The sequence below is a fragment of the Melospiza georgiana genome, chromosome 1 (assembly GCF_028018845.1).
Source record: "Melospiza georgiana isolate bMelGeo1 chromosome 1, bMelGeo1.pri, whole genome shotgun sequence".
NCBI lineage: Eukaryota > Metazoa > Chordata > Aves > Passeriformes > Passerellidae > Melospiza > Melospiza georgiana.
Window position 1 is genome coordinate 94709736 of NC_080430.1, and position 121896 is coordinate 94831631.

General features: G+C 42.0%; 4 protein-coding genes across 4 annotated transcripts; 2 read left to right on the top strand and 2 right to left on the bottom strand.

The window, feature by feature from the left end:
• Positions 1-43374: 43374 nt before the first annotated feature.
• Positions 43375-48800, bottom strand: SEC61B (SEC61 translocon subunit beta). The gene is made up of 4 exons (XM_058039578.1): positions 48635-48800; positions 48437-48534; positions 47692-47793; positions 43375-43708 (listed from the first exon to the last, which is right to left on the bottom strand). The coding sequence occupies exons 1-4, from the start codon at positions 48635-48637 to the stop codon at positions 43621-43623; spliced, it is 291 nt and encodes a 96-aa protein (XP_057895561.1). The 5' UTR covers positions 48638-48800; the 3' UTR covers positions 43375-43620.
• Positions 48801-49018: 218 nt separating this feature from the next.
• ALG2 (ALG2 alpha-1,3/1,6-mannosyltransferase) lies at positions 49019-53068 on the top strand. Its single transcript, XM_058031392.1, has 2 exons — positions 49019-49360; positions 51203-53068. Exons 1-2 carry the CDS (start codon positions 49028-49030, stop codon positions 52103-52105), a joined length of 1236 nt encoding a protein of 411 aa, XP_057887375.1. The 5' UTR covers positions 49019-49027; the 3' UTR covers positions 52106-53068.
• Positions 53069-70973: 17905 nt separating this feature from the next.
• On the top strand, positions 70974-75090 carry LOC131088972 (interferon alpha-inducible protein 27-like protein 2B). Its single transcript, XM_058033460.1, has 3 exons — positions 70974-71193; positions 73904-74050; positions 74923-75090. Exons 1-3 carry the CDS (start codon positions 71046-71048, stop codon positions 74949-74951), a joined length of 324 nt encoding a protein of 107 aa, XP_057889443.1. The 5' UTR covers positions 70974-71045; the 3' UTR covers positions 74952-75090.
• Positions 75091-96424: 21334 nt separating this feature from the next.
• On the bottom strand, positions 96425-121409 carry GLIPR2 (GLI pathogenesis related 2). The gene is made up of 5 exons (XM_058031855.1): positions 121264-121409; positions 108412-108520; positions 105670-105773; positions 98932-99009; positions 96425-97991 (listed from the first exon to the last, which is right to left on the bottom strand). Exons 1-5 carry the CDS (start codon positions 121274-121276, stop codon positions 97831-97833), a joined length of 465 nt encoding a protein of 154 aa, XP_057887838.1. The 5' UTR covers positions 121277-121409; the 3' UTR covers positions 96425-97830.
• Between the last annotated feature and the right edge of the window lie 487 nt (positions 121410-121896).

Here is a 121896-nt window from a genome sequence, read left to right on the forward strand (position 1 = left end):
TCCGCAGAGCTCCTCTCCGCAGCCCTCCGGCAGCTGGGCCAGTCCCACCCATCTCTAGTACCCACCACATCCCCCTGCCCTATTACCTGTTCTCATGGCGTGTGCAGAGACCTCACTCTTTGGAATTTCCACTTCCACAGACCTGATCACAAGCACTCTCCTTCCTCTAACTAGGGGATGGTGCAATGCAGGGTCAGGAGTTGGACTCGATGATCCTTATGGGTCCCTTCCAACTCAGCATATCCTGTGATTCTGTGATAAACAATCCTGAAGCCTCTCCATGTAGCAATCACTAAAGACAAAAATTCTCAAAGGTTCCTACACATCTCACCATCCCTGTACCTTACCAGCTCTGTCACCAGCCCGCCCATCATCACACATGCCCTTCATCCAAAAATGCTGGAATAAGACCTTACCCTCAGGGAATCACCTGCTGAAAACAAATGGTAGGTGTACAGGCACATCAGGTGAGAGATACCAACACAGGATCAGATGCACATGTCCTCATATGTGCCGTGTACTTTTGATTAGGTTTGGTAGGCAATGCACCATTAAGACACTTATGCTGATCTAGTTGCAGATGTCCCTGCTAATTGCAAGGGATGATGGACTAAGATGACCTTTAGGGGTTCTCTCCAATCCAAACCATTCTATGATTCTATAAATAAGAGTTACGAAAACTTCAGCGCACCCTCAAGCTGTCTGAGTTGGTCTGGCACAAGGCTCTGCACAGGTATTGACCAGCAAAATCAACACTGCTGCTCATGCAGGACAGGAACTGCATGTTGTCACTTCTCCCTTTCACCTTCTCTGCTGTCCAGTGGTTTTCCTTCTTCCCAGATACCACCCTTATTCCAGGCTTTGCAAGACTTCTTTTTCCTTATAATAATTTTCATTCTTATGTGTATGTCCCCTCTTTCCCCCTTCCTTCTCTGACATAGGCAGTTTATGGTGGAAGGCTGAAGGATGAGAAAGCAACTCTCAAGAATCAAGTGCACAACATGGGTAACAAGGAGAGGGGCTAAAAGGTGGCTGTCCTAGGAAGGTCAGGTTGGAAGGAAGAATTTTTCTAGTGGTTCCAAAGGATTGTTTCTTTCAAGCTGTCTGATGTCATGGAAGCCAGGGAATGAGCAATCCAGCTCATGTAAGTCTTTTTTTCTGGGCAAAACATAATGTACTTGCTTAACAGCCCATAAAGTAAACATAAATGCCTAAGCCCAAGAATGTCATTTCAGCTAGGAGCATCTGGATCAACATCATGGTGACTTTGCTTGCCTCCTGTTACTGTGTCCTTGAGGTATATACATATATTATTTTTTATTCATCTTCATGAGTTTGGACAAGCACTGTACCCAACGCTCAAAAGTCACTGTAGCTCCAACCCTACAACACAGAGGGTATGTGAGATCAAACAAGGTAAATTCTGAGCTTGTAACAATTAATTTTTTAGCTTTATTCAAAAGTAGAGTAAGAAAGATTAATTCAGGAAAGCTAGTTACCATGTAATAATACCTAGGGCCCACAACTGCTGAATAATTTAGAGTAAACTTTGCATCCAGTGCCATGAATTACACTCTAAAAAAAAGAGTATACAGTCAAATCAGTTAGTTCAGCTTGAAGTATCTCAGTCCTGATTCAGGATTTATGCCTGTATTTAAATCATATTCCCTCAGCCTGCATTTCCATCTCCAGCAAGAGGTGCCCATCTGCCTCAAGCCCCGCAGAGCTAAGCCCAGTGCAGCCTTAGCTGTGCATTCCAGTCCAGGACTCATGTTTCCTGTATGATGTGCATGTGTCTCCTCCACACACATCAGTCCTGTTCAAATAATACTGCAACCCTGACTGACCTTTCAATATTAATGACAACACACTCTAGAAAGCACTAGGAGAGAGGTTTTCAAAGCAGCTGAAGGAGATAGATAGCTATCTTGTGGGATTTTCAAATGTGACTAAACAGGCCAATTGGCTGACTCCCACTGCATTCATGAAATCAGTAAGAGTTGAGTACCCAACTACTTCAGTGTCGCGTTTGGAAACCTTGCCAAAGGCATCTGTGAAAAACTAAGAATTTTGGGACATTTGCCCTTACTTACAGATGAGGTCTGCCCAGGCACACATTAAAATAAACAAAAAAAAAAAAAAAATCTTCCCAAAACTGTTTAGAGCCTACCTAGTACCTAGTACATGAGAGTGCTCAGAAGAGCTGGGTAGTTCTAGGCAAGACATACTGAACCAGCTTTAGTTTTGGTCCCATATGCTTTGGATCCTGGATTCAGACTCAGCAGAAACTGGGGTGGCACTATTTTAGTGAAGCCTGGTCATCCTCAAAGCACCTACATACAAATAGGAACAAGAATGTAAAGCCAGAGTGATGAGTGGAGGGCACCTGCATTTGGAACAGCTGCCTGATGTACTTGGTTTCCAAAAGAAAAGGGGAAAAAGAAAGGCTTTGTATCTCCACAACTTGTCCCCCCCTCCTACCCTGGGACCTTGGAGCATCTCTACCAGGTAGCCTGCAACCTGCAGCTGCATTCCAGAGGCCACACACCTGGGAGTGCCAGCAAACTAGGGGCTGTGACCTGGTCAGCATCATTTTGCCTGCCACTCCACAGGCATTGCAGGTGGACTACTCTTCATTGGCAAACTCTCAAAGAAAGATTTTCACCTCTGCCACTACACATAGATAATTCAAGACTTGCAAGAAGTGCAATTTTCAGTAAAGTTAGCTCTGGTTAGAGAAGTATTTGGTCATATATGCACGATACAGCTGTCTTCATGGCAAAACTTTCTTTTATGTTAAATGTTATATTAAACAAGAGCTTTTCTGTGTCTTAATTTCAGTCTGCTGTAGAAATCATCACTAGCATGTGAAAAATGTTTTGGGAGGTCACATCTCACAGGTCTTCCCCACAAATCAATGCACTGAAAACCAGAAAGGACCACATATATTTCTTATCCCTTACACACAGATCTAGATTAATCCAATTTGACCTTTGATTCATTTTAGCCACATGGTCAAAATTATCCATGTTAATCTGTCCAAAATTGTCTGCCCTTCTGTGCCAAGCTCACGCTTGCATTCAGAACCAGACACACATACCACACTGATCCTCATCTTCTGGTCACTCTGAGCCAAGCCTCCATCTCCAGCAGTATTTGCATTCAGGCTGGAAGAGGAGGCACGGCCCTGGTGGGGAGCTTGATGTGAAGCTCCACATTTACAACCCTGTCACCAGACTAAATCAAACGGTATGCGCTCCATAACACTGTCAGGAAGGTAGGGAATGCCGTTCTGCATCTGATTAATAATGATATATTCAGTCAACCCACATAATAATGTGGTTTTAGGACTAAAATGAAAAACTACTGGCAAATGCAATAATCTTTTCTTTCGAACGGTGAAGAGGATATGCAAATACACCAGAGTATAAAAACCTAGTGATCCTTATGATACAGGATCCTGGGATCAGGACAGGGATGCTTTACAGCCTGTGTGCTCTGCCTTTTGCCTTCTATTTGTTGTTTATGCTTAGGAATAGAGCTGTGTGGGATGGGATATTTAGGAATTGTCACCACACGAATGACATATGGGTGCTGCCTGGCTCGTGGCATCTTTATGATGGTGTGACTTCTAATCCAGACATATGCAGATTAGCAGTGGATTCAGTCATGCTGAAAGCATCCAGGGCTTCCTTTTAAGCACCAATCCCTTTCAGACTGGCAGCGATGTGACTGTCAGCTACTGTTTCCTGATGTCTCCCTCACATGACTGCTGAGAGCTGTGGTACACCGTGCTCGGGTGGCTATCTCATTTCCAATCAGTGTACCGTGGCAGCAGACAGTAACGGGGGTTTCTGTTCCTGGATGGGTGCCACAGTGTACTTGGAGACATTCGCTGCTTGCATGTGAGTTTTGGAATCCCCTTTCACAATCAGGAGGTCTATGGAAAAAGAAATCCCTACCACAGCAGGAACATAATACTGGCTCTGCGTGATGCCAAGAGCATTAATCTCCTTCAGCCTTAGGGCCGTATGCCTATGGATTCCAAATGTCCCAGTTCACTCAGCACATTTCTCTCGACCTTATGAGTGATTTTTTGATAATTATAACATCACATGATAGCATGCTACGCTGTCTTTGAGTTATGAAACTGAAGCTTCACCTTAGTAGAAAAATTCAGGTAAAATTTTTAAACCATGCATAGGAGAATGCAGTAGCTGCTATTATGGGCTGCAAACCGGATCGTACAGTAGCTTCTAAATTTGAGGATGAGTAGCCATTACTGTGGAAAAATGACACTCCAGTTTAAATAAAAATTTCTGAGTTTGATTTTCACTGAAAGCCCATGGATCTCCATCTGTAACTCTCACTGGCAGTGGAGCTTCCAGCCCCACTTAATTCATGCCAGGACTCCAGTTAAAATGTTTATAAATGAGGAACAGGTGACTAAATGCTATGTTGAGAGGCACAACAGAAATGCTTTTGACAGACAATACAAGGGCAAATGATAGTAGGAAAGTAGGTAGTAAGAAATTTGTTACTGCGAGGGTGGTGAGGCCCTGGAACAGGTTTGACCAGAAATGCTGTGGCTGCCCCATCCCTGGGAAGTGTTCAAGGCCAGGCTGGATGGCACTCTGAGCAACCTGGTCTAGTGGAAGGTGTTCCAGTCCCTGGCAGAGAGGTTGGAACTATATGATGTTTTAGGTGCCTTCCAACCTAAACCATTCTATGATCCTATGATTACTTTTGGATTTGTCTTTTGTACCAAGTGCTGATTAGGTTTTGAATTTAAACAGTAAACCTACAAACTAGAGCCAGAAATTTTCCTTTCTTTGGCATACTTTGAGATTCTAGATTTACAAACTGTTTATCTCTACAACACCTGTCATGGCAGGGAGTCCATTCAGTGCTGCTGCTGTCACTGTCCCCTCTCTGAAAAGCTGCTTGGGCTGCTGCAAGAGATGCTACAGCATGAGGAAGCAAGAAGAAACAAGCACCACACAGTGGGGATGACTGGTTATCCCACTAGGACTTATGGCCAGTGGTGGACAGGGTTGGTGCTGCTGTTCATGGGAATGAAGAGCGAGGTTCCACTTGTAGGGCACAGACTCTATGTGGCAGCAGTGCATGCGCCACACGTTCCCAAAATTCAGACACTCCCTTCCACGGACAACACATCTGCCTGTCCATCAGTCCTATGGCCAGCACAACCAGCACACCTCTAAGAGAACACAACCCTTGCCAAGGCTCCTCAGACAAGAGGAAAGAAGAAGAAAAACAAAGATGCTTGGAAGCTGTGATTTTATTCCCTTTCCCATCTCCTACTGATTTCTTTTTTAACCCTTTTTTATGTCATTCACAGCATGGGAATGCATCAGTGTGACTGTCCCCTGGCTGTCCACTGAGCATAATTCAGACACTCAGATGGCTGCAGAGGAAGGAATCAGAGGTGATGCCAAACAAATGTGTTAAAACACAGCACTAGAAACTGAAACCATGCAAACCATGTTTTGTTGCCTCCAATCTGGGCATTGCAGAATGGCTTCAGTTATTTGTCATGTCATGAAGGCCCAGCAAATTTATGTCTTAAGGAATGTAGCAGGGGTGAGATCAGTGCGATCATACAGAGACTTGTGAAAAGTTAGTAGAATTTATGTTTTGATACTGAAAGGTCTCCTTTCTTTTGAACTTCCCGAACAACTTGTCTATAGAACATGTGAATTCAATCACACGGTTGATGAACACTTTAGAAAAATTACCGTTTTCTGCACTGTGTTATACATGCAGTTCTGCAGGACTAATGGAGAGGAAGCTTCAGGTTTCTCACTTTCCTTTGTATTGCTGTGTGGGCTCCACGCACCGAGATCAGCTGAGTGTGGGTCACAAGAGAAATGACAGTGAGGTTCACCACAAATCCTCCTGCCTGCCTCTCTGGTCTGCCAGCCACCAGCAGTGTGGGCACCAGACACTCGAGCTGGAAGGCACCTGTGGGAGTCACCTACTCCAACACCCTGCCCAAGAAGGGCAACTTCAGAGTTAGCCAGTGGCTGATTGACAACAAAATGAAACACGACAGAAACGCCAGGGGTAAGTATGTGTCTTGGATGTACAGCATCAAATGGAGAATGCATGAGAATTTCATAAGTACATTTTCACTTAACCACTACTTTAAAAACATATTTAAATGGGACACTGATACACGATCGGCTCTCTCAGGTAAATGCTGCCAGAAAACAGCAACTGTAAGCTGTTCAAATTTAGCAACAAATTGAGCAAAGGAAACCTAATGCTTTAATCCAAAAACAAGCAGAAGATTAAAATCCTGATACCATCATCAAACATAATAATGGCTTTCGTGTTCTTTCAGATTTTTATATTTTTTTTAGGAACTGTAATTTAACCTTGTTAAGTAGGAGTTTCTGGGGTTTTTTGGTGGGGACAGGATCTCTCCAGACCAAGGCAGAGGCATACAAGGAGAGAATTAAGAGCAAGCATGTGCTCTTGCAGTCCGTGTCAGGCAGCTGAGGGTGACCGAATCTGCTCCTCATTTACTTCTGTACAGCTGGAGAGCTCTAACAGCCCTCTGCCTGCTCTGCTCATATTTCCTTTTTACAGGGGACAGACTTAATCAGAAAGCTGGAACAAATTGCACCTTTGGTTAAACCATCATGCATTCTAACCGTTGCTTCCTTTTTCCCGGTATCTGACATCAGAGCCATGCTGTTTGAGGAAGTCGCAGTTGTAGCAATTGTTTCTAACCACTGCTCCCTTCTATTTTAGGCTAGCTGAGAATGATCCCATCCCTTTAGACTGATTCTGAGTAAATACATTTATATCTACAACCTGTACACCAAGGACTTTTGTATAAGAAGACCAGAGGACAAGACATTTCTGCACAGAATGAAGGAGCAGAAAAGAGAAGTGTGGCCTTTAAATAAAAAAATTTCTTTTGTATTGATTTGAGATTCTTTAACAACAACAGCGCTTTGATTGATGCAAAGTCACAATGAAGTCACAGCAGACTTGGTGTGATGAATGCTCCTTTGACCTTTAGAGATGGTTGGCCTCATTCCCCCACTGCTGTGCACCTTGGGTTGTAATTTATACCTGTGGCAAAGTGGTTACCAAACCAGCATGGTAGCAGTTTATAGCATCTTGTGCAAATCACAACGCAAGGAACGTGGCAGGGGGAAATCAGGCCCAGTGCCTTCCCCCACAAGGCATCAAAGAGGGGATCTTTTATAATTTACTACAATACTGCCTAAGCACCAACCTAAAGCGAGGCCCTGCCAGGCGCCCTGCCAACATGGAATAGTGGATGGCCCAATAGCTTGGCTAGGGGGGAAGCTACTGCTCATTAAATGAAGGTGTGTGCAGGGAGAGCAGCTCTTTGAGGCCTGGAAGGAACCAGGGCATTTAGTGAGCTCCAGGGCTGACCACAGGCACAGCAGCTATGCAGAGGGGCTGGAACCTTGCTAGTGCCCCTCTGAAATCTACCCTCTCAAGCAGATTAGTTCATGTGAAGACACCTCTGTAAACCTCTGCAAGATGCAAGAGCCTGGGAAACACACAGAAGAATTACACAGAGGAAGAGGTTTCCAGAGTTGAGCACATAAGGTGAGAAGGACAGTGTTGGCCACATCCACAGAGCTTTGATAGATCATTCCTAAGAATGCCTGACTCAGGTTGCCCCAAAGTAGAGGAACCTATGTGTGTCCATGCTGAAGGTCTTCAGGAGTCCCAAATACCTCCTCAGGCAGAGACCAGCTCTGCGCTCTCTGACCTAAAGTCAACCTCCAAAGCTCTCCAGGAGGTAAGACATCCATCCTTGGGTTATCTTATCCTGAAGGCAAGTGCAGCACAGCCACACTAAAGCCTCATCAGAAAGCCCTAAAAGGGGTCCTGCCTTACTGGATGGTAGCCAAGATCACCCAACAGCAGACACAGCTGACTACACACAGGCGGACCAGGGCTGGAGCAAAGGGAGCTGAATCCATCATCTCATTGCCACCAACTAAGGGCCAAAATCCACCTTTCCTGAAGGGAGTGTTCAGGCTTGAACAGAAAGAAGAGATCTTATACAGAAGCTGTTTTGACACAAGGCATTTTGATGTGATGAGCAAAGCAGAGGAAGCTGGAGAGCAAGATCTGACCAAGGCATACCAAATGAACATACAACTATGCAGCCCTTTTTCTGTCTTTTAAATATCCTGCAATTCCCCAATGCACACCTAAGACACCAATTTTCAATGTACCTAAGAGAAACTGTGATTTGACTTATTTGTAGTGTTGCGACAGGCAAGCTTGTGGGAAATCTGTGTACAATATTGCCCTGGACACCAGTGGCTCCAGCACCAGGCAGGCAGTGTGTGAGTGCAGACTTTGTAAGGAAATGGAGGGGACAGGTAAACTCTGCTTCCACACACTCTCTCTACTTCCAAGACACCTTCTTGGTTTCCCAAGAACCCAAGGAACAAGTTTATTTAGCAGAAACTTAAACCAAACAGTGGTTTTGAATCAGTTATTTGTTCACAACCCCTACTGCAAACCCAGACATGATGAAGCCTATGAGTTGTCTTGAGCATGATTTGGGGCTGTTTGTTCTGTGTGGTCCTGAAAAGAGACAGCACATGAGTCAGCTGGCTAACCACTAGAAAGCAAAATCATACTCCTCATAAGCTTTCAATTAGAAACAGTAAATTAGCAAAGCCACAATCATTTCTTAAAAGCTTCTTTTTCAAAGCAACCCTTTTGCGCTGTCCATTCTGAATTCTTAACAGGATCCTGAGGTGAGGACAGACTTCATCTTGTAAAAGATTGGAGGTGAGAGCAGAGCCAAGTGCAACCTGGGACATCAGCAAGATTTTGGCTAGAAGGCATCTTGAGGTCTCCACTTCCACCACCTACTCAAGGCAGTGCTAGCTTCAAGGCAGACCAAGTTGCCTTGAAACTTTCACTGTCTCTGTGGACAGAGACTCTACAATGCTTCAAAGAGACCTGTTTCGATGTTTGACTAAGTCTCCTGTGAAGAATTCCCTTTCTACAACCAGAATTTCCCACCCTCCACCTTGAGACCACAGCCTCTTGTTTTTTTGCTCGGCGGGTTTGGTAGCCTGCTCTACCTTGTCTGTAACCTCTCCTTTAGATGGCTGAGCTCAGCACTTACATCTCCCCTTCTCCTTTTCTTCTGTGGGACAAGTACCCCCAATTCCCTCAGCTGTTACACTCTCCAGCCCAAGGCACAGGAGCATTTTACTCAAAATTAATGACACTACTCCATTTCTGCAGAGGTCAAAACCAATGACCTCACCACAACTACTCCAATGATAAAATCATTTGAGGATATTTTTCTTCATTCTGTATATGTTAAATGCTCACATTACCCCACAACAAATTAAAAACTACACAGAGTAATGTTTCATTACAAGCTGCATAAAATACAGCAACAAATGATACCCTAGCAGGTGACCATCCCTCACTGATAGGCATTAAGCCCACTGCTTGGCCAGCTGAGCTACACTAAGCATCACTTAAAACCTGCAGATTGATTAGACCCAACTGGCACCTGCAGAATTAATACCTGCAATTTTGGTCAGCTAGCTAAACTAATTGAACTGAGCAGCATACAGTGATCAGATTTCACTCCTTCTCTTTTCACACATAACTCCTGACGTCCTTTGCGAGCAGTTGTGAGAAACTGCATATTTGATTTAGTTTGAAATTTGATCATTTTTGCAGGTGACTCCAGCTTTTTAATGTAAACATGGAGATACCTCTTTATTCTCACTGGAAAACAGAGAGGGTTTGGTTTTTTGTTCTAGGTTAGGAAACTGCTATTGGATATTCAGTGACAAGCAGTTTGAATAGATAGATTTAATTTTTGCTCCAGCCCTGGAAACAATAACTATCTTTACATCTCTTGTAGTTACCACCCAACATTTCACCCATAACTACACAACAGCCTCTCTTTCTGTACATTTAATAACCCTCTCTGAACCTCCAACTCCACAAATGGAGCTGCTGGTTGATTACCAAACAAATAATCACCTGAGTGCCAGGCCCAGACAGCTGCCCCGTGTGTGTGTGTCACTCATGGCCCCTCTGCAGGACTCAGCAAATGCCAGCTGCTCGTCTTGGAGCAAGCTTGGCAGCCAGGCACTGGACACAGAGAGTCGTCCAGGCATACACACATGCATGTCTGTGCCTGGATGTGTGGCAGAGAAATAAGACTGAGGGAAGCATGGAAAATGTCAGGAAAAAAGCAAAGATTTTTATCTGCTCTTCTCTCGTGGTTATTTTTTTCCTTAGTGTTTCTCAGGGCCATAACTATCGCACCATCTGCTGAAGAGTAGCTTTGGTGTAAGCCCAGGTAGACAAAAAATTAGCTGGCTGCTCAGAACATGCAGTGAGAGGAAATTTGGTAAGTGGTCCTGACTAATGTGGTGTCTCACAAGTTTTATACTTTCTAAACACTACAAGATGACAAGCAGTTACACGTAACAAAATGTTTGGCAAAATTGCCTGACTAAATCAAATTTTTACATTTGTTCTGTGAAGTGACTGTAGTTCAACAAAAGGTGGACTTGTAATAATGGTCTTCATTATCCACACGAAGACATTAATATTTTGATATTGCAGTCATCACCTTGAAAAGAAGTCTGAGATTCAATGCCAGCTTCAGCAATCATATGCTAGAATATTTCTGAATTACATCTGAGAATTCTCACTTAATGATGTGATATTTTATTTTAAAATATACATTTAGGTGTGTGATGATTACTCCAAAAAGTTATAAAGCCCACTCAAATCCATTGGCTTCTCTAAGGCTGGATCTTGCTCTATTGTTTGATTTTCTTAACAAAAATGGCATTAATACTTTAGTGGAACATGGGTTTATATCAGAGACTTATTAAAATGAGCAGTGCAAAAATGAAAAAAGAAAAAGATGGCATTTTAGAAACTAAGGATTTGTTGGGCATCCTTCCAGCTGGAAAAACTTGATTAGGTTAGAGGTAACCAACATTTTTTAACTAACCTTGAGTGAAACTCAACTGCCAAGTGTAGATGCACATTAAAACCTTAATAATATATTTACTTTTTCTTATAAGGGAGATACTAAAGACACGGTCAAGCTGAGATGGAGAAGTATCAAACTTTTCCCTTCTGTGTCAGTAACTCTGAATATCTGATTACATGTTGCAAGCAGGCAAAGGGATGGAAGTAGCAACAAAAGAGCAGAAATGTTTTGCTCATACTATGCCTACGCTGTACCTGGCTGATTACAATGAGGGAAAGGGAGAAGGGGAAGGGAAAGGGAGAAGGGGAAGGGAAAGGGCCCTCTGTCAACCACGCTTAGCTCTTTTGCCCTCATACATCTTAAAATTCACATCTATTTGTTTAGATTGTGCTTCAGACCAACAGATTGTCTTCTGTGTTTGCCAAAGGAGACAAAAAGTCCCTTGAAGACACTCTTCTAGCTGAAATTGCCCACCAAACCAGAGAACTCCCAAGTTATAAATCTATGTGAGGGAATGCAAGAGGCCTATGCAGAGTTCTCCCAAATATTCCCCTGCTAGGATAACATCACTGTGCCACCAGAAATCTCTGCTTGTGTAAACTTGATAGCAAGCACAGGCAAACGTTCTGAAAGATCTAATCTTAGAAAATGTACTAAGCTGCTTGATCCACATGATAACCAAATGCTTTGTGAACTTTATCTATACTGCTGGATCAAAACTTCATTGGTTCTACATTTTTCCATCCATACCCTGGCATTTAATATTAAGTATGTGGAATCAGCCGTAATAATATTTGCCATAGGTGAGTGGTTACCAGAACCAGAGAGTATTAACTGCTAGGAAAAACTGATAAAACCACATTTGGCTGTGTATATTAATAACAGGTAAGTGAAAGAAGAGAGGGTGAACAGCACCCTGTCCTCTGGCTCTGCTGTGTACTGTTGCAGCACTGACTCCATGAAACATTTTGTGTGGATGTGTGTTGGTAAATCACAAGTGGAACTGGATTTCTTAAAGCAGGGAAGGGCAGGATCCATAACCCCACCTGTACTGGCTACACACCAGCAGCCACCCACTGGCACCCGCAGAGAGTGAACTTCTGCTACCTACAATCTGTTAGCTCTCACAAAATGAACCCAAACCTTTTCTTCACAAAATAGCACTGCATGAAAGTACACTAATCTCCAGCAGAACAGTACAGATAGGGGTGGGGGGAATGCCAAACTATGTCATTCACCATTTCCCTTAAAAAAGTGTTATGGAAAGTAGTTTGAACAATTCCCTTCTTCTGAACAGAACAAACTGAACTCAGTGCCGGAAGGTCTTATAAGCTGGCATCCACCTACTGGGTCACAATTTATATCATCTGCATCTATGTGACGATTATACATTTCCTTCCAAATTGTTGATAAAGGTATTGAGCAACGCTGAGCCAAGAATAGCTTCTTATGCAACTTCAGTTCAAAATTTACAGCACTCCTCTGCCAGCTCTTCTAAAACTGAGATTTCAATCTGGAGCGTGCAAAGCCCACTGACGGTCCACACGCGCCCTCAAAAGAGCAGCCAGACACAATTACAGCTCTGTCACGCTGCTTTCTTCTGGAGTAAGAGAGAGATTGCCTCAGAAGGTAAGAACTTACTGCCAGATTAGGGCTCAGTTTCCCACAGTGAAGGGAGAGGCTGCTGTGTAGTTGCTGTCTAACAGCCTCTTCTCCTTCCACTATTTAGACAACCATGCAGGACAGCTCTTTTTCTTCTGAATATGCCCCCGTGGATCCTTTCAGTATCACTGACTGCAATATTTGCCCTGTAGCTGAGTCACAGAAGTCACTACAGGATCAAATTCTTTAGGGATAGAAAGTGGAGAAGTAGTATTAAAGTAAAACCAAAACATGCAGCTGAAAAAAGGTGATCATCATAGTAAAATTTCAAATCATTAACAGAAACTAAGTGAGGAAACCTATAATCCAGGTAGTAGCCAACCAAAAAGAGGTAAAGTTGGAGCAATATGTAAAAATTAAAAGATAAGAGAGGACAGAATCAGATGGCACCTGAGAAAGTAGCACACATAAATACAAAATAGAACATACCAAAAGAAAAAAAACAAGGAAGATAATGTAACAATGACACAAAGGAATAGAAACCACCAGATACAACAGAAATTCTAGATAACAACATTGATAATCCCATCAAAGGTCCAAGGCAGTCTCAGAAAACTGTATACAACATTTGGAATCTGAATTCAAAGTGTGTTGCTCATTATCAATGGCACTCTAGGGGAAGTAAGACAGGTAGAAAGGCAGACAAAAGCAAAGAACAACTTTTCCCATCTTCTATGTTCGTTTCACCATTGGATCAACATCTTTCCCCTCTTATGCATGGACACACATGCCCTTTCCATTTCTTTCCTTACTCCAGCCTTTTGAATTCTGTCCATCATTACCTGTCCGGGGTCTCCTATAGTATTTGTTCCTTTTGTGTACAAATAATCTGCCCAACGAAGCTTCTAGGATTTCTAGATGTGTAGCTACAGAAAAAATTGTACTTACATAGACCAAATTAATGGTGTAGTTCAGCAAACACTAAAAAAAGAGATTGAGAGGTCCGTATACCTCAAGGAGTTACCATAAAATTATGAGCTGAAAGCACACACCTTTGGATCCCTGGAAGGGGCTGCCCTACAACATTTGTTGTCTTCAGGGGCTGATGGGCAATTATCTATTGAATGTTATTCTTAGAAAATGTTGCTTAGTCAAATACAAACTTTGGGGGAAAATAAGACAGTATCAAAAGGAGGGCCACAAATTTTGGTCAAAACTATGAAGAAAGCAATGGCAGGCTAACAGGTAATTTGCTTGTGAGGGAAACTCACATCACATGTGAGAGAATCAAACACAGGTCCCAGCTCTGCCTGATTCACAACAAGAATATGAAGGAAGCCAAGTCAGTCTTTCTGTGGTTCAGTGACTACTAGCACAAGACGGAACAGACGCAACTGGAAAGCCTGTGAAAGTCCCACACACACTCCCTTGCAGAAGGCACTGTCTGGAGACTAGGGAGGCCACAGCCTAGTTTCAGCTGAGCAGGCACTTACAACTACACTGAACTACCTCAGGATTATGCTGAAATGCAGAGGATGTATTTATAAATCTTCAGTGAGTTTTATGGCTATTCTGTATCTACTTTCATGGTCCTCCTAACTCACAGCCCTCAAAAAATGTAGAGTCCTGGTGGCTCCATTATAAACCTGCTCTGCTCTGTGAGCTCAGAGGAACAATGCATTGGCTAAAGCAAGTTGGTTTGTTGCTTAAAAAAATTGGCTTGGCTTTGTTTCTTCTGCTGTTTTGTTTTTGTGGAAGGACATGGACTGTGTACTTCCTAACAAGAAGGAAACTAAAGTAGAGTAAATGAGAAGTCCACAAGTTAGACTTCTCTAAGTTATGCTCATTGCAGCTGCCTAATCTAGGACAAAGGTTAAAACCAATATCAGCAACAAAACCCAACCAAACACAATAAAGACACTCAATGGCAAAATCAAGAGAAAGTTTCAGGAGTTATGACTCAGGTACCAAATGATTTTACAAGTGCATAACAGAGAAAAGTTCAGCAGAAATTACTTCAGACTCCCTGAAGAAACACGACAGGAACCTGTAGACAGACAAAATAGACAGACTAATACTGGGAAACAGAATTAATTATTTTCTCAGTGGATATCAGAAACAGGAAGAGCAACGCTTTAGGAAACATTTCCTGGAAGCAGAAAAAACACATTCTGACATTTCTTTGTCAGGACACACAAAAAAGAAAGATGCAACATCATTAAAACATTCCTAGAGATTTTTGCTCTTGCCCTCATCCAGAAGTCTGTATCATCTTGATAATACTTAGCTTTGCATCTGTGCAATCACATGGTTATGTCCTATTACTTACAGATGACGTTTACAACAGAAAATCACACAGAAGTTGTTTGAAAGGGACCTGTGGAGATGATTTAGTCCATCCTCTTCCTTAGTACTGTGGGCATTCCCCACGCTAGCTCCTGTCAAGCTGTGGTTTGTCTGGCCAACCCTTGAAAATTTCCTAGGGTGGAGATTGCACAGCCGCTCTCAGTAACACATTCCAGGGCTGCAGCACCTCTCTCTCTCATGGGTTTTCCCAGCCTTGCAACTCGAACCTTCCCACAGCAGCTCTTGCCTGTTGCTCCCTGCCATACTGTCTACCACTAAATGGCTGAGTTTAGCCCCGTTACCTTTTCTGATCCCACTCCAGCTGCTGTGGGCTGTTGCTAAGATCACCCCACAGGCTCCTCTTCACCAAACTAATCACTCAAACTCTGCATGTGTTCTTGGTCCTTTGCTATCCTGGCAGCCCTCTGCTGGGCTCCCTCCAGCTTCTTCACAGCCTTCTGGCAGCAGGGTGGGGTGGAAGTGGGCCCATACAGCAGGGTACCTGATTCCAGCCTCACCAGTGCCAAGCAAAAGTGGATGAGAACAGCTTTGCTTGACCTTCTGAGCACACTCCTTCTAGCCTAGTATGTAAGTTTACTTTACAATTATGGCTCAACCACATGTGATTCAACCAATTCAGCACAGCTCTGAGGTCCTTTTACAGCCAGGCCGCTGGTTAGCCAGTACCGACGCTGGAGTTACTCTGCCATGAATGCAGAAACTTGCATTTCTTCTAGCTTAATCTTATGAAATTTCTGTGGTCCCAATTTTCAACTTTCTGATGATTCCTCTGGACTGAAGCTCTGCCATTCTGTGTGTCAATCACGTCCCCCCACTTAACACAGTCTGCAAATTTGCTAACGGTGCCATCTGCCTCCTCATACAGGCCACTGCCTTCTTGTCTTCGCTATGTTTGAAAATGAATTTCAAGAAGATGTTCTTTTTCAGTGACTGAGGTGACAGTAACAATCATATTGTTCCCTGGATTGTCATTCTTGCCTTTATGAAAGACAGGTGTTTCAGCCTTTAGCCTTTTTCCAGTCTTCATGGATTTCTGTAGACCACTCTGATTTCTCACATATGATAGCAGGTAACACTTTCAGTGTCAAATGAATCTCACCAAGCACTATGGATCTGAATCCAGTTGTAGTTGTCCCTAGCTCATTGCTCCTTCCCAGCTGTATCCTCCATAACAAACAGTGCTGGTGTAAATCTGTCTGAGTTAAAAGAGACACTGAGGACCCTGTTTTGTAATGCTTGCCATTATGTTGTTCTCCCCTGTTCTTCAGCAGGCCTACATCCTCTTTGAACTTCTCCTGTAATTAGAATTCCAGTAGAACCCCTTCTTGTCACCCTTAATGCCTATCCTTGACTTAACTCCAGCTGGGCCTCAGCTGTACTCATTTTTATCAAAAAATGCTAAAATAATATCTTAATATTCTTCCTTTGTTCGTTTCAATTCTTGTATGCTATTTGGTTGCATTAATGGCTTGCCAGGCAATTCCATGCTTAGTCCAGAGCCTCTTCTGCTGGAAGCCCATCCTGCACAATGGGATGCTTAATTGTACTCACCTCTCAGAAAACTGAAAGTTTTTGTGCTTGGTTTTGCTTTTTTTTTTCTTTCAGTTTTGCTTGTTTTAAATCAGCCAGCCCTCCTTTGCTCTTTTTCCCCTTGGCATCTTTCCTAGGAATTTTGCCTAGGGAAATTCCCTAACTAAACCAAACTCTACTCTATAAAGTCTAGAGACCTAATTTTGCTCATTCTCTTTCCACTTTTCCTCTGTATATTGACCTCAGTATCTCACAGTCACTGCAGCCCAGGTTGCTGTTTCTGCCAGACTTTTGGCTGCTTTTTCCCACTTTGCAAACAGCTGGTCAAGTACAGCCCTCTGGCACTGGCATCACAACCTGTGAGCTGCATAGTCTGCAACTTCTTGGGTTGCTCACATGGTGCAAGCCCAGCAATGCCTACCTGAACAGCTCTCAAAGGCACAGTCAAAAGAGTTCTGTATTTGTCTGTGGAAAGCCTCATCTTCCACATCTTGTTCAGGAGATTTTGGTCAGACCCCATCTCAACATCTCAGGTGGCACTGCACCCATAGGCCTTGGCTCTTGGCCAATACATCCTTGGATTTCTGCTAGAGCCCTGCTAAGTCAAGGAGCACCTTCACAGAGGGGACAGCAAGCCCACTGATCTTCCCTAAGTAAACTGTGTTTACAATAGTTTATGTATCTTTCCTAAGACCTCTCACCAAAAGTCTTGGTATCATGCATTTTGTGTAAGACAGTGTTACACAAAATATTACTGCTCTGGTTTCTCTTTTTTTCTCCATCTTTTCTATACCACTTCTTCCTAGAACCCTATTAACTAGTATTTCAGCTCCCTAGAATTTAGCTTTCTTTCTACATTTGTATTTCACCCACTTGAGTTCCTATCATCCCTGGCATTAGTGAAACAATTATCATTTAAAAAGTGATTAATAATATAACTGGGGTGAGTGTTGGGGTTGAGGCACAGGAAAAGAGGAGTAACAGGTTCCCAGTACTCGTAATTTGCAATTCATTAAATTAAAAAAAATATGAACATGCCTTAAAAAATCACAACAATTTAGCATCCTTTACAAATGTAAGCAAAATTACATGATCTAGTTATGGTCATTTATTAGGAACATGAAAAACAGATAATTTTGAATCCATTCAAATGAAAGGGAGATAGACCTATAGGTGATCAGGAAGAGTGAATAGACTGCAATTATACTACTTTTATTCAAAAATTCACTGCAAAATTACATGCAATAATTATGCCACTGTTTTACTGAAGCCAAACATGAATTTTAAAACATCCTTTACTTACACTGATCACGTTCTCCAATACTTTAAATGAGATCTAAGAGGATAAAAACAGATAAAGGCACCAAAGTTTCTGTGCTAATCTTCCAACAGAATACCCTACTAGCTATTGTTGAACAGAAATTAATGACCCCAAAGGATATCCAAAGAAATAACAATTCTGTGGTTTCCAGAGGGTGAAAGCAGATGCGGCATTACCACGTCTCCCTATCCTGTGCTGCTTCTAAGTGGATGTTTCAAGATCTAGGAGGCCAGAAGCATGGCCTCCAAAAGGCCTGCAGGGTTCAGGAAGTGATGTCTCTTCTTGAACCCATTCTCCCATGCTCACTTTCACCTCCCATTCAAGTCTTTTCCCTGCCAATAGTACCCGAGTCAGGGACAGGAGAGGGCATTTGCCAGCTTCAGGGGAAGCTCTCATTAAGACAGTAATGACCCACCATGCCCAGGAACAGCCTGTCACAACAAGGTGTCTGAATAACAGGATGGTTTAAGTGACTCCTGACTGATTCTGTGTTATCCAGACACTCTCCTCTCACATATTGATGCTTGTTTATGACAGCAGCCACACCTACTTATCCAGGGAGCTGTGGTGCCTGGTTTTAGGTAATGGGGAGGGAATCATCCCTGTCTACCTGAACTGCCACATCCCAGATAATTATTTTTATGAAGGGCATTTCTCAGACACAACAAGCAGTAAAACAATACTGAGATTTTAAGTCACTTCTTAAAAACTTCCACTCTAAGTATGGCACAGTTCAGATGTTTTTGTCAAGTTAGAATTGATATCTCCACTTTAAAAAGTCTATTAAAACATGGTTCTTCAAGGAACAACATTAAAGCAAACATGATGAAAGAATTCACAGTCACAGCCATGAGTGTCTCCCATGTGTCTGTACCTTAAGCTCTCTTTCCTCCCTCTGTTGCCTAAAAGAAGCATCTTTTCACCTCAGTTTTTTCAGTTAGTCTTCATGATGAGGAATAATAACCAAGAACACACTTCTAGTAAGTAGGTGGCTTCTGTGCAGAGCTCTTCTCCATTGCTCTTGCCAAGATGAATAGTGCTGTCCCACTCTTTCCTGCCCAGCATTTTACTGGTGGGGAACTGTATGTTCCAAAAGGTGATTTATTAACCTGCTAAACAACAGAGCCAAATGCTGTAGAGATCCTGCTGTCAGCATCCAGCATGGTAGCTAGAGGAAGGTTTGTTCTCTCGTCTAATCTCAATGATCGCTACTGATGTGAGTCATGTTTCCCACACTGTCACTGATTCCTCACCTGTGTGATGTCTAAAAGGGGATTTTAGGCACCATCTCCTGCCCCAATTACTCACACAGAGCTAGCAGCCTTCTGCACAGACAGATACAGTAATTAGACATGTGTCACACCTCAGGCTTTAAATACTGCTCCAATCTTCTTGCATGCAGGAATTTCTGAAACAACCTTGGATTTTCCAAGGGTGCAACACAACCATGGCAAATTCTTGCTGGCACACTTTTTGGCCTTGAAAGTGATTTTTTATTTATTTACTTGGGGTTTTTAAGTCCTTAAGGAGTAGAGTTTCTTTTAGGCAAGTACATGTAAAAGCAGGAAAGCAACAGTCAGTGCCAGCCTGACTTGCACAGAGAGACAAGATCTTTAAAATAGTATTTCCGCTCCTTTTGAGGCTACAGTCTGTGGTTTCATCTGAGGTACCTGTGTGGCAACCCATTCAAATGAGCCCACAGAGAGTCTTGTATGTTAAAAGGAAAGAGGAATTTCCAGTGGAAAATGTGATTGAACGGAGAGATGTTCACTTGGACAATCTCTTACCAAAGCTCAGCAACTAACTAGTGGTATCTGCCAGTCTCTTTTTCCATGCCATGAGGCACTCTGTCTTTACTGCTTACATCAATTAGAACTCATAATGTCATTACTGGGCACATCAAAGCATCATGCCTCCCTTCAGAAAGGCTCCTAAGTCTGCCCACTCACATTGTGGTCTGCAAGTAACTATGAATCCCCCAGCACTTAGTGGTATGTTTCACACCTCAGGTCTGGGCTGGCTCTGAGCACTGTTTTCAGGCTCTTATAGCCCTGACAATTAGACACCATTCCTTAGGAACCCTCAGGCTTAGTCAAACATTCTCTTTTTTTCATACTAATAAGAACTACTTTTAGAACACGATGCTCACAATTTAGAATATAATTAAGAAAATAACCCATCTATTAACTGAATATTTCAGGACTGAGGTAATAGTACAAGACAGCATAAGTACATATGCATTTACAGATTTCAAAATAAATTTTCCTAAAAATTTGCATGTGAAATTTTTAGTCTCCCATGGAACTTGTATATGCATGTATAACTATCAGAATCACAAGGATGTTTTGTAAGCATCAAGCTCTTTTCTGGCTACAGGTACTAATTATAACAATCACTGAATTTGTCAACATGCCACTGATGCTTAAGGGAAATGTCAGAGGAGACAGGGCCAATTTGAAAAGGACAGAGGGAATGGAAATATTATGGTTTGGGGTTTGGGTTTTTTGTTTGGGTTTTTTTCAGACAAGTGTCATACCATTGCTCTTGGCTTCACTTCCATATCCTGGTTAGTTTTCTGATCTCCTGACTGTGTGTCAGGGTGCCAGAGACATCACAACAGAAGTGACAAGAACTGGGGAGGAATAGTCAGCAGTGGTCCCAACTTAAATGTTGCTTATCTTCAGCCTGAGTCTGCAGTTGGTGAAATTATTCAGGAAAGTGCAGTGAAGGGATAGAAGTGAGAGGTCAGTGCTCAATGGCTTCTGTGTATCTTGTCTTTGGGGACTGAGGAATCTCTGCCTGTTTGCCTTCAACTTCCATGCACAGCAGAGCCAATCTTAAGCACAGAGGACCCAGCTGTCTTGGGTAGCAGGCTGAGAACCAACCACAGCCCTGATGCCTGCTCTGTACCCTGGAGCTGCTGAGAGCCACGCCAACACAGCTGCTGACTCCACTGAGAGGATGGAGTCAGATGTTTCAATTGAGGTCTTCACTCATCCACTCAAATGACAAGTTGAATTCCCCAGGCTTTCCCCCTCTCTCTCTGAGCCAGCTCCTTCCCCTCCTTTCTCCCCTCCCACACCATGGGTCCCACCACAGCATCTCACTTTGGAGGTGGCCATGCCAAGAAGCCCCAAACAACCTCTGCTATTTGGCTGTGAGGAGCCCAACTGTGCAGCTGTGAGCAGAACAGTTGCCAGTATTTGGGAGTCCTACAATGCACAAACCTGTGAAGGCTGGGAGCTGGAGGCATCCTCATCCTACCTTAAATGTCCAGCTAGTGCAATGTGCAGTTGGCTGAATGCCTTTGGAGACACGGTGGCCATGAGCAGTGGGATCCCTAGAGCTGCAGCCTTCTGCTGCACACTGCCATGGACAGGCTGGTTACTGTGGTTCAGCAGCCTCAGGTTGTCACTGCAGGTGATCAACCCAAACAGGCAAAATGAGAGTGACAACGAGCAATGTGGGAGTATGCTGTCACCTGGCCAGATAAGCCTGAAGAGATCTAGAAGACCCTTCCACAGCAAGCAAAGGAAACCAGCCAAAAGCCGCTGTCTTCTTTGGGATGGTTTCTGAAAAGCTCTGAAGCTGAGTGGCTCCAGATGCCACCAGCACAACACTCTGTCCTGTTCTGAATCTCAGTAGTGGGGCCACCACAAAGAGCTGCTTGTGGAGCTCATCAGCTCATCACAATAATGTCACAGAGAGGTTTTGTGGTTGGTTGGTTTTGTGTTTTGCTTTTTTTTTTTAAAGGTTAAAACAGCTGAAAACTGCAAAAATGAATTTGTATCAAAATAAAGTTTTGCAAAATTGAAGACAAATACAGTCCTTTGTCCAGCTGAGTACATAAATGTAGTTTCCTCCCTTGTCCTAGCAGAGACACATCTGAACCAGAAGCAAGGGTAATCTTAATAAATGATGTTAAAGTGCATATTTTTCATTGAACTGGAGGGCATGGAAGCAAAGAGCAGAAAGTTAAGACACCTGTTGCACACCTCCTTCAAAAGAAACTATATAATACTAATTGCAGGCTGTCATAAAATCTCTTATAATGCCTCAAAGGCATTGGGTCAATGTGTTAACAATTTGGTTCTTATACTTAGTGGAAAATAAAGAGAAAAGAACTTCAAGGTATGCTTGGTCACTGCAAACTTAAAACTTCAGCTGTATAGTTTGATGAGTGGTTTTATGTTGGAAATTCCTTTATGGTTATAGGAAGAGCAAAAAAACCAACATCAGTCCCGTTCTAATATTGAAAAGTAACAGAGAGTGAACAAAAGAACAATCTGGAGATGTTCCCCAGGAAGGAAGGAATTACGGCTCTGTAACCAAATGGCTACTTTTTCTTCCCTGCTTTCTTAAGAGAAAGTTTTGTGTTTAGTCTCTCTAAAAACATCTTTGCTTTTCAGGTGATGTCTGCTTCACTTGTTGAGAACAGAAGTGTTAGGAAGGACAGCATCTGGGGAGAAACAAAGCCAGGAGCATTTACTGGAAAGCACTAACTATATCAGAAAGAGTACTTCAGATGCTGATTTAATTGAAATCAGGAATGTAGCTGGAGAAAAGAAACATTGCCAGCGTACCCTGGAGAGCAGTGCTGAAATATGTGCTACATTGACCACTGACAATCCATAGAGAGCTGGCAGGTCACACTGTGCTGGCTCTTCTCCTTGTTTCCAGCTGCTAAATTACATTAAAGTCAGCTTAAAATTCATTAAACGCCTTCCTATTATTACTTTTCCATATAAGCAGTTGTTATAGCTGCTGAAGAGACATTGTGTGATGGTGACAGTGAAGAGAGAGACCTGAGTAAATATGAATGGGAAAGGAGAGGTGATTTTGACCAGGAAAACGCTTGGGACCCTTCAGAATTTAACTGCTCTTCAAAAGATGAAAGCAGCTACACAGTAGATTGTGAATTCAGATGCTTAAATGCTCCAGAGATACGTTAATAGTGATTGTGGAGGTCACGTTTTGTTTGGCAGTTTTGCATAAATCCTGAACCAGTCAGAATGATCACTCTGTGAGACTCTCATTGCAATGATGCTGACCCGGTGTCACTGATAATTACAGGTAATTTCAAGTGCTGTCATTAATTTGCCTTTTTCAATCTCTCAGCAAAGCCTTACAGGCTTTGTCCTGTATATAATAGCATTGAAGGTAATACGATTTCTTCCATCGGGGATTTAAGGAATTGGATTTTACTCAGATTTTTTAAAAGGCTTAGCACTATTTCCTGCAGGTTTTGAAAAAAGTAGTTCTTTAGAAGTTTTCACCAATTTCAGTGGGAAGTTTTTTCCACAGGAGGATAGAGAGGAGAGAAACTCAGGTGTTATCTGAAATACAATTCACAGAATTCACAGAATGACTAGGTTGGAACAGACCTTAAAGATCATTGAGCCCAACCCATGCCCTAACACCTCAACTAAACCATGGCACCGAATGCCACATCCAGTCTTTTTTTAAACACATCCAGGGGTGGTGACTCCATCACCTTCCCAGGCAGACCATTCAGAACTTTATCACCCTTTCTGTAAAAACTTTTTCCTAATATTCAACCCATATTTCCCTTGACGCAGCTTGAGACTGTGTCCTCTGGTTCTGTCATCTGCTGCCTGGAAAAAGAGACCAACCTCCACCTGACTACCACCACCCTTCAGGAAGTGTAGGGAGTGATAAGGCCACCTCTGAGTCTCCTTTTCTCCAGGCTAAACTCAGTTCAGAAGGAAACTTCCTTTATAGGTGGAAGTGGAGGAGAGAGCAGAGGTCCTTGCCTCCATGCCCATGTAAACCTTTTTGCTTACATGATAATTTTTTTTTATAAAATATCAAAACCAAAAATATTTTTTGCTTAAATTCTGGCCTTTAATGGCATGACATATGCAACAAAGAAGAATCAAGTGGCATGCAGTAAGTGCACCAACAGGACAGAAATGGCAGGCCAAGCCCAGCATTAAATAGTATTTTGAAGTCAAACATCTGGCATAGTGCTGTCCATTCATTAGCTGCATCATCTGATGTACATGAGAAAAACATATCATAGGGCCTTCAACACCACCTTCTAGTCTGACTGAAAGAAAGAACCCATCCATTTTCCTGGCAGAGCAAAGTATCTACTGGAGGAAAAAACTCTTTTTAAATATCAAAAAGAAGATATAAACCCATTTTTTGTGACTCATATGACTTAGAGCTGTAAAGACTTTTTAAAATAGTATTTGCAGTTTCTGCAGGGAAGACTTTCAGAATAGCACCACCAAAAATAGAATCAATGCCTTTAAAGATTTACTGTCCATGCCCAGAAATCTTGAAAAAAGTAGAATATTAAAATAATATAGATCATAACAGGAAGTCATGCCTCTGCATATCTTATAACTGGAGTCTGCATAGGAGATGCAGAGGTCCATCCACTGGAGACCACTGCTGCATGCCATGCAGTTCCTCTGCATATGCAATTCCCACTGGCACCACACTTGACCCAGTCTACACAAGGATGCTGCCAGCACACAGTAGTCATGTGTACTGTTACCTTATTCTGATCTTCTCTAAATATTTGGAGCTGAATTTGGCTTGTCTGACAACTCAGGTGCAGCAGAAGATGTGAAATTCAGCCTCCAGACTGTGAGCTTCCTATGAGTTGGGACAATAGCAGGGGCAGTCAGACCAGCTATAGCAAAGGTGAAGAAGAACAACACAAGACTGATGGGAACCTTCTGAACCTAAGGGTCTTCTAGGGAACTCAGTTAATCCTGCAGGTTTCTTCAGTGGAGTGTCTGCCTCTGTGGAGAGAAGCGCCGCAGAGCCACCAGCCCTCTTTGGGAGAGCTCCTGTAGTGTTCCAAGGTGGAGCTGCTCTGCCCCCGCATGGCAGGTCACTGGCAGAGCACGGAGCCAGACCTCCGCTGCACGCTGACAAACCCATCCTCTCATGGCAAAGCATGCCAAAGATTCTGTGCCACATGGAAGGGACCCGTGTTCGTGTTCAGTGCATCGTGTTCTGTTACAGCTGCACATGCCAGAAAATTGTAGGAGCGAGGCAGCTGAAAGGAGCCCATAAAAAATTAATGGCTGACATAAATACCAACCTCCAAACAAAGAATGGTCAGAAGGGAAAATGCAAGAGAACTGAAATCTGTGACTTATTACGGGCTTTGTGACAGGTTCTCATTTGGAGTACTGATTTTAAAATATCGGGTATTAAAGACAGGTTTTAGACAGGATTCAAACTTGGCTTCTGGAAGCAGAGACCATACTTGTATATAAAATGCAACTGGGAAGGAAGTCCTAATGATGTTAACTACTCCACAGAAGCCAAGAATGAAATACAGAGACAGAAGCAGGAGAAGGATGGAGTTAAAAGTTTCTGTGGAGGAATCCAGACAGCCTTTTAGGGGAAGAGAAAAACTATCTCAGTAGAGACAATTAATTCACAGAGCATGGGAAGTTTGGTTCTCATGGTGAAACGTTCCCATGAGACCAGACAGTTCATCCCATTATCCCCCAGGACAGCTTAGGCAACACCAGTAGTCACTGAGAGCTAAACAGGGTCTTGGCTGCATCCAACTGACTCCTCCAGAGTGGGAAGAAGATCGTGACTGTTTCCTGACTACATTGAAACAAATGTATAGAGCTTTTATGTGGGCAGGGGCATCTGGTTTTCGCACCATATGCTACTCCTTTTGGAATATAAGTATATAGCTGAGTAAATGCAAGGGGTTGTTTATATGATGAGCATGAAACAGTCTGAAATGACACCAGAAGCCGCTAGTAATAAATAAATTCTGCTTTTCGTCACAGGCCTCCAGATTCTCTTGGTAAACTTTTTGCTGATATGTTTGCCCTTAAGTGAGATGGCCCTTGGACATGGATGGAGGAAAACACTATTGCTTTTCAAGTACACTCGATACTTCCAGACATCCAAAATGCGACAAATGAAACAGAAAAACAAAACCAAAGTAAACCACAGCAAAACCTCCCAAAATTCCATCACATCCCAGTTGACATTCTCTCCCTGCAGCGCTTTCCATCAAACATGCTACACTCATTCATTGGCAAGGTGGCCTCTTGCCATTCAATGTAAGGGAGCTGTGATCAAGTGAGTAAACACTACTCTTCATAAACCTGAAAAAATAAATATTGTAAGTGGTGCAGAAGTGCAGAATTTAAGAGGGTGCAACAGGCTTCAGTAACCAGAGCTGTGGGATCCTTTCTGTCTTGAAAAGGTTTCCATCAAAACCCTTCTTACAGATAGCACAGTAAGGAACAGCACAGATTATTAGTATACAAAAGAATAAAGAAGAAAAAATTTCACAGTCTGTGGTGACTGGCTTTATTAATTGTAGGCTGAGAGAAAAGATAGTCAAAATATAAACTACTGAAAACAAAGGGAAGGCATCTGCCAAAAGGATATTACATGTCAGACTGAAACCTCTGTGCATCGGTGTGTATATACATGTGTACATATTATTTGCTAATGTTGGCTTCAGTGCATTTCTTACTAATCTTACTCCTATGAAATGAAAGAATTGTTAAAAAATTAAGGTTTTCCTGGAAGAAGTTTGAAGATCTTGAGTGTGGTGTATTAGTTCTTGTTAAAGAGTGCAATCAGTGACAAATTCCCCAAGTGGTACAGGGAAAAGTCATACATACAACTGGCACGATGAATTTTCTTGACAAGAAATCTTTGAAGAGTGTCGTCCAGCAGAGAAAGACTGAAATAGTGCCAAACACGACACATTAAGCCAGGATATAGTGCAACTGTGCAGAGAAAGTGATACAAGGATCTGTTTCTAGCCAGGGAAGGCATTTGTGATTAACCAATAGCTGGTGGACATTTGCCATTTCAAGCCATAATAACAACTTTCAATCAGACTCAGTTTAGAGTTTCCACAGAGAAACATCAATATTGATGCCCAATGGATTTAGGAAACACACACCTGATGTTTCATGTATGCACATACATACATATCTATTTCTGTGAATACACTTCCAAATATTTAGGATCACAAATGCAGAGCCACTAATATATAGTTATGTCATTAGACATGGACGTAGTTAAGGGGTGGTTTTATATTTGCATCTGTAACTATAGATAAAATTTTAGCACATTATAAAAACACTGATATATATTAGAGGATTCTTTCTATATCCAGAAGAAATAGGACATACGTACATGAGACAAAGCTATACGTAAATATCTGGCAGCCTGGCACACTGAGTAGGCCTGCGCTCTCACTGAAGGCTGGGGCTGAATTAATGTTAGTTTCCTTTCAACCATGACAGGGAAGGAGGAGGGAGGTCTGGAAAGCACCATCTGTTTTTCCAGATTGCTGTTAATCTGCCAATAATTCATATTGGATATAAAGAATTAATGCTATGGGAGAACATTGAAAAATATACAAAGCTTTCCTCTTCAGCATATGGAGCAAAGACCAGCAAAGAAGAGGCACCAGGTTGTCTTCCTGGGCCAGGAGGGTGAAAAACCCTCTGAAATTTGTCTTGTATGTTAAAGAGAATGAAAAGACAGACAGATGTGGAAGAGGAAGGGAATGTTCCTCTGATAATCAAAGAAAGAAACCTCACATTCATCAAAAGAAGGCTTTATAAAAAAAAAAAATTAAGATTGGCCAAGTAACACCAAAAAAACAGGGCCCCGGCCCAGGCAATGCAGAGGAACAAATGATATCCTGGCTGTGGGGAACATTCAGACTATGCTTTGTGAGCCCGTGATGGCTTCTCTGAGAACACACATTGTGAGCAAAAGGTCACACAAAGGGAGCCTAAAGTCACTTGGAAAGGGTGGGAAGGTGGCATCAGCGAGACAGCAAGACACGGGGTGATACATCTGAGGTTAGGCACTCATCCAGGCTGATTGTGGATTTTACATTGACCAGAAAAGGTCGACATATGGTCTGCTGGGAAATCCGCCAGCAAAACTACTGCTATTTTTGTATGGTTTTAATACAATTTTCAACCTTTTCCTTATGTGTGCAGCTTTATTAGAGAAACGAGTGATGGTTACTACAAGGAGCAATCTCTACCTTTTACGGTGCCTCTGTCAATGTTAAGTTGAGCAGGAGTGAGCTACATACAGGTGACAATTCACTGAAATAGGACTGTTCTATCCCATTTCTGCTGCACCTATCCAAGTAAACTGAGCACTGGCAAGCAATCAGCCTTCCCACAAAAGCATGAGCACTGTTTCTTGCACATCTTTGGTCCAGGCCAAATGACATCCTGATCTCTAGCAACACTTCAAGACTTAATGCAGGTCAACAGCCTCTCTACTGCGCTTCTATGGCCTTCACACAAGCACACACTGCATCTTTGGGGCAATTTGCCACTTCCAGTGCTTGAATCCAACCAATACAAACAAGTATGAAAGCTTTTCCACAGGCAAATGTGGTATTCTGGATCCATCCTTTTATTCCTGCCTATCCACGGTGGCAGAGGGTCTTTACAGAGGTGAATAAACAGCATTTCAAAGCTACTGCCTTTGCATTCCTACAAAGGTCCTCTGTGTTCCTGTGCAGCATGAAATTGTCTTACAACAATATTTAATTTTCACACCAGAAATGAAAGGACTTATCTACGCTGACATTAGGAAAAGAAAATCACCCACCTCTCTGAGGACAGAAAGCTGGTGCAGCAACATAAGTGATCTGGCAGTTCTTGCATAAACAGGAAGAGAAGAATTCCACAAATTTGATGACATGTGGTCTTTATTTTCAGAGTTGTTTGATTGACGAGTGACTGTGAGGGGTGCTGTATACAGGGAGCTCTGCTGATGGGCCCTGTGATCCAAAGCTGGAAGGAGCTCTAGACTGATATCACTGCTACCTGATGACAATTTTCTGGCTCTGGGGGCTATTTCTTCTGTCAGACATGCTGAATGCCATATCTCCTTCATTTCATATGTCTTTTTTTCTTAGGCTTTTTTTTTCCCTTCTGAGTTTTCTTACAGTATAAAACGTGTGAATGGGTATGGGTTGTACTCTTAAATCATGAATGTGGTGTCTCTGTTTCACTCAAATTTTTACAATCCTCACTTTAGACCCAGTAAAATCTACCAGTAAAAAACTTGGTTTATTCTCCTCTCTGGTAAGCTTAAGCTGCAGGTTAAGAACTCTAGAAAGATCACCCTTTGTAAAAAGACTACAAAAGTGGCAGGGGCCAGAGCCTCACGCCACACCTTCAGACTCTCCATCAATAAAAGCATGGACAAATGACTTGCTTGCAGGACAAGGTTAGTAAAAATAAAATTTTTGAACCAAATAATACAGCTGGGAAAAAACAAAACAGGTAAAATTTGGCATACACAAGAACTTTAAGGTTTTCTTTACCATAAAGCGGTCATGGTTTAAAGCTTTAATATTCTAGATAGTAGTCTTTATTTCCACAGATGCACAATGAATTTTAAGGGAAAAAGTCGGTACATCATGTTCAGCTTACCCATGAAATGCAAAGCCTAAATTCCAGAAATTAAAGTTCTGGCTATATGAAATACACTTATATTCCATCTATCCAAAGTATATGTTGTTTAACTTAGTCATTTGTTTTATGAAAAGTAAATTAAAGACATAATTTCTATAGCTGCTTAATGTTTTATTCCTGGCTGGGTATTTGGACTAGGAAAACAACAGCTTTCCTTTTGGCTGTTAGTGCTTAATTATTCAATGTTAACAGCCAAGAAGTAAGCTGTTAGCCCTCCTCCTCTTCTTCACAGCTTTTCTTTCTCTCGTGGGTCTAAATCTGTCCTTCACACATATGAAGAGCAGTTTGAGTTGTAGGGGTTGCATTTTGGCCTCACAGGAAACAGCCCATGGCTTACAATATTTCCTCTTAATATCCCTGTGGCTTGTTCTCCAATCTTTTAAAACAACACAGTAGCAGCTTAATTTCCTGTCTTTGATGCTCTCCTTTAAATACCATCACAGACTCCTTCACAGACCTGCTCCCAAGCTAAGCTCTTTAGCTACAGTTTCTGAAATGTGATGATTATTCTACCTAAATCACTGTATGAAGTGCTAGACAAAGTAAATAAGCTCTAAATCTAGTGAGTTTCCTTCTTCCTTAGAAGCCTCCACAGCAGAAGACTTCACCAGACCTAACCAGATTGACTCCAGCAGCACTTAAAGGTTATCTTGAAAGGCGGCAAATACTGGCATCAGAGGATGATGACTGCTTGAAACATCCCCAAATAACATCTCCTAAATTAAACCACATATTCAGTGTATTTGGGTCAAGTCCATAAAGGCCAAGTCCAGCAGTGTCACCCAGAGAAGTGTATTTTCCTAAAGACTCAAAAAAGTCATATAGCTTGCCTCTCTAGGATTAATGCTACTCATGACATAACCACACTCTTTCCTTGAGTACAGCTTTCACCTTTACCCTCATCTGGAAAAAAAAAATCTCTGGAAAAGTTTCACTGTTTTATTTGCTCTAGCTAAGCATAACAAAAAGCAGGCATGTACCCCTTCATGACAGGCCACCCCAAGATACTCTTGCTACATCAATCAGGGATACACAGTTCATGACTGTTCCCTTGCCTTTTCTACCAAATAATTGCATTTAGGTTATATTATAGACTGCTTTAATTCCTATCAGTCTGATAAACTTGGAAGGTTAAGGGCAAACGGAACACACCATATATACAAAGCCATGGTCTTACTGTGAGTCTAGCTGAAGTCTTAACAGTCTAAATAAAGAATTACCTATCCAGTTACAATGACACTAATGCTTCACTGCTCAAATTACATTACTTAAAATTGTATATATACAAACATTTTAGCATTACAGAATCATTAAGATTGGAAGAGACCTTAAAGACCATCTCATCCAATCATCAACCCAGCACCACTGTATCACCCCAAACCCACAGCTTCAAGAGCCATTTGCAGATACTTGAACACTTCCTACCTACCAGCAATCCTAACACCTCCCTGGATAATTTATTCCAGTGCCTAATCACACCTTCAGTACAAGGTTTGTTCCTAATATCTAATCTGAATCTCTCCTAGCACAACTTAAGGTCCTTTCCTCTCATCCTTGCACTTGAAACATGACAGAACAGATCAATCCACACCTCACTACAATTTCCTTCCAGGGAGTTGTAGACAGAGATGAGATCCTCCCTGATCCTCCTCTTCATCAGGCTAAACAACAACAGCTCCCTCAGCTGACCCTCCTAAGACTTGTGTTTGTGCTCCAGACCCTTCGCCAGTTTTGTCACCCTGGTCTGGACACCTGCAGCACCTCAATGTCCCTTTTGAAGGGAAGGGCCCACAACCGAACACAGGATTTGAGATGCAGCCTCAACAGTGCTGAGCAGAGCTGGATAATCACATCCTTTGTCCTACACTGGCCACACTATTTCTGATACAAGCCAGGATGCCATCGGCCTTCTTGGCCACCTGGGCACACACTGGATCATGCTCAGTCACTGTCAAACAGCACCCCCAAGACCCTTCCTGTTGAGCAGCTTTCCAGCCACTCTGCTCCCAGCCTGTAGCACTGCCTGGGGTTGTTGCATTCCCATTGTTGAACCTCGTGGAGTTATCTTCAGCCCATCAATCCAGCCTGTCCAGGCCCCTCTGCAGATCCTTCCTGCCCTTCAGCAGATCAACTCCCACCTAACTTGGTAATGTCTGCAAATTTACTGAGGTGCACTCGATCCCCTCATCCAGGTTATTAATAAAGATATTAAGCAGGACTGATCCCAATACTGAGCTCTAGGGAATATCACTTGTGGTCAGCTACCAGCTGGATGTAATTCCATCCATCATAATTCTCTGGGCCCAGCCATCCAGGCAGTTTTAGCCAGCAAAGGCTACACCTATACAGGCCAAGAGCAGCCAGTTTCTGCAGTAGAATGCTGTGGGAGCTGGTGTCAAATGCTCCACTGAAGTCTGGATAGATGAGCCTTTCCCCAAGTGTGTCACTTTGTCATAGGAGATCAGGTTGGTCAAGCAGGACCTGCCTTTCAATCTCCTAAACAGGCCAAAGTCTGCCTGTCAGAAGTCCAAGGTGGCAGTTCTGCTGGCACCCCTCCACCCTTCACTCAGAATTGAAACTATCATTTTGTGGTCACTGTGCCCAGGAAATACCAACCCATTTTTCGGTGGTATGCTTTCCTTTCCACTGCACTCTGGGCCTTAACAAAGACAGCTTCAGAACAGGAGGAGGAGAGCAGTGAGCTCTTAGTGTTCAAATCTTTTGCCAGTATGATATTGATGGTTTCCTCCTTCTCAACTTGGAATCTGCTTGGAATCCTTTTCACATGTTTTCTAACATGCTCTGCACCTTGCTCTTTCTTCACTTTTCTCCAACTCTATGTTACACATGTGTAACACTGTTACATACGGTGTGTTGTACATATGTCAGACACTTAGTATTAGTTCCTTTGTAATCCCTACCTGGTTTTACCCATTTAAAGACTGCCTTTCTTTAATTGCTTGCAAGGGACTGCTGATGAACTTCTCACAGCCCTGGGGCCTCTGGTATCAACCTGTCCCTGTAACCCACAAGCTGCTTTATTCCAGGATTAGTCATACACAGTTCTTTCTACAGAGAATAAGTGTTTGTTATTAATATTTTCTAGTTACAAAAATATATAAGATTAGGTGTATACCACACAGTTGTACAAAGTGATCAAAAGCTAAAACAAAGTAATAGTTACATGGTCATTAGACAATCACTAATAAGGGTAAATAAGCTAAAATAAACCTACAACTAACCCAAGAAAAGTCCATAGGAAACCCAACAGGTTCAGAAGTCTTCACTGTTAACTTGAGACAAAGCCTGTGGCCTCTTACAATAAATGGAACCACCTTATCTACTTGGCTGCAAGGTTACAGCTGTTCCTTGAACCCTGGCCTTATGATGGAGATCAGAAAGTATAGAACAGAAGAGTTTCTAGTAAAATCTGAGCTTGAAAAAACCTCTCAAGAATTCATGTCTTCAAATCAAGTCAACCTCTGAGAAGTGACATGGACTGTGATGTAAATGCTCTCTTCAAGATCAAATATTCAATTCAGACTAGATTAGAAGGGACTAGACTTCATTACTCATCAGTCAGTCTCCATGACAAATGTCTGAATTACAAATTTGCCATCATACAGGAAACAAACACACATTTTTATTCATTGCAAAAGAAGAGCAAAACTGAAGACTTCATGGCTGTGAAGAGCACTTTAACACTCCCTTTGGTCCAAATGAAAGCTTACTTCTCACCAGAATGAAGCGATTGTACTCCTGATAAAGGAGGATTGCTCTTTCTCTAGCTCAAAATATGGAAATAAATAGTAGATGTGAGTCTTCAGGACAGTAAACATAATCCTGTCTCTGCTTGCATACCAAAACATAAATGCAGATTTAGACTTAATCTCACTGTCTCTGACCTCTCCAGTTCCATTTCAATGTATTACTTTGAAAAGTGTGTTACTTTGAAAAAAGTGATTGTTACTGATTATGTAATGAAAGAAAAAGACACCTATGAAATCCACACAATTCTTAGCTCAGCCTTTACTCTTTCATGGTTTTTTTTCCTGTGAGGTTCTCTTTTTTCAAGAGAGAAGTTACTATCAGACATGGAGTTTCATAGTTCATGAAGAGGCCCTGTGACCTTTACACCTATTACCTTCCAAAAATATGAGATTGTAATTTCTTGCTAACATGCTTCTGTTATTTTCAGGCAACTTCAACACCATCATTCTCATTTATCTCGAAGCAGAGTCATTACAGAACTTGGTGAAGAAAATTCCAGCAGATGATGTTGCTGAGAGAGCTGTTAATCAGGGACCACTGAGCTAAGCCCTTCACAAACAAACAGAATGCAATCCTGGACCACACAGACTGACTTCCAAGGTCTGCTCTGGGTAGTTTAGCAAACATTCTCATGTTCTGAATCTACAATGCATAGAAAAGAGGAGGCCAAACTTTTCAGGGCTTTGTCTTTCATTTGCAACCTCTCAACCACATTGATTTGAATGACTCATCTCAAAATAAAGAGAACAGGTGAAAAAACAGTAATTATACATGCAGAATTTTTCAAGAATCATAATTTCCCCCAACAAGATTTCCTGTCTATTCTGTTTAGTGTAAGTATTGAAAAAGCGAAGACACTTGCCTGCAGATACAAAACAGATTGGAAAAACCCTGCCTTTGTGATTGAAGAATGTCTCCACCTCTTAAATACTGGAAGTTGTTATTGATTTCCCCAGCAGATGGAGTAGCATGTACAGTTTTGACAATTCCTGACGACTTATTTATGGGACTTATTTATTTGCAAAGCATACTACGTTTTTATCAAATATCATGGAATTCTACTTGGTTCAGTCTATTAAAAAAAAAATCAAGCTCCAAAGACTGAATAATACAGCTGATAAAACTAAGAATCTTCTTTCTCTCCATAACTCTCTGAGACTTTTGAAAATCTGACATAACTTTTGTTGAGGTTCTGCTTTATCTTCAGCGCTTTGCATCACCTGCTGTGTAGCACAGCAGCAGAAACATAACAAGTTTCAGAGGATGCAGACATCCATCTAGGCATCAAAAAGGCTCCACAAGAATCATATGGTCATAGGATAATTCAGCTTGGAAGAGACCTTGAAAAGTCATCTAGTGCAACCCTCTGTTAGCTACACCTCAAAGGCAGATCACTCATGAGATCAGACCAGGCTTCCCAGGGCTTTATCCATCAGATCTTGAAAATATCCAATGGAAAAAGGAGCCTACACAACTTCTAGGGGCAACCTTAGCTCAACCATCCTCATGGTGAAAAGCTGTCTCTTTATAGCCAATAGATCTCATTTCAACTTAACCCCATTGTTTCTTGTCCTCCTGCCATGAACTGCCATGAAAAGACTGCCTTCATCTTCTTCAGGGCCTCTGTGTAGCTCTAGGAAGGACATTATTAAGCCCCAATTTATCACTGTCTTTCCTATCACAGAGGGTGGTCACATAAGGTCAGAGATGGACACAGCCAATCTGCTGTAAACTGACACATTGTGCCACTCTCCTCCTGTATTTCCTCATGCTCACAGCTCGTGCACAGGCTAACTCAGATGGACTTCATACTTTTATGCCAAGCATTACATAGAGGAATATCTGTAACTTAAGGACCTCAGAAATCCTGAATTCCAGCCTGACTTGTGTCACTAAATTGCTATACAAAAAAATTTCTACACTGCTTCCATGTAAGGACAGCATACATCTCACATAAAATATATATTCAAGGTTCAGCCCATCTTCGCAAGTCTGGCCTGAGACAAACACTATTATTTCTTCATTCACATGACAATAGAACACACCCCCTAATGCACAGAGATCAGTTTTAGAAGCAGATATGATAAGGTGGGACTAACCCAATTCTTTCACATCAATTTGTCTTTTCCTGGAAAAGGCAGGATGACTCTAGATCCCTTCAGCAGAAATCCAAGCAATGCTTTCTGTCAAGGAACGAAGGTGGGCACAAACACAAAGAAATTGGGAGTGGCACTGATGCAGTGTAGAAATGAAAGCAGGAGGAAAGCACTAGCATTGCTTTGATAGAAACAGCTTTATTTCACACACAGCAACAAAGAACATGACCTGTGATTACTGCCTTTTTCAGCAAGCAGAGGGAAATTGCCTGTGCAAGACCAACCAAGACCAAGTCAGTTCTTCAGTGAACTACATCCAAACTTGAGCTACATGGAATCACAGAGTTGTAGAAGGAACCTTAAAGAACATCTAGATCCACTCACCTCACCACTGACATGAATTTTGTTCTCCTTCAAAGTAGAAGTTGCTACTTTATCAGGAGGTTATCAGGAGGTGAGCACAAGTGTTATGAGTGCTTAAAACTTAAGAAAAGAACTTAAGGGGTTAGCCTGGCCAAAGTTTGAAGGCAAAAAACTGGGAGAATAGTGAAATGATGGTGGTATAGCTTATTACTAATAGCTATTGAGTAGCAGCGGTTCTTAGTGCTATAGGGGTTTTACCCAGCAGCATCAAGTGAGGGTGAGAAAGGAAATGTAGGATGGGAAGCACTGCATGAGAGTTCTTCTCTCACAGAAGGTACTGGAAATATTTAGCATGGGTGTGCTAATTAAGCACTGCAGTTACACTTTCAAATCTGGGACCTGATGGTGTTAAATGCACAGTGAAAAAATGAGACTTTGTATGCGAAAGTACCGCTTTGACTCCATACATTTGCTGGTTTACAACTGCACAATGGATTTGCACCGGAATGCCAGAAGCCATGGTGCCATCATTCTCCCACTTTAATCTGCCTTTGCAGGTTTTTCACAGTTGGGTACTTCACAAAGACACTTAGAGTAAGATGGGATGCTGTGTTTGGAATGTATGCCAGTTTTTATGACAAAGTTTCCTGTAATCTGATACATGAATTATCAGTAGAAGTATTGTTGCCAACTTCAGCATTATCTGAAAGCCACTGTTTTACAGTAGATGGTGGAAGAACAGGGTCTGGAGCATGAATACAATTGTCTGACAGAACTTTTCTATAAAACATGGTGATTAGGTGGCTTTTTAAGATACCTCTTTTCATTACCTGAATCTCATGCATTGTAGGGGTAAGGCAGAGACTGACTTCCACCAACACCATCTTCCTAAAGTACAGGCATATTACATTGCCTTTGAATCAGCTACAGAATTTTACTAAATCTGGCACAACTACACCTACAACTTCACTGCCAAGAGGTGCCTTTTTATACAGGGAGGGGGCTAACTGCTGTACATATCCCAGTGTACCTTCTCAGACAAGACATGGGAAGTTCACATAAATTAAGGTGTTTGATCAATCTGCAAAATGCTTTAACACTGTGTTGCCTGCAAGAGCAGGGAAAGTGAATTTTGAGACATTGGTATTATTTTCTCCCACTAAACTTGGCATCTATATGGCAAAGAAAAGCCATTGTAAACATTCAAATATCTGTACCCAAACTCCCTGGAAAACATCCACACTTCAGCCGCTACACGGGACCTGTCTGGTCAGCACTGGCAATCACCTGGAATTATATGTAGACAATTCTTCCTCAACACTTTTAGCCTCTTGTCTACTTGAAAACGAGGTGAAAACCACCCAGCCTTGAGATTCTGGACAGACAAATGTTCCAGGAGAAAGAACCTGGATTCTCATTCTGGTTTGGACACACGGGTATCTCATCATTTGGATACACAGGAATCACACAGGTATGCAGGGGTTTAACTAATTTTAGGAAAATATCTTAACAATTCTTTTTTATTGGCAAAGAAACGCCTAGAAAAATTGTTACAGTTATATTCTGAGAGCCCTTTTTCCTTTCAGAGGCTAGTCAGTTCAAGGGGAGAAAGAATACAGGGTGAGTATATACTTGGAAGTTTTCTTCCTTCTTCTGGATTCACTGGGAATGCTAAGAGGAAATTCAGAAAAACATACTTTTCAACTGAAATCATACTAGAAATTAACTTTTATGTGTTGCTCTGGCCACCTAGTGCATGTTGTAGGCATCTTCTAGTACAGTCTGTGTGAGATCTACACATAACAGAAATGGTGTAGGCTATTGAGAAGTTAGAACTTTATATAAATCACTTTATGAGCCAGCAGATAGATCTGAATGCACAGGTGGTGAGTGAGAAATGAATAAGCAGAAGGCCTGGGAACAGTGCCTAGTGAATTTTGGGAAGGCACTCTCAAGCACGTCTGAGTTTTCACTTGCATCCTCCATGCATGAGGCTAGAGCCTGTCCTTATGTGAAATTCAGTATCTCAGTGCCAGGATTACGCTCAAGCCCAGACATATCAGGTTTTTTGAGGAAGGCCATAAACAGGGACAGAAGCTTGAAGTAATCCTGCAGTGATGCAAACTCACTGCCGTGCTGCTGGCAGGAAGGCAATTGGTCTCATTATCTGCATCTTCAGCAAGTTTATGAGGACACCAAATTTCATAAAGTGGTAGCTGGTGGAGAAGAGCCCTGCAATCCCACGGACCTTAGCAATGTGGAAAAACGAGACAAAAAAACCTTCTGAAGTTCAGGACAGACAAACTTTAAGTCCTGTATCGTGGATGGAGCAACTCCACGCAGAGAGACACGGCTTGACTCTCCAGAGATCAGCTCTGCACAAAATGTCCCAGTGGCCACACTGAACATGAGCCAGCAGCACACCCTTGCAGCAACAAAGCCTAACCATGGAACAAGATGTGCAACAGGCATGTCAGCAAAGCACTTGTAAAGATACTCTCTTATTACACACTCATTTGAAAAATTGAATTTTGTGCCCCCAGTGCAAAAGAAGCACTAACAAACTGGAGAATCTAGGAGAGGGGTATTTAGACGGTTGGAGGCTGGTGCACATGACACACAGGGACAGAGACAACCAGGTTTGTTTAGCTCAAGAGGCTGAGGGTAAAACACAAACTGCTGTCCCCAGCAAAGGTGAGAAAGTAGATGAAGCTAGAGCCCTCCCAGCAATGCAGAGCAAAAGGACAAGAGGCAATCACTGCAAGGTCTCCAACAAAGGAATTTGGATTGGATATTACAAACAACATCTTCACCAGAGTGGTTAAGCACAGAGATGGGTACCCAGAGAAACCCTTTCCTTGGAGATTCTCAAAATGCAATTGCAGAAGGCCCTCAGCAACCTGATCAAGCCTTGATGATTACTCTGCTCTAAGCAGGGAGCTGGATTAAAGACATCCACAAGTTCTTACTAAAGTACATTTTGCTATCACCTGTACCCATATTTCCAATACTATTTCACACTGTCGTGGCTGTCTAGTGTTAAGAGCTGGTTTCAGTGTGAATTTCAATTTCATAGAAAAGGTTAAGATTTGCAACTACTTTTCATTGTAGTTTCAATCAAACAAAAAAAATTTGCTTTGATATTAAAGCAAGTTAAGACTGCTAATTTTTAAAAGATATTTAATATTACATTTAATTAATTTTATCCATTGATTACTTTTTGAAGTAAAAAGAGGAATATGGAAACAAAAATGGAACAAAATTAGAAAGCGAGGTCTACCAAACCCCACAACTGCACCAAGTTCAGATTCACACTGAATTACAATAGTTTGGTCCTTTACAAATTTCTGTGCAGTTGTATCACACAGTTATGTTTCCTCCCTCACAGATGTCTCCCTGAGGTGAGGAACACATATGTTCTCCTTCACTGCTTACAACAAATGCCACACTCCAACTGCATGGCGCTTTCATGTAAGTCGGGAGTAACATTACTTACCAGCCAATCTTGGGAATTTAAGGCAACATTGCTTTGGGTTCTGTTCATATTACCTTACCAGAAAAACAACCAAGACAGTAGCTAATAAACTGGAAGGTCTCACACAATAGTGTTTGATAATTAAGCGATCTTGGGAATGCAGCCCCTCTGAAACCAGAGCATAGTAACCACAAATTTATTTCTGATTTTGGAAGCATTTCACTCAATGTCTAACCTCTGCAGAATGTATAAGCCTATTTTCTATCTCTCTGTGGTATCTGAGAAGAAAACCATGTCAGTGTACTTACTCAGTGATAAATGTTTGAACAAAAAAAAAAAAAAATCACATAAAACTAGCTGGAATTTCCCTTTTTTCACCTTTTAAGACAAGAAGCTCTTTCAAGAAAGCAGTGCATGGGAAGTTTTGCTTAGTTCTATTTTATGAAATAATAGTGTAACTTCAAAGAATTTCTGAATTTTGGTTTGGTCAAAAAGTCACAGATACTATTTGGAGAGGCAGCCATATGAAAAATCACTCAAAATAAGAAAAAAGGATAATTATTTGCAACCTGCTGCCACATGTGTGATAGCAGTATCAAATCTCTGGTGATGCACATCTGAACTTGAATTTTTGACTTAAGTAAAATGGGTTTGTCCTGCTCATTATTGTTACTGCCTGGCATGTTTCTGCAGAGCATTATCCTACTACATGGCACAATTCAGTACCTTTAGAGGTCTCCAGAGAAAAAGAGGTAAATAGACCACAGAAGGAAGAAGAGAAGATAACAATACATGTCAGGGGTGGGGTATACTCAGTAACTTCACACCTGCTCTTGCTTAGCTTGCCTTTCCTTTCAGCAACTTCTGAAATCATAGCAGAAATCACAAATGTTGTTTCCTCTCAATAAAAAAAACCTATAAGGTAGAGCCCCCCCCTCAGGAATCTTAAGCTGAGAATCATTACTATTCTTAGTATATTATTACCAACTCCAAGCCTAGAAAAGTTTTCCATGAAACACACTTATATAAACAGCTAATATGAAGATGTCAATGCAGCCTTATCACCAAAGCAGGAAGTATACAACCAGTTAGACCTTGAAGTAATCTCTTTCTCCAGAAAAAAAAACAAAACCAAAAACCACCAGAAAGAGCATGTGTGTGCATGTGTTGAGCAGTAGAGCTGGCTTCTAAGCAGATGGCAAAAGCAAAAGACAAATCTGAAACACCACAACTAATGAAGCCCATATACCTACAGATCAATAGCTTGTGGGTATCGAACTTCAGTGTGCAAATATGTGCGAGAGCAAAGGTTAAAGTTTTCCTATCATAAAGGCATTAAAGAAGTCTCTCTTCCCCTTTTATTCCTGGGTAACAAGTTAAAAGCGCAAGGCTTTTGCACAGCAGGAGCTTTGACCATCTCCTTCTTCTATCAGTTACCTATTCCATCCAACCCCAAAGAACATTGTTTTTAGCTTCTAAGTCACTGTTAAATTAGACTGAACCTGCTCACATACTCAGATTTATTGTTGGGGTGGGGTGGGAGGAGAAGAAAACCTTAAGAAAGATGAACTCACGCACAAAAGAATCATCTCCTTATAAAACCCCTTCTTCAGCTGAGGGATAATGGAGTCTGAGGCTGCAACTACTTTAAGTCAAGGATAAAAGGTTCTAGTACTTTACCATCTCTTCTATGGAAACACAAGTTCTTCCAGATATCTTGAATCTTTATTGTAAAGAAGGCAAAGTAAAGATCTTTGAGGATTTAAGAGCCTTCTACAGCACCTAAGTAAAGACATTTACAACAGTCAGCTCAGTCAAGCTCGTATTTCAATCACATACCAGTAGGCATTAAAATCCAAAGTCTTACTAATTCCTAGTCACCTGATACAAAGCTTTTAAAATTACTGTCCTTTCTTCTTTTCTAACTATTACTGAAAGACTAGTTTTCTGTATCACAAATTAGCTACTGTTTATCAGTATGGCTATAATTTATTCACCCAGGCCAAACAGAATTTCATTCATTATTAGCCAAAATTCTGATAAGTCTTTGTAACCTGCATTTCTTTATCTGTACCTCTCTGGAGCTGAAGTTTGATAAACATCAGTTGCAAGACTCCACTGCAACTCATGTACATGAAACACTAAGAATATGAGCATGAATATCCAACACAATCATACTAATAATTTAAATAATCACAACTTGGAAGCATACAATAGAGAAATCTGGGTTTTAATTAAGTAAAAGGAAAATAAAACTACAGATGTTTCAGCTAGCTGAATCCAACTTGTTTCACCAGAGGTATGCTGACACAAAATATAAAGCCGAGCAAGAGTACAAAGTAATTTGTGCAAAATGAGAGACATTAGCCTCTTTTGACACTGTATGCAAAAATCCATTATAAAGGCCATTCTAGAAAAAATTATTTAAAATATTTAAATACAGACATTACTGTCAAAATAGTCAGCATTTTTATACTCAGTTGAACTAAATGTATTAAAATGTATTAAAAATTTATCAAAAGGTTGTACAGCAAAAGGTCTTCCCCCCATCACTTTTACAAGGTCCTCATCAATTCTGGTCTTTAGAAGCAGAAGGACACCAAAAGAGCAAAAATACGGAAGGTTTTAAATGGAAATATTTGATGTAAGAAAACAGCTTCTAGGGACTGGAAGGGTTTAAAAGAAAATTGTTTCCTGCTGTATTAGAAAACTGTCAAACAGTATATTAGAAAACTTATTAAAAAAGAGGTTACTTACTTTGTTATTACTGTTATTATCTTTACACTAGAGTATTCCATTCCTTTTCCTTTGAGCACCACAAATTAGCTCAGCAGAGTCTGTTCACATGGTGAGCAGAACAACTGACCTGCATTTGGTCTTCTCCTTACATTTTCTTGCCTTAAAATGAAACTGCTGACTGTACAGAATTTATTTTCTTGCTAAGCAAAGCATTTAAGTGAGGGATCACGTTCTGAAGTGGTGAACTACCACCTCTACTTACTTTCCCTTGTGTTTTACCTTCCCTTCCATATGCATAGAGGTAAATGATTTATGGATCCTTTTCCCTTTGATACATGATTTATTTGTATCAGTTTCCACTTTAGAAGACAGTTTAGTCTTCTGCTACACCACTGCCTTTGAGTCCCCAAAATTCCCTGCTCCTCAACTTCCAAACCTCTAAAAACACCTTCCTACTATTACATTTTCTATAACTTTCAGTTTCTGCTCCAAGTTTTCTATATTCCCCTCCACATTTACATTAGGTGCTATGGCATTAGCACAGCTCAAAACAAGTACCTCTATAGCCCTGAGACCACATTCCTCATTCTTGTTTTTCTTCTGAACAGTTTGGTCTCTTCTGAAGTAATATACTGATTTAAGAATTGCTTTAAGGAAGGTGATAAGAGAGGCTGCTTCCACAACATGCAGTTAGAACTTCTGTCAAGGCTGCACAACTATTGTTTTCCCATAACAAGCTGATATTCGACCAGGACTCAACATGAACAGCAGGCTAAAATAATTCTATCCAACTTCAAGATCATATTAGCAGTGAGAAATGCTAATGCACAAATATGCAGATAACTTTAAAAAGAGAAGGAAGAGCTGTGGGACTGTTCAAAAGGAAACTACTGAACATCCAGAAGTAAACTGGAATAATTATCTGAAGAAACAGTTAGCTGTATCTCAACCTATTTGCATGTCCTGTTATTTGAAATGCAGTCATTGCTTTTCCAGCCTCACATTCAATTTAATTCTCCTCGAAAGAGTCTGAACCTGCAGTCACTCAATCACAGAATGTCCTAAGTTGGAAAGGACCCACAAGGACCACGGAAGTCCAACTCCTGGCCCTGCCCAGGACAGCCCCAAGTACCACACCATGTGACTGAGGGTGAAAAATGTCTTTGACAGCCATGCAATCATTCTTTTTAAAATCAGTTAGGTACCAGTTCATGTTGTTCCTCAAGTGCAGCTCCAAAAAAAACAAACACATAACTTTTATGTATAATGAGCACTAAGTTTAACTTGCATTTAGAAAATAAATTAAATAACTCCAGCTATTCTTCTGGAGTTAAAAGAAGAACATGTCCATCTCAGCACTGGTACCTCAGTTTTATTTCAACAAGGACCTTGGTTACCTTCTCACATTTGTCAACCCAATTTTGTCTCTTTCATCCACAAAAAAAGATCTTCTAGCATAAAATTAAATAGCAATCTATAGTTTGGAAGAATCTGGTTTGAACTGTTACAGAGCATTTACTCAGAAATATGATTATTTATGAAAACCACTAGTAAAATGTGTTAGTGGTGGTACACTGGAAGAGGAAAAAATACAGTTAAGACTGTTTCTATTTCCATATACAACTTTTATTGCAATACCTGTATTCTAAGTGTACAGATACAAATATAAAATGACCCATGACAGGCTTTAAAGCTGCCCAAGTAGCAAACTGAGAAATTAATTAAGTATTATAGCCAAAGTTGACAGGACTTCAACAGGTGATAGGAAGCTTCCCCAGTCTCTCTCCAAGAACAACCAGGATCCACCATAGTTTTGGTCCAAGATGTATGCTTTATGTTGGCAGCTGAGTCTAGGAACGAGTGTATTTACCCCAGATGTGCAGCATAAACACAGAAGCAATAAAAAGAAGACTCATGACCAAAACTGGAACAGGTCCACTAAAAATAAAGAGAAAATGCATTAACATAAAAAAGAAGTCTGTCTTGCCCATTATCAGCCAAGTGAGCTCATCAGTTCATATGAAATTGTACAAGAAAACTCTTCTTCCCTTCCCACAGAAATACCTTAAGGCACATAGAAATGAGATAGCCACCTCTATCAAAAACTGCTGCTGCTGCCACTGTTTTAAAAGACAGTTCTATACACCCTAAATGCTACATAAAAAAAATACAACAAACCCTCCCTCCCCGCCCCTTGTAAAAAAAGCCATTAAATGTTCATTATTATTCATCACTGCTTCCACAGTCTCTGGAAAAGTATCCTCTGTGTTTACAACTCAGATAGCCAACTGAGCAAAGATGCAGTCCTATATAAAAAAAACAACAGAGTCCTCTAGCGGCTACTAAAATTTTGGCAAAAAAATTCTAATTAGCTGTTTTATTTTAGAGGTTTTGTATCATTTGAAAACAATGGCAGCAGTGGGTGAGAGACAGAGACTTTCTTGAAAAACACAGACAAAGTGGCAAAGCTACACCATTAAATCTTTACCTAAAATGATTATTTTTTTCCCTTCTTACTTCCATATATTGTTTAGAAATTGCATAGTAATGTTTTTAAAAAAACAATTTAATCTTAGGGTGCACATTGATAGCTTCAATCAGCTGTTTCATGCTGTTCTAAGATGCAACAACAGTTACATGAATACACACACTCAAGACTCCTTCATAGCACTCACTTCACACAATCTCATTTTTGATTTTCAACATGCTATTGGGAAATCTCTTATCCAGCCTGTGTTTCCCTCCAGGGTACTGTTTATAAGCATGTAAATGCTACCAGAACACAAATTTAAAAAAAAAAGGAAACTGAAAAGGGATTCAAAGAGCTTACTGACATATTTTCCTATGAGATCATGATCCACATACTTGAAATGATCACAACCGTAATCTTACACTGAGATTTAAAACTCAGTTATTATCTATCATACTCAGACTTATTTGGGTATGGAGAATCCTGAACACAGACATAAAGCATTTAGCAAATAAACTAATAACAAAATAAACAAAGTCCACATACATGGTGACTACATGAGCAACCCCTTCAAGAGGTATCTTTCACTAAGCAACAGAATGTAATTCTCAAACCCTAGCATTTTATATATATAAATAAATATATTTATTTTGTAGTTTTATTTATTTACTTATATATATATATACATGTAAGTTTATAGCCTACATAAAATAAATCATAATTTATAGTCCTTACACTGTATCTGAATTATTATTTAATTGATTTGAGCCTTCAGCAGTAGGAACAGAAGCTGCTCTGCCAAAGGCACACAGTAAGAAAGTAGCCCCATTAATCAGAACAGAATTACATGGAAATTAACAGTGGGGACTGATTGTGTGTTCAGTGTTTTTTAACATGAAGATGACACTGGACTCCTAGAGAAAAATCAACTCTCCAATACTGATAGAGATATCTCATTTCCTCCAGTCCCAAAGAAAACCTGTTGACACCCTGCAATTCTCCTCCACACACCTGCATCTTCTCAGGCCCCCACAAATAAATAAATGGATTCAGACACCTCTAAAAATTTGGTACTCTGCATTCTCAGAATGTCTTTCATAAGGCTGCATATCATACCACAAGCTCAATTTGACTTTCTATCCACAGGAAAGCTGCCTATATCTCCTTAAGCAGGAAAGCCCAAGACAAGATACAGGAACCACAGGTACCAAGTGACCCAAAAAACCAAAAAAGTTCGGGTTTAGTTTTCTTTTTCAAAGCATGTAATCTCCAAGCTTTAAGGAGAAAAATATCATATCCCCTCTCTGCCAAATCCTCCACAACTCCCTTTCACTAACAGCTGTTTTTTAAGGCATACGCATCTTGAAGTATCTTGTAATGCAAACAAAGAATCTTTCTTGAGGGAAACCAACTTGCCTATTCAATGGATTTATTACTCTGGATATTGAATAGATACAAAAATATCCAAAGCATCAGTCTAACTCCGCACAATATAAAATATATAAACTTTTTTATCTAGAGCGAAATTCCCTTCATTGCAGCTAGTATGAATTAACCTGTTCTCAGATGGTTTTATGTATTTTTTCATAGTAATTTAGAGATATTGCATTTTAAACAGTAGGGAAAAAACACCAAAAAAGCCCACCCACCACCACTACCAGGCTAAGCTTTCCCATTGCTTTGTGCAGTAGTGATCACAACCATTTCTAAAAACAACTTCAGCTGAAGCACTCACTGAGGCAATCACAAATCCTTGATAGCCCATTCTCACTTTAAAGCCTACTAAACAGAGCAGAGATAACAATTGGTTGCTATGGAAAAAAAATTGAAGAAAAATACCTAAAAAGCTGTAAGCAAGAAAGTTGCTACCATGCCATGGCTCAGAAAATGTTACATCTAGTGTGGGGTGCTTTGTAAAACCAATTCACTTTTATAGATTTGATTCTTTCATTAAAAACCTGACCATACAGTTACCCAAAGTAGCTTCCAAAAAAACCACTCCCAGTACTCCAAAACCTTAAAATCTGGAACCACTGTGTCACAACATAAGTAGATGGGAAAATCTGTTTACTGATCTGCTTGCACTGAAGATGAGAACAGCTGAGTGGCCATTCAGCATCAAAAGTGAAATCAAATTATTCACAAGGAAACTTAGCAAAAATGTTAAAGTGTATCACAAGTCTACTAAAAAAATCATAATGCCCTTCTGGTTGTTTGGTTGTTGTTAGGTTTTTTTGTTTGTTTGTTTGTTTTGTTTGGTGAAATTCATTTTTTAAATTGAACTTCAGTCAATCAAACAACAGATAAAACAGGCCCCCAGCCTATCTGCATAGATTTGCTCTTGAACACTATTGCTGCTCATTGTCTTTTCTTTGCCTTGTCTCCTTTCTGGACTCAGAATGGAGTAAGCAAGGCAGAACAGCACAACTTTGGTGGTTTGCTGGATACAGTTTGTTTTCTAAAGTTTCAAGTACATACGAAAATGAAAACATGTAAAACAACTTCAAAGGAAGGATTACTCCCAGAACTATCACTAAGTGGCCTATAACCATGCCCTTCCCCAAATGTGCAGCTAGCAGCAGCCCTCTTGAAGAACTCCAAAAGAAAATATTAATGGATTTGAGAAAAAAAAGCAAAACAGGGTCAGTCCTGAGCATCTCAAGACTTTTCAACCCAGTAAGAACAAGAGCTCGTGAACTGTAATTCTACAATAAGTAGAAATTTCCACTCAGGATGTAACTTGGCACGCACTCATCAGCTCAAATACGCCTTCCACTTCTGTTACCCAAGTATTAGGCTTCAAATTTTGTTGGGAAAGTCATCTGAATGGCTCAAAGTGGTCAAAAGAGTAAAAACTTAGGCTCTCTCTATAGTGTTAGGGACATTACTAGGTATTTGACCATAATCTTGGAACATTGACCTTGTGAAAATGGAGATATACAAGGTATTGGCATGCTATTTGCTAGGCAAGTTCAGCTAAAGTAATTTATCTACAGCTTTTCAAGACAAACACCTGATGCGAGCATATGGTTTATCAGTGATACTGTATTTTCAAGGGGTGCACAGGACCATAACATAGCTATTATAAGACAAAACTCAAAATTTTTACTTAAAAGAGAATGAAAACATACACACAGATGCTTTAACTCATTGAGACAAGTGATCTTTCTCAACTTCAAAGTGATTGCTCGCAGCCTTCAAAGACTACATAGGGTAAGCTTTGGCAATTACAAAATACAACTCCTACCTACCTTTTTAAAACCACTATAACTTTAGAAACTCCTTCTCCAGGGTCACAGATTAAATATGGCATTCCAACCATCAACTCAGCAAGTCTTCCCGTGCACCCCAGAACACTGACAGATTATTATTAATTCAAAGAGTGCAAGACAGTGTACACAGGGGAACTCTGCAGCCCTCAAGCCTGCCACCACCCATTCACCCAACTTACACTTTGAGCCCCGGCGAGTCCTCAGTGTAGAACCGCCACATCCCACCAGTCCCTGTGGACGTGGCACGGCCTGCACTCCTTGTCCCACAGCTGGCATTTTTCCTTTAAGGGGTGACAGAAGAAAACAAAGACCAAACAACACGTTAGTACTCCACCAGCTCCTAGGACCAAGCAGCCCAGGAGACTGCAGAAACAATACACTTCACAGAATCGATCAGGTTGGGAAAGACCTCTAAGACCATCAAGTCCAACCAATGACCCAACACCACCGTGTCAACTAGATCATGGCACCGAGTGCCACATCCAATCTTTCCTTAAATACCTACAGGGACACAGTAGGTATTTATATTTTATACCACCTCCCTCGGCAGCCCATTGCAATGTTTAATCGCCCCTTCCTCCTGATGTCCAAGCTAAACATCCCCTGGCGCAGCTTAAGAGTTGTGCTCTCCTATCCTGTCACTAGTTGCCCGGGAGAAGACACAGCCCCTCACCTGGCTACACCCTCCTTTCAGGTGGTTGCAGAGAACCATAACGTCACCCCTGAGCCTCCCTTTCTCCAGGCTAAACACCCCCAGCTCCCTCAGCCCCTCCCCATAGCACTGGTGCCGCAGACCCTTCCCCAGCAGCGCTGCCCTTCTCCGGACTGGCATCAGCCTGTGCTGCGCCGCCGGAGAGGGCACCAGCCCGGCGAGCAGAGCGCACCGGGACAGGAGCTGTCCCCGCAGGGGCGGCGGGCACCCACCTCTGCCGGACGGTGGATCCCGCGGCGCGGGGAGCCACAGCCTTGCTGGGGGAGCGGCCGGAGGAGCCGACGCTGGTGGCGCTGGGGTTGGGCCCGGGCTGCGGAGAGAGGAGAGAAGCGGGAGGGGGTGAGAGGCGGCGGGCACTGCCGGCGGGGCAGGGGCGCCTCAGCCGCGCCCCGCCTGGGGCAGCCCCTCACCATGGCGGCGGCGCTGCTGGGGCTCGGCGGTCTCACACACGCTCCGCTACAGCCGCTCCGGCCACGTCCCCGTCCGCATCAGGCTCCGCCCCGCGCCGCGCATCCCGGGGCCTCGCGGCTTCCCCGGATAATGCCTGAGCAGCAGCAGCGCCTTGTCCCTGTACCCATGGATACAGGGATACGTTCCGAGGCCGCTGCGCCCAGTGACGCCTCGGTCGCGCCCGCTCCTTGCGCAGCGACCGGGCCAGAGTCGGACCGTGGAGAACGGCGCGTCGGGCAGCAGCGAAGCCGCCCGGCGGGCGGGGCGGGCGGGAAGGCCCGGGAGGAAGGGAAGCAAGGCTGACGTGTCCCACCGGGACTGCCGGGCTGCGCATGCGACCCGCGGCAGCGGCCATGGAGGAGGCGGAGGAGGCGGGAGGAGCGGGCCCGTCCGTGCTGTTCCTGCACCCAGACCTGGGCCTGGGCGGCGCGGAGCGGCTGGTGGTGGACGCGGCGCTGGCGCTGCGGGCGCGGGGCTGCCGGGTGCAGATCTGGACGGCGCACTACGACCCCGGGCGCTGCTTCGCGGAGACGCGCGGGCTGGCGGTGCGGCGGGCGGGCGGCTGGCTCCCGCGCAGCCTGTGCGGCCGCGGGCACGCCCTGTGCGCCGCCCTGCGCATGGCCTTCGTGGCGCTCTACGTGCTGCTGCTCAGCGGAGAGACCTTCGACGCCTTCGTGTGCGACCAGGTGCGGGCATCGGCACGGACATGGGCATGGACATGGGCATGGGGACGGGAGCGCCCTTGCCGCTGGCCCGACTGGAGGCAGGGATGCTCCAGTCGGGGCTGCTCTTCACCAAATCACCGAATTGTTAGGGTTGGAAGGGGCGTCTCGTGATCATCTACTCCAAACCCCCTGCCAAAGCAGGGTCAGCTACGGCAGGTTTGGAATGTCTCCAGAGAGGGAGACTCCACGACTTCCTTGGGCGGCCTTTTCCAGTGCTCTGCCACCCTCAAAGTAAAGAAGTTCTTCATGTGGAGGTAGAAGTTCTTGTGTTTTAGTTTAATGAGGAGCCACTGCTCCTCGTCCTGCCAGTGGGCATCACTGGCAGCATCCTCTTAAAATGAGGTCCACCTTTGAGATGTTTATATGAATTAATCGTCTTCTAGGCTTCTCTTCTTTAGACTTAACTAGCCCAGTTCCTGCAGTCTCTCATAAGAGACATGCTCCAGAACCCTGGAGTATCAAATCCCAACAAAATTGAATTAATTATCGGGTGTGCAACAAGCCAGTAATGGCACACTCAAGGGAGAGACATCGATTGTTCATTTCAGAGCTGTGCAAGCCTGGCTGCTCCACGGTGCTCCACAAATTAAGAACACCCCATCAGGCTTTCTGTGCCATCTTTTATACACAGAAATTCAGAGTTAGTAACATTCAAAGTGCGGCCCCTCATAATACTATGATTGGTTAATAGTTTCCAGAAAAGGGCAGTGGAGGTGGGTCTGGAGCTCAAGTCTTAGGTGGCTGAGGGAGATGGGATGTTTAGCTGGGAGAAAAGAAGGCTCAGGAGGACCTTATCATCCTCTATAACTGCCTGAAAGAATGTTCTGGCCAGGGGGGGATTGGTCTCTCTGACAGCTAGTGACAAGGTGAAAGAACATAGTCTTAAGCTGCACCAGGGGACACTTAGCTTGGACATTAGGAACAATTTCTTCAGAGAGGGTGATTATGCATTGAAATGGACTGCCCAAGGAGGTGATGGAGTCACTGGCCTTGGATATATTTAAGGAAAGACTGGATGTGGCCCTTTATGCCATGGTCTAGTTGACACAGTGATGTTGGGTCATCGTTGGGACTCAGTGATCTCTTTTCCAACCTAACTGATTCTGTGATTCTATGCAAGTTACATGTCCCCAGTTAACTTCTACATTTGCTTGGAGAAATGGTCTTCACCTGAGCAGGGGTCTTTCTGACCTGTGGGTGTGGTTTTTAGTGTTAAAATGAACATAGTTTAGCTATAGGATACATCGACCTTGAGTATTTTGCAAAGTTAGCAATGTATACGTAGACAGAAGTCAACATCTTGATTTACTACATCTTTAAGGCTTGTTAGTTCCACAATGTCGTTGACTAAGGGATGCTGGCTGCTGACAGTTCCATTGATGAGATCTTCTTTCTTGCTGATTAGGCTTGAAAGTGTACAAAGATCTTACATCAAAGAATGTCCTGACTTTAGATAATCTTGACCTATTCCACATTTTGCAATTTAAGTCTTACATTCTGGGGCAGCTGGAGGAAGAGGATGCCACTGCTGCTTGGACTCTGCTCCCAGCACCCCTGGTAGTGGCAGAAGGAGGTGCTTGGAGAAGTCCTGGGGCTTGATGGGGAGCTGGGAGAAATTATAGGGCCACAAGAGGTCCTGGACGAGGGAGTACAACTTGATGTGCTTGTGTGGGGGAGAGGGAGAAGGCACTTGGCTTGCAAAGCAGCGGCTCTCAGCATGGCTTTGAAATCACATGTGCACACTGGTGGCACTGACACAAACAATTAACCTGTCCTCTTGTCCCATCTCTCTGGTTGCACTAGGTGTCTGCCTGCATTCCTGTGCTTAGACTGGCCAGAACCCGTAAGAAGGTTTTGTTTTACTGCCACTTTCCCGATCAGCTCCTGACCAAGAGGGAATCCTTCCTGAAGCGCCTCTACCGACTGCCGCTCGACTGGCTGGAGGAGTACACCACTGGCATGGCAGACTGCATCGTTGTGAACAGCAAGTTCACTGCCAGAGTCTTCAAAGACACATTTAAGTCCCTGTCACACATAAAACCAGATGTCCTCTACCCATCGCTCAACATCAGGAGCTTTGAAGAAATTGTTCCTGCAGACATAGCTGATCTGATACCGAAAAAGAAGAAGTTCTTGTTTCTTTCCATTAATAGGTATGAGAGGAAAAAGAATCTGGCATTGGCTCTCAAAGCTTTGCACGAACTTCAAGGGAGACTTGATTCCCATGAGTGGGATGAAGTTCACCTGGTTATGGCAGGTGGTTATGATAAGCGAGTTCTGGAAAACGTGGAGCACTATGAAGAGCTGAGGAGACTCGCAGCCAAACTTGATGTTAATGACCATGTGACTTTTCTGAGATCATTCTCAGATGAACAGAAAATCTCTCTTTTTAGTAACTCTGTGTGTGTGCTTTATACACCAAGCAATGAACATTTTGGCATTGTCCCTTTGGAGGCAATGTATATGAGATGTCCAGTTATAGCAGTTAATTCAGGTGGTCCTTTAGAATCAATCTCACATAACGTTACAGGATTTTTGTGTGATCCTCTGCCAATGCAATTCGCTGATGCCATGGAAAAAATTGTGAGAGATCCCCTCTTAAAGGACACAATGGGAGCAGCTGGGAGAGTGAGAGTTATGGAAAAATTTTCTTCAGAAGCTTTCTCAGAACAGCTGTACCAATACATATGCAGACTAACAGAATAAAATTCTATTCCTATTTAATAGTTTACAACGTTGTGTCTCTCATTTGTGTAGGAGCCCAGTATTCATTGTGACTAATGAAGAATTAGGGATATCTGAATGTCCTTGTTTTGCTTCTTGTGCTGCCTTATGTCACTTGACACATAGAAGGAGCAAAACATGTCCCACTGTGTCATTAGAAGGTTAAAATTTTCATGTGGTAGACTACTCTGCCATTGCAGGAGTTTGTTTGTGTACTGTGCCTTGGCAAAATGCAAAGTTGAATGGCAGTAAGTTACTGCAGGAAAATGACTGCATTTTTATTTACTACTATATGGAATGGCTGATTCAACTTACAAAATTTGGATTTGTCCAGATAAGACACACACAGCCTTATTTTTATGTATTTAAAATGGTCATCAGTAATTTGTAAGTAAGAAAGGGCTGTCTTAGCTGAAGTATGGAGAGAAGTGCGCAGTCCAACTAACTGCATGTTTGAAAACCCCAGCAGTGTTAGGAGTATGAATGGTATGGTTTTTAAATGACTGAGCATAATTGTGCTTGTCCAGTTGCGTTGTGTAGTCACACTGGGTGTCAGAAAAGCATACAGGTGTGTGAGCAGGAGGAAGTGAGGCTGGAATAACACCAAGGATATCACACTACCTCAGGCAAAAAGGTTAGTGCTGAAAGCTATGTTTGTTCGTCACCTGCAGTGCTTGAGGAGGTAATTTTACTGTGGGAATTTCTGTAGGTTTGTAGATAATTAAATGTTTTTCTCTATATTTAACATTTCATTCTAAATGACAGCACACTTTTAAAAAAGGTCTTAATCTGGACCAGGCAATAAAGACATTTTATTTTGCCTAATTTAGTGGCAACTTTATGTTTTCCTAATGCAATGAGTGTAGACAGGACAGTACTGTGATTTTTTTTTCCCAAGCCAGTATGGGGAAAGAAATATATTTTTTGTTCATCTACCTCTCTTTTAGCGCATCCTTATTAGTTGATGGTTCTATTTGTTATAACACTTATAATAATCCATACAATTGAACTTTTAAGTGTGAAAGTACATCCAGTGAAATCCAGTGTTAACTACAAAATACAATTTGCAGCGTGGTATGAAATGTAATTTGTGGTCTGAATTCTGCAATTTCTACTTAATGTAGTTTCAGGCATTTCTACATTAGTACTTCACAGCAGAGTATTGGAAAAAAGGCTCCCAATATTACCAGTTAGATTGTGCCTGGGCCAGTCTGACCCTCGCTGCTGGGCCAAAGGCAGCAACTGCGGTGTTTCACCGCAGAGATACCTCGGCTTGCTGGTGGTTGCAGCTGGGCACTGAACAAGTCCAGGCTTGTTAGGACCCCGTTTACCTCAAGAGGATAGCTTCAGGCGATGGTGAAGAGAAAAAGGAGAGGATTCTGCTGGAGGGTTTAATGTCCAGAGGTTTATTCCATGGTTACAGAGGTCTGAACGTGAGGAGCTGCTCCAACCGAACCAGGGACCGCATGGTCTGATCACCTTTTTAAGCTCAGGGACAGGGGGAGGGGAGGTACAGGTGAGCCACCAACCAGGTGAGAGGGGCAGGGTCTCAGGGGAAGATGACACCCAGACAGGCCAATGACCCCTGGGCCTGAGTGGCATCCTTTGAACTTGACCAACCACACGACGCCTTGCTGGAACGTTTAGCCTGATTGACAGGACTCACTCAGCATGGGGGCAAGGGGGAAGGGATAGACGTATAGGCACACCTGGGAAAGTGACCTGGAAGGCCAAAATGGGACAATACAGCACACCACAACAGCAGAGAGACCATTCTTTTTGTTGCTTAGGACCAAAACCCACGTCTCAGTATACTTATAAGGCTTTTATTTGAAGTAAAACAAGCAAAAATCAAAGTCTGTCTTTGTCTTTAATCAAGAAGTTGGAATACTCTAAATTTTGTTTCTTATGGAGTGAGAGCGGATGGCCTCACAGGCCCTGTTTCCTACATATCTATTCAGTCAGAATTTAGGCAAGCCTAAGTCTATATTCTTGCAAGCCTGTTCCTTCATTTCTACTCCATTCCCAACTTTAAAAGCTTTCCTAAATCTTCGTGCAAGTTTTTCATCATGGGTGTGGCAATGGATGACTGAAGGACCAGAAGAGACAGTGAAGACTATCTGTAGTCAGATAAACACCCTTGAGACATGTTTGCCCTCAATTTTAAGTCGCATTTAAAAGGTACAAGGTAGATGGGGCCAATTCCTGTGCTTGCTTAGTCTGTGTTGCATTCTCCTCTCTCAGCTGTGCTGGGGTTAACCTGGAGCCTTAAGAGACACACTGGTGCACGCTTGCCAGCATAGCTGCGGGGGTAGCTCTGTTTCTGCTCCAGCCTTGGCCTCCAGCCCTTTCCTGAGCTGTGTTGCTGGCAGGCATGTGCCTAGTCCTATATCCTGCAGCTTCTGTTCACTGAATTTCATGGATTCCACTTGGACTTGATCTGCCATCTCAGATTTTCCTGGTGATTGCTGTGACTGTCAGCAGCTGCTACTGTCACCAGGCTGCCCCCCTTGGGTACTGTGCCCTGGTTGGTGAGGTCACTGCCCCGTGGTGTGATCTCCCCTGACTTTTCACTGCCATGCCTTGCAGAGCAGCCCCAGTCCTGCTGCTTCACGGCAGGTAGGTTGGACCACCTCACTCTTGAGGCTGCCTGCATGGAGCCTGGCCTTCAGCTCCTCATCAGCTCCAGATCAGGCTCAGACTCCTGCAGGAGCCTGTGGTCAATGTGTAGGAGTGTGGCAGAGCACTGCAGGCTGCTTCAAGATCTCTTGCTTTCCATCTTCAGAAACCTGAGATAAGAGATATCCCTGTCCATTGAAGGAGGATTGGATCACACAGTCTTTAAAAGCCCCTTCCAACCCAAATGTTTCTGTGGTTTTATGGTCTTCCAGAACCACTCAGTGGGGACTGCACAACAATATTAGGATTTATTAGTTAGATATGGCTAATCTTTACAGCTATCCAGGTACCATATATCCCAAGGGACATCAGGTGATCAGCAGTAGTAATATCCCAGAGCAATGTGGATTGTGACTGTGTGGAAGGCAATGACCATGGGGTCCAAAATCAGGTGATTTAGTTCATTTAAACAGTTTTTGGAGGGAGCGCAATTCAGTGGCCAAGCACTGGAGCACTGGAGCTCCAACAGGGGAAGTAATAATAAACAACAAATACACAAATCAGTTGACTCTGGAAACTGGGTGTGAAAAGCAAGCCCCTTTAAAGTTTATATCTGTCTGTGACCCTCAAAATGAGATGGTTAGTGCTGGCCTACCCCAGAGCTTGGGCCAGTCTATCAGTTGTGTTCTGGGGGTAGGCCAGAACAGAAGCACCACTCTTGGTTCTTGTGTTGCCTCAAGAGTGCGCTACCACTCCTCAGAGGCAGCTGGCATTGCCAGGTCCTGTTTGTATCAGATGTGAAATTCCTATTTGTGGGAGTGATCTGTCTAAAGAAAAAGACATGGGGCATGAGTTTGATTGCGGGACAGTACAGCCCCTATGGCCCAGACATCTGCTTCCATAGCGAAATGCCAGCCAAGACTTCAGCAGGACAGTAAGGCAGGATGTGGTGACTGACTTTCTGTTCCTCAGGAGCTTTGTGTGCTTCTCATGCCCATGGGAAGTGAGATCCCTTCCAAGCAGGTACCAGTAGAAGAGCCATGACCCTGGAAAAGCCTGTTTTGATTCATCAGAAGAAGCTGGCAAACTCTACAAAGTGCTGCACTTCCTGCATGCTAGGGAATGAACGGCATAAGGGAATGAGCAGAAAAGTTCTTTCTGAACCAGATACAGACACTATGAGCATCCTGTGGTACTGTTTGGTCTCTCCTGTGCTCTGACCACCTTCCATGGTTCTGCACATCATGTGCTGCATAGTCTGCTTGATAACTGTGTAGTGATATTCTCAGCATCTTCAGGTTTTCCAGCACTCAACAGGCACACAGGCTAGGACAGGGATATCCTAAATCACTTCCAGCAGTGGTGACTCCATGTCAAACCCCAGGAATCAGTTCTTTTCAACAGCACAGGGTGGAGATCCTGGCATACCTGGTGGACCCTGACTACTGGCATGTTGATCCCAGATAGGTTGAAGCCACCTTAAAATGGCAGGCTCCTCTGAAGGGTCAGAAAGACCCATCCATTTTTTTGACCAAAAATGTGGAATACTGGCAGTGGAGGTAGAGTGTCAGATCAAGAAATTAAATCTGTGATTGTTGTTAAATGTTTTCAGATTCTGCTGTGACTTGTGTTTTTATGGTCTCATGAGCCCTGAGGCTGGCTCAGTTGGCTAAAGCAGGGTTCTAATAATGCCAAAGTGGTGGGTTTGAGCCCTGCATGGGCCATTCACTGAGGAGTCAGACTCAACAATATGTGTGGATCCCTTCCAACTCAGACTATTCGGTGATCCTGGGAGGGTATTTTTCTTTTCTCTTGAGCATCTGTTCATTTAATCTCAAAGGGTCATGGAATCATGGAGTGGCTAGGGTTGGAAGAGATATTAAATATCATCTTGCTCCAACTACTCTGCCATGGGCAGAGTCACCCACCACCAAACCAAAGCTGGTTGTTTGAAGCTCCATCCAACCTGGCCTTTCCCTACTGTTTTAAAGACCCATACATGAAAACAAAGTATTAGGTTTACAAAAGAAAGAGACTTATGATTTCAGAAGTGCACGTACTCAGTTCCTTATTTTATCACAGCATAGCTTTGTTTCCTCTCTACTTCCTCTCCTCCTTTTTGGAAATCCAACAAGAATCTTGATTATCACATAGAATCCAGGATGTTTTTTGTCAGTGACAAACTTCCTGTCAATTAAATGGAAGCAGCTTCATCATGAGAGGACAGTAAGTACTCCCATATTTTACAAGTCAATGTGTTCTAGGGTATATCAAGTACATTTTGTTGTGCTGTCTGTAGACCAACATAATATGAGAAAACAAGGCTGACCAGTGTTGAGTTTCCAAAAAGACAGGTTTTTAAACAGTAATTTTTTGTACCTGTTTTGAATCTGTTTCAGAAATCCATACTTTTTCCGCTCTTCTTCATTATTTAAATAAATAAATTATTTATGAGAGTTTTCTTTAAATCAAATTACCTTATGCCTTATATCAAATATACCTTATGCAATCTGCTGTCACAAGAAATATTAAATATTGGTCTAGTATTATTAAACAAGTTATCATTAGTCTACAAGAAAATGAAAGTTTTAAATTCATATCCCAGCGGTGTGGTGTGAAGGATGATGCAACAAAAAGAAAATGGCAGCAAGGAGGATCTCCTCTCCCTCTCCCTCTCCCTCTCCCTCTCCCCAAATTTCCATATCCTGATACCTTCTCTTACACCCCAAATAAATAAAAAGAAGCCAAATAAAGTTGTTTAAAGCATAATTGGAAAAATAAGGGCAGAGTATGTGCAGGGTATAAGGTGTAAGCAAAGAGAGGCAAGGAGAGAGGTGATTAGGCTTTAGAGTTTCTTCACTTACCTTCTTAATGCTGTGGGTTGAAATGTGCAGACAGAGTTGTCCTTCTTCAATAACCTTTAATCTAGTCAATAAGGCCACAAAAAATAATTTATTATGCATATTTTTATGCACTCTTTTTCAGACTCTAAAAAGAAATCTGAAAATTTTGTGATTAAGCCAACCTGACACTGCTGCTTTTTTCCTTCCCCCTCCCCCCTCATTGCTATTTTTTACAATTTTACACAATATAAAAAATTTATAGATTTTAACATTTGCATGGAGTCTATAAAAACCTCATGCTGCATTATCATATTGGTAAACTTTATTATTTTTTATTATGGCTTTATTCTCTCTCATGGATGAAATGGCTGATATTTTATTTTGAATTGTAATTTATTATACAGTTAGTATCACAGGGGTATTTATAATGAAACAATAACTGCAGAATACTGAAAAAATATAGTATTAAGGAAGGGGTATATTCAATAACATGAATGTTAACACAAACAGTAGAGAAGGAAAGGCATTTTAATTATAGTTATCTTTATCTGCTTTTATGGTGAAAGTAGAATGTGTGACCCAAAAAGAAATAAATTAGGGGCTGGTCTCTATTGATTTATGGGTGTGCAGTTCTTTAGTGCCCATTATTCTATGCCCAAGATTAATTGAGTTAGGCCCACATTTTTGCACTGTTAGTCATATGAGGAAACCAACAAGTTTCACCTCATGAACTCTGAGACAGATCTATCAACAGTATAGTACCTTTATGACTCAAATTTTTCTGCACTGAAAGAGAGAAAAAGTGTAATGACTGACAAAATGAAAGTAGAAATCATTTGGAGTGGTTTTACATGGAGAAGGGGACCAAAAGTTGCTCAGTTTAAAAACCTATATGTAAGATAATCAGTCTTAGAGAAATTGTTCTTCAAGCAACCTACTTTACAGGCACACACACATATTTTGACTTAATGAACTTTCCCCCTCACAATTATGCACAGAACTCCTGTGCTTTATAGCCAGCTTTGGGAAAGATAAAAATCCTCTCTGATTCACTCTTTTAAAACCTGGCCTAGGATTAGCCCTGTAAACAAACCTACAGCTGAACGAGGTGCTGTGCGCAGTACAAACCTCGTAAGGATTGATTGCAGGAAGAGATCCTGACCACCCCCTCCTGCAGGAGCACAGGAAAAGAGGACAGAGAACTGTGGAAGCAGGAAACCTAGCTGGAACCTGTCTCCCACTGGCACCCCTCTTTTAGCACCTGGCAAGAGACAGAGCATTTCCCTCCTTCATCCCCCTTTTAATACCTGTTTTCTTGAAAAATGAAAGTCAAGAAGCCTAACATGACAAAGGACATCTTGGTGGGACCTAGTGATGAGTCTAGGTCATTTGATGCCCCACCAAGGTGAGAGAGGTCCAGAGTTCCTACAAGAGCAGTGCAGAAGATGAAGTGCCCCCACTGAATGAAGTGGGGCCTCAGCAGTGGTCAAGGAGAAGGAAACCTTGTTGGTGCTGATAAAGGAAACATCATTCAAATAGGTCAGGGACATCATTCAAAAATCATTCAAATAGGTCAGGGAGAAATCCAGGGCAACCTCCATTCCCAGGTGTCTCCGTTTCTCTCCCATCTCCCACGTGTCTGGTTGCAGTAATCAGCATAGAGTGCCCAGGGAGCACGAAGGACCATTTGGTCACTAAGGAGCAGGGAGCCAGGAGCTGTATGCCATGAAGTGGCCATCCCACAGGCAAGGTGAGCAGGGCAGACCTGGAGATGTGGGAGTTAGCTGTTGTCCAGCTCAGAACTTAGCAGAAACGAGACCAGAAAGTAGCCTTTGCTCCTTTCTAGGTAAATGGCTATCACCTGGGTGGATGCACTGGCTGTGGAGCTGTTGGTTTTGTTGGTTTAATAGAAACAATGCATATACACCAGCACAATTCAGTGTGGATTATAACATGCAAACAACAAAAGTGATGGTCCAAATACAGTAATTGCTTAGAAAGTCCATCAATACTTGTGATTAGGAGCTGGAAACTATACTAGCACACAAATAATACTAGACATAAGCATTTGCTTTCAGACAGATCCTGCTGAAAACAGAACATAAATCTAATCTGATTCTTGATCCATATTTGGACCTCTTCTGTTCTTTGGCAGAATAGCAAACCACGAAAAAAAATAACCAAGAGACCACCCATATACCACACAGAGTGCTTGAAAGACATTAAAAGAGACAACTCTCTTTCTGAAACAGTTCCTGTCTGAGGAAAAATGTATGCATTGACATAAAAAGCAATATACTAAGAGAGTTCTGCCAAGAAGGGATATTCTATTCATCCAGTACCAGTGTCTGATTTAATAATACTTAAAGGAGAGGGTGCTTTGTCACCTTTTCCAGCAGCATTTAGCTTTCTGCATAGAAGTATTCTTTAACACTTTAGTGGGAATTCAAGACAAGAATTTGGCACTTTTAACTTAAGATACCAATTTGTGATTTACTGTGAATAAAATCTTCATCTATGAATTTTTAATCTCTAAATCTATATGTAAGTTCATGATAGGTGGGAGGGTAAAATTCCCCATCTTGCATTCCTGTTACCTTTCATAAATAATCTGGGATGCTCAAGTCTTGAAGTACTTTCTGTATACATGAAGCCACTGTGGAGAGCTGACCTTTAGAGTGAGAGGTCCAGTCCAGGCTGTTCTCCATGGGGATAAAAATGGAGGGTACTGTGGCACAGTAAGATTGCTTCTGCCTATATATTCTTAAAGGGAAGTCAGATCCTAGAACTTGGGGTTATGGGGTTGTTAGTGAGACATTTCTAGAGGCTGAAGTAGATATCAATCAGAATTAAATTTGCAATATTCTCTGCAGTGAGTAGGGGCACTTAAAATTCTGTAATTGCTTTGGGCTTGCAGAAGAGTTGTTCAGAAGAGAGGAAAAACTGCTGTAAATCCAAGCTGTTACTGCGCTGAAAGCAGCCACACCTCAAGTCCAGAAAGGTTATATATGCATTGATACCTGGTGTTTGCTGTGTCCTCCACTCCCTGTCCCCTTGTGCAGTACTTTGGACAAGGGCACAGGGAGTGCAAGTTTGCTTTTACTGGGTTTCGTTTCCTTAATCCCTTCACCTCTGGATTGTTAATTGTGATACAAGAGACACCTTCCTATTATGAAATACTCAGGAATCTGTTCTCATCTCTGTCTCTTCCTAGAATGGCCTTTGTGGTCAGCATGTGCAAGAAGAAGGGAGCAGAAGTTGCTGCCTGTTGTGATTAATGCTTTGTGTAATTGTCTGTGGCATTGAGATGCTGTTCTCTTATGAGCCTGTGAAAGCCCTACAGAAGAGTGAAAGAAAGATTAAATCTGCAATTCACTGTGTTCTGTGACACGTCTTCCAATGACAACGATATGAATTTGGAAAAAAAGATCCCTGGTGCTCACATGCCTGTATTCAGTCACTGCAATATTGCAGCTGCTTGGATGGAAACTCCTCTGGATAATAAGCAGATGATAAACAGGCAAGAAGATCAACTCCTTTTACAGCTTAATTCAAATCTCCTCTCTCTCGCCTGCAGGATTCATCTAGGTTTTGCCTTTCTCCTTTAAGAATCCTTTTATATCAGATTCTCTCACTCAGGCAAAGATCAAGGTCATTTACAATGGCAATAGAAAGTTGATTAAAACAAATAACAAAGGCTGTAGCGTCAGCAAGTTAAAAAAAACCTTAAGAGCATTAAATGAACAAAACTAAGGCAAGATCTAAGTCTGATCAGTTCCAACAGTAGGTTTCATGTTTTTCCTTTCCACAGGACTCTACATCTTTTCTTCACCATAGTGATTCTGGGCTCAAAATCCGCCTTAGAACTGTGCTGTTAAACACTGATGCATGAAAGGGCCAAGCAATTGATTCCCAATGCTCCTGTAAAATGACAGGCTACACCACGCTCACTCCAGGCCTTTACAGGGTGAGCAAAGTAACTGAGTTTACATTTCAAACTCTCACCTCCCCATAATACTCAAATTGGCCATTTTACTGTGCTTGGCGCTGGTATTGGTGGACAGGCATAAGAAGGATAAAACTGGTTTTTCAACTTTGAAATGTTTGTATTCCTTCCCTAACAGACTCCCTTTGCTAATTGCAAAGAATATTTCAACCCCTACAGAGGAAAAGAGCAGGAGAAATGGATGGGGGTGGGCCTACAGCCAGAAAGTTATCCATAGACTTTCAAACGACATCTCATTTAAGCTGATGAAACTCACTTTCACATGAGTTGTGACATAACCATGGCAGGAACTGACAAGTGTCAAAATCTTGCGGAACAAATAAGATTTCAAGTCCTATTCCTCTGTACCAAAGAGGAGCCAGCAAATGCTATACATTTATTCTGCTTTTTCCAATGGCACCAACTCCTCTCAGCAGCTTCACTGGCACTCTGAAGGCGTGTCCAATTCTCCCATTTACTTAGAATAGCTGCTGATATTTAACCTGAACTTTCCTGGCTTTTTCACAGAGACACCTTCCTAAATATGACTCTGCTAGGGGGAAAAAGAGTTACTCAATGCTCTGTCATCAGCACTGGGCGTTCTGTGCAGATTCTGGAGCCCAAGAAGCAACCTCAGTGTTCTACTGGCACACCAGTGTCTTAACAGAACAAACCAACAAGCATGGACCTTGGCACAAAGGAAAAATAATGGTAAGAAAGAGACAGATGTATGTACAACTAGATCATGGTGTCCAAGTGCAAACAGGGAAATTTCCAGCTTTTTCCCCCTCACAGTCACATACTGCACTGGAGGATACTGTGACCTCTTTCAACTAATCCAGTCCGGTGGCCTTTAGTTTTTTCCAGAATAATGTCTGCCTGAATGATAGAGATGAACCACAGTACAGTGTGTCATACTGGGAGCCCCTCTCATCATCACACAGTGCAGACAAGTAGGGGCAGTGAATGCACCAGGTGGGTCTGTATTATGTAAAGGGGAAAAAAAATAGATTTGCTCTTGAAATTCTGGCACACTTTCAGCTACTTTAAAGTACAGACAAGGCCTGGGACCATAAAAGCCCCGAGATGTGGGCAGCACAGCCTTGTGCCAGTCTGCTCACTCATCCATCTAGGACAGAATGATCCATCTAGGACCGTTCAACTTACCAGCAGTAAATAGTTTATCCAGTGTCTTCTCTGCAGCCACCACAAGCAACAGAAATCTCTTCATTATTTATTGTTAGTACCTCATGATTTGACATTTAATTTAAGTCTTTCACTGTGTCTTGCCCAGAAGCTTTAACATTATAAATAGGAAAGCACTTTCTTTCCCATTTAAGAACTAGCCACAAGGATTTAGCTCTGTTTGATGAACCTTTCCAGAAGGCTTGCATCATGTTGTCATACATGGTGATGCTCAGAAGATTTCAGGTTACTCTGTTATGAGGAAAGTTACCTAATTGCTGAAGGCACTGTTTCTTCAAGGCATTTATCACTGGACATATATGTTTCCATAAATACTGTAGAGATTAGTGAGTTTTTTATTTTGTTTACAGTCGCAACCTTCTTTACAAACAGCTGGGTGTTTTTTGACAGATTTTATTTTCTTTCTGTCACAAAAACTTCTTGGCACTTGGGATACCAGGCATTTTGACACAGGGAGCAGTCAGGCTGGCCACAGACAGCATGCCCTTGGCAAATCCATGTTGAGTAGTGCTGATTGCTTTCTTCTACTTCTCCTTAGGTGTGGCTGCCAAGAAAATGTGCTCTGTGATCTTTCCAGAGAGGACTTTCACTGTGTGCTTTTCTTACTGCACTTCATCCTTACTCATGCTGCTTTACCCTTTACAACATCTCAGATGCTGTATTACATTTATTTGTAGCCTCCATTCTCAAACCAGAAGATTAATGCCAGATCCAAACATCCTCCAGATGCAAAAACTTTTCAATAAACAGAAAAATAAGAGGTTTCTCTTAATCGAAGCAGACTGTTAAGGCCTAGAAGAATCTAAAAGAAGCAGCCACTCATTGCTCTTCCAAGGAAGGCTCTCAGTCCTTTTAAGCGTGGTCTGAAACCTGTCCATGCATCTTGCAGCTGGAACTGAGAAGTAAATCAGGCCATCTGGTCTTCAGAGCCCTCATGTATGTAATAGATTGACCATTCTGTCATTAATGGCTTTTCAAAGCACCTTAAAAGCATTGCCAGCACTCATGCTTACATAGGTACTCACTTGTATTAGTGTTTGAAACCTCTTTGTATTAAATGCTTATACTATACTTCTTAACATTATGCCTGAGTAGCATACTACATGGCCTCAGAAATCTCCTGGAAACAGGAAAATAATATTCCCTTCAACTTACAGGCAGGGAGAAATCCAAATATTTTAAGCTCTCTGTGCTCAACTTCTGTCTTCTGACAAGACTTGCCCTTTCATATCTGAAAACAGGACTTTGTTTCTGTTCCTTGGACCCTGCCATGCTGACCACAGACACACAACGTTGGAGTGCACTCCCTGGATGCAGAAGCTGTAGTCTGGGACATCAGGAAGAGATCTGGCAAGTCACATAAGCAATACCATCAAGGAATTAATGTCCTCTGGCTTGGAGTAGAGATGGTAGGCACCACAGACTCTCCTTCCTCCTCCTCCTTCCTCTGCCAGCAGCTTCTCTGAGGACTGGACCCACCAGCCTGCCCTAGGATCTGTTGGATCAGATTCCCTGACTGAGGAAGCAGCTGCCCCAAGGGACCTGAGCCTTCTGAACTGCTCAGCACTTTCCCTGGAGCACACACTGATCTTATCCATGTGGGATCTGTGGACTAGAAAAGGTGCCCATACTTACATAGACTTACTTCATGTTTGCAGATTGTGTGTCTTGAAATGGCTTTATTAAGGCACCAATTGTTATTATATTTGAATAGCAGTGAGAACTTGGTGTTGTTAATAATAGGACTTTGACCATGAATTCCATTGCTTCATATTTCATTTTTGTTTTCAACTAATTTTTTCCAGAAAAACATATCATCTTATATTCCTTTAAGAGAGGGATATAACCTATTAGTGCTTTGTCTACTTGGTCTGTTTTTTTTGTGGACCTGCTTCCTAGATTTCAGAAACACTTAAAATTTTCCCTCGAATCTATACATCTTGAAGACTGTATGAACTGATTGAGACTCTTTTCCTTCCCAGAGGCTAGAATAGTCTGTATTCCTGTACTCTGAGGTTTTGTTGGTGTAGCTGTGCATTGGAAGACTGCAACCTCAAGGTAAAATAGAACTCTAACTTGGCAGATGATTCAGATTTTTCACTTACGTATGCATTTTGTTTTAAAGAATAATATATAAAGGAACGATTCATCTTCACCTCCACCTTAAGGCTCAAAAAAATCAAAGACCCTGCTGCTGACATTTGTTAGCTGAAGTAACTTTCCATGTTTTGTAAAGTAAGACATTTACACAAAAGGAAAGCATCTGCAGTGCAGGAATAATGACTTATATTAAATGTTTTTGGAATAAAATTATTATTTTGCTCAGAACATTAGCATTGGCTACCCCAGGGCATCTTTCAAGTACCACTGTCCTTAGAGCCTTAAGAATGATGCCTAAGCATCCATTTCAGTCTGCCAAAGGCATGTGGGAGGTCAGGATAAGAAATAAAAGAATCAGTGGGAAGCCCAGTGTAATAATGAAGACTTCCTTGAAGGCAGAGAACAAATTGGATATAACTCCATGTTTAAGTGATATTTCTGCTCCTGGCTCCTCTGGTGCTGCTCTTGAAGGGCGGAGTCCTGATCTGGGTGAAGGCTCTCAGCTTGAGCATTCAAGACAGGACTACTCCCTCTTTTGCAGAGTCTGCTTTGAGTAGGGTCTCATTTTATATGTTTGGACTATGGAGTAGAGTCCTGCCATAAACTACAATGTCAAGAGTGACTGTGCTCTCCAACATAATGTTAAGGTCAAAAGCAGAGGTGCCCCTGTTGTGTATGATCCAGTCAGAGGGAGCTCCTCAGAGCGTAGGCTGAAATTTGGATATGCAAAATGGACATTAATAAGATATTTGCCACCTAACTCCATTTAAGGCCTAAACTTAGTCTTACTTATTCAAAGGCTTTTATCTGGATTTCTAGCTGGAAATTCTGTAGAATTTCAGCCGATATGAGTATGCAGTGCATATATATGTTAAATGTGTTTAGTTCTCTTTTTCATAGCACACAAAATTAAAACTTCCAAAACTATAATTTTCTGCCCCCAAAAAGCCACCAGTGCAACTTTGTGATTTGCTTCATCTATAGTGCAGGGATAATGATACCTTGCTTTTGGTAGACGAAAATGATAATAAAAATCCAAATGAGGCACATGCAGCCTAATCCTGGAAAAGGATGACACATGGAAAATATTATATAACTCACCTGTAAACTTCTTTTTGATGTGGGCTATAAAACTTCTGGGTCAATCACTTCCCAGCCTTTTCCTAGCTATAGTAAATTTGGGTAGTAGAAGATTGATAAGTTAAAGGAAGTGATTCTTCCCTATGTTACACACTCATGAGTACTCTTCTCTACCTCTGAAAGACAGATAAAGACCATGCAATAATTAATGTCTATTCTAAAGAGAGCTCTAGAAGTTCTTGAGAAGTGTTAGTATTTATTTCTGAGGAAAAGTGATTGCTTATGTTATTAGAGATTCACTAGACACATACCTAAATAAAGTTAGAAGGTAAAATTCCTCGGATATCAGAGAAGTGTCCCTACAATACTCTGATTTTATAAGCTAACAACACCTTTTTAGCTACTTATAGCCTAATGGTAGGGTTTTAACAATGAGGGATATGAAGAAGGTGCAGCATCTCCTTGGAGGTACATAGATAAAGGAGAACAACAGACATAATTTGCAGAATTCTGACTAGATACACAAGGGGGAAAAAATCACTGTATGGGTGGTCAAATAATGGACCAAGTTCTACAGAGAAGATGTGGAATCACCATCCATGGAGATACTTAGAACTCAACCAAATGTGTCTCTGAGCAAATAACTGGATAATTCCCTGGCTGGACTGGATGATCTCCAGAGCTTCCTTCCAACCTAAATTTCTCTAAGATTCTATGATTATGATTACATGAAGATCTCTTTCACATTCACACATATCATGTGATGTCACTGTGTGAGCTCATATCAGCCCCTTGATATCATAATATCAGTCTTTTGGAGTTATTTTCTGTTCTTATTTTACACTATGTCAATCCTCACAGACACTGAGAATTTTTAAGTCAGATAATTGTGTTTGCTGACCTAACCTAAGCATGACAATGGTCATATGTTAAATATGATTTAATTAACTGTTTTTTTGGGAGACCTTACCTAGTAAGGCTTGATAGCAAGATTGCTATTTTTTCACAGCAAATGTGGCTTTATAACTACTAAAGCTAGTGCTACCTGCATTGTGAAGTTTTGCCATTTTTGGCCTACGTAGATGGCCTCTTATTCTGGTGGAGATACTTTGGAAGTGTCTTGGAATATCTGTATCAGTTATAGGCAGCTTGCATGTATTTCTTCTTGGGTGAAATGAAAAATTTAATTATACGAAAAAAATGCAAATTGCTGCCAACTGTGTTAACTGTGAGAGAGTTGCATTATCTTCTAACATAAATTGTCAGTGAATTGAAGAAAAGACGTTTTGGAAGCTGATCTGATTACTGTCAGGGAAAGTGCTCAAACTCAATTGTTGGCAAATGTCCAGTACCCATCACTGAACGATCATCACCTCATCATTCAGTCTTCTCAACTGACATGCAAAACAACATCCAAATATTCATTGCACATCTGTGCTGGACAGATTATGCATTAGCAATTCAAATCAATTCAATATACAGGCAGTTTCTGTAAAGGCGTCTGTTTGGGTGAGATGCCTTGTTGTCTGGGATGGATAATAAGGCAACTCTGTCTAATCTTGGAGAACAATCAGCCCATCTTGAGAAGGTGACTGACTACGTATGCTCTTGCCCTGACAGCGCTAGAACAATGCCCCCATAATGCACTTGACTCAGCTGGTAATAAAATCTACTTTTGATTAGCAGCCATGGCTTGTGTCAATCACTGCATGATGTACCATTGTCCTCTGGTCCTGAACACAGTTTATTTACAGGGAAACAAAAGCTTTTTGGATATGGCTGCTGCCCAGAGATTGCAAAATAGATTGAGCTGTCAGCCTCACACACTAGATGAAGATTAATGAGTTGTGCAGACAATAAATATGAAGCAATGACCATAAATATGCTAATAGGTATTATCCATATACACTATAATTGCTACAAAAATTAAAAAGTAGTGTAAAGGAAATAGGTCAGAGGGTGACAGATAGATAATCTTGGATGCTGAAGATCTTTGGTTCAGTCAGATTCTCTACAGGTTTATTTCCTTCAATTAGACCCTTCAAAAGATTAATTGTTTAAAAGCTGTTTGAATAATCTCTTTTGAAACAGAGGTTTATGGGAAAATGTTTATGAAAAAGTGACTTCAATGAACGTGTTATTGAAATAAAAAAGGTGAGTACCAAAAGCAGAGATTAATGTCTCTGATCAGCTGCCCAGCTTCACTGTGAGGTAAATATTTCTAAGTGTCACACTAGTGGGGACTGCAAGGAAAACATACCAAAGAGTCATCAGTTTATATCCACAAACACAAGAGACTAAGGTCCTTCCAAGCAAAATATAGAAGAGTTGCCTGCAGATCTGATTGCATTGGCTTGTTTGATGTTTTCATCTTAGCCTATTTCCCCTTCTTTTATTTCTTTTTTCCCTTTTTAATTTAAGAAGAGAAGAATGCCCACCACTCAGATTTTCAGAGTACTTCCAATCCAGCCTCTGGCTTTCCAATTCCTTTCAAAGAGCACATAGTCTAGATTTTTGACACCTATGGGTTTCATTTGTACTTGAAACTCAGAGAGTTAAATGTTAGCTCTGTATTTAAGTGTTGCAGCACCTAAGGCTACTGAAATTGTAGTGACACTGAAAATAAGAGCAGTCATACTCTTGGTATTCATGGCTTTGACTCCTTGGTCTCTCAGGCTTAGAAGTGCCACTGGATGCTTTTCAGGTCAGCTCACACCACCCACCCCCTCAACAATTTTTTTGTTTCTGGAATGGGGAAGTTAACTTATCCAGATATTCCCCAGGTACAATTTACTGTTATGATGCCAAGCTCTGTGATAAAACTGAATTGTTTTGGTGGTTTTTTTTTTTCTTTCCATACTTTAACTAGAAGTTGCACCATTTAGCTCTTAAAGTATCACTGCTTGGATTTTGACAAATAGTCCACAAAGACTTACAACTGCCTGACTGCTTCTGTGCCAGCTTCCTTGAAAACACAGCTGCACATTAACTACACTTGCCTAATATCTTGGAAGTCACCTTTTCTAACTATAAATGCCAGTAAAACAAAGCACAAAAAAAAAAAAAAAAAAAAAGAAGGGAACCATTCAGGAAAATGTCGCACACAAAGCTGCTCAGTCAAAGGAGAGGCACACCTTTCTGGAAGAATCAACAGAGAAAGAGGACCTCTGGAAGCTGCAGGCTCAAGAACTGTGTTCTTGTTCCCAATCCCACTTCAGCAGTGCCACTGTGTCTTTCTAAATTGGAGGCTGTGATGTCAATGCCACACGTTGCCAGGGCACAGCAAGGTGCTGTCCCACCAAGGGAGCTGAGCACAGCAGATCCAGGGATGATAAGGCAGATAGAACGTAGAGTCCAAATCATTGGGCAAGTTTGTAGGGTGAAGTCCAAGGCTTCCCTTGAATCCCTCCAGTGGCTTTCCTTTCCTTATTACACCGAGTTTCTTCATCTCATTTTTATGAGACTTGTAGTAATTTCTTCTTTCCTTGCTTATGTCTCTGCCAATCTGAACTGCCTTGAGACACTTTTTTTTTTTAATAAAACTTTCATTATATCTAGTTTTAATTATTTTTAGTTAAACAACTTTGTGTGTGTCCATTATGATTTGTGGTTCAGGACTGAGTAAATTGTCACTTCATATGGAGTCTCTGCAGCTTGTAAAGCCTTCATTTTCCTTGGCTTTGCCAGACTTTACCATCATTTCCTAATGGGCTGTTTGCAATATTAAATAAATTATACTAACAAAACACTGAAAGATTTTACTATTTTTGAAGGAGGGTTCTGCAGCAATATGTACAAAGAAACTGACATTTTTGCTTTTATTGTGACTTTTAAGAAGGCCGGTAGCATTCACTGTCTTACTCTTATGTGGAATTTTTAACTGCATTTAAGCTTCAACTTTAGATATTTTATAACATTAATTAATTAAAATGATACATGAGGAACCCGAGAAATTATGGGTTGAAGATACACCATAATTACAGAAGACTTAATGCAAGCAGAGTAGAAAACAAAAATAACTGGCATTAGAATTAAGGAAACTAACATACATGAATTAAAGAAAAGTTGAATGAAAGAGAAGAGTTAAAAGATCACTGCTGCCTTAGAGGTATGTGGGCCAGATATCCCACTGCTCAGATAAACAGCACATATAAGAGGAGAGGAACAGACTTCATAGCCTTTGTTCTATAACCCACCATGTACAAGATATAGATATCACACTATTGTGCAAACACTATAGTTTTGTTCTGTATATTCCCTCTTTGAGAACCATTCCTGTGGTTTGTGAGCTAATCAGATATTCCTCTTTACCTAAGGGAGGTCCATGGATTTTTAATGAGCCTTATTTACACTCCTGGCTAAGAAAGGCTGTGATAAAGGCATGTGTGCCATTTGCAAAGGCCTGTTCATTAAAGGCAGAGGCTCTGCTTTAGAGGGACTTGCATGAAGAAGAACAAAGCATCTGTGTCAATCTGCTCATATGACACAAGGTCCCCTCATGGTTCCTTCCATATAGAAATTAATTCCAACCACCCATTGTTAGCTAGGTTCTGATTTCCAGCTCTGTGTGAGCCAGTGTTTTCAGGGGTAGCTGTACCACAGCTGAACTCTGGGTGTGGTAACCAACCCACCTGAAGTCTCTGCATGCCACCACTTTACTGCCTTTTTGTCTCTTGTCTTTACTCAAAGTTGTAGGAATACTTAAAACAATGCAGTACCTTCTACAGATGCAATTCAGTGCAATAGGGTGCAATGCAAAAGAGTTAAGAAGCAGAGCTTTCAGCTGCTTCAGTTGCCAAGCAATGACTCCTGCACCAGTAATTTGTTTTAGTATCACAAGAGGAAATTAGTTGGTTTGCCTAAATTCCATCTTGGCAACAGCAACAAAAAGACCTATTGATAAAGTTCAGTTTCGTTTCCTGGCTGAGAATAAGTTTCAGTTTCTATTCTCCCTTACCATGGCAGCAGTTTCATTTCTTCTCTGTTTCATTTCTTCTCTATCAGCTGGAGAGTGTATAAAAAGGTGGGCTGAGCAGTCCCTGAGCAGTCCCTGAGTGCTTCCCTGGAATTCTCACCAGCAGCAAGCAGCATGTCTGACCAGAACGTCCGCAACGCTGGCTTCACTTCCTCTGGGATCACAGGAGGATCCCTTGCTTCATCACTGATGTCCCACGAAGCCAGAGCCTCTGGGGGAGGTGTGCCTTCTGGTGGCCCCACTTCTACTCTCCAGCAAATGGGTATGAGCAGTTCTGTGTGTGACCCTGTGTGTGGTTTTGTGGTTTGGTGCATAGGATCAGGCAGCTGTTCCTCCTTGAAAAAAGCTTGCCAAATAATCTCTTCTCTCCTACATTTCTGAATGGTACTGGAGAAAGAAGATTCCTCCATTTAACTGTGTGCTATAAGCAGGATGTTATTAAGGGTGTTCCCTGTGTGTGCACATACTATGCATGAATGAACATATACATATGTGATCTTAATGAGGTTTTGGACAGTGTTTATTTGAAGTTTGTGCTATCTCTCCATTCTGCCAGGAACCATCAAAAATATGAAGAGTCATGATAGCAACAAGCAATGATGCACTTATGCACTTATGAAATGTGTAGCTACATTTCATATTAATTATCATATTTCCCTTACTCTTTGCTCACATCCATACAGGGGGAACTCCTAAAACTCTGTAGAGGAGAGAAATTAGTTGCAGTCCAAGAGACAAATTCATGAAGGGAATGTATTACACCCCTGACATCCCCTATCAAAGTGCTAAAATAAGGCATAGCTGCCTTTCACATGAGCTAACCCCGCAGGTGGCTGCTGTTCTGCTGCTGCCTGGGAGTAGTCCCTGCCCAGACAACTCTTGGCACTTGTTTAACCCCAGATCCCATGGGATTTGTGCACAAGGTATTCTCCCTGCCAGAGCTGCCTGTGTGACCTGATTCAGCAGGATCCTCTCAACAGGCATGTCTCCACAGAACAGAGTGCCCCCTGCAATCCTGCTTTACCCAGCAGCTCAGTATTAGCTCTCTGACCTTGGATAGAGGCTTCCAAACCCCTTCTGCCCTCAGGGTCTCAGGCCCACATGTCCCATGTGTCAGAGGATTGCCAGCCAGCAGGCTGATTATAGGTGGGCATCTCTGGCATATTGGTCTACCACTGATCTACTACTGCCAGAATCAGCAGGTACAAATCCAAAAGATGGAGCTGAATGTGACTTCTCCAGCCATAAAATGGGTGGTTGACCCGGTGAACTGGCCAGGGTCCAGATTCAGGGCCTCTTTTAATAGCCAAAAGTGTGTTAAGCTTGATTGAAAGGAAATAAGTTGGATTTTTTTTTAAGATATGATTTACAATGCGAATATTATTAATAGAGTGAGGCCCTCTAGGCAGTGAGTGACTAGGTGACATAAGGGTCATTCAGAGACATACTGCATCTGACTCCTGTGAGGCATTCTTTAATTTTCTCATTGTATGATTTGAGTATAGGTTGCTGAATACAGTGTTTATTGAATATTCAGTAGGAAAGAGCTTAAGGAATAGTAGCAGCCAAGGGACAGAAGATGAGAGAAAGTCAGGAGAGGAGGGGGACAGAGTGAAAAGCAGACAGGAGAGCTGCTCTCAGGCACCACACTGGCTCAGCAGCAGAAATCCTGGTATGCAGGAGATGCCAGGGGCTCATTTTAGTGATAAGTTAGTCAGATGCACAAGCTCCTTCTGTTACAGACCAGGGTGGTACAGCACACTCATAACCAGTGGCAAACTCTTCAATGGAGATGCCCTATAGAGAGCATGAAGCTGTCAGTTCTAAGCTAAAACACTGAAGATTTTTATCTCTCTGTGTGCTGGGAATTTTTATAAGAAACAGAAGCAAAATAAGCATTTAACTATGCCTAGTTTTATTCTTGTAACTTCTGTGTTACTATGGTCTTTTAAGAAAAGCACCATTTTGGTGAAGAGAAGTCTGCATGGCTCAAGTAAACCTTAGCCATGCCGACAGTAGATATTCCAAAAGAGCTTTTATCCATGTGGAAAATGCTAGCTCTGTAACATTGCCAAGACAGGTGTGAGCTTTGGCTCCCTGCAGCAGGAGAGCTTGCCACACATTCTTTGCCTGATTGAGAGCTAAAAGGGCCTGATTTCATTTCCGCAGGTGCTCACTGAAATCTCTCCAAACACATCTTCTTAACCTTTTCATTCAGACTGTAACCCTTCCTCCCCCCAGAACAAACATGCTCCAAGGAGCCGCTGATTCTGCAGTGGGGCATGAGTATTGTTCAGTGTCACTTTACAGAAGATGCTATAACAAGCTCATCACCAAAATATTTGAGCATCCTCCAGGAATGCTTTAAGCATTATCACTAACATTTGTCATCACTGATGCTTTGCTCCTCTCCCAGGAGAAGAAGAGTTTGCAAAGGAATGTTTTGCTTGGGGCTTATTTAGACTGAGGTGAAGAAATACATATTAATTGGCCACTGGCTACCACAACTTGTGGTACTTGAATTTTACACATATCTATTACAGGTTTATGTGAGGGAAAGTGAAGTGAAAGGAACATGTTCATCACCTGGAATAGAAAGTGCAACAATTCCTAGTTTCTACAGAAGTTTGTTCCACAGTCCTCAGGCAGCTCCGGAGAAAAGTGCAATTTCAGCAGAGGCAAATTGTGCTGAAACTATTCTGGAGATCCAGGTTTATGAAAAACAGTCTGTGTAAGAGCCATAGATTTTCTTTTTTTTTTCTGGGGGGCTCCTCAACAGTATTGATACTATCCTTTCCCCAAGGTGGCAGCTAAAAAGCAGTGGACTGACAGAACAAGCCAAGTGATCAGCAGACACCTTGCATTTTGATACATTTGCTAGCCTTGAATTGTTTTAAAACACAGTAGTTTGTAATTGTCCTGTAAGGTTCCTTCATTTTTTGCCAGTAACATGTCCTTTGTGACTGTCCTAGGTGCCAGGGGCACAACCCACTCATCAGGTTACACCAGCAGCGGGATCTCTGGTGGATCCAGGGCCTCTGACACAATGTCCAAGGAGGCCACAGCTCATGGAGGTGGAGTTCCCAGGGGAGGCACAACTTCCACTGTCCAGTCCATCTGTAAGTGAGAGCCCTCTTGATAAATTAACAAATGAGTTCTGAGCACTCAGCAATACTTCAGTTCATTTACTGTACATTTACTAGATGAAGGGATGCAAGTAACAGGAGTGGCTGCTTTGTATTTGAAACAATATTTCTATGGTTTGTTTCTTTAAACTTGGTGGGAAGATGAAACTGGGGAATTAGTGAAAATAACTTTGCCACAAACTTGCAAAGGTATGAGTGGACAGCAGAGTCAAAAATCTGAAACACAGTGACAGAAAAAAAAGCCCAATGGACTTTTAGATTATGCTTTCATCAGCACCACAGTGGCAGTTCAATAGTTCTTTTTCAATTACAAATTTAGTATTAAACCAAGGGCTCCACACTTGAACATGCAAAGTAGATATAGTGGGAAAAAACAGTGAACCCTGAGAATGGAGTCATCAGACTGACTGACAGGAATCATTAGTTTACTTCTTGGAGCATTTCAGAACAGCTTGGCTTTCTTTCCTTTAAAGGAAATGCATTGAGTCAAAACCACAGGAATCTGCCTGCACTTACCAGCTCAAAGCAGAGAACAACAGAAATCTCCCTCATCACTCTGCCAGGTTAACGCTACCCAGACCAGATAAAACAAACCAAGTTTTGAGAGAGCCTAGTCTATGCCTGACTGCAGCAGTAATGATGCTAACTGTGTTACTAGGATCCAGTGGGATTAGGAAGAGCCTTGGAGGCAGCATTGAAGTTCTTAATTTCAAAAAGTGTCATCCAGAGACCTTTGATTTCTGACCTGGGATGGTTTGTAGCCAATGCTTTTATAGTCTGTATATTTTCCTGTACTGCAACTTGGCTTTTTATTGTCCTCACAATTTCTCTGCATTTCTCCTTAGCCATGGGTGGAAAAGGAGGCAGACGCTGAATAGAAGAAAAACATCCGTCCAAACCTGCAAGCAGTCCATCCTTCACCATCAGCTTTGACAATTTCTCCCCTTCTATGATCTCTCTGTTATGAAAGTCAAAGCCTTCCACGTGCACAAATAAAGTTTCTGTTAAAATGATGGATTCTTGCATTAAATTAACGGGGACAGAGATGAGGTGCAGTTATTTCTTTGATTAAATATTCTCTGAAGTACAGACAAACACAAGCCAATGGAAGTTAGGGTACTTGGACTGTGCAGCTGCCTTAGGAAAATCCTGGGTTTAGCAACACTAGGCTCTTCAATTGCAAGTAGCTTGCTATGTTTATTTTACAAAAAGTAATTACAGTGTAAAAGCCATGCTGTTGTGAGAGAGAAACATAGAAATACTCAGTAAGGGGCAGTTTCTTCTAGATGTACTTCTAATAGGCTATCAAATTAAATTCTACTTAACAAAAGAGACACATAAGCAAACAAAAACAGGTCTCAGGACTGATTTTTGTATACCTCTAGAGTTTTTAAGATCCTTTTCACAATAATTTCTAGTCTCAATTTGCTTACAGCAAGTCATCAGCGTTGTCCCAATCAGACTGAAACTGCCCCTGCAAATTTATGATAGGTGTGAACAGGTAAGGAAGAGAGCCCATTTTCTGATGCTGGTCTCACTGTTGGGACTTTTTGCTGTTCCTCACACCCGACTCCTTTCCTTCATGTATGCTTGTACAATGACATGTCACCAAATACATGTAACATTCTGCAAATTCCCATGTACAAATGACCCCACACTTTCATCTTCCTTCTGTCTTTCTGGCTCCTCATCCTCCCTACTCTATCACCTCCCTCCCTCTGTATTTCAAACAAAACCACACAGCACAGCTTCTTCTTCCCTTCTTCTCCGCTCCAAGACGGAGGGAGAGAATGTCACAACTTCAGGTCAAAAGTTCAGAGGTGCTGGATTTGGGGACCTGCAGTCAGTGATCTTGTCCAATGTCTCCTGTCACTCTGCTTGAGCATTCCCATCTCCGCTGCATTTCTCCACAGCTGGGAAATGTGTTTGCTCCCATGCACCTTATGCTGTCAGATATGGTGACAGCTTCTCCCTGCTGCCTGGAGGGTGTCCATATCCAATGCACATGAGAAGTCAGCGTTTGCCTCCGCCAATGTTGAAGCAAAGTTGAATTATATGTCAAGTGGTGAAATGCTAGCATGGAGGAGAGACTAATGAAGAGGGGAAGAAATGTATCTTCACTTGCTGGGCTGCCCAAAGCATTAACAAGCAACTGAAAAACAAGGGCTTCTATCACAGGCTAGACCTGATGTCCTAACCAGGAGCTATCTTGGGCAAATGTTTAAATGTAACCAGGACTTGAATTAATAAAATTATAGAAAGATTAAATTTCAAAGAGACCTCAGTGTGAGGAGAATGAGGGCAGTTCTCTAATCAAACTTTTGTTAAAGAAGGGTTAAGCTTAATATTAGACTTGTTTACTTAGGACTTTGTCCATCAGAGTTCAAAAACCTTCCAGGAGGATCCATCCTACACTTTCTTTCCTAGGTCTAATGCAGCAGCCTGGGACTACTGAAATACAGCTGTGATCTACCAACAGATATTTTCCCCCTCTATGCCTTTAGAACTGGCAGGATTTGAAGCCAGAAGGTCTACCCTGGGTTTTTCCCATTCAGAAGTTTTTCTCCATGTGCAAATGCCAAGTTATGGTCCCAGAGAAAAGCAAGGGCCTTGATCCCCACAAACTGACATTCAAACAACTGCTTAGCACTGATAGTGATGATGATGATAAATGAGTCATAAGAATGAAACCAGTGTAAGAATGACAAGAAATAGTAGAAAAAGTCAAGTACATACATAACTCATCAGACAAACTGAAGCTGTATTGTCCAAGAAACAATGTCAGACCATTTCATGGCAATTAAAGACCTTGTTTCTTATTCAAAGGGGGGAGATTTAAAAATGGGTTTCAACTTTAATGTTGTCATTAGCTGACCTCAGGTATTTTTGTATTGTTAAAAAATGACTCACAATAATGAGAGCTGACAAAGGTAGTTATGCCTAGAAGAAGGAAACCAAAGCAAGGATGCTTAATCACTTATCATTTCACTTTTCAGCTTTTACATAGTTCTAGTGTTAAAAGTTTGAATTATTTTGCCATCTTTAGATCTTGTGTTGAGAACTAGCCTAGATAGCTTTGACAAAGCAGGGAGAATTCTCAGCTGCATTCAAAATCCCTTCACTGAGTCAGCTCTAATAGGTCTGCAGGAGAACAAAGGTACAAGCATCTCCCTGGAAGCCTTTCTTGCAGACTGCTTCAGCTAATTCCTCTGTGCAGAACTACAAATTAACTATTTACATATTTAACAGAATATAATTGGAAAGGTCAAAAAACAACAAATATTGCAATTTGAATCCTTCATGTCTCTCAATCAATCTTTGCACAACAAAAAGACAGAAAGAGAGAGAAAGGAAAAGAGGCAGCAGCGTGTGATTAGCAGAGCAATAGCACTGGAGCAAGGCACTGCAGAGAGCACATAGCTCTCTGCACAGAAATCAATTTCTCCCTTGGGATGAGATCAATAGTTGTCTGACAGGACACTATGCAGGCAATTTAATAGCATTTTATCTAAATGAATCTATTCCTCCCCCCAACTGGCCTCACAGTTCATAAGAAGTCTCTCTTAGTAAAATAGATTTATTTATTTTTTATAATACAACAGGAAAGTATTTATCATTCTGAAGACTCTGCCATTGTCTATTAAAAATCATTTATCCCTGTTAGTTCCTTGTTACCTACCACTCTTTCTCAACATCTTTATTCTAATTAGCTAAGTCATGGACACAGCCCATAAAAATTACTTTCAGTTACTCTGGAAAAATTTTTCTTATCCCAAAACATTCTAAACTAAATAGCAGTTTTTCAGGAAAAATAAGCCCACATAGCAGGCAAACTCAGTTAACTCAAAGAAGTATTGGTATCTGAAATGACATTTTTATGCAACAAAAAAGTTTATTTATTGAGGAATTATTTATATACAGAAATTGATTGTCCAGTGGATCTATTTTAATAGTACTTAATAAAAAATAAATAATAAAGTCAATCTGATCTTATTAGTGAATATCTGTGTGAAGTAAATGATAATGAATGAGAAACCCTAATAAGCATAATTCCAAGGATGGATCTTTGTCACTCTGGGAGTTTGGTATTGTGCCCCAAAGGCTCTTGTACATCCAGCTGCAGTTCTTGCTCATCATTTAGAAGATTAGGGGCTGATAAGCGACAGTCAAGCCTTATTAGAACAGGCTAAGGCAACGGGAAACATTAATTGGGTAATTTAATGCACAAGGAGACATTAAATGCCTGTATCGTGGTTCAGATGCTGTTTCCTCTATTGATTTCTTCACGTCTTGTTCTATGAAATTCTCACAAATATTGGTGGCGAGGGTGTAAGACAAAGCCTAAGTTTAAAAATATCAAAATACTTTTGTTATTTCCTGAGGCTTCCCTTTACTCCTTGTGTTAACCATCAGTAGCTCCTGCTCTTGCAAGCAGAAGGAAGAAGACTAGTCCCTTGTCCAAGGATTCTTCCAACAAAGGAGGGGAGAGATTCATGGTCTAGTAGCTCTCTGCAATGAAATGTTCTCTCATCATCTTGTTCTGGCTTTCCTCACAGTGTGTGCATAGAGCAGGAGCCCTGCAAACCTGGCAGGGAGCTCAGACACTCTTTTCCCGTAGAAAGCTGGGAGCACTTAATAAAATCTTCTTCTCTTGCACTGTTTGGGAGGAGATATAGAAATAGTTGCTGGACTGATCTTCCTCTGGAATTAAGGAAGATGAGAGGAAGGTCCTGACACAGCTGTTTCTTCTTTGTCTAATGCCAGAATGAATCCACTTATGTGGATGGACTTGCTCTGTTGCCTCAGTGGTGGATATCGGTGGCTGGAACACTAAAATCTCTCAGTTACATACTAGGTCCTGATTTGGGTCCCATTTTAAGACTTCCTTCCTAAGGCACCTTTCCCGCAGCTGAACAGAAATGAAAAGAGGTGATCTGACAGTGTAAAAAATTCAGCATGGAAAGGGGACAGCCTTTCCTTTACCTCACTGACCTAGGCACTCTGATTCTCATTTTCTAGTACTGCAGCTTGGGTGATCAAGGGTGATAATTCATGGACACTTTGTTTTAATAATTTACTTTTGCACAATTTAAATATTAAAATGCATTTTGAAGACATGCAAGTCTCATTAATTTCAAATAAACATTGTACATTATGCTCTGTTTAACAGCATTCAATCTCACTCTTTGTAGCCATGGCCTCTCCCTTCCACCCAGCAGCCTGGCACTGTTCCTGCTGCCAGCAAGTTTCCCCATGTCCATGGCATGGCCTGAGAGGCCACAGTGATTTTATTTACTATCCCTGAAGTCATGGAAGCCTGGGTAGAAGAGGCAGGGTCCACGTACAGCCCAACACATCCCCTCCAGCACTGCAATAACTGGTGCTCTAATTGCATCTCCTCAAGGGCTGACTCAAACACAGTGATCCAAGACTGACCACAGGACCAGAAACCGGGAATAAGCCAAACACATTCCTTTCAAATCAGCGACTGGGTGTCCAGTGGCTGGGTTACACAGGTCAGTCCCTCTCCTCTTCAGGGGAGGAAGAGTCCCCAACTCTTTCTGTGGGCCCCCATTTCACTGAAGTTCTGGGTGTTGTAACTGTTGTGAAAAGCAATGAAATCATGTTGACTGCCCACAATGGTTTATTTCCTGAGAACCCCCCATATTAAAGAGACACAGCTAATAATTCCCTTTTAATACACAATAATTAAAAAAAATCATCATTATTATTATAGTAATTAACATTAAATCATTCCCCATCCTTCTCTGTATCTCTTTGGGGTAATAGCAAGCATTAAAATATAACCTGGTTTTGTGCTTATCTAATATAAGTAATATTTTATGCAAGCTATCTTCTTTTTACCCATTGTTCAGGGGGTGTTGTTTGTGGTGTTTTTTAAGGAATACCTGCATGTGAAAATAAATAAACACATGCATTTTCCTCAATGTAATAAAATTTCATAGAAAATACTGTTGGTAAAGAAATTACATATGCCACAAAAACAGTTCTTAAAATTCAGATGTTGCTTTTTGCAGTCTTTTGCTATTGGAATTTCCACCCAGCCAAGATTTTTACTGGCCAGTTTTCAGCTACCTCTGCAATTTATGTTATACATAAACAGCTCTGATTTTAATTGCTATCAACTTCTTATACTTGATAGATGGTCTTAAACATTTTTTGCCTCCAGAGACTGCTTACTTTGCCAAGTATTGACACACTTTCAAGATTTATACTTCTCTGAGGAACAAAGTTTACAATAAAATGTAATGTATTCCGTGGCTGTGAATGGTAATGTTGCTAAACAGTCCAAAGATATTTCACAACTGATAGTTATTTTCCTCTCACATCCAGCACTACCCTCCTTTAGTATTACTATAGATTAAGGCTTTTAAAGAAAAATCAGACCCCTAATTTGCCTAATTTAGTGTTTCACAGATCCAATATGACTTAATTTATGTTTCTTTCCACTAGAGCCATTATTGGACTAATGATTACACTTTCATTTTTCCCAATAATTATTTTAAGAGGCTAACTCTTGTGGAAGGGATTAATTCCCTTCTGGGATTGGAATAACCCCTTTCAGAGCTCAAATATCATCCTGCAGCCAGAAAAGGGAGCAGTTTCAGGACTGTAGACAACAATGTCAAACATACAAATAGTTACTAACTACTGGACAGAAAAAACTCAGTAGATGATTGAAGTCACATCTAGATTAAAATATTTGGATTGGATCCAGTTTCCTGGTTGTAATCATGGGTCGCAATGCCCAGAGAAACCCCAGAGGGCATAGAAGGTTCTCAGAAATAATACATCAGTTTGTACCATCTCCATGAAACTGCTGTGGCATTGCTGCAGAAGTAGCATCATCAGGCTCTAGCAGGAGCTCTTGTAAAATCAGCTGAAAAGATCTTCAGCACTGAAACAATTCACGGATGTTACTTTAGTGACAAAGAGCACCTCTCAGCTTTCTAAGAGTACACTAACAAAGGAGAAGATTTCATTTTCTTGCCTTATTTCTTTCCCTGCCATTTAATCTCTTTAATGCAGTTTTTCATATTAATCAGTTTTGTAAATAGGTGGCACAGCTCCTTTGCACAGGCAAAAGAAAGACATCTCTGAGCAGCAAAAAGGTGAGCAAATATCCCAGCCATAAAAGGAAATGCCCTCCAAGCTTTGCACCACCCACCTTCCTCACTGACCAGGGAATGGAAAGGATGCAGTCCAAGAGGGTCTGTGATTTCCCTGGGATAAGTGATCATACAGCCTGTACCAGATGAGTCTGTTGTGAAGTTTAGAATTTAAACATCCCAGGTGATACCACTATTCCACATTACTTGGCTTCTGTGCTCAAGAGGAAGGAGACATTCCCCACATTTTTCGTAAGAAATACTAAAAATTCTAGGAATAGTTTATTTTGCCAAAGTGACAATTTCTATAATTTCAAATTTTCTTGCCCTGGTTCTCCCCCTCCTACTCATTTTACAGGGATTTTTCTACAGCAAAGAATAGCTTAAACTGCAGACAGAATAAAAACTGAGGAAGGCTTAAGAATAGAATTTTATAGAGACAGAAACGAGCAGTTGCTTAAGTCTGTTAATAACCAGACATAGTAACAATGAATGATAATGATCAAAAAACAGAAGAGACCGAAAAGGAAAATATTTTTTAAGATTTCAACCATGTAGGATAAAGAAATAGAAACAGAGATCAAATTTAGTATATGATTCAAAAAGCATGTAAGTGCTAACTCATGCGCTTACAATCTCACTTAAGCATTTATACACAAATGCTTAAGAAGTTCTTCATGTTCTGTCAGCAAGAAGTTCATTTGTACTTTGCCACAGTAGTCTGTGTTGCAAAGACTTTTTTGCAAAAGCATTAGTGAATTTTCAGCAAAAATTTTATTAGTCAATAAATTAACTCTAGAAACCTGTTTCAAGATATCTAACCAATAATTCTTCTGTAGTGCATTTTATTTACATTTTTTAGTGCTAGGATATAAATCTGAGGGTAATTTTGCACCAGTCCAATAGAGCACTCATGAAAGACAGTGGATGAGATAATTCAGTTCTGATTATTCATGTTTATTTTATCTTTAGCATAAATAGATTATGAAAATAATGTTTTCCATGGCTGGTGCTTTTTTTGGTGAATTTTAAATTATATGTGGAATATTATTAAGCAGAAAGATATTGAAAATATGAATGTATTGTTATTTTTACTCCTCTTGGCTGCTGTGCTTAAAAATAGTATATACACAAAGAGGTTAATTGCATGTGATTTTCAGATAATACATTTTTAAACTACTGACTTGGAAACTGTGAGATTAATAGCACTGAGAACATCTAAAGGTAATAGGATTACAATTTAATATTAACTAAGTGTTTCTTGAGGGTCTGCTCTAGCGATGTCTCATCTCTGGGATCCACTAGAGTAATTAGTCTGTAGTGGCATACAGTGGTGATGCTTGATAACTGCAGCTTTTCCTGCCACAGTTAGGATTTTCCATTCACTGGCAAATAGTTTTTATTTGCAATATCTTCATAAACAGGCACAGAGCAAGCTTGCAAATGCTTTTGCCCTAAGATGTCACTGATTAGGGAGAGACCAGTTCTCAAAAAATGACACCTGAAGCACCAGTGATGGCTGACCAGGGCAGTGAAGTGAGGGGTTTGGAGGCTTTCCTCCTGTTGCTGGAGGAGCCGGTTTTATATGTAAACAAAGCAGTCAACGCTGGGCAAGCTGCTTAATGCTGAGGAAGGTGTTGTTCACATCAAGATCAGAAGTCTGATGCTGGAGTAAGGCTGAAGTTACAGCTAGGTCAGCTGAGGACCTGAATGGAAGGATGCCAAAAAGACACTTTTTACCTGGTATTGCTACCCCTGCTCTCCCAACAGGAAGATGCATTGTTATTACAGGGATGCCCAAGTCAGAAAACAGAAAGAATGCATAGTAAACTAATGTTTGATATTTACACGGTCAGAGGGTTAAACAAGAAATGCTCAGAAGCAAAAGGTTATCTTATACTAAGTACTAATCCTTAGGAGCTCCATTCAACAAAGCCCTTCAAGACAGCCAGGCCCTGCCAAGCCCTGAAGTGCAGTGAGCTCACCCTCCAGGTCACACAGAGGCACCTCTGCCACACTTGGAGGACACGTGCATCTCCTTGCTTGTGTGCAGTGAGCCACATCTAGGAGAGCTTGGTATACTTGGCAGCAAAATGAAAACATTTCAGTTAGTAAAACAGGCTAGCAAAAAAAACCCAAAAACTCAAACCCATAATCATTTGATGGGGGGATATTTTACTGATCTCAATTTGCAGGATGTCCTCACAAAACATAAAACTTGAGAATTTTATGCGCCTCAAGAGCTGCCTCCTGCAGAATGTTAGTAGGGTTTAAATGCTGCTACTCGTGCATTTTGGAATCTGTTTCAGGTAATGAATAACTTCTGACTTTGATAACAAGGATCCATTCTCCTAGAACATTCAGCTCTACAGAGGAGGTTATGTGCTGATGGCTCCACATAAAAGTAGTGTTATGCTCAGTATCAATCCCTCCCATACTTTCCTTCAGTTCAACTGTTTAGATTTCCAGCTATTTTTACCAGTAATTTTTAATCCTCTGTTTGCTAGGAAATGTCTTTATACCTGTAGAAAAAGTGCTAACAATGGAAAAAAGATAATGAAATACAAATACTGAAAACCAATAACAAACCCATCAATGTCATACAGAGAAGAGAAACAAAAAAAGCTCTAGTCACAATTTCTTTCAATTTCAAGACCTCTGAAGCTTGATGGATCCCATTAGGTTAGCAGATATGAGCCTCCTTTGCATCACAATAGTCCTGTGAGGCACAAAGTTTTATTTTGGAGTACCTGAGTGCATGAGGAACCTGAAGAAACTCCACAGACCTTCAGCAGAGGAGGGACCTGGGATTTATCTGGTGGCACTGACACAGAAGTTTTTACACAGAGGCTCAAAATTTAAAGTCATTTAAGTCACATTCCAGTGAGTTAACATGTCACCAAGATATTTTAAGCTTCTCACATGTCAAGAGCCACCAGCCATCCCCACTGCTCGACCCTGTGCTCCCTCCCTGGTGTATCCCAGGGTCTGTAGGTGATCACTGCCAAAATCAGCTCTATCTGTGCTGCACTCATACACAGGCTTCCCTTGTTCAGAGTCCTTTGTTAGAAACTCAGTCCCACAGCATCAGAGACACCCAGAGGAAATGGAAAACAAATTGCCCAATATGAGCGAACCATTCAGTGAAAATGTGTGACCATCTGCCAAGAAACACCAGCAGAGGTGAGAAGGAAGGTAGGATGTGTACTTATGAGTGAAAAAGCAATGGCACTGGACCTTTGGACTGAAGGGAAAAGAACTCCTCACCAAGTGGCAGTCAATAAGCATCTCCTTCTGAGAAAGTACAGCACCTGAGCACAGAGTTCTCCTTGTCACCATGTCTTAAACACAATGGGTCATAAGAGATGCTGGCCAGAAGGGACTTCCAAAGGCCATGTCCCACTCAAGGTGGAAGTTGAACATGTCAGCTTTGCCCAGCCAAGTCTTGAAAACTTCAAGGGACATAGAGACCTCGAAATATTTTCATGTCATGGCCACTGATTATGACAGAATTTAGAAATTTAGATGCATACAAAATCTGTGTTTGAAACAATAAGACTAAACTGTTTTTCCACCACTGGTAAAAATAGCCACTGTTTTTTGAAGCTGTGATAAGTAAATAAGGGTAAATCTGTATTACAGGTATCTTGTAGAGGCCAGCCAGCTCCTTCTGCCCTATGCCAGGCATACAATCTTCTGCAGGTGCACTCATGCATCTTTCTTACCCCTTGAAAGCAGCAGCAGAGTAGTGACAGGGCAGCATCCATTACAGGACTAGAACATGTACCTGCAGTGTACAAAGAATTGTTTAATGGATCCCTTCTCATGATATTTGCAAAAGTAGGCAGGCAGGCATTCTCTTCATGCGGAGGGAGAGCAGCACAGCCCACCCAGGAGTTGTTTTTGACCACTGCTAGTGGTGGCTGCCTGCAGTGAGATAGCTAACGAAAGTATTAAACATTGATACATTTCAGTGTGCCAATTGACTCTGCATTTTAAATAGACTCTGGTGTTCTCTCCTAGTGGAAAGATTTATTTTACTTTAAGAATATATAGGGCTGTGCTTTCAGTACTTTTTCTTTGTTTAACAAGCAGCTCTCTTGCTGAAAACCCAGTAGACCACAAAACCAGTCAGGGGCTTTTATCCAGGATGTCTGACCCATCGCCTGACAATAATTAGTTCAGGTTAATTACAGCAAATCTGTAGATTTGCAGCCTGAAATCATCTCATCCCCTAAGCTGAACCCTCCAGAGGTTTCTTTTATGAGCTCTGCATCCTAAGGGTGGACTTAAAGTAATGAATTTGTCTCTAATAAGATTCATAGGTTTGTTCCCTAAGCAATGGTGTCAATTATAGAATCTAACTCTGATGGCTTATTTTGCTGAAAATAGAGATATTGAGAGTTTTTAATGAAGCATACAGGATTGTTAATGCTTTTGTTTAACTCTTTGCATTGTTGGAAAGCATAAAAATACAATTATGCAAAATATCATACCACTTTCCAAGTATTTCTGTGTGTGCCAATAGCTAATTTCCTTCTGCTCTATAATGGAAAAGGTTAATGTAATGACTCTGAGATTTCATTTGGAGATGTTCCAGAAGAGTGTCTGAGTATTTGCTGCACTTAATGGCAGGAAGTAATAAGTGAGGTTATGTATTGGTGAAAAATATTTCATGCACCGAGAAGATTAATACTGGAGAGAGGCACATGGGGCACAAGCCTGAGGCTTCCTCCTCAATCCTGGCACAATATAATATGTCCATACTTGATACGTGCCCTTCTGTAGTTAGCTCTTAATCATTAACAAAGCAGACAGTGAATCTCTGGGGGACGCGGTATCGGGAGAAGAGAGGGAACCAGATGTAGGATTCTCCGCTCTCCTGCAGATGAGTGGCAGACACCTCCACCTGGGAATGCCACACCAGATGGTGCTGGTACCGGCAAGGTGTCTGCATGGCAAGATAATGCCATGAGAACCTTAAAGGGTTTGACTCTACCCTGATTATCCCAATATCTACACTAATTTTTGGGCACAGTTATTGCACTTAAGAAGATGAACCACAATGCCACAGCTTCATTTCAGCATTTTATTTCACATGAGACTGCTTACTTATGAAAAATTTAGTATCATTGCATATGAAAGATTTAGCCCTTTATTTCAAACTTTTAAAATTTACTTTTAATTGAGATCCTTTTCCTGCTTTCTGAGTCAGTGCAAGTCACAAAATTAAGGTTTCAAGCTCACAAGAAAGAGCTCGAGTCATTGATTTTACTAATTCTGATAGGAAATTATTATTTTGCTTTTAATAGTGACTTTTTAAAAGGACATCTAGTGATAAGACATGGGGGAATGGCTTTAAATGAAAAGAGGGTGGATTTAGATTAGATATTAGGGTGGTGAAATACTGGAACCAGGTTGCTCAGAGAAGTTGTTGATGCCCCATCCCTGGAAATGTTCAGGTCCAGGCTGGATGGGGCTCCAAGCAACCTGGTCTAGTTGAATATGACCCTGCCCAAAGCAGGGGGATTGGAACAAGATATCCCTAAGGTCCTGTCCAACCCAAGCCATTCTGTGATTCTATTCCATGATTCTACAAAAGAAGAGACAATTTTCAAGGACCCTCTACACCACTAAAAGGCATTTTTGAGGATGGAACTGGAAGGGGTTAAACATGGCAGTAGTCATCACTGGGAGGGTGGATATGTCTAAGGCAGTAACTGTTCACCTACAACAAATCCTAATAAAAGCACAATTTATTTCAACAAGGTGAATTGCTGGAAAATTTAAGCTAAGCTGCCCCTGCTGGCAGACTGCCACAAGAGCTTGTTCTTCTTCCTGGCTGGGGGTAACACCAGGAGGCCAATGCAAGCTACTTTTTCAGGAAGGCTTTTAGATCTGCTGTGGTTTCTCTGCACCTTCAGCTGAGCTGGTTGAACATGGAGGCTGTTGGGTCAGACTGGACTGTCTGACACAGGGAGCGAGGACTGAGGACTGTGTACCTCCTCACCTTCCCCATGTCCAGGAGTCCACTCAATTCTCACATTTCACTGACTGCTATGCATAATCTTTCACTGATCTCCTCTCTGAAGGCTGCTTATCTAATGAAGTCTGTTTCAGTGCACATTTGAAGCAATAAAGGTACCCATTAGGAAAGATATTTAGAAAAGAAGCGCACTGGAGATAGAAAATTAGAAAGAAAACTTTCTCTAGGTTGAGCACTGATCAGATGCTTCCAGTGACACACATTTTTTGGCTGGAAAAGGCTGGAGCACTGTATCAGATTTACATGTCAAGGCTGTGGATAGAATAATCTCTTCCTGTCCTTACCTTGACCTATAAGCTTTTTGTCCTTTTTTTCCCCTCTTTTTGTCCTATTTTCCCCTCACTCCCCTTGTCTTGCTGAGGAGGGGGAGAGAGAGAGCAGCTTGGTGGGCACCTGATACCCACCCAAACTCAATCCAGTGCAAGTACCAAGATCTTAACTTTTAATGGAAAAATTACTTGACCTCACCTTTTCCCAACAAGGTCTGGGATTGTGTTTCTGGAGAAGGAAACTCTTAAGAGCCCAAAAGGATTGATTGCTTGTCTCAAATGGCACTGCTTCAACATCAGCTTCTGTTTTCTGTTTCAGGGCAGGCATCTGAACCTACAAATTAGGTGTTGAACATGGGTGTCCACTCTGCTGGAGGGAAGGGAGGGTCCACATCACCCTATCTGTAAATCATGCTGCACTCTTACTCATTCATGCAAATAAATAAAGACAAGCTATCGAAGGCTGTACCTGCAGCCTGGTGATTCCAACACTCCTCTTAAACACAACTTGATCCTGGGACGTATTACTGGGGGGAGGTGAGGGTAGGAGGATCATATCAGGAAATTTTCTGCTGATGTTGAATGAAATAAAAGTTCTGCAAACGCTCACAAATGTCATAGAGCAAAAAAGTTGTTTTTCAGGTGGCCTTATGGATTGACAAGTGGAATTACTTAGTGGTATTAATTACTGCTTTGGCCATCTCCAAGAACATTCCCATTACAAAGTTATCAAGCAGTGGTTTAGGTAGGGGGGGCACACAGTGTTCTCCCTTCTGTTAAACCTGTAAACTCAACATTGCAACATATTTTGCCACACAACAACCCTTCCCCGTGGAAAGACTAAGGGAAAGCTCAGGTGTGCAGACCAGCCATTGTTCAATCCTTTCTTGCAGTCAGAACTCTCCTCACTTGGAACCTGTAACCTGTTAATTGCCTTCCCCTCATTTATATGATAAGTGGTTCATTTCCTTTATTGTGATTGAATCCCCTCCCTATATTACAAGAAAACTGGAGCTGCAGAGAGTGCTTGATTGGATTTCATTGCTGTAGGCCATTTCTTAAACAGGTTACAGGTTGACAAACACAGAAGGGGGATCAATATCCATCCTTTGCCTCATTGACGAGCTAATCTTTTCAGTAAACATTTCATCAGTACCTGCCATTTGTATACACACCTGCCTGGTGAGGATGGAGAAAGCTCTGCTTTATAAGGTTTAGGTAACTAATAAATGAAAAGACAAGAATATAAATTGGGCAAATCGTTAAGATAGCATTTTTAGGAAAATGGCCTTTCATTGCCTGCAGAGTATAACCAAACACATTTCCAACCACTCTTAATTTTAATTAGGTTGCATTACACTCAGACCTGGTGTCAGGTCCTGTTTCTTTAACTCAGCCTGTACTGCTCTCTTGGAAAGGTCTGTCCCTCAGCCCAAAATCTCACACTTGCTAGAGCTGAAGATATTAAATGAGCTCAGGGGAACTAAACTCTCTTTTTCAGGCATGTGGCCTTCCTGCTTTTTTCCTGCTTTTTCATTCCAGTGCAGATAAGAAGGGCTGCCACACTCAGAAGTGACATCCTTCTCTCTTATCAGAGGTAACAGGGCTCTATTTTGAGTTGGGATTGAAGCTGGGGCTCTACTAATCATTTAAAACCCATGAGTCATATTCCAAAAGAAAGCAAGAACGTTATGTTAAATGTGTTGGGAGACATTTTTTTGTTTGCTTTTGTGTCACATGTTGATGCCTCCTTCCCCCACAATGATGTGGGCTAGAACTGGCATTGTCTGTGACATAAATAAGGGCCAAGAGAATCACTGTATTTAGGCTTCTCTTACAGTCCTGCGTATTAGAATTGCATGGCTGGATGACAAATGCTACCAAAATTGGTGATGCTGGATTTCAGTCTAACTTAAGATGGAGCATGAACACATTCCCTGCAGTGAAGGAAAATGAACAGCAAACATGAAACTTTGCATTGATGAGAAAATTAAGCAATTCTGATGTGGATTCTTTTGTAATAAGCTTATTACTACCTTGTTGTCTTTATTATTAACCAAAAAGTATATCTTAGTGATGCAAATAGGCTCTGAAGCATGGCAGGAAAATCAGTTCTTTTACTAGCCCTTCCTCTGCTGCCAGGATCCAGAGCTACTGCTGGCTGTGCTATAGGACTGCGCTATTTCCTCTTGCACTTCTGAAATGCCACCAGCAGAAGGATGTGCACATGAAAAATGCTCCTTTCCAGGCAGAAAAGCCTCCCTTCAGTGCTCACCAAGGCTAACAGAAGTGGGTCTGCTGGTGCAACCGGATTGGTGCATGTGCTGCTTTAGCTGAGCTGCTTTGGATCCCAGCTACAGGACTTGATGTTACTCCAGCTTTAGGCAACGTTGAGGGCTCTAGACCATCTCCATACAGAACTGCCAGTGGAGGCTGGGATGGGAGCTACTGGTCCTCTGCAGTCATGTCAGTACAGGTAGGATACTGCACCAGCTCTGCTTATGGTGTGTTTGTTCCCTTGGACATCTCTAATTTGCCATCTCACAAAGTCCTGCAAACCAGAACAAGTCCCCTGCAATAATTTCAGAGGCAAACTCTTTCTTCAATTTCTCACTAACTTTCCTGTTTCCTTTCTTCTGTGACGTAAAGAAACTCTTCAAAGTCACACAGTAACACCTTCCAGTCAAATACATTTTGCAGAGTATAATATATTACAGGGGGAGATTTCCGCAGGCGTAACTTTGCTGGCACCATGGAAGTAATATTAGAAATATTTTGGTGCTGCATCTCTCTAGTGAAAAAGGAGGGAATAGCACTACTCAGTGGCATCACTGAGTGTAAAGGCGGTGTAAAGGTCAGGGGAACACACACATGGCTCCTTTTCTCCCCAAGGGAGTATTCCAGTCAGTACTATTTTTAAATCCATAGTAACTAAAAGCAACACATCTCAGATGTCAATTCTATCATCTATATAATAATAGGGAGAACAAATAGAAAGCAAGAGATGAGGTAATGTTCAGCAACCTCAGAAAGTATTTAATGTAACACTTTCCCAGCATATTGGATGCCCTCTTTTCTTTTACCAAGCTGGTTCATGTAGGCCTGAGAACTTTTCTTTTCTAGACTCTTCAATACACAAAAGCAGTGTTAGGATACATCTTTTATTTGATGTGCAGACTAGAATAGAAATGTAATAGCAAAAAAACCCATTCCATACCCATAGGTTAATTGCTAGCAAATGTTGCTCAAGCAGCCCTGGGTATGTTGATTAATGGCCTCAGTGAGCAGCTGAAAAATAGCTGGGCTGCTGGAAAGATCATTAGCAATTTTAACTCCTCAGCTATTGTGATGGGCATAGAGAAACAATTGCTAACATATATAATGCATTTTTCTGAGTACAGCAGCACACTGAAACCAGTTATAGCAAGGGAGAGACAATCACTGAGTTGTTCTTTAATTCAATTTTATAGAAGTTTACAAGACAGAGAAAGAAAAGATTTTTTTTCTTGTTTTTCCAAAGCTTTTGGACACCTCCTTGATAAATGCATGGGAGGTTTTATACATAAACACAAATACTCAGTTCTGCTCATTAAATCCATTAAATCAAAAAAATTATTTGAAGGAGGAGAGGGACAGAGATGCTGTGTGAAAGGTACTGTGCCAGCAAGCAGACCCTGTTTTTACTTGTAAAGGCACAGCAATATTAGGCAGAGCCTTGTGACAGCATTAAGCTGGCGGTCCAGAGGCTGAGGAAAAGAATTATGATCTTTCAAGCTGCCCCTGATCTTTGAAAGCTCTGAATACCACTGCCTCCAGGAGACCATGATCCTTTTGGGAATTCATGACAATACCTCTCCTTACCCAGAATGGTTGTGGACCCTGAGGGTGCCACAGTGCCAGCTGAAGTTTTGGGGAGGAAATCTCTCAGCAATCAGAAAAGGGGAATTCAAAGCTCTTACAGACCACTCCTGGCCATTTACACCACATAAAACCAGGGCAAGGATCCCAACATCCTCCTTTGGATAGATGCCCAGCTCCACACACACAGTCATAAATTGCCTCTTTCTACCTAAGTCCTCAGAAAAGAAGGAAACACCTTCAGTCTGACTCTTCCTAGTGAGGCTTCTGCAGGCTAGAGCATGGCCCCACAAGGACCTGAAGCACTGCAGAGGAGGCTAGGAGAGCTGGCAGCTGAGAAGACAGCCCATAGAAACACGCCTGGATACATGGCAGTGAATAGTGCTTTGTTCAGGAATAAAGCAGCCTCCAGAAATTATGATCAGGTTCCTTGAAATTATGTACATTTCATCTGACTGTGTGGTGGGCAGGGTGTATTGGTACACAGGTCTGCCAAACCAGCTCTGTGCTGCTGATTGATGTTTCCAGCCCTCAAATCACTTCAGGCACAGTTGGGGCATCTCCTCTGTCTGCCCCACTGCATGAGCCAGACGTGCACAGAACCCTCCTTGGGAGTCCTGCTGACATTTCTGTCAATCCTCCCATATTATTTGAGCCACCTGCCCTTCCTTCAGCCCTAGGAATTTCACAGTGACCCCTGCCCACCAGATCATGTCCTTACTGAAGAGCAGCATAAGGGTGATACACTCTCATGAGCAGCCATCGCTGTCTCCCGGACTGTCCTTTGGGAAGTCCTGGTCTAAGCACGGTACAAACCTTTCATGAAGCATCCCTACTGTTCAGAGCCCTCTCTTCCTGACATCTTTCTGTGCTAACCCAGACAAACTTGTGACACCTACTGTCAGAGACTCCATGATCCATATTAGCACTCAAATCCCAGGAGGGGGAAATAAAACAATCCTGAACGACAAGGGGAAAAGGGTGGCAAGAAGCTGAAGGCTATAACTGGCTGATAATTAGACAAGTTCAATTGTAGCAGGCTCCTGGAAAGCTCATCAGGAACAATCCCTCACATGGTTTCAGAAAATATGCAACAGGAAATTACAGCCTGAAGGCACTGTGTTCACTAGCAATTCCCAACCAAGGAAAAGAGAGACGACACAAACCAAAATAATTGCATAAGACTCCCTGAGCTTTACATGCAAGCTCTGCACTTGTCAAGGGAAGTGGGCAAGCAGCCAAAAGGGACACAATATGTCACTAATTATCAAATATAGGAGAGAAATAGCTGGCTTGTTGGAGAAACAATTCACAGAAACAGATGAAAATAGTATCTTTTATGATGGAAAAGACCTTTAAGACTATCAAATCCAGCCATGAATCCAGCACTGCTAATTCCAGCACTAAACCGTGTCCCTAAACTCTGAATCTTTTAAATATCTCTAGGGATGGTGACTCAACACATTTCCCACAATTTAACTCTGTGTGGAGCAAGGCATTTGGTAAGGTATCTGTGGTGGAAGGGCAGGGGGAAACCCCTTCATGCTCCTTACACCTGGCATAGCTTTTGTATTGAGGCTTCTAAGAGGAGACTCAGCTGGTGCACAGCACAGACACAAAGCATGCCAGGCACTCTATTTGCTTTGGGTAACAAACGTACAGGATAGGAGTTGCCACTGTCATGAGGCAAATGAACCCTTCTTGTCAATCCCACAAAAAAGCCAGCTCTCTGTTGCAGAGAGGTTCTTCTCTATTTTGCACAAAGCCTAACTCAGTAGGGGGGAATGAAGAAAAGTGGAGGCAGGAGGAGCAGGGAAGCCATCCACATCCCCTATTGCAGCCTGCAAGGACACTGCTTTTCCTCAGATGGGAGAAAGTACTCCAGGTCCAGCCAAGCTGCTCTGAAGCAGTGCTCCAGGTAGTGATTCCCTCCTTTGTGTTCTGCCACTGCCAACGCATCGACAGACACACACCAGTACGTGAACAGGTGTCCAGCATCATCTTCTCCCCGTGCCTAAGGCCAGAGAGGATGTTTAGCCACTGAGTCAGGACTACAAAACAACACTGAGAACTGTCAGCCGGGACACTTTAATAAACACAAACGTTTTGTGAATTTCTATATTATTGCTTTATTTTCTGGCAGCTTAATATGAATTTTGGATGCAGGTGTGGGTGGACCTGCAGCCCCTGAGCCATAGCCACAAGTGCAGACACTGGGCTCACCAAAAAAGCACAGAATATAAATTCAAAAGGACAGAATAAAGTGTTCCCATCACTTTATCTCACTGTGTATATATGGGTGAGCTCAGCTAAACCCCTTCCAAATTGCATTTTCCGTCAGATTCGTGCAGCACAGCCTCAAATCCCGGCCTGAGCTATTCCACCGGCTGCCGTGGGATTAGGAATCCGAGGCCGAGGCGGGATCCCAGCCTGAGGGGCGGTAGGAACCGAGCCCGAGAGGCGGCGGGATCCGGGCCGGAGGGGCGGTAGGAACCGAGCCCGAGAGGCGGCAGGATCCCAGCCGGAGGGGCGGTAGGATCCCAGCCAGAGGGGCAGCAGGATCCCCAGCCGGAGGGGCGGTAGGATCCCAACCGGAGGAGCAGCAGGATACCAGCCGAGGGCCGGTAGAATTCCGGCCTGAGGGGCGGCGGGAGCGCAGCCGGGGCCGGGCGGGGCCGGGCGGGATGCGCGGGGCTCGGCTGCCCCCTGCGGGCCGCGCCGGGAACAGCGCCGCGAGAGCGCCGGAACGCGGCTGGGGTGTTCGAGCGGGACCGGCGTGGCCCGGAGTGTGGTGCTGGGAAAGGTAAGCTGTCAGAAGCGGCGAACTACGTACCTGGACTAAGGGGATATCTGATCGTGGAATCACGGAACGGTTCGGGCTGGGGGGAACCTTAAAGATCATCTAGTTACAATCCTCCTCGCCAGCCCCATCCAGCCAGGCTTTGAACACTTCCAAGGATGGGGGGGACTCACAGTTTCCCTGTTGCAGTGCCTCACCATCCCCACAGTGGAAAATCTCTTCCTAATCTCTAATCTAAACCAACCTTCTGTCAGTTTAAGCCATTCCCCACATCACCACATGCTCTCGTAGAAAGCCCTACTCCAGCTCTCATGCAGGTCCTTTTACACACTGGAAGGCTACAAAGACTTCCAGGAACCTTCTCTTTTTTTGGGCTTATCCGCCCCACCTCTCTCAGCCTGTCTTCACAGGAGAGGTGCCCCAGCCCCCTGATCATCTTCACACCCCTCCTCTGAACTCAGCCCAACAGGCCCACATCCTTTTCACACCAGAGGTCCCAGATGCTCCCAGATGCTCTGGGAGCAGGCAGAGGGTCTACCCAGAGAGAGGGGCAGAATCCTCTCCCTCTCCCTGCTGGCCACACTGCTTTGGATGCAGCCCAGGACAGCGTTGGCTTCCTGGATTGAGAGTGCCCATTGTTGGGTCATGATGAACTCCTAGTCAACCAATAGCCTCAAGTCTCCTCAGGAAGAGGTTTTGTCCTTTTGGGAAGGTAAAGGAGGGAAGCTGGTAATTGAAAATGTTTAATGCAGACCTCCTTTTTCAGCACCTTTTAAAGACCAATTCTTGTAATTCCCCAAATGCTCTGTTTTTATTTAACTCAGAAGACTAGAATTAAGCCTCAGACCAACAACAAGTATTCCTCCTCTTTCTCCTCCTCTTCCTCATGCTGCAAAAAGACCCTAGAAATCCTCTGCAGGCCTCTAAAATTAGGTATTTTTCTCAGTTTAGCCTATTCTTTGTTCCTAGGGCAAATGTTACTTTACCTCCAAAATTCTGTCTAAGGAACATGTTGTTTTGCTCTAACCTGACAGGAGATAACCTTTCTTTGCCACCTCCCAACCTCCACAACTCTTCAAGCCATGCTAGAGAGTGAGGCAATACACCAACACAGATTCTTTTTAATACTGATGGCTGGCAAGTCAAGGTTCAGTGTACAATTCCCAAAAATCATGTGGCTTTTGAGTGAGTCACATCAGCAACATTACCCTTCCCTTTGCATTTGGACTCCTACATACACCATGGTTTGCTGCACAGCCAGAGTTCATTTGCAGAAGGTATCAGCATCATAATCTTGGGTCATGAAGAAACAGATTAACAGTTTGGGATCTTTTAATTGTTACAGTCATACTTGAACTCTTTGTTTTTTAATTGTTACAGTCATACTTACATGGACTCTTTGTGGAGTGCATGAAGCAAGCACTGAGGCGATCTGAGTGGCTTTGTGTTTCTTCCATCTCCAGTTACTTCTGATATTCCCTCAAAATGGTCTTTCTAAAAACCTCCAGAAGTTCACTTGCTGTTATCATTTTAAATAAAGATAAGTAAAGCGTTGGGTTCGTTTTGTTGTTTTCTCTCTTTACCTACCTCCCAAATTCTCTCTGGACTTAAAACCTAGGTGGCAGCAGAGAAAGATTCTGACTTGACTCACTCAATTACAATATGTACAGCTTTGCATCAATCATTCAAGGAATTATAGGGCCAATAGCCTGAAAATTAGGGAAAAAACCAGAGTACTTTAATACTGGCAATTTCTTTAACATCAGCTTTTAACTTTACGTCAGTCGCAGTAAGCCTGTTATTTTTTATAGAAACTTCTGTTTTCATTCCCCTCTCTCTTGTCAGCTGAGGGCTTGAGGGGAGGAAGGCCCCAAGGCTGCATTTCCTGAAACACACACACACACACACCTGAGTGGGAGTCGAGTGGGTTTTCTTTACTGACAACACGTCAGCCGGGAGAGGGAGCAGGAGAGTGAAACAAGGTGCAAAGCAGGCGCTGGGAGAGAAAGAGGTACAGCTACTCAGCCTCAACCATTCCCTCAGTCTTTGTATCAAGTGAGGATTTGTCATCTGCTGCATGATTTAGCCTCTTAGAAGCTCTCTTCTTTCTTTCCTGGACTAGAATAGTTGCTGCTTTTATTGCCCCCCATGTTAGAAAAGAAATAATGTCATATGTTAATGTCCTGGAAATAAAATTGGATGATTATTCAACAAAGAATCAGGTAAAAGCAAAGGCTTGAGTAGTTCATATTCAAAAATATTTATTTTTCAGTTGTTCATGATATTTGTCAAATTCTTGGTTACACCAAAAAAATTGTAACAAACAGCATCACAGTGACAAATAATCAAGCCATAAGAGTGCAGTTTATTACAACTGTGTAAACAAAAAGAAATATTTCTGTAATGGCACTGTCCATGAACCAGATTATGGCATATAGAATCCCAGCAAAAGTCAAGAGAAACTTTTACAAAGAAAACAAGCCCCTAAATTGAAGCAGAGTATATATGAACCTGGCCAAAATGGCCCAATCCACATTTAATCAGAGAAAAGAGTGTCCCCAGAATTTTTGCTTGGCTTGTTCTTAAGGAAATTAAATCTTCATTGTTTTCAAGGCATCAATCCAGCGCATGAAATAGTACTATTATTGAATAATATTAATAAAGAGCAAACATTTTTTAATTATGACAATGTGAATACACCTACTGTTACATTATTAAAGAAGATGAGATGATTTGCGACTGTTATTGCCTGTATAGCATGGCACCTTTAAAAGATATTCCTTAGGAAATAAAAATAAGTTACTGAGAAACAAAATCCAAAGTACACCATCAAAGAAACATTTTTGTGCATAAATATCAAAAAAGTAGAATCTTATTTTTATGCAATGGAAGTAAACAATTTGATTATAATACAAGGTACATACTGTAAACTGTAGGATGCACTTCGAACTTAAAATATACTCATCTCAAACATATTTTACATATCAGCATCTAAAATGGGATTAAAAAATTTTAGGGTTTTTTTTTAGATCATGCATTAGTTACAGCTTGCTTGCTGTCCACAGTTTTGCCAGCAGCCTTTTAGTGTTCTGCAAGATCCTCTTAATAAAAACACACAGGTCTGAATTCCACTACATTTTACACATGTACCTTTCATACAGGAAGTTTTGCATGTGTTCCATCTGCAGAGAGTAGGGTCCTACAACAGCAGGAGGTAAAGACAGAGCAACTAAGGTACAGTTATTAAGAAGTATTGGACAGCCGGGAGTACATAATATAATTACAAGCTGGTGTCTTCAGTTTCCAGAAAGCTATACATTTGTTTGTTCAAAAAAAAAAAAAATAGACATCCAACATGTGTTTACTCACATGCTGACACAGAGTTCATGCAAACAATTAAAAAAAAATTACCCATGTTATCCTTCAGAAATGCTGCTTATAGTTCATCCTCAAATAACCTAAGGTCCCCTCAGAAACAGCAGGGGCCTGATGTGCAGATTGACTCAAGCAAAATGTAATTGCTTCCTCCACACTGAGACATGAACAGAAGTATCAAATGGATTTCATTGAATTGGGCTTCATTTCAACACTATTAGGTGCAAATCCAGGTTCACTTGTCATTAAGCAGTAAGACTACCTTAAAAAAATAGTTATTTTCTTGGAGGAAGAACATTTTCTTCATAATAGCCCGGATTTACTACATTTCCAGCTGGATCATATCTAGCCACCACAAACGTTGAGCCATCACTAGCAGATGCCTTTCCAACTCCCATCTTTTTTGTGTTCTTCCAAACCATTGCTGTAAAGTGACCTGAAGAAAGAGAGAGAAACATAAACATTCCCTTTAGCTACTAAATCTGTAACATTTCCTTTAACATCTGAGGTGCTGGGGGAAAAAAGGACAATAAACAGCTGCTTCTTTGTGTAACATGAGAAGGACATGAAAAGGAACCCTACCTGTAGCATTTTATCTTGAAAACCCCTAACCTGATTTGTTTTCACACTACTATTCCCGTTTCCATGTTCTGTATCCAAATAAGAACATGTAGCAGGAGAGTTGTGGAGGGAGTAGTTTGGTAAGTATCTGATGTAAAATTTGACAAAGATATCACAGTCTGTACTCCCTGCAGTGTGAACAGCAGTTCTGGGAGTGACTATTATTCATTTGCCTAAACTGCCTCATACTCCCCCATGTGTTTGCATGTGCAACTCTTCAAAAACCCCACTGTTTTTGTGGCTTCTTCTGCCTAGTTTAATAGCCACCCCCACATTGTTGTTCCCACTGTGCACAGGCAAATCCCAAAGTCAGGGAGAAAAGCGTCATTTTCTTAATCTGAAACAAAGTCAGGTACCTCTCTGCTTGAGCATTATTTGAGGAACAACATTCATTTTGCACTAGGTTGTTAATATGCAGCCAACAACCTGTTCCCAGTCTCCAAATTTTTGCTGAAGTGGTCTCTGTGAGTGGAGTGATATAATTCAGCAGAAGTCACAGGTCAATGTAAACAACAACACAGTACATTTAGTGAGACTCCTATGAGATTCCTATTCAGTATTTCATACAAATTAATTTACCTTAAAAATAAGTTGCCTGTTCAAAACTTTGAAGTCAAGGGAAAAATACAGTACTGAAAAAACCCTACAACTTTTGCTTATTTTCAAATTTTTCAGTTTTTTTTATGCTTTTGTCAGTTTTTAGCATACTAATAGAAGTTTCATTTTTGAAGAGACAGTTTCCACTCTGAACTTACCTGTCCTAGAAGAAAACCCTGGGTTTTGAAAGCTGTAATTTTTTATTTCACTGTACCATCTGTCAGCCACATCTTTTCCTGAAAGACAAAAGAAATGTGCTGCAGAATCATGACATAAACAGAAAAGTGTAGCTCACTTACAGCCTGGCCAGTAGGATCTTCTGTAACTTTTAGCTTGGAAGATAATGAAGACACATCTCCCTCATCTTGGATAAGTGCTCCTGTCATCAGGCTTATACATACAGCTCTCACCAGCTTCTTCTTCCTCTTGAAATGTGTTTGAAAATGCCTAAGTGTGCCAGGTTTTCTAAGCAAAAGGTCACACCTGTGGATGTTTACCCCTTCCAGCTCCAGGTAACCCAAAGAAAAGTTAAATTTCTGATGTCTTTTTAGTTTCCTGTGTTCTCGCCAACGCTGAATATTTCTGATTTCTGAGTTCATTTCTTTTTAGTGGTTTCTACCTAGCACTAAAGCCACTGTGAAGGTCCATTTTGAGGCGCTATAATCTGGGGTACCACAGATACCTCAAATATTCATACTTAGGAGCTGCTTCTGTGTGGAAGCCTGTGTGTCCAGCATTGTCTCATTCCACCCAAGGCTTTCCCTGACAACAGCTGTATGAGGACCATGACTACAGCCAGGGATGTAGCTCAGACCAGAATCTGGAGACGCAGTGCAGACAAATGTCAAATGTTACTTGTTTTCCATTACTGGTTGTTAGGAAATTCTTGTGCCAAACACTGGGGGGACAAGAGGGGTCAGGTTTTTCCCTGAGCAACCTCAATAATTAAATTTCTGCTTAGCATTCCAGGATGTATCATCCACACAAGGCCAGGAGATTTCAAAGCAAGCTGCCAAAGCTGTTAAGCCTGACATCATGAAGAATGCTGGTCCCTGGTGGACTGCTGGCTGCAGAAGAGCAATGAGTCATGCTTTGCTATTTTGCAGCAAAAAGTCTTAAACTTGTGCACTTCTAGAAGTCAGACACTGTGTTAACTTCTTTAAACTTCAGTCTGTTATGACTGAAGTCAGCTGAAAGGATGATGATGTTAGCCTGGCAAGCTGGTTGTCAGAGCCCTAGCTGATAAGCAAATATTCAATGAAATGCTATCTTTAGAGAGGTTTATGAACTTGAAGTACTATGAACTTATATGCCACACTGGTTGTTAGGAATAGTGCTTAGTAGAATAAATATTTTTTTTCTACATAAAAAGGTAACAAAATATCTCTTGCCTCCCAAAGTAAAAGTTTCAGGAATAACAATTGGTTCCTTCTTTTCTTACTCTTCTTGCACCGGAAAAACAAACCCAGTAGACCTGTATTATGGCTGAAGTATGTTACACTTACTTATTTGTTCATTTCTTACTCACACTCAAGCTAAAATGAAGATTAAAAGAAAGTGCAAACAGTGACCTTTATGCAATACAAGGGGAAAAGAAAAAGCACATAGTAAAAAACCACACAACAAACCAATCAGATCATGCTGCCCCACTCTAGATTTCATAGCTGTGAAGGATTTAGATGGGTTTGTGGTAAGCTGGGTGTAACAGAAGTACAGAAGGTGACTGGCAACATATCAGGCCTTATGAAGCCCATGTATTCTACGTGTACTAGTGCTGAAGTGACTATACTACAGAAGCAGGATTTTAGCAGATGTAGGACTGCATTCTCACTGCTGCCAGCTTTTCATTCCCTCTGGTAATGTATCAGTGGGATATGGTAGAAACAGTATTTAAACAGAAAGTCACCCCCACTCTGCTTACTGTAGCTCTGAGAAGTGTGCCTAGGCTGCATGTGACAGAACTCAAAATCTCCATAATGCAAGTAATGCAGGGCAGATGGAAGTTTTGACAAACACAATATATCTTCATAATTAATTTGCTTTTAATTTAAAGAATACTATCATTTGAAAAATTGTTTGCTTTAATTCAAGGGAGATAGCAATGGCATCAGGTAAGACTGCCTCAGTCCTGTATCTGAAAAACAATGAGCATAGTTGGACAGCACAGTCTATCATGTGTTAATTCCCAGATTTCAAGGATGAAAGCTTTCAGCTGACTGAGGCCAGGCAGTTAAAGCTGAGAAGCTGATCACTATTCTCCATTTTTCACATGCAGGATCATTACATAGCATTGCTGTCATCATCCTTGAATTAAAAGAGTCATGGCCTCGTAAACTGTGAGAAAATGAAGACTGGCTTTTTTCCAGCAAAACAGTAGGTCACCAAAGGACTAGGCAACTTTTGACAAACTGTGTCTTGAAATCATGTTAAAGAAGTGTCCTGTAAGTGAAGGGAATGAATGGTATCTGTCACATGGCACGGGAAGTGAGGGGGAATCCAATGTGGAAGCTATTACCTCGTGAGAAGACACGTAGGTAGGTACCTAGGGATTAAACAGTCTCTCTTTCCTCTGAAATACTTTTCTTCTGATTCTTTGCCCTTTGTAGAGCAGTAAACAGTGCCCTGGTGGGACACCAGCCAAACCAGTGTTGAAAGTGACAGCTGGCACATAGGAAAGCTGACCAAGGAAAACCCCTGTTTAGAGCCCAGTGACCTCCAGGCTTCCAGAGAGAAAACAGCACAAGGGTCATAAGTCACCTACTCCTGAGCAGGTAGGCTGAGGAGTGCCCTGAGCCTACCTGCTTTAGGAGCAACCTGCATCCTCAAACTTATTGTTTCAGAAAACTGACCATGATATTTCCATTTAAATGTATTATGGAATAAATGATGCAGTGATATTTAGAGTCTGTTTGGAGTGCTTTACAATGTTCTGTTGAAAACAGCTCCCCCTGCTCCCAAAGTTCCCCCAAAACAAAGGAAGTTGGTTGCTGTTCACAATGCTTTCCAGTCAGAAGGAAAAATACACAGAAAAGAAATTGCTCACATTCTTCATTCCTGATCAGAGCAGAAATGATAAAGTTTACTCCTCTCAAGAGGCACATGGATCTGCCCTGCAGTCGGAGCTGCAGCTTCTCTTCTGTTGCTCTGCTTGTTAAATATTCTTCTGGGCTTTTTTATCACCCTTCCTCTTTGCACTGCTGTAAACTACACTCAGAGTTTCAACACTTTCACTATGGAAACACGGTTTGACTATGGAAACACAGTTTGACTCCACCCTTGTCCCAGTGAGAGGCAGCTCACTGATGGCCTGCTCTGCTAGGCTTTCTAGATGTTCATTTCAGAACAGGCTGAATCTCACTCTAATGAGTTTCAGTCATGATGGACAATCTTGCCCAAGTGAAAACTTGCTGCAACAATCCTTGAACTAATGCCCAAGTATAGTTTTGCCCAAGACTGGGACCAGAACCAGCACAGTGGTTTGATTTTACTTACAGGAGCAACATGCTTGCAACGTGGCCACACTGACTGTGCCTCAAGCTTCCTCAGAGGGTCAGAGGAGTGACCATGTGGGCTCAGTCCAGATGCAGGACTAACATAAATAATGTCTAAATAATGTCCCCCTTGTTAACAAGGGGTCACTGCATGTAAGCAGTGACATGGCCATGCTCTGCATCTCATCAGCTGTGCTGTTATCTCATTAAATGTCATTTTTAGCTATTCTGGATGAGGAGCTCCATTCTGTGTAGATGTTGAGGGTGTGAGTGCCAACCAAGGGTTGCAGGGACCTCTGTGTGGTGCCAGCAACTGGAGCACCAGCAAAGCAGGAGAGGGACCAGCTGGTGAGCAGGTGAAGTGCTCTGGGGGAGCTGCAGAAGTGAATGGCCATTGCAGGATGGGTTCTGGCCAGCAGCCAGGGACCTGTGTGTATGAGATGCACTGTGCTGGTGACTGGAGTGGAACTGCAGCCTCAGGGTATGTCCAGGTGCAAGCTACTGGTGAGATCAGGATCCAGGGACGGCTACTGGACAGACTGAGTGTCTGAGCTCAGTTACTGCTGGGATCCACACTGGAATTATATTTCTATTTTATATATATATATATATATATATAAACATATGTAATTTAACACCATAGAATAAAAATTATATCTACTTTTAAATAATTTACTGAGCAATAGATACTTGTATTTTGATATACTATACTAATTTACTTATATATACTCCAGTAATGTATATTGGAACATATATTGGCATCATCTGGAAAAGGAAAGAGGAAGAGGCCACTGGTGCTGTTCATTTTAATACTGACTGCATCTGTTTGTCCTGCTCCACACATAAACACATGTCCATGATATATGTGTGTTTGTGTAAGGCTGGAAACACATTCCCAGCCTGTGCTAGACTGGACACACATTCCCAGCCTCACCATTGGGAACACAATGCTGTGGCAGCCCTATTCCTGTATACAGCTCCCCTCGACATTAAACTTCTCTGGGCCCAGCCTGTTTCTCCTCATACCAAAGAAAGCTTAAATCCTCAAGTAATCCCACTGAATTGCCAAAAACATTGTAACAGAATCACACAGACCATATTTCTCTGCAAATGGGCAGCATCTTGGTGATCCACTTAAAAACTAAGTTTTCACAACATTCCTTCCACCAGTCTGAGGGGAAAGAGGGTTGATTTAACATAAACTCTCTCTAGAGTTCATAAACCACAGTGCTTCCACCAGCAACAGGGCAGGTTCTTCTCAGCCACACCAGCCATCCCAAACAGAATTCAGACATCCAGTGCTTGCCTGCAGCCCCCCAACACATGAGAAATGAGATGAGGCATCCTGAAGCCTGACATAGCACAGCTGCCAAGGCAGGCTGCAGTCTCTGCATTAGTGGCAGATGACAGCTCACTTATTTGAACACAGACAAAGAAAAGTCTGCCACAGAGCAGTTCCTGCAGGACTGGAGGGAGGAAACAGCTGTCAACTCTTTCTTGGATTACAGGGATAAACATATTTCTAGCAACAGCTTTAGGCTATGTAACTCTAAAATCCTGAATAGAATTCAAGGCATTCTTGTACCAGGAGAGAAGTCATATTAGAAGGCTTTATAGTTGAAAGCTTAAGCCTTCCTTGAAACAAGAAATGCATCTTCTGGCATTATTACAGAACTCAGCAAGAGCCAAAATAAACAACACCATCACTTTCTGAGAGAGAATACAGAGTATTCTAGAGGTTTATTGAATCTTGCTTTATCTGGGAAAGAAACCAGAAGACACTGCCTGCCTTTGTTAAGCCCCTGAATGGATGTCTTAATCCAAATTTCTGCCTCATTGAGCAGGGTACAAATTAACTACCCAGAGAGAACTATATGAGAAAAAGAGGAAGAATGAACCAACTCCACAGAGGTGAAGACTAAGCCTAGATGAGAAAATAACTTCCTTTGAAGAACTAGCTTTCTCATTCTGGTACTTCGAGTGATCCTGTTGTATTGGAAAAGTAGAAATGTTTTACAGAACAAAAGAAGATGTAGCTTAATTTGCTCAACATGGTATTTAATCCTGTGGATAAAAACCAGCAAAACTTCTCAAAACTGGAAAGCTATGTATGGAAACTGTGCATTGAAGAAAACAGACCACATCCAGAGAAAAGACACACAGACATTATGTAGAAGGATTTGTGTGTTATGTTTCCAGCTCTCTAAAAGGGAATTCTGTGGCTTTAACCTCAAGGGAAGGAGCACAGGCCAGTAACACAAACAAGAAAGAGCTAAGCTCAGTCAGTGAGTCATAGCCACTATGCAAACTCTGCCATACATCTGTGTTTTCCCATGCTGCTCCCAATCCTTTCCTCACACCCTTGCAAAGGACAGAATGCCAAATATGAGCAGATCAAATTGTATTTTTCCACCATGGGTTTCTTTTTCAACTGGAAAACTGGGACTAGAGTTAGCACTTGAAGAGGAACCAAACAGCATCCCTGGGACTAAAACTCACTAAAATTTCCAGATCCTTCAAAAAGAGCCTCCAGCCTACAGAAATGAGCTTCTGTTTCTTTGGGGCTGTGCTGGAAATTCCAGGGGTAGATTAGAATAAAGAAAGCAAGTGGTCACTTGTAATACAGCCCACCTGCTGTCCCAGCAGGCTGAGGCATGAGCCCTGCTCACTGGAAGGAGGAGGGAGGGAAGAGCCTGCCGAATCTCTCTGCAGTTGAGGGCTCACTACAGGCTGTCAGCCTGACCAAAATTCAGCTCCTGGGGCTCCCAAACCAAAGGCTCCCAGTTACAAATTGCATTTACAATCAGAAAATACATGGAGCAAAATAGTCTTCAAAAATGTAATAATGAAAAGAGCTTAAAGCTGTTTGCTGACAGAGTGGAAGATATTAGTGGAAGGACATTAGCCACTGTTACTTTGGTGTCCAGTCCCCTGCTTTTGCCCCCACAAACAGGAACTGCTGTGCAGTGTGCAAGAGACATTTTTCCACTTCCCTGACCACAGCTGGGCTGTGGGCAGACCCCTCTTTGGCTGAGACAAACTAAGGACAAAGGTGAAGTAGGGGCCATTGTCAACTTCCTTCTCTCCTGCATGGACCCACAAGCACCACTAAAGACAGCTCCACAGCAGGGACACAGGGAGCAGTGTGGCTGCCAAGTCCTCCTTCCAAAGGGACACACCATCACAGTCCCTTACTCCCTCTGTGCCCACATATGCTTCTTGCTCTCAGGACACACAGGAGACTACAAACCACCAGCCTGTCCCCAGGGAGCCTGGGCTGGGCTATGCTGGATACATTTTTGAAGCAGAGGAAACTCCAGCACTCTTACTACCAGATACAACCCAAAGTACTTGAGATAAGGCATTTATCAGGTGTCTGTGAGGCAACAAGAGAAAAGAGCTCACCTGATTGGTCATAAGATGCCCATGCTAGGTTTTCTCCACAATTCCCATTAGCAGACTCGGAGCTGTGCTTGAGGACTCTTGTGGTAGCCAGTTCTTCTGCATACCTAGCAAAGGGACACATTGAGTCAGGGACCACAGGTGCAATGAGCAGAAAGGAGGAGGAACAGGAGGAAGAGAAGGATATGCAAGAAAGGAATTGTGCTGGAAGATGATGGGTTTAAGTCAAGTTGCAAAGCCTGAGGACAGAGATGCTTTAAGGTTACATAGATCAATGAGTTAGGGAAAGGAAAAACACATTTTCCCTGTCTTTCATGAGCATCTGTATAAATTCTGAGAAGGGCCTAGGAGAAATCAAAGGGCAGATTCCCTTCCACCACATTTTAACCAGCACCTGGAAATCCAATGGCCATCCCTAGCCACAGCTGCCAGTGGAAAGGGAAGTACCTACAGCAATTGCTACAGGTGCCACCTCCTGGCATTTCTAGGTCCCTCACAGGAGTAAATTAAATGTTCTCAGGGAGACTAGAAAAAAAAAAACAGAAGTGGTAATTCAGTCAAAGCAAGCACAAACCCCCTACATTTACAAATGAAAGAAAAAAAAGTCAAACAGAAAAAAAGAGCAATGTACCAGGCAACAAGGTGGAAGACAAGGGGATCACATGGAGACTCTGACAACAACTGTGTAAACCAACACAGGGATAAGCAGCACTGTTTCTATAGAATTTGACATGTGTGCGAATGTGGGATGTATTTTATATTCTTAGAACAATAGGGTTAAGAACAACATCATGGGTAAAGCAATTACTCTGTTTATTCAACATTGGAAAGGCTTCAGTACAGAGATAGGGAAATTGGAAAAACCATTTGTTATTTCTTATAGTGGCAACACAGAGTCATCGGGTCATAGATTTAAAATTCGAGTGAGACAAAGCTCTTCTTCCACACTGTGGAGCAGAACTCATTGCCACAGGACAATGCAGGCACCAAAGCACGTGTGAGTTTGAAAAAAAGAGAGGCAAATTCAGTGTCTGGATGTGGGGAGGAATCTTCACAGCATATTAAACAACAGCAACAAATAAATGAGGATACAACTTACTGCTTAGGAAAATGGTAATTTCCAGGATAAATCTGTAATTTCCAGAAGAAGATAATGGGGGAAGGATCACATTTGTTTTGTCCTCCTACTCCTTCCCTAATCATGAATTATTGGCATCTGCCAGAGACATGAATTTTGTACAGCTGAACATTTTGACCCAAGCTAGCACTGCAGTCATTAGGTTCTAATTTCCTTCTGCCCTAATCCACCCACCAAAACAAAAATAAGAGTAATTAGCTACATCCATTAATTTAGAAATAATGAAAACTTGTCAGTTGTCAGTTTGCTAGATCCTGGACTAGTGGATCTTTAGATGCTATCTCTACAGTCCTGTAATTTTCCTCAGGACCCTCATATCCCAAGTTAGAGGCAGGACTGAGACTAAGTACACATTGCAGGTGGATGAAGCTGCCAGGGATTTGAGACAAAAGGTGATTAATCCACTCCAGCTCAGGCAGCTGAAAGCATGAGATTTTCATCTGAGATCATCACCCTATGCTTCATTACAGTGAGAGATAAACAGACACCTGCTGAGGCTGACTCATCTCATGTTAAAGCAGGAATCCAATAGTCAGTTCACCTGTCACAATGACTGGGCCTGAAAATAGTAGGAAACATACCATTTTCAACTCAGGTAGAGAAGCACAGAAAAGCACCCAGAGACAAAAGCATCCAAATACATACCAACCAAGGTTATATATAGAATATACCCAAAGAAAAGGTGAAGTTCTTCTTTTAATTTAAGAATACGCAAAATCTGTCTTGAAAAATATGAGATTTCTTAAATTTCATGTCTTTTAATTCTTACAAGTTAAGTTATAGACCTCAAGCAAAGAGAGGTTTCCTATTGTTGTTCATTGCAGCAGGGCATCAGCTGAGACCAAAGAGGGTTGTGAAGAATTTCTGAAGGATCTAAAAATACCCAGCAAGGGCAACAGCACACTCAGAGATAAATGTGGAGCAATGCATATTTGACAGAATAATCTGAACTATTCATACAAGCTGACTTGTTCAAACTGAATGTTGCACTTCTGACACTCAACAAGTGCTATTGACAAGTCAATGAAATCTCTTCCTCACTGTGAGCATGAAAAACAGAACCAAAAAAAAGAAAACACTTAGAAGAACAGAAGGACAGAAGGAAAGTCCCAGCAGATTACAAGGCTGGTGAATGAGTCACTAGCATTCCACGTTTTACTAATACTGTATCCAGTTATAATGATGTCTCAAGGAAAAAAAAAAATGAAATCACCAAGATTTCAGCAGGACTAGATTGTCTCCTACAGATGACAATCTCTCATCTGACAGAAGTGGTGGAGAAGCATGTTTTAGACAACTGCCCTCTGCAGAGGACACCTACCAGTGCAGACAGACGTGGTCCACATCTGAAAAAGGCTCCAAGAAAGATTTATACAGTTGTGACCACATGTGTCCATGTAACCAGTGAGACAGAGTGAAAATGAATTTCTACTACTGCTATATGATGGTAAAAGAGGGGATGAAAGAGTAGCGTCCCACACTTTCTACTCAGTAAGTCTTCACTGGTTATGAGCATGTCAAAAGGCAAATATCTTTGCAGTAAACACAGTCAAACCTAACAGATAAAAGTGTCACAAATCTCAGAGAAAAGAAAGGACTGAACTCACTGTTGGGCTCCTCTGTTTAACTTCTTGCAGAGTTTTAATGGGGGCACTCCATGTTTCTTCCTGTAGTCATTGTGTACTTTCAAGACTTCTTCAGCAAATTGTTTGGAAGCTGAAAGCACATTAAAAAATTGGAAAGGTATGTCAAATACAGACATTAGTGATAACAGAAAAAGCATACTCTGAACCCAAGCTCTGGTGCAGGCTGGACAGAAGAACACAGGGGTACCACCGTCATTATCTGGCAGCAGGATGAAAGGAACCACTGACTTCATCCAAAACCAAACTCTGACAGACACTCCCATTGGGAAGCTACAGACTCACCAAAGGTTGGAGAAAACTGTGATCATTACTGCTTTCCTCAATAGCAAGGTGACTTAAGGTTAGTCAATCAGTGTGTCAGTTTAAAACCAAAATCAGTTTGACTGACTTTCATTTTAAGCTCTCAGTGCACTTCATCACCATTCCAATTTCAGAGTAAGCAACAAATGACTCCTCCAAGGAGATGCATTAAAAATGCAAATGATTATCCCATGAAAGAATTGACTGTATTAGTCAGGGCACCACCTAAAGAGAATGAAGATACTAAAATGTTTATATCTCTGCAAGTGTTTGGAAACATGCACCATTCTTCTAATTAATTTTATAGTACAAATTCATAGAAATCTCAAAATGCACCTTTATTTGGCTCAAGACAAATAAATGTTCACAAACAGGAAGTGGTAAGGAAAGAAACAACCTCCGTGGCATGGGTTTTTATATTTACTAATGATTCATCAGCTTCATTGCTGAATATCTCAGTTAGCATGACTACCATAATTTTCCTTGTAAGGCATTTGGGAAACCCAAACAGATTCTATGACTAGAAAGAGTTTCCTGTTATTAACCTTAGATTTCTCAACTTCCTCTCACTACTTGATCCTGACAACTAAAATCAATCATTCTCTGCTGTATTATATTCTCTTCCACCGTTTTTAATGATGCACTTTCTCCACAATAGAGCTGTCAGTTTGCACACACTGCCCCCAGAACTTTTTCCTAAGGTGATTACTCAGCTTACTCTCATGCTTTAGGCTGCTCTTGGAGTTCTCTCCAGTTCCTCAATAGCACTGGGATAATACAGCAGCCTAAAATAATCTCAGTATCCAATGCACACAAGAAAGCCATTACAGTTTCATGCAGTACCTTAAATCTTTTGAACACAGTCTGAAGTTGGGTTGGCTCTTTCCTGATGAAAGTGTCATTGTGGACATATATCTAATATATTCTCCATAACATGCTTTCAGGCTCACTTTTTTGGTATCCGTTTGTTGGTAGAACACAGAAGCCCTGTTGAACAAGGTGACATCTGCCCACCACCTTCCTCCTCTTCAGTTATCCCTCAATTTTGTGTATCACAAGTTGCACATCATCAGGAAAACAGGCACCTCCATTCTGGTATTCAAACACACAAACTCCTTTTTGCTAATGAACCTGTCCCATCAATCTTGTTACCATTGCTCACAGCTCGCCAATTCTATCAGTGAAGGGTCCTAAACCTCTCATCTGCTCTGTTACAGAGGTACCAATTTCTACAGCATCTATTAGAAGTCACTGAGGAAAGCAAGCCTACCCAATTCACCCCCTTCCCTAATGCAGAGGGTTCAAGCTTCCAACAAGGAAATGTTAGGACAGCCTACAAATTAAAGACACTGAAAAACACAGCTTTGAAAGTTGCATCACATACTCCAGACTACTTTATTTTTTCTCTTGAGACCATGCTAAACTTGTGCCTGTTATCACCTAGACTTAATATCTCACCCACTCAGCACTGAAATAGTAGATAAACAATCTGACCTGCAAGTATGGAAGTTTCTGTCCAAAAAATTAGCTCTCAATGACAACATCAAATTGAAATTCTAATTTAAAAAAAAAAAAAGTCAACTGAAATACAGATTTTGTCAGTGCTTAGTCCATAGATTAACAGAAATACTGCATAATGTAGCTCTGTACAAACTTTCTGACTTACAAAGAGTAACAAGTCATGGACAAAACTGAGTTGCTTCGAGCTGCAACAGGCACTGCTATGCTGTCCCTGGAGAGCCTCCATCCTCCCTTCCCCTCAAAGGTGGCTGCTATAGAAAAGCTTATCTTCTGTGACTCAAGCTCATGTGCTAACCACCTCCCTCTGTACAGCTTTTCCCATGCCTGATGATGTGTGGAGAGGGACGCCCAAGTGCCAGATATATTTCAGATTTGTTTCAGAATGCATGTTAAGTTTTTCCATTTTACCAGTGTTCCATACACTGAGAAGCCAGGCTTTAAAAGTGAGAGTTAATGGGAGTTTTCAGGCTCCCACCCAAATGGGAACAGCTTCCCAAACAGCTGTGGAGGCATACTTCTTTCCCTTCATGTAAGCTGCTTAAGCTGCTAGAAAAAATTATTTTCTACTGCCAGAAAGTTAAGTGTGGTCATGAATCATTACACACCTTAATAAGTAAAACTGAAGGTATTAGATACAGTTGCTTGCTCCTCAATATTCAATTATTTGCCTCTATTTCTTATTCTTCTGGAACATTGGCTAAGATAATGGCAGCATGTGACGATGAAATTGTAGGCTATGATGTGGTACAGAGCATACCTTACAGCTGTTATGCTCTTGGACTTCCAGGTTCATTGATCAGCTTTGTGTGACAGGGAAAAATAGGCAGAGGAGTCTAGGTTGCCTTTTCCCATCACATTTGTTTTTCAGAGAATTCTATTTCTCTATTCTTACCATCTCTAAGCAGTGCCAATCTACTCAGTCTTTCTTGCATGAAGAGCTCTTCATACCTGAATCCATATACTTTCTTGTTAGAGCTGTCTTCTCCTGCCATTTCTACTTTAGTTTGGGCACCAAAACAGTGGTGACTTACCCAAATGTGTGTTCCACAACACAAGCTGCCCTGCATCACCTTTGCAGCTGTCAACTGCACCTCCTCCACTGCTCTTGTGGAGCCACAAGATGGTAACAGTGAACCGTTCCTCAAAGCATCAAATTCCTACACAGCAGAAATGCTGTGGGTAGCCTTTACCTCAGCACTCAGGACACGCAGCATTATAGCAGGCACACACATGACTAGCAAAACAAGCATATATTTTTATGCCTAAGTATCCACCCTGGTGACCCAAAAATGAGCCCTGTATCAATCTCCAGAGAAATTGTTTCTTTTCAGTGCTTTTTGTCCTATTGTTTATGGATTAATTTTCACTGGTAATGTTTTACTTTCCATAAATACTAAGTTTTTCTATTTAGCCTTCAAATAATTAATATATAATGCTATCAACAAAAGAGAGTTGGGACTGTTCAGTCTAGAGAACACAAAGCTTTGGGGAGACCTTATTGTGGCCTCTGCTTAAAGGAGGCTTATAAGAAAGACAGAAGCAGACAATTTATTACAGTCTATAGTGATAGGACAAGGGGAAATAGGTTTAAAATAAAAGAATTCAGGCTAGATGTATGGAACAATTTTTTTATGATGAGGGTAGTGGAACAGTGGCACAGGCTGCCCGGAGAAGTGGTGAATAACCCATCCCTGGAAACATTCAAGGTCAGGTTGGATGGGGCTCTGAGCAACCTGATGTAGCTGAAGATACGCCTGCTCTGGGGTTTGTATTACAGGACCTTCAACAATCTCTTCCAACTCAGATTGCCCTATGTTACTATGAAACAAACCTCATTCAGAATCCTACAGAGAAAGGTACCATTATGTCTGTCTCAATCTCTCTTTGAATCATGACAGAGGCCTCAAAATTTTCACCCGATGCATGCATTAGAGGTAAATTGAGATAATGACCCCACCTTTCAATCTTCCCCCAAAAATAAATACCTAGAAATTTGCTCTTCTATTAATAGGACACTGCATGTTACTTCCATGTTACTCTTTCAGGCCCACAACCCAGGCAGAAAAAAACTATCTTGCTTCCAGCCAGGCCAGGGCTAATTTTTGCAATAGCCAGGAGGGAGCACAGCTAGGACCTGGAGATTATTCTCTATCACCTCTCGTGATTTTCCAGGAATGGGAGAAGGGGTCTCATCCACGTCAAGGTAGCGTGGCACGATCAGCTATTTTAGGCTCCGAGTGGTAGTGAGCATTTGCATATGAATCATTCACCTGTCTTGTACATTTTTCTATTAATATTGTTACTGTTTATTTTCTTCCTGTTTCCAGTAAATGGTTTCTCATTGCTGTTTCCAATAAATTGTTCTTACAAGTCTTTACTTTTTGTTTCTACAGTTCTCCTCTCCAGCCACCCATGGGAAGGGGGAGAGGAGATTGAGAGAGCAGTGCATCATTTGGGGAGGTTTCAGCAGGAACTCTAAATTGGAGAAAACCATTCTTAAACCACAACAAAAGCCAAGTGCCAGAATACATGGAGAAGAGAGATGCAAAGTAGATAGAAAACACATAAAAGGTAATTAAATAATCATTTAAACACTGAGTTTAAAGCTCTGCTTTAAAACTGAAATCCCTTCAGACTTCCTTGATTCTGCAGAACTGCTCTACTCTACCCTGGAAGCAGAAGTGGGTTATGGAATAAGAATGCAGCAAATACAGCTTTTAGTATGCCCAACAGGTTTGTGGAAAAAATTAATTGGAATGAGAAGCTTTAGGGAACTGTAAAGTAACTACATGAAAAAGTCCTTTGTTACTGTCCCAGGTAAGTGATACTTCTATTGTGACAAATGCCTCAAAGCATATTCACCGACTGGAAACAAACAAAAATCTCAAGTAAAAGAGATCCCAGCTTCTAAAGACCACATTTGCATCTAGACTCTTCTAAGAGAGCTGAGTATTAATCTTTACCCACCCTTGAAATGCAACTCTCTGGAAAGCATCCCTAGCTGAATCCTTCCCACTGTGAGAATAGCATTCCTTCTATGGAGAAGAGATGGATGTCTAACTGATATGAGAAATGCTAAGAAGACTGTCTATGTTCCACTGCATTTTGACTCAGCACTTTGGCTTGAAGCCACAAATGCTTCAGGGTGGTCTCATGCTGGCTGGGTCTGCAGCAACACGGAGTGAATGTTCCGTGCTTCTTTCTCCACATATTTAACTGCACTTTCTTGCCCCCCTTTTGGGACTGTAACATCTTCCAAGACTGGCTCTCAATGCTTGATGTCATTTAGGAAAATGGATCTGACACTCCAATTCATGAATTATTTCCAGCCATAAAAACTGATCTCCTCCAGTGTTAAACTCCCTTTTTCTTTAACATAACTGGCTGATTGCTTGGAAATATACAGAAGAAATGAAACCATGTATAAATCTGGAGGAAAGATTTAATAATACTATGTTTAGAAAGTATTGTATCCTGGGTGGGGTTTCCTTGTCTCCTTTTACACAATCAAGAACTCAAAAAAGGGGCAAGGTCCCCATCCTATACAATAAGCATTTATGAGAGATATCATAATTGTTGGTACGTGATTTCCCTTCCAACCTGAGTTATCCTGTAACCTTACTAAAAGTTAGAAGAGAAAGTACTGCTGATGGAAGTGAAAGGAATTGGGAGCTATAATTAGATACCAGTTTAAATGGGAGTAGTTTCCTGGAACATTCCTATGTTTGCTGCTCAAAATAGCTTTCTCTTCAGCTCAGGAGATCCTTCACGGAGGAATTTCTGTGATCTTTCTCAGCATCCACTTTTGCCTGAATTTGCTCACACACTTGCTTATCACTGGGGTGAGCTTCAGGACAACAGTGAGATGTCTGAGTTAACTGCATTGATGGACAAGGACCCCACTCATTTGAATATCTGGGCTTGCTCTACAGCAAACTGGCAACTTAATAACCTTGCATTACCTGAGCCACACAATGTAACACACTCTTTTCCCCCACACACAATTTGGGGCATGTGGCCTGAGAATATGAAGCTGTCAATGCAATAATGCTTCAATGACATTAGTCATGTCACTATTTGATTGCAAATCCTATTCTTGCTATAATAGACAGTGCTGATTACTTCCTCACTTAAGGCCTTTTATAAACAGTGAGGCAATTGACTGCCCTGATTAAAAAGGAACACCTGGTAAACTGGAGGCTGCACAGCTCTGAGAGGCAGCAGAGCCTTCTGTGATACAGACATTTACAAAACAAGCAGCACTAATCAGCAGTCTTGTGGTCTTGAGCACTGACAGAAGCAACTTTTCACTTCCACTGGAGGCAAGGGTGGGAGGAGAAGTCCTTGCCTTGCAGCTCCTGTCTCCTCCAAACTGACCAACAATCAAAACATCCAGCTCCTTTCCATGGAGCGTTCATCTCACATAAGGTTGGAACTGATTGCTCATCATCTCCAGAGCAGCCAGTCCTAGCTTTGCATGAAAGAAAATCAAGTGTGTTGTTTTTATTACTGTTCTGCCAGGAAGGACACCTGAAGATTGTAATCATGCCACACAGCCACAGAGACAACATTTGTAGGCAGCTAATGTGTATGCCACTATCCCTTTTAAAAAGACTAAGGAGACTCTCCCATCAGAAAGACCTCCTATTCTTAATTCCAACTGCCACAGAATTCCTAGGGCACATGCACTTCCAAACACAAAGCCACAAGTGACCTGTTTATGTTAGAATCACACTTTGCAGGAGAAGCAATTCATGTAATCTTCTCTATCTCTTCTCTCCCCAGTGCTGTATCTGCCTAGAGTTTATAATTACAGAAATTTATTGAAGAAAATAAGGCACAACTATATGTATTAATGAGTAACAACAGACATCAGTTGTTTTGAGTAATTGTACAGAAGTAATTGAATTGAAATTGAATAATTTTTTCTATTCATATTTTGGATGCTGCATGTTTTTATGCTCTGTAGATGGACAGCAACAGACACAACCTTGTTTTTACCCAGTGCCAAGCTCATTTTCCATAGCACTGCTGGCTGTGTGGTGCCAAAGTCTTTGGAAAGAGAAGAATTTTGCAAACAAGAATCAAAGTGAGATAGAGCAATCCCACATCTCCTAGGATATGCTCCTGCATTTTACACCTCTACCATTCATGTTCTATCATGGCTTGGGGTAAGCATACCTGAACTAGTTTTAATCTTATCGGCTCCAATATCCTCCCACCTTGCTTTTCTGCCAAGGACATCCAAGATAGCTGTGGCAATGCTCAAAGTATGTTTATTTATGCACTTCCCTGAGGCATGGAAATACGGCCATGCACATTTCTTCTGATCACTGATGTGTGTGAACACACCCATCCAGTTCCCAAAGTCAAGCAGGGAGGCACAGAAATCTTTCTTTACTCACATATACAATCAATTACACCACTTGTTTTTTAGCCCTCTGCTCAACAGGTTAAACTCTAGCTCTCACAATTCAAAATCTTTCCAAAAAGGTATTTATTTCAAAATATCACAGAATAATAGAACTGTTTGGACCAAAAGGGACCTTTGAAGATCATCTAGTCCAATTCCCCTGCACTGAGCAGGGACACATTGAACTACACCCTGTTGCTAAGAGCTTCATCTGGCCCAACCTTGAACATTTCCAGGGACACATTAACTGTTTACAGTGACCTAAACAGGCCCGTATTGTCTTCCTACACAACACCCCAGACTCCTACCACCTCCTCTCACCTACTTGCACAGGAGCCAGTTCTGCACCAGGGAAATTGGGCCCCCACACAGCCCCACCTCATCCCCCTCTGCAGGGCCACCCAGCCCAGCTCTGGCTGCTGTTCAGACCTTCACAGAATGGGCAGAACTTGCTTAGATGTGCCTGTAAAAACAGAACAGAGATAGACTCCAACTTATCTTTCAGAGAACAGCATAGCCACTACAGAACGAGAGCTCTGACATAGCCTTCTGGCCTGCTGAGATAAATAACAAACAACAAAACAAAATCAAAATACTTGTTTTTTCATATGTTTTGTTCCTGCACATAGAGCATCAACAGAAGCAAATTCAAACCTAGGCAAGATAGACACTACTAACTGTATGGATAGAAAATGCAGGGTTTGCATATTTCCATCTTAATGCTCAATCTTTTTTTTTTTTTTTTTTTTGTTAATGTACAGCACAATAGCTTTGGAAACCTTGGTAGGTATCTCAGTTACTACAGACCATCACATTCTATCCTATTCTTCCTGAGCCCTGCCCACTTGTTTCAGTATTTATCTGCCTTGAACATGAGGAGCTAAGGGTACAATCTAACAGCTGACAGGAGCAACCACTCTTGCATGGGGGGGCTGCTGCATTCTTCTCCCCCACCAAAACCCTGATGCTTCAACAGACAGGTAAAATTGGGCCCAGAATACTGCCAAAGCCTGACACATTCCAGGAAGACTCTTTTTTTCTCTGCTACTTATTGAACTTGAACCCAGCAATCAATGTCTTCTACATGCAACTGTAGATGTGGGACTAAGAATTGAATTAACTTTGGTATTGAAAAGTCATTTTCCCACCACACCTCCAGTTCAGCTCTGGTGTAAAGAAAAAGACAGTAACTTGTGTTGGCAAGTTCTGCAAATGTCCCAATGTTACCAAATGCAAAAGCAGAGTTTCTAACAGTTCACAACAATCCATCTTCCCTATCCCCTCCAGTCCTGTAAAACCAGCCAGCATAACTGTCTCATTTTGGCAGCTTGGGAGTATCTGATTTCTCAGAAAGCAAACAGGCCACTTGCCCAGTATGCCTGTATTTTTGTCATGACCTGCTATGGCTGTCTCTTACCAGGATGCTGAATACAAGTCAGCATTTCAGCTGGAGATTTAGCTCGTTCTGCAGAAAACACAACAGTCCTTTTTACTGTACTCTGAAGATGCATCTGAAGAGTTAAAAACCCAGCACATGCTTCTAAATGAGATTAAAACCAGCATGGAAAACTGCATTGAGTCTGGTTCCTGTCTCTTTTCCTTTTCTCAAAACCCTTTCTCAGCCCCTCTTTGGTTTGTTTTTTTTTTTTTTTTTTTTTTTTTTTTTTTTGTACTGACTCAACACGCAGAGCAGTGGGTAACTCCCAGCCCTTTCTCTGGAGTCCCGCCCACATTTGTCGAAGTGGCAGAAAAAAGGAAAACCAGCAGAAAAATACAACAAAACCAAATTCTGTAAAATGATTGCAGTATTTACTGAGCCCGACCTTGACACCGTCGGCACACACTTGCCAGAGTAAAGAGAGCTATTCCCCCGCAGGGAGCGAGCGGGACAAGCTCCCTTCCCCCGCGAGGTTGAACCCGGGGGGAAGTGGGAGAAACAAGACTTTTAGCAGCCTTTCCTACCACCATCCCAGCCTATTCAGAGACTCCCACTGCTCAGCAGAAATCCACGTGCTCCAGAGCGGAGGAGTGGAGCTCGCAGCCAGCTGCTCTCCTGAGCATCGCCTGCAGCTGCTGGCAGGGATGGATGTCCCCCGTGGGGCGAGGGCTGCCCGCAGGACCCCATCCATCTCCGGCCGCGCACAGCTGCAGCGGGCTCAGAGCCCTGCCAGCACGGCAGCCTCAGCAGCAGGGCAGCCGAGAGCTGCCAGCTCCCCATCCCCTCTTTTCCTGCAGAAATACTGTCCCTGTCTTCTTGGTTAGAGCTCTTGGTTAGAGCTCTCTGCCTGCACCTCCAACTAATCCAAACGGTGTCTGAAAAGATAACACCTGGGGGAGGGCAGAGCGGGTCTCTGAGTTTGGCTTAAGTTTTGCAGGAGTTATGACCACGGGAGGCATTTTCTAACCCTGGCAAGGAAGTTTCAGTATGAATTTGGTTTCATCAGCCTGTAGCTTTCAGGGAAGAAAGCTGAGTCAGAGGTGCTGATGGTTTCAACACTCAGCTCTATCCAATGAAACACAGAGTGCTGTCTCTAGCTCCGACACTTGGAATGAGCACTGCTTCAAATATAATCTAACACCTAGTAATACAACATTATTGGAGAGCTTTTACCAAAGAACTGAGATTTCCAACAGCAGGTTTTCTTTGTGTGGGGATACTTAGACTTCAAGAGAGATTTACCAAAACCAAGAGGTTAAAGAAACCGCTCGCTTATATTAAAGTAGTGGCTGCACTTGTCATGAATTAGAGCATCCTTAAATAAGCCCTTCAGGTAATCTCTGCCTTAACCTTTCTGATCCAGAAGAGGAGCAAAGAATCTGTTCTGAGGACAAACAGATCTGTCATGCAACCTGTTACACCTTCATGTACCCCAGTACAGAGAAACTTGCCTGCATCGCACCTTTAGAGTACTAGAGTGGGAACACATTTTGTATTTCACACAAAACCCAGAGGAAGCAATACCCTGTGCGACAGCTGCTCTCCCCATTCAAAGGCAAACCACACTGAATTATCTCAGACAGGAATTTGAAGACTTCAGTGAACTAGAAAGGGCAGATGGGATTTAGTCAATAAACCAATTGTCAGGACAGGATCTCAGTTTTATGATTCATCTAAAAATATTGCACACAGCTCAAAGACAATAACCTGGACCTAGTTTAACATTGGTTTGAAAAGCATGACGCAAATAGAAAACATTCTTAACACGTACCTAGATCTCAAGTTCTATTTGTATAACCACTTAAGGATGCCAACATTACCCAAGCCTTGGCAAAGGGAGTTTCTGGTCTGCCATTGTTCCTAAGTTTGTAAAAATCAATTAATGCACAGCAATACACGTGCAGGGGAAAAAAATGAACATGGTAATTGCCTTATGACTGTTTCAGCAATTTTCATGCAATAAAACAAAAGGAGAATTTTATTCCTTTGGGGATTGTGAGATGCACAGTGGAGCATCTCTACTGCTTTTGCCCAATGTGTTTTGCTAATGCTAATGTAATGTCTCCACTGATTTGGTGTTTGTACTTCTTAGCATGGGAAGTGCTGAACTTGATACTTCACAGCAACTATGCTTATTTAAATTGTTATAGGGTTATTTATCCCAATCTAGCTGTCAGGATATGAGGCCAAACCCACCCACTGGCAGCTGGACTTTGCCAAAAAAAAAAGCAGGTGGTTTGTACGGACTGGGTATCATACTAGTAAGCCCTCTACAGTCATATTTGCAGACAGCTCTGATCTCATCTGTTGGAATCCATAAAGTTAGAGGGTTTTTAGGAAATGGTTAAAAAAGTATAGGCCTCAGACTGAAGTTTCGTTAGCATTGCAAATACAGCAGAAAAGTTTCCCAAGCAGTAGAGCATACATGACAAATAACAATAGGCCTCTGTAGAATTGACTTTTGGATGGCAACAAGGTTAGTTAATGTATATCTTTAGAAGGTTAGCATTAATAGAGCTCTGTTCTTTGTCTCTTATGAACCAGTCTCAGGCCGCTCCCGCAGCGCCCCCGGGGCCGCGCCCGCGGCTCTGGCGGCAGCCGGTGGGCCGGGCCCAGGACAAGCGGACCCCGTCCGAGGGGCCGCCCGTGGCACCTCCCCAGCAGAAACAATCGCGGACCGGGCTCGGGCCCGGAGCTGCCAAGGCCGCGCCCAAGGCCCCGCTCAGGACCCCGCTGCGGCCGCGGGGAAGAACGATGGCCCTCACAAGGCGGCATCGGGGGCAGCCGCTCCTCGGGCAGGCTCTGCCACGAGCACGAGCTCCGAGGGCGCCTCCAAGCGGCCGCCGTGGGACCTGCGGGGGCAGCTCGGGGACCTGCTGGAGGCGCTGGGCAAGGCCCAGGAGCGGCTGCAGGGGCCGGACAGCGAGAAACGGGAGCTGGAGGGCGGCAACCGACAGCTGAGAGAGCGGCTGGAGCGGCCGCAGAGGGAGGTGGGCAAGAGGGAGAGCCGGGAGAGCCGCCTGTGCACCAGGGTCGGCTCCCTGGAGCTGGAGGTGTCTCAGTGCCGTGAGAAGCTGCAGCAGAGCCGGGGCCGGGTGGAGGCCCTGGAGGCCGAGGAGCGGCGGCTGCAGGCGCAGGAGCAGCATCCTCTAGCAAGCTGACCTTTAAAAATAAAGAAAAATTAAAAAAAAAAAAAAAAAAAAAAGTGCACCCATGCGGAGGCCCTCTAAAGTGTTACTCACACAAAGATTTTCCTTAAGTTTCTCTGAAGAGGCCTAAAGTTTTGAGTTAATCAAGTACTAGGTTTTGCTGAGCATGTCCCTATATGTGCTGTTCACACACAGGACAGACAGACAACATGCCACTAGGCTTTGATTTGTGACAGAAACAATGCCCTAAGAACAAGAACAAAAAGTCCCATCCAGTTTCACAGCTGTTTCAGAAATTCAGGACAGTTTTTTACTCGTGACCTTAACAGGACAAAGGCAGAGAAAACCCGGGGCACTGAGCACTCCCTTCTGAAGGTCTCTGGCTCCTTGGCAGCTTTGGAGAAGTCTCTTCAGCCCAAACTGAGCAGGGAGCAGACAGCCAGCAGCAGTGGGGAAGGAACCAGCAGCACAGGAAGCAGCAGCAGGGAAAGTCTTAAAGAATATGTGCACAGCTGGGGAGAGACTTAGGAGCTCTGCCTGCAGTTAAATAGCAACCAGATCTTACATCTAAATCCTTCCGACAGGAAGGGTGATAAAGCTTACCCCCCTCGAAGCATCCTGCAGCTTATCTGCAAGGCTAATAAGTTTTGTCCCACAGCAAGACACAACTTTAAAGCTACAGGATTCATAGCTATTTTTTACAGCAAAGCAAAAGTACTTTAAGTTACAAAATACAAACTTTACCGAGTTGTATATGGAATACAACTACCTCTACATCGTGCAGGCTGAGGAGGGGGGTAGCTTTTCCTTTCTTTTTTTTTCAATCCAACCCTTTGTCAGGGAGAAAGCTCCTCCCAGGCAGTACCATGCACAAATGAAAGCAGCCTTCTCCGAGGAAAGCCACTGAACGCTTTAGCAACGCTTTCCAAGCACAAAACCAGGCACGGACTTTGTGCGAACACACATCCAAGTGCACGAAGGCATTTGCTCACCTGATTTCCCCATGACCAAGTGGGTTTCTTTTCTTTTTTCTTTTTTTTTTTTTTTTTTTTTTTTTTAATTTCACCTGCGTCCTCCTGTCTTGGGTGAGTTTTGCCGCTAAGTGCCGGGATGAAGTGTTCGCAGTTTCAGCTCAACTTCTTCATTCGCCTGCGACCGCTGCTGGAGAAAAAAAAAAACCAAGCAACTCAGCAGCACGAACCCGCACCGCCCCTTCTTGAGCGCTGGAATAAGCCTGCCCATGCCTTTATAAGGCATAGGGACACCGCTCTTTTTTCATGAAAAGATCCTGGTTAGGGTCAGGAGCTATTTATCCTCCACAGTAACCAAGCAGCTCCAAAACACCATATGTTTTCACATACCATTTTAGCTTAGTAATCACATCTGTCTTCCGATAAGAGTAGGCTGTGAGAAGAAATTCTGCTGACAAATAGATCTGCTGCCACAGTGGGCATAGCCCATGGGGCTCTCATACAGCTAAATGATGTTGAAGTTTTACCCACCTGCTGTACGTGAAGTTGAAACAGAAAAGTGATAAAGCACTCTGAAGTATAACTACATTTGTATGTCTGAAATGAATCACTTCCTGCACTGTTACAACATAACCTGTAGAAGGTATTAGTAAA

What these genes read in the sequence shown, in the direction of transcription:
- SEC61B (XM_058039578.1), bottom strand. An exon ending in GGATCCACCGTCCGGCAGAG is followed by an intron (nt 47,794 to 48,436) that starts GTGGGTGCCCGC and finishes CACCCCTTAAAG; the next exon opens with GAAAAATGCCAGCTGTGGGA. An exon ending in GACTCGCCGGGGCTCAAAGT is followed by an intron (nt 43,709 to 47,691) that starts GTAAGTTGGGTG and finishes CTTTATTTTTAG; the next exon opens with TGGACCTGTTCCAGTTTTGG.
- ALG2 (XM_058031392.1), top strand. Translation starts at nt 49,028, where the DNA reads ATGGAGGAGGCGGAGGAGGCGGGAGGAGCGGGCCCGTCCGTGCTGTTC. An exon ending in ACGCCTTCGTGTGCGACCAG is followed by an intron (nt 49,361 to 51,202) that starts GTGCGGGCATCG and finishes TGGTTGCACTAG; the next exon opens with GTGTCTGCCTGCATTCCTGT.
- LOC131088972 (XM_058033460.1), top strand. Translation starts at nt 71,046, where the DNA reads ATGTCTGACCAGAACGTCCGCAACGCTGGCTTCACTTCCTCTGGGATC. An exon ending in TTCTACTCTCCAGCAAATGG is followed by an intron (nt 71,194 to 73,903) that starts GTATGAGCAGTT and finishes TGACTGTCCTAG; the next exon opens with GTGCCAGGGGCACAACCCAC. An exon ending in TTCCACTGTCCAGTCCATCT is followed by an intron (nt 74,051 to 74,922) that starts GTAAGTGAGAGC and finishes ATTTCTCCTTAG; the next exon opens with CCATGGGTGGAAAAGGAGGC.
- GLIPR2 (XM_058031855.1), bottom strand. An exon ending in TTAAACAGAGGAGCCCAACA is followed by an intron (nt 105,774 to 108,411) that starts GTGAGTTCAGTC and finishes TCCCTTTGCTAG; the next exon opens with GTATGCAGAAGAACTGGCTA. An exon ending in GGCATCTTATGACCAATCAG is followed by an intron (nt 99,010 to 105,669) that starts GTGAGCTCTTTT and finishes TTTGTCTTTCAG; the next exon opens with GAAAAGATGTGGCTGACAGA.